Source organism: Dufourea novaeangliae, unplaced genomic scaffold (assembly GCF_001272555.1).
Source record: "Dufourea novaeangliae isolate 0120121106 unplaced genomic scaffold, ASM127255v1 scaffold8, whole genome shotgun sequence".
NCBI classification, from domain to species: domain Eukaryota; kingdom Metazoa; phylum Arthropoda; class Insecta; order Hymenoptera; family Halictidae; genus Dufourea; species Dufourea novaeangliae.
Genome location: NW_015373923.1, coordinates 2283461 through 2427639, shown reverse-complemented (window position 1 = coordinate 2427639; position 144179 = coordinate 2283461). Strand labels below are relative to the sequence as shown.

At 43.3% G+C, this 144179-nt stretch overlaps 5 protein-coding genes across 5 annotated transcripts in view; 1 reads left to right on the top strand and 4 right to left on the bottom strand.

The window, feature by feature from the left end:
- LOC107195029 (myosin-I heavy chain) overlaps nucleotides 1-33624 on the bottom strand; it is a 37724-nt gene extending 4100 nt beyond the window's left edge. The window contains exons 1-9 of the mRNA XM_015584785.1: nucleotides 33325-33624; nucleotides 26564-26670; nucleotides 15557-15619; nucleotides 5366-5618; nucleotides 3720-4054; nucleotides 2987-3469; nucleotides 1632-2532; nucleotides 1291-1543; nucleotides 1-746 (exon numbers count right to left, since the gene is read on the bottom strand). The exon at nucleotides 1-746 is cut by the window's left edge and continues 293 nt beyond it. Of these exons, the coding sequence (XP_015440271.1) occupies nucleotides 1-746; nucleotides 1291-1543; nucleotides 1632-2532; nucleotides 2987-3469; nucleotides 3720-4054; nucleotides 5366-5618; nucleotides 15557-15619; nucleotides 26564-26670; nucleotides 33325-33349 (3166 nt within the window). The 5' untranslated portion in view covers nucleotides 33350-33624. The remainder of the gene's footprint in view (nucleotides 747-1290; nucleotides 1544-1631; nucleotides 2533-2986; nucleotides 3470-3719; nucleotides 4055-5365; nucleotides 5619-15556; nucleotides 15620-26563; nucleotides 26671-33324) is intronic.
- Nucleotides 33625-36103: 2479 nt separating this feature from the next.
- Nucleotides 36104-49187, top strand: LOC107195011 (kinesin-like protein KIF16B). The gene is given in 15 exon segments (XM_015584759.1): nucleotides 36104-36239; nucleotides 36737-36806; nucleotides 38942-39052; nucleotides 40055-40171; nucleotides 41026-41462; nucleotides 41993-42398; nucleotides 42516-42800; nucleotides 43171-43584; nucleotides 44049-44246; nucleotides 46156-46278; nucleotides 46561-46662; nucleotides 46843-46980; nucleotides 47371-48429; nucleotides 48527-48796; nucleotides 48885-49187. Coding segments are annotated over 15 exon segments (4023 nt in total). The 5' UTR covers nucleotides 36104-36192; the 3' UTR covers nucleotides 49131-49187.
- Nucleotides 49188-50770: 1583 nt separating this feature from the next.
- LOC107194728 (presenilin-1) lies at nucleotides 50771-53812 on the bottom strand. The gene is made up of 8 exons (XM_015584400.1): nucleotides 53537-53812; nucleotides 52950-53200; nucleotides 52668-52877; nucleotides 52376-52596; nucleotides 51952-52299; nucleotides 51470-51714; nucleotides 51208-51365; nucleotides 50771-51079 (listed from the first exon to the last, which is right to left on the bottom strand). The coding sequence occupies exons 1-7, from the start codon at nucleotides 53669-53671 to the stop codon at nucleotides 51210-51212; spliced, it is 1566 nt and encodes a 521-aa protein (XP_015439886.1). The 5' UTR covers nucleotides 53672-53812; the 3' UTR covers nucleotides 50771-51079; nucleotides 51208-51209.
- Nucleotides 53813-57012: 3200 nt separating this feature from the next.
- Nucleotides 57013-69776, bottom strand: LOC107194693 (ral GTPase-activating protein subunit alpha-1). The gene is made up of 27 exons (XM_015584352.1): nucleotides 69575-69776; nucleotides 68101-68211; nucleotides 67445-67616; nucleotides 66976-67330; nucleotides 66616-66893; nucleotides 66239-66533; nucleotides 65781-66151; nucleotides 65476-65698; nucleotides 65185-65392; nucleotides 64916-65047; nucleotides 64294-64530; nucleotides 63652-63842; nucleotides 63471-63569; nucleotides 63103-63387; nucleotides 62896-63021; nucleotides 62657-62824; nucleotides 61519-61629; nucleotides 61291-61449; nucleotides 61034-61213; nucleotides 60593-60956; nucleotides 60355-60503; nucleotides 60090-60265; nucleotides 59560-60019; nucleotides 59207-59493; nucleotides 58988-59124; nucleotides 58536-58661; nucleotides 57013-57366 (listed from the first exon to the last, which is right to left on the bottom strand). Exons 1-27 carry the CDS (start codon nucleotides 69678-69680, stop codon nucleotides 57206-57208), a joined length of 5667 nt encoding a protein of 1888 aa, XP_015439838.1. The 5' UTR covers nucleotides 69681-69776; the 3' UTR covers nucleotides 57013-57205.
- A 31717-nt stretch (nucleotides 69777-101493) lies between these two features.
- On the bottom strand, nucleotides 101494-138762 carry LOC107194844 (homeobox protein SIX2-like). Its single transcript, XM_015584550.1, has 5 exons — nucleotides 138466-138762; nucleotides 132544-132805; nucleotides 130105-130339; nucleotides 102254-102734; nucleotides 101494-101853 (listed from the first exon to the last, which is right to left on the bottom strand). The coding sequence occupies exons 1-5, from the start codon at nucleotides 138760-138762 to the stop codon at nucleotides 101569-101571; spliced, it is 1560 nt and encodes a 519-aa protein (XP_015440036.1). The 3' UTR covers nucleotides 101494-101568.
- Between the last annotated feature and the right edge of the window lie 5417 nt (nucleotides 138763-144179).

Sequence of the window (144179 nt, the reverse complement as noted above, 5' to 3'; positions counted from 1 at the left end):
TCTGTTCCCGCTCGATGGGCGGCTGTTGAGACGGTTGCGTCTGCTGTGGCGGTTGATCGTGACCATTTTGTTGTTGCTGAGGCACTGGTTGATGATGGTTATGATGCAAGTGATGACTATTCGAGTTTCTGGATTCTGGTGTAGAGGGTGGACTGCCAGCGATTTGTTCCTTCATGACCTTGTTGTTTGGTACCGGCGGAGGTGATCCACAGGTGTCACCGTTCACCAATGGTCCAGAGTTTCCGTTCACAACAATGGGACTACTAGGACTGTTGTCATCGCGTGGCAGAACGGACTCATAAATTGGCTCCCCATTGTCAATGGTCGAATCTCCGTTCATGGCCAGAGGTGGAGCAGGGGGTGGTGGAGGCGGAGGAGGTTCAGTCGGTTCTGGAAGACTCGGCTGGCCAAGTTTGCTAGTGTTTCCGCAGGTTATCCTCTGCGACTGTTGTAGGAGAGGTGAAGGAGCATCCTGGCCATTCGGGCTACTCGCCAGGGACTCTGCTTTGGAGTTCATCTCTAATTCTAGCTGTATTACAGTTTCCAGTTCCACGTCGAGGTCTTCCACCAATTCGTCCATTTGTTCACCGATCTCCTCGATGATCTGATTACCTTTCGTTGACTGTACATCGGAGAGGAAGGAGAACAGATTGTCCAGATCCACCGACTGTAAGTCCGAGGCGGCCATCTTCGAGTTCATCTGCTCTGCCATCTGCGACAACGCGGCGATTTCTTCTTGCGCCTTTCTGTAAGATTGAACAACGTATGTTGTGACACGGAACTTAATCACCGTAGCAACTGTTTTAGTATTTCAAGCGCACAGATTAGTCAGGGAAATGCGTGACGCGTGCTAATGTGCATGTGTTGGATATTAAGCTCTGGTATGTATGTTAAGAGCAATCACTCATTGCAGAGCTCATCATGCGGCAGGGGAGGGGGGGCTTTTAAATTCGTCTTTTCGAACTATTGACGAACTTACCCAGGCTCCATCCCGACAATACCATTGTACTGTGCGCTACAAGGGACACAAATGGAATATTAACCCACAAAACTACCATTATCCCATGTGAACGTCACTGTACTTCGCACACTGAAATTGGTGTACAGAACTTACGGTGCTAGCAAAGTTTCGTCGTGTAATGTTTATTTATTACACATTACTAAAGTCCATCTTCTGTCAGTTCACAAACGTTCCATACACTATACTATATATTGTCCCGTTAATACCAGTACACGAGGAAACTTCCCTAGCACTCTGTGTACCATAAAACGCGGATTAACTCTCTGTACCTTTGGCTCTCCTCTAATGCCTTCTTGTCCTCCATTAGTCTTCTCTCCTCTTCCAATCTCTCCCTCTTCCTCATTTCCTCGTCCACTCGCCTCATTTCCCTCAGAGCTGTTGCCACTTCTCGAGCGAAAACACCGCGCAAATGACTCTGAATAACAATAGCCGCTCTCCGTTTCCGGATGAACATTATTCTCAGCTTCCAGCCTCGATAAGCGTGTTGCACCTTCAGCGCAGCGTCCCTGACACGCTTGTACTCTGTGCAAAAGACGAAATTGAGTCGAAAACTCTCGGGTACGGGACAAAGGTGAGGCAACAACAAGGTATACAACAGAATTACGTGTACCTTTCCGTACAACATAACCTCTCCAAATCTTCTGTATCATTATCGCGTTACTGGTGACCATCTGGTTCCTGGAGTCCTCCAAAGGCTCGTGCACGTAGCTTCTCAAGAACACCTTCGTCTTTCCGATTTGCCACTCTGTCTCCGGAATACCTTGGCTGCTGATCAACTGTCTAACAGCATCCTTCTCGTTGTCGGTCCGAGGCATGGATCCCCTGTCGAGACACCTGTATCTCGCGACAAAGTCGAGGAACGCCATATGTATAGGAAAACCCTCCTTCCTTATCCGAATGATGTCCAGCATGCCCAGATACTTCAGCTGATCGAGAACCAGCTTCTCGTCATAGTGATTCGCCACCTTTTGCATATTGGGCTTGATGCATCTCGCGTACCAAGGTGTGGTCGCTTGAAGAACATCGACCAGAGCTTGCAGTTGATGCCTGAACGAATCGCAAAGGGTAGGCTTGCCTTTGGACGTCCCACGAGACATGGTCGTCGCGTTTCCACTCGCTCTGGCCACCGTGCAACCCAACAAGTCTTGGTAGACGGTGATTTCTTGCACAAACTCGTTGGTGCTTCTCGACATCAGGTCGAAAAACACGTCCTGCTGCACGTCCCGGTTCTTGTCCACAAAACCCTCCACCGTGTACGTCACGCAACCCGCGTAATGCTTCACGCCAAACTCCTTCTCCCATTTACGACGATCGTCACCCTTCACGTAACACGGATGATTCTCGAATTCGGCGTGCAAATTCGTCAAGTAGGCTAGGTCCGAGCCTTTCGGCATATGGCACTGCTCGGTCAGTAACTTAAGAACGCATCGAGGAGGTTTCTCGATTAATTCCAGGCACATGGTGTTGTCCGTGAAGGTGATATGGGAGTATTGGATCTCCTCCTGCCGGTACTGAAATTCGAAACGGCACACGTTAGGGTAATTGCGGGCTTGGGGTATCGAGGGGTAAACACCGTTTTCTGGAATCTTTTGGTTTGCGGTTCAAGTACAGTGAATAATATTCCTTTATACAAAATTCTTATTCGATAAACAAATACATCTAAATAGATGTCAATTAACAGAGTAGGTTCAAGGAGACTATGTGTATTATTCCTCCAAGATACAGAATACGTTTATATTCCTCTAAAGGAATTGAAGTGATTATACAGAATAAGCTTTGCTTTAAGAATATACTTTTAATACTTTTAAGAAAATGTAAAGGTACACAATCGTTATACTCATCAGTTGCTATATTTTCATTAAGGTCAAACTGTCTTGTACTTTATTCACTCGTCAAACCACCCTCCACCAGTTGCACGTTTCAAGGAAATTAGCCAACAGGGAGCGTGCACGGGCAAGGACTTACCAGCTCCTGTTCCAACGCGAACACGTAGTGATTGAAAAACTTGTGAAGCTTCTCGTTCGTGTAATTGATGCACAGCTGCTCGAAGCTGTTCACGGCGAAATTCTCGAACCCGAATATATCGAGGACACCGAGAAACCGCGAGCTGTCCTGGCCGGGATTCGTGCAGTTGTTTATGTGGTTGATCAGCCAGGCGAACGTACGCGAGTACAATGCCTTCGCCATCGCGTGACGATTTTCACGGGCTTCCTGCACCTTCAACGGTATCTCGGTGATGTTGCCGCGCACGTTTATCTGTCTGATCAGCACCACTTTCGTCAGATCCTCGACCTGGAGGCCGAGCAGAGGCGCGACCGTCCCGACGATCTCGACGTCCTCGTTACTTAGCTCGCACCGTTCGCCGTCGACGTCCTCGAAACTAAGATTTCCCAACCACAAGATAGCCGACAGAACTCTGAAAATTCCCTCGCACATTTCCGGCGCGACCTGGAATTAAAAGCGAACGCGATCAGCCTGGAACACTCGGAATTTCATTTCCTATACAGGGTTTTCCAAAATATTCCATTTCCAGGAATCCGTTTTAAGCGGGATTATTTCTGTAAGTGGCAAAAATAGTGTGTGTGTGTGTGTATTATTCTCTCGGGTCGAGGGACGCGATCGACGATAGCCCGATGGTAATTAACGGGCAATTAACTTCGCACGGTATAGAGTATCGCTTCACGACGTGCTTAATTACCTGGAGCACGTTGAACGCTAGCCTGAGCGCGTCCAGCTTCTTCGAGTCCGAGATCCCATCGATCTTCACGCAACCAGACTGATTAAGATACTTGTAGTGGCCGGACGGCATCAGTTTGTATTGGTCCGCGAACTCCTTGTCCCTGGTCCCGGCCTCGACCAGCTGATAGAACACGTGGTAGTTTCTCTCGCCGGCGCTCTGGAATGTGATCCGACTTTGCTCGAGCAGGTAATCCTGGATGATGCAACCCTTGATCATCCACTTGCTGTCGAAGCACACTTGCATGAACTTCCCGAAACGGGAGCTGTTGTCGTTTCTCACCGTCTTCGCGTTACCTGGGGGAGCCCGAAAACGAGCGTCACGTGACATATAGGTATACGATCTATAGGGTGTACGAAAATGATGAGCAGCCGAGATTAAGTCGGAAGGATGAAATTATTGGAAAGAATGTTTGATACGAAAGTTTTAGGGTTTAAAAAGAGGCATCTGATGGTGATCTTGACCATGACATAGGAGGCAAATTTAGAGGTCATTTCGAGGTTAATTCGATTTTTTTTAATGGGAATCTCCATTTTTGGCGCTAGAAATGGAAAGATTTGACAATTAAAAATTTTAATGTTACTTTTATATGATCGCTAGTGTATGTAATATAGCCGTTAACCAACGATAAAATTTGCAATACTCCGTCGTAAGATTAACAATCTGGAGGGTGTCGTAAATTTTACAAACATTCATGATCAAAAGAATCTCGAATAACGTTAGTGTTTTAGGTTTAAAAAGGAACTTTCAGAGGTCACTCTTGCGTATCGAACGTGTGTGACATGCTTTTTAATTAATATAAATAGAGAAATATGTTTTTTTTCTCCTCTTGTGGTGCTGTGTGGAATCGTGCCGCGATGGAAACCGCGAGAACGGGTACAATTTTTCATTTCTTCCAGCCGCGTGACCCAGTTTTAACCCCTCGTTTCCTGCGTTTAACACCTGACTCGTTCGCGGCCTCTTGACTCCGCGTAATGAATCCCTACCCCCCCTTTTATTTTTAAATGCCGTTAAGAATAGCGTTCATCGATCCGTCTACCACGGAAAGTCTATATTTCTGAGGGTTGGACATACAAAACGGACCCCCTCCCTCCCGAATATACCTCGACAAAATACATATTTCCAAGTGGAAAATGGCCCCCGAAACTGTACCGAAAAACACACCGCGAAATGTTAATTAAAAGCAACGAAATCCAGCGACGCGTAATCCGAGGGCCACTTTAACCGATTAATAGGGGATTGAAACCGTGGCAAAGAGGCCTTAAATTCAGTGAATTGCAATTTCACGTAATGAAACAGTCGGCTCCGATTTGGGGGATGGTCATTTTTATAAAAGAACCATTAAGGATTATTCTTCTCTTTAGTACCAACCTTTTGAAATTGATTCGAATATTTTCAATCCATTTTCAAACAAGAAAGAAAAAACACCCCCTCCCTTCTCTGAGAGACAAAGATGGAAAGACGGAAAATTTACGTGAAACGTCGAGAACAGCAACACGCGTGCACACAAAGTGTATCGCTGTGGACGGTAAACTATGCCGAGAAAATAGAATTAACGGAAGGGGGTGGGGGTAACTTGCTTATTAACATCGTGGGGGTCCAATTACCGAATGCCTCGAGGATGGTGTTCGCCTCGAGGATCTGCTGCTCCACCCACGTGTCGACGTTGCTGGTCACCGAGCACAGGTATTGCAGGATGAATTTCGTGGTCTCGGTCTTGCCGGCGCCACTCTCGCCCGATATCACGCAGGACTGATTGCTCTCGGTGTCCTGCAGTGATCTGTACGCCGCCTCCGCCAGTGCGAACACGTGCGGCTCCAGGGAGCCCATCTTCTGTCCATGGTATCGATTTACGTACTCCTGGGAGAACAGACATGCAAAGTTTTTGGTCAGCGAGGACTACATGTGAAATCTTCGTGGTGTTCAGCAAAACGGACAACTCGGGACTTTCGACTATTGCACGAAAGTTCGGGATCGTTTGGATCGATGAGTGGTCGGGAGTTGTAGGTAGTTGGGTATCGAGGGCCGAATAGTCGGGGGTTTACTACTCGAGGGTCTGAGTAGTCTATGCATTCGGTAGTCCAGGCGTCGAGTAGTCGAAGCCTCGTGTAGTGGGAGGGTATGAGTAGTTAGGGGTTGAGTGAACCCAACGGTTAGACGATTCCTGGTCACAGAAATAACGCGTCCGCGATATGATCGTCGTTTTCACGACCGTCGTAAACGTAGGCCCGTTCGAAATTGAATTATAGGTGTACACAGGACGCCTTCTGCAAACCGCCTGATACACACGGTTCACCTCGCAATTAATCGGGTTACCAGGGTCGACGTTCCCGCCTCGCCCACCCCATTCCCCCTAATACAAACCTTCGATTGGATCATCGGAATCTGTTTGTCCCGACGGGCGGACGCTTGCGTTTGAAACGGTAATGAAAGCTAATGATAGCTCCGCGTACTAGGAGTCTTTTCGTCCTGACTCAAAAAGAAAAAAGTTCAAACCTCCATCTCACAATTTTTTCTTTGCCACTTAATTTACACCCTTTCGATGTTTACATCGGGTATACTCGTTACGAAAAGATGGCATATTCTTGTTTAATTACGAGTATACATTTGCATTTGGCTATTCAAAGTAAAAGACAGGTAAAACAAAAAAACATGTTCGTAATTTTAACCCATTTTAGAATATTTTAGGACAAATCAAAAGACAACATACATCCTTGCCCTGCCTTAACAATCTACTCGCAGAAGCAGTTGAAATGCTGCAACCGTAGTGTGTGTCGTTTCAATCAAAACGGTAGTTTACGCTGTTCCAGGAAGTTTCGTAACTTTTTTAACAGGCAAATCCGCCCGTTACCAGGCAGGTATGGTCTTGAGCGCGCGCGTCCATGCATTATGCACGGCTGCGTCAGCCCCAGAGTCCCCCAGTCGGTATGTCCTCGGTGCTGACGGAGCCTCAGCGAAGTAGTGCAACCCAGTTTCGTGTCAGACCTGCCCCCCACCCGTGCGCGCATCTTCTAGAGCGCAGAGAGGAGCGTTAATTCCGGTGAACCACCCCCCCCCACCCCCCTCGACAAAGGGTAGGATCGTGAAAATTCATCGGCGGGACGCTCGATCCGCGCATTCCATCGAGCCTGGGACGTGGAGGTGCGTAATCCTCGACGATAGGCGACGACGACATTCGCACCCCCCCCCCCTTGATTCCATTAGAAGTGGATTGCTGGTACAGTGGTTCAGATTGCTATTTCAGAAAAGTTGAAAAGCTTAATTTGAAGTATTCGAATTTCACTCTAAATGAATTCACAGTCTATATATCCAGCTAAATTTTCTCCCTTTTCTTGTTTTAAAATTTGAAGTAAGATCGATTCAGAATTTTACCATTTTCAACCTACTGCAAAACTTCCGCCTCGTGGAGTTCGAATAATGAAACATTGCCCAATGCATAGTTCATTGCCTAGCAAGATTAATTTGATGTCTTCTCCGAAATTCATACACACGCCGAACAACATGGCCTGCTGCGCGCTCTAGCGGGTACAAACCGAAGGGTCGAAACACACACAGACTGCCCAATGTTCGAAATGAGACAGCACTCACGGATCTTGGAGAAAACAAATGTGAATGAAGGCAGGATGAAATGTCTCCGAGGAGATCTTCTCCACCTTATGAAAAAAAACGAAAAAAAAACAAGCCTTCGTGGCGTTATGACCCCTTAAAGACGCGAGGTGGAGGGTCGAATAAGCTGCCGGAGCGCGGCGAAATGTGTTTTGATGCCGGTAAGGCACTAGGGAGATGAGTATGTTCATCCGCCATTTTGATGTCAGTGGATGGATATGTCCACAGAGGGTCCAGGCAGAGACGAGATATAAGAATAGACCTAACATGCAATGTAATTTTCTATCCCATGCTTCGGGGGCGTCAGAAGCCCCCGTACAATTTCTGTATTCCATTCCTTGCTAGCGAAACCGGGACAATAATATATGTATTTATCGTTATATTCGGAAGTTATAGTTTCTGAAATCGGAAACTTTTATATGGAGTGAGTCCTATAAGATGTTAGGTCTATTCTTATATCTCGTCTGTACTCCAGGTTGAGGCTTTCCATAGCGGTCTTTCTCCAGAGGACCCAAAATGGCGGATGAACATACCCACTTTTATAGTGCTTTAACCTGGACCGGCTGTAGACTTGTCCATCCATTGGCATAAAAATGGCGGATACGTATACCTTCCTTACTAGTGCTCTAATTCTGGTGGAACGAACTCGTGTCCCGGTTTTGTTCCCCCCGGAGCAGCTGCGACTGCGGAATCAGTGCACGGCTCGGCGACTAGAGGCCACGGGCCTCGTGTGTCAGGACTGCACACCAATGGCTCTGGGGTCGTGCTTGCGACCCTTCCCTCCCTGGTGTCGTTGGCCGACGCGACGTGCAAAAATGGAACAGAGAGAGCAAATAAAAAAAAAAACAGCGACGCGAAACGGGGTTGCGCAGGGATAATTAACCCTTAATGGGTTGTACGCGCTGCGTTGATTAAGGTCGCCGGTGAAGGTTCGATCGGAGGGAATCGATGATCGAAATACGTTTGTTCCCCTCTTGCAAATTCACTGCAGTGTACGGGAATTAAAACATAAAATTTGATAGCTCGGAATGAGGTACAGATATACGATTTGGATAACAAAACATTGCTTCTTTTCCATTTCTTGATTTAAAAGTGAAATTATTATTTTTGCACTTTTGTCAATAGGAATAGATTTACTCGAACAACAATTCTTTAGGGTTTGGTTAATTTTTGTACTTATATGTTTAAAAAAAAAACGGCGAAAGTTACTCTTAAGAGATCAGAAACTTGATTCGTAACGGTTCCAGATATTTTTTTTAATGAAACCACCCACAATATCCTTGTTAGTGCCGCCCCTCACAGCTTTCGTGTATTAGTTCCTTAATCTCGAAGAATACACTTTCTTTATCTATATTTAATGAACTTGTGGTAAATATATGTACAATAAGCGATCCAGTATTAAGTCTTCGAAAATATATCCGGCGTTAAATATGGTCGACAGCGGACTTATCGGTTACTTTTGAAGGGGATTATCTTCAGGACTGCTGGCCGTATGGCAGATAAACGCGTTCCCGTGGAATTCCTAAGAAAATAAATGGCTCGGTTAAAAATAGCGGAGTGCAACGAATTCCAGGTGGCCGTCGTACGGAAGTCCCTTTCGGCGGTGTAGTATCTTATCTGCTCTGTATCCGGTTCGGTCCGCCCGAGGAACCAGGACGGTTAACATAACCTCTTCTTCCGATAATTGTTTTGCTTTTTAGGGAGACTTCGGCTCTGAGCGCTACACGTTGTCCCTCGAAACGGTTTGTTTGAACAGCTCTCACCGTGCTATCTAACTTTTATTGCGAAAAACGCAGGGGGAGGGGGCGCAGCTGTCACGGAAAATGAAATCTCTGAAAATATATGAGCGTCACATATCCGTCACTCGACGCTTTCGAGGGCCATTCGAGTGTGTCTATGGAACAGAAATGAAATGTGTGCCCAGAAACGATAGAAATTGCTGCGTATCGAGCGCAACTTCAAAATTCCTGCGCTCCTCGGTGTTTACGAGTAGGGGGTAATTAAAAAAAATATACAGGGTGTACTATTTAAATCGACCCACTCGAATATCTTCGAAACCCATTCACGAGATTAAAAAATGTTCCAAGAAAATGGTACCAGTGAGCACACTTTATGATGTAACTTGTTTCTATGTGAACGCGTAGAGGTCATATGAAGGTCATCATTGTTTCTTTAAATGTTATCGTACATTTTTTAGTAATTTTAGTGCATTAAACAATATATGATTGTTGACACAGACACACACATATAAAATACACCAGTAAACTTAAAAACACAGTCGGTGAAAAGAAAATACAGGCCAGACTCGTGAGACAGGTCTTATCGATGTCGCAGGACTTGTTATATTCATTATTCCATTTTAGCCCCTCAAGTGGATAATACCTGCAACTAGTTGCAATTACTGTGCCAGTTGGAAAACTATACAAGATTTAATCGACATTCGCGAGACTGCAGTTTCTCTGTCTGCAATTAAATATCCGTCGACGTTGCATTGAAACAGTGGAAGCATCGAGTGGGGCTCGAGGACCACCGAACGGGGACCGACCCCAAGAGAGCGTCTCCATACCCCATATTCAAGTCAGTCGTTCAGTACGCCGGAAACATGAGTACATCAGCTCCCACGTCGATTCTGCAACTGCATCGTGTCTACTCCAGCAAGTATACACACGCATCCCCTCACCCCCACAGTGAAGTACCTTGTGAAGTGACTTTCGCTGCTTTGTGGAGGAACGACTGCACGCGATCCCCACGGAAATCGAATGTCAAGCCAAGGAAAAAGGGTTTTCAGGCCTCTGAATGGTAACCGGGAGCTGAAAGAACTAGTTCTCTACTGTCTATTCATGTCTTATTGGTCCCGTTGCCCGAGATCGTCTAACGAATCATCGCCAAACGCGTTTCGGTAGGAACGAGTAGGAATGTTCGATTCCGATTCAATTCAATATTTGAGAGATATTTGAGACGTATTTTGAGAGAAACAATTCTGACGATTCGATTTGAGAATCGATTCTTTGAAGTGAATCGAACATCCCTAGGAATGAGACTCCCAGAAGAAATGGGGAGAGGGAACGTCCGCTGGAACGAACAAAGGCGTTCGTAAAAGCATCCAACAGGGACACAACGGCGTTCACGTCCGCCGAACCGATCGTCGACGACGACAGACGGTTGGTTGGTCCAGTTGCCTGGATGATCGTCCGTAAAGAAGAGTCATCCCGCGCGGTTCGTTACTTCGAAACACTTCAGATCGATCGAGAAGAATACCAGGGAGTGGAACGAGCAACGGCGCGATAAAAATTGTTCCGATGGAATATCGGGGACGCTTCAGTTTCTTCTGCCGAGGGATAGGATATTAGGATACTAATATAACAAATTATCGTTTTTCAAAATTTGTCGAAATAAGCCCCATATACTTTTCACTGTTTAGTTAAAGCTAGGATCTAGGGATCTAGAGACAGCTTAATTTATTTGTCCTGACTGGTTCTAAGTGGTTTTAATTGAAATTTTATTCGTCAATTTTTTTTTTGTATGTATTGAATTAATGTAGTTACGCCAGTGGAGTGTGCAAAGGGTTATTATTGTTAAGAATTGATTCGATCGGTTAATGACGGGCACGCAATCTAAGAGATTACAAGGAAACAGGAGGCCCCAATAGGGGAGAAATGAAATTTCCATACAGGAAAGCAATTTTGCGATTAGACAGTTTTTACCATTTGGATGATTCGAAATATTTTTCTCTTTACTCGGAGTAGATTGCACTTGGCGTTGCTTCAGCGAACCACTTCGGGGGTGAACAGAATTTTTTAATACGCGAGATTGGAAGGTGCTCGTTTACTTTTCTTTTTCGTGTGCACTTTTTGAGAATAACGAAAATCTGGTCGAGGCTAGAAACACGCGTGCCAGAGGAAACAGATATGAGGTGATATTCAGATTATTTTTTTTTCTCAAAAATTCTAATTTTCCAATGTGAAAGATTTATCTAATAAAATACAACCCACTTGGACATTACTTGGCACTTTGTGTTACTATTCTAATGACTCCATGAGAGGTCCCCCTTTTTAACGAGGTTTAGCATATTGAAAGAGCTTAGAATTCTGAAGCCTCCGATATTTCTTTCATACGACCATTAGTTTACGAAATTTTCAGTGCTGAGGAGCCTTCGAACACTCATCCAACATTTACTGTATATCTCGTCCGAATATAATAAGCTCTGATAGCAATTCTGGTATTTTTTTCGCCTGGTAACTACTCTCCAACGGGACGATCGCCGTCGACAGGAAAGGACGAGGCTCCCGAAGGCTCCAGGGCAACCACCACGGACGAGTCTCCGAATCCGATGTGCGCTTCGGCCCGATCAATAACACGGGGGCGTGCACCGCAACCGGAGAGAGCCAACCTTTTCCTACTCGCGTGTCCAGGGGTCCTGTGGCTCTCATTTTTGGTACCCTCCTCCCCTGGCTGACCTTCGAATCCCCCTAATTCATGGTGTTGCTGCTCTCACACCGTGCCCGGTTTCGGGTCTCAAGGACACTTTATGCACCGTCTGGGAGCGTGCCCCCCCCCCCTTCCCCTCGTGGATGAGATTCGCGTCGATCTTTCTTGACGAATAAGGAGCGCGCCAACGCCCTTGTTGGGATTCCAGAAATACACCTGTGGCTGGACAATTTTGGATGTATACAGGATGTGCTTGACAGAAAAGTATACAGTCCGTTATTGCCTAAACTATTTGAAATACCAGAAAACTGTCTACGTAAAATTGAATGGCGCAAGGAGGCTAATCAACGGGCTATGGGCAATTTTTTATAACATTATTACTTTAAGAAATATGAAAATTGTTTCATTTTTGAAATGGAAATATGTATATCTTTTTTAGATCACTTGATAGTGCGTTTCAAGACGAATTCAGTAATTTTTAATTACAGATAGTTTCCATATACAGTGGACTCTAAGTATATTGCCATGGTCGGGGCTGTAGGGCAGTAAAATCGCAATGATACAGTCTCGGCCTCAGCGCCTCCGCAAAAACTGGATGTGCTTCGCGTGGCAATATGTTTAGTGGCAATATAGTTAGAGTCCACTGTATTGCGTTTACAAATTTGCTGATTTACGTGGAATTTGAAGCGCTAAGACTACCTCCTGTGCTTCCCATTCGAGCAGGTTTCCTTCCGTTGAAAATCAGTGAATTTGTAAGTAACTCGAAAAATATTTGAAAAAAGTTGTATACGTTCAAGGTTACCGAATTCGTCTTGAAACGCAGTATCGAGTTATCTAAAGTGTCGGATAGTTAGGGCCCTTCCTTTGTTAATGTCAAGGGGGCATTTGAACACTCATCGATGATTCACTGTACGTCGTTACGACAAATTCTGTCGTCTAAAAATCTGTCGTTCGTCTATGGGAGTCCCCATTGACGGATATCGAGGACCGTTTTACAAACGATGGCGGATGTCGGCGACCCGTATGTATGTATGTATTTACGTTTGAAGTGGCAGGGCACCACTCGATCCCGAAATAAGTCCCTCTCGCGTTGAGGTTTCGCCAGCCACCCCCTTCTCCTCCACTAATCCCAGCAACCCCTGATATGCCCGCGCGTTAAACCGTCGCCGAGTTTAAGTACCCGTGGATGACGACCGAAAATAGAGATTAAAAGCCACGAAAAGAGGGAGGGGGGAAGAAAAGAAAAAGAAAAGTGCATCGTACGATTATCGAGGAGAATGAACAGTCGAGGAGAGGCACTTGGGAACACGTGTCTATGGCGATAGGAGACCAATTTATACGAGGTCCATAATTAAAGACACTTGCCTTTCGAGGATCCAAGGTCGTTTAAAATGGCGGGGGGAGAAGGAGAATGTGGCGACGCTACTTTCGGATCTTCGTGTTTTATTGAAACTTATCCTGTTTCTTTTAGGAAAATCGATGAGTATCAAAGACTTCCTGTGATGGTCGGGTCACTGGCGGCCCGTTGGTGACGTGTGGAGTTCTTGGGAATTCTGTGGAGTTCTGGGTTAAGTCTGTGGAATTTTATGGACTTCTGGGGAATTCTGTGGAGGTCTGGGAAATTCTACGAAATTCTGTACAATTCTATGAAATGCTTTTACATGCTGTGTAAGTCTGTTATGGGTCACGATCGACCCAGTCGAAACTTCGACGATCCCTCAACCAATGGTACAAACAATTCATAAATTTTCTCGAATGTAGTCTGAGATGAATTTTTTGGAAGTGTTGTGTCACGAATTTTACGAAGCACCTATAGTAATTTCGGCTTTACAAGGTTGATGCTGATTCATTCTACGGTTGTAGAGGGAGCCTATATACGGTGAATTTTCGCGATTACAATGGGAACGTGTTTGTAATTACGGTGAATCGTATTTCGGAGATCGAATATACTTATGCAGATTAGGAGCCGTAATTCGTAAAGAAAATTAAAACGACCGGAGCCCCGTGTTGTGATGGGCTGCGTGAAACGCGCGCAACGGTTTACGCACATCCGGCGGCGAATGTGAGCCGGAAGTTACGGGGATGAATAGTAAATAATCAAGAAGCGTCGTCTCGGGCCGCCCGATGAAAAGAGAAGGCCGCCACGCGTCGATCCCCTCCTTGAGATAAATAATAATTGGCCTCTCCTTCTGAATACGATTAAGACACTTCGTATGTTACCGAACCGCCGCGTGCGCCGTTGAAACGGCCACCGGAGAAGTATATACAGGCTGTCCCCCACCTAATTGGAGCACCTATAGTATCTTACTTGCAGAAAATTAATTTTAATAAATGCTCAAAGTGATGTCCATCAACTTCCATACATTTTTGCACTGATCCCTTTATAGTAGGTATTTTATTATTTAAATCTACTCCCATATACTTCTTTTTTCTCATTCAAGGCCATACGAAGGTCAAACTATGGTAGGTGCATTGGATTGGTCTTGTTCTCAATCATAACGCCACGTTGATAACATATGTAGCCCCATTTAATAAAAAAAACATCGATGACTTTGTAATTTCGAAAAGTATGAGTGGGACACCCTGCACGTAACTTAATCATAATGACCCTTTTAATTCTACGTAACTCATTATACATGTCCTTCTACCTAACTCTAACTTTTATCACGCTGCAGAAATAACTAAAGAAATCTTAACTTGGGAGTGAACTTTAGCCCGGCCATTTATTTTCCATCAATCTAACGTCTGTATTAGACAGACTGCACAGCGTGGTCATATAATAGACTGTCACGCGTTGTAAGAAGTTTGTTATTCGGCTCGTTCAAGTCGACAAAGCTCGTGAATCGCACGTCGACAGGACGCCTTTATCGTATTGGAATTGCTAGGCCTCCGCCTGAAAACAGGAAACGGAAGCAGCGACGTGTGCTTTCGCAGAGATATCGCGAAACAACGATCGGTGGAGAGGGATCGCTCTTGACTGGTTTTCTGGGTCAGGGCGAGAGGATCGAAAGACGTGGTCGATTTATTTCTCCAACCCCGCGAAATGACATATCTGTCGTTCAAACGTTCGCCTGACACGTCATCGAAAAACTTCGAAAATCCAGCTACAGTAAATCCTCCACGAGAGCTTGAGAATTCTAAGCTCTGTCACTGTGCTAAACCTTTTAAAAAAAGTCAGCGTTACACCTGGGGACCTCACCTTATTGTATCGATTATTCATTGGATCATCCGTATTGATTATTCCATTCCTACGGTAGCTATTACGGTTACTATTGGGTCGAGTAATAAGAAAAAAAAAAAAGACACAATAATGCAAAAGACATTGTAGATCTAAAATGTAAAACAAATGCATTGACCTGGAAAAAAAATTATAAAAAAAATTAAATTGTATACATTCGATGTGTTCCTTAAAATGCTACAGAATCTATTAAAACATTTTCTGATACAATCAAATGGATGAGTTATTTTACAGCAAAAGGCATTTGTGACTCGATCTAATCCTTCAATCCAATGAAAAAAAAAGTGCAGACAGCAACTGTATAGAAAACGACATACCACCAGTTTCCAACCACCCTTCGTACATTCAAACCATTCTCAGTGCACTGAATACACGAAATTTCGCTCGAATCCCATACAAAACACACCGACAATGCCTCGATTACACCAGAATCGCAGAAACAAAAGAGAAAAAAAAAAAACAATCACCATATAAGCGCCGTGTTTGCACAGGCAAAATCCGGCTAATGAATCCATTTTGTACTTACGTTGGTGTAGAAGTCCACCTCCTTGTAGGGGTTCACAGCCACCAGTATGGATCCCGTGTACGTCTGCCCGATCGTGGAATTCTGAGTTAAGGAAATGTATTTACGTATACCGTGTACTCGTTAAAAATCCCTATTGGAACGCCCCGTCCCCCTCCAGTTCCCCTATTAATCGAAACGGAGGTGAGATGTAAACAGGAGTGAAAGGAAAAAAAGTGAGAAAGTAGAAGGGGTGTGGGGAGGGTGTTTACCCGTGGCTGAAAGGAACCGTGTCGACGGTGTATTACTTCTCATTCCACTGTCCATGTGAACCCGCCTTGAATGATAATACGACACACGTCGAACGTCCATAGACTTCACCCCCCTCCCCTCTTCCAAACTGGAGAAAATAAAAAGAGGGAGTGGAATCCCCATAAATATCGCTATCCACGAGCAAGATACGATCCCATTTAATTAAACTTGCGAACGTAATTCCCCCCCCCCCCCCCCACCCCATCATCCCCCTTTTTCCCATCGAGGATCGTCTATTGTCGACGGAGCACAAGGGACAGAGAGAAGAAGAGGGCCTCGAGGATCTCTGAACGACGCCGAGCAGAAAACGGAAGTCGAGCTCAGAAATGGTTTTTTAACGATCCCCGTTGTCGCGTCGCGATACACAAGGATCGCCCGGTCGAGTAGTTGTTCTCCAGACTCTTTATTTTTATTCCCTTTTTCGTTGTTCGCTCGGTCTTCCGTTATCGGTTCGGATAACGGCGTCCGAGTTCATCGAGAAGAGTTATCGATCCGGTCGACGAAATGGACGAAGAAAATCTGCGGGACATATCCACTCCCATTCTTGAACAATAACCGAACGACGACATGGTTTCGACTGGCGTTGGCACCGATACCGGACCGATACTATCGATACCTGGCCGTAAATTTTGATCTCGTATCGTACAATCATAAAAAAGAATCGATACCTGTTCGATACGTCACGAATGTATCGAAATTACTACTATTACAAATAAAACAGGAATTTCTGTATTCGTAAGGTAGTTGAAAATAGTAATTTCTGTTCTTTATGATATCGATATCTACTCGGTTGCTAGATAGAATTGATATCGATCGGTATCGGTCCAAGAGACATCGGTATAAAATGTTGATACACCCGAGTATATCACTGAAGCTGCGTCTACACTGTATAGCAGAACAGTGTTATATAACAAATCGTTGTATAACCTTGCTGTACATATTTTGATAACTTGTAACAAAATTATGCATTTTTGACAAGTCCATAACAAGTTTGTACAACATTTCGCATCTCATTATTAATAATGGTGGCACACATAATGAATAACATATAAATTGATATACGACACAATCACGTTATATAATATTTTTCTTCCTATTATTCTAACAAGTACTATAACTTTGCTATATAACGTGTTACGCTGCATAGTGTAGACGTGGTTTAAGAAATGAACCCAGTATGCAGATCGTCACAAGGCGAAGCGACATCGCTGAGGGTCCCCTCCCCCCCCCCGCCCCGTCGAAAAATGTAGCAGAAGGGTACAGGGTTTATAGGTGCGTATTATCCCCCTTTTTCGCTGCCGGCATTCAACCCCCATGAGTCATCCCTTCGGGGCTCTCTCACCCCCCGAGGTTGTGACGTCATTTCGACAGTCCGTTCCACCCCGTATCCACCATTGCCGAAACTAGTGATGGGACTGATACGATACATATCGATGATCCTCGAACAATTCGGTACCTAAATGCAAAGTCTAGAAGAAGTATCGAAAGACATCGAAATCTAGGATATTCGGTGTATCAATATCCGATAGCGATAAAGTGTGACCATCGTGTGACCTTGAGTACGAAAAATCGACAAATGTATGAGAGTAGATTTAAATAATAAAATAACTACGATGAAGGGATTCATGGAAAAATTTATCGAAGTTGATGGACATCACTTGGAGCATTTGTTAAAATAAATTTTCGGCAAATCCCAAAGCAAGTTAGATTATTATTAAGAACTCTTCAAAAAAATGCACACAAAAATATTTCCTTCTCGTAATTGTGAAATAATTTTAGAATGAAAAGATTAAAAATTCTGGTTATTTCGTGTAGTGGTATGTGTTTCCAGAATACTCGCAATTGTACCCGACTGTACAATACTAATCAGCTTACGACAGTGCTTTCGCAGTTTTGAATTAGCGTGCGCAACTAGTAAGAACGAAGAACAAGAAACGGCAAGAGTTCAAAGACCGAAGTAGTGAAAAGATGAATTGTAACGAATGCAAACAGGCCTGTTTCTCTGTCGCATTAAAACTTTTCTGATGGTGTGAAACTGTTCTGAATGCATTCGCAACCGTTACCCCTCGTGGAACGTTTCAGACGAGGGAGAGAGAGACCCGGGAACAACCCTTATGAGCGCAGCGTTCGGGGGTTGCGTATCGTTTCGCAACAATGTGCGTGCACAGGCGAGTCTTTTTTTTTCGTGGGTTTGAAAGCGAAAGCGAACGGAAGAAAGAGCAGAAAAGTTTGAAGGCGGAGGGAACGGAATGTGGCACGCGAGAAAGCCACTACATACATTTAAAAACAAAAAACAGTGACAGTATGAGCATTTAGGGTAACTAGTCCAGATATGCTTCAAATGTAAAGAAAATTTCTGAAGCACTTAAAGTAACATTTAACAAGAGATTTTTTTGAAAAGGTAATTCTAAGCAAATTAATTCTTAGCTAAGGGTAAGTTTGAAAGTAATATCTAACAAGCTAATTTTTCTAAAAATCTATTTCCTCAAATATCTAAATTTAAATCTTATAAAAAAATTAATTCAGTTTAAAATTTCGATACAAGTAGAATAATTGATTTCCTCACTCTACAACATCCACAGCCGCAAAGTCGGTTTAGGTACGCAAAGTAACCCCTGATAAAAGGCCAACAAAATTTCTCCCTCTGCGAATGAACGATCCGTGGAGGAACCTTTTCCATTCAACCTTTCGTTCGCGTTGTACACACGTCTATGTATTTCAGCCCCGCGACCTTTCCAACCACCGGCAAATATTTTTCCTCCGTTATCGCGTACACAGAGAGTAGCCTTCCACCTGTCATTAGCAGAGCTCGAGTTACGTCCTCCAACCCCTGGACGAAACAGGATCATTGATTGGGCTAGACGGATGAAGACCGACGGGACAAAGATATCTTCTGAAAAACGATACATCCAGATCGGTTCTTGTATTGTTAATCCCCGCACCACTCGTTGACAACACAATGATTCCCCTAATCTTCGTCGAGCATTATAATAGCAGAACAACCGATGGTCCTGACTGACAAGGACTACGAACAGGGGGACATGTGCGCCATAAAACGGTATTGGAAATAAAGCAATTCCATGAAAGACTTAATATAACAGTCAAAATAACAGTGCATGGTCCTCACATGTCTTCGCCTATATTAGAACATTTTTTGTCATCAAGAATAGATGAAAGGATATTATATCCTCGTCCATCATTTTATGTTCCAATTTACGTATTTCTGAACATCCCTAAATATTACCACAATTCGAATCTTGAAATTCGGTATACTTAAAATGTCTTTTTTACCGAGGGAAGGGGGGGGGGGCTTCGTTTTTCCCAAGAGGAAATAGGACGTCCGTCGCAGTCCACAGAGAAACTCCTTATGGGCAACCGCATTTCCTCCCATTGTTGCTCGCGATATTAATTTTTCCGCGTTGCCCCCCGCTCCTACCAGGGGATAGTATTCTCGAGTACCGCAGAAATTCTCGAGGGATTCAAAGGACCATCGGGTCTTCAATGTCTAGTAAAGGGCGACCTCTGCAATTTCTACAATGTTTTCGGATCACAGAGACGCGGAAAGACTCTGGGATCTCTCTTGGTCAGCGGTCGCCGCAGGGAAAATTTGAAGTAGAACAGAGGAATCTTCCGACAGTTTGGCGATTACAGTGGATGAAAGAGATTTGTCGGTCTCTAATTTGACTTTGAGAGTGTCACAGACTCCGAACGCCGGAGGAAGAGATGAAAGGTGATTTTCTATTAGAATCGTTTGATACAGACAAATCTGAATTATTTGGGATTAGTTTCGTCTTGGTTCTGAAATAATTTTTAAGTGACGATATAATCAACATTCAGGAATACATGATTAAGATCGAAACGGTTCTTGCATTACGTCCGACAAAATGCCCTAACCTTAAAACCTTTTCATCAAATAATCCTCCATTTTCCTGCACAACAATCCCCTAGAGGCTACAACGAAACAAGGAACAGATGGCTCGCGACCGACATAATCCAGCCTCGAATATCCCGACAAACAGCAGCCCAGTCACCGGATGATCGATCATACTACACTTCCGTAATATTCCACCGTTGTGTAAACTCGCCGCAGCGACGACTAATGACGGTCATGGAAACGGGAATCCCACAGGCCAGCCACACGTCGCAGAGAGGACGACGGTGGTTGACCCCAAAAAAGGAGAAAATTCCGTGTTATCATGAAGGGGGATGGGGACGCAAACAGAGCATAAAATTTTCAATAAAATTCAACGTGGTCACTGGCTGACCTAAAAGGGGATTGACCTCAAAAAAAAAAAAAGAAAAGAAAAAAGAACTGCAAGACAGGTCAGATGAATCGAGGGGAGTCATGCGTTGTAACAGCTGACGAAGAAGGTATCGAGGATCCGGTGAGTGTTTGATTCCCGTGGGCTAAATTCGTTAGCGACACAGGCATGGGCGTAGCCAGGAAAAAAGTGGCTTTTGCCCCACCCTACAAGAAAAAAATTGATTTCCCCCTCCCTTCCCAGAGTTACAAAATTCTTGCGTAATATTTAATATTGCAGTATAATTTGAAACACGACTAACAGCCTCTATTAACAATACGCATACATTATGAACGATTTATGACTTTAAAAATAAAATAAAGCGTGTCTGGCTACGTACAGACTTTTTCACTGTGCCAGTCGACCACACAAACAGAGTGACCAGATTGGGTGCTTTATCGCAAATTGGGCAATTTTTCGAATTAATTGGGGCTTGATTCTTTTGCAAAAACCGCGAACAGCAATTTACACGATTTCTAAAAAAATAAATTTTCCTTTCATTTTTTTCTTGTTTTTTTTTTTTTTTATTCTGCTGCCAATCTGCACGCAAATGGTTATCGTTTCGCGGCATAGGTTACTGAAATCTGGCTAGACTGCATACAAACACACACACACACACACACACAGGAACAGGGTTCTCGAGAACAAGCTAGCGAACTCGCGTATCCGGCCCCTCCGGCCCTCAATGTGTCCCTGGTCTGTCCCGCCGCTAAAAGGTGGCTGGGCTCGTCCTCGACGAAGGCAATTGAAACCGGCTAAGAGCGCTTCACCGAGAGCGAGAGGTTAACGGGAGATAGAGCGAGAGCCCACCACCCTAGCGCGCAAAAGTATCCGCTGCTGTACGCGGTGCACCGAATACCGGAAAAGAGGAGAAGCGTGGAGAGGTATGAACGGATAGAGAGGAGGTCGTGGAAGAGACGATGACGACTGTTGGCGATGTATATGTGTGTATTGAATAGGTATATGGTGTTTAGTTACGAGTTCCGTGTGTGAGATCAGGGAATGCGATTTACGGAAAGCTCGAGGGAAGAGGTTACTGGGTTTCTCGGATGGCAGGGCTGAATCTTGAGAGACAGATATAATTGAGGGGATAGTTTTAAGCTGCTAAGTCGACACTATAGCAAAACAGTGTTATACAACAAATTATTGGATAACCTTGCTATATAACACGAAAAATGTTATGTAACATCACGTTATATTATTCTGTTTTTTTTTAACAAGTTTTATAACATTGTTATATAACGTGTTATGTTATATAGTGTAGACGCAACTTAACCCCTTCAGACCTGATGGCCATATTTGTGTATATGATGTTTCTTATAATTTCACACAAAGCATTAGGTAGTGTGTTGGAGATCCATATTTTTCTTATAAATTGTTTCATGTTTTTAGTAGGTCTAGTGAATTCAGAATTGAATAATAACCCTAAATGAAAAAAAATTTGTTAAACCTGAAATATTATCCAGATAGTCTACTGAGTTGAAATGTGTTATCAAATTTTTTTTCTACTCTTAAAAGAAAAATCGGGTATAGAAGGGATAAGTAGGGGTTTGGTTTATGTTTCGATCGAGGCTATTTGGTTAGACCCATTTCTGATCGATGCAATCGGGTATATTTGCATGTGAATTAGTCGGTTCGGTGTTCGACCTGATTCGAGCGGGTTTAGACTAAGTTCTGGACTAGGTTGACACGTTCATTGCCACAGTGAAAAAGGCCGTACATGGCCAGACACGCGTTATTTCGTTTTTTCAAGTAATAACCAACCATGCTCCTTCAGGTTTAGCAACCTTACTTTAGTTTCCACCGAATTTATCTACATTACGCGAGATCTAATCAAGTATATGTCACATTCAACCACGAATCTTTCGCCAGCCGAGGTGCTACTACAACCCCAATAAAAACTTTCAAAAATCATAAAATTATATATCGGCAGAATTAAATCGTGTCGATCGAGGGCGTCGTTTAAAGGAGGGATAACGTGTCTGTATATGTGTGTGTAGAGTAGAAAACAAGAGATAGAAGGCTCGATAGATACTCGATTGGCTGCAACCACGAGGTTCCAACGAGAACGTAAGAGGGATGGATGAAGGGAGGTGAATCTTCAGCTTCCGGTTTCGACGATGTCGCCGGGAGAGGCCAGGGATAATCCGATATCCCGAAAGAGAACCGAGAACACCTTTACAAAAAGAGCGTTGAGTAGCTCGAGTATATACCAGGAGAGGATAATGGGTGGCCCCCGCGAAACGTACATACACAGCCTGAAAAGAGACCAGAGTTGCCTCTTGCACGGTTTTATGCGACCCCTCGCGACGGACAAACGAGATACCAGAGTAAACTCTTAATACCTTCTGGGTTGCAAAGCGGAGACGTCCATCATATTTCGTTTTAAAAAAGATCCCTGATATCGACAGCTAAAAATGATCGATTTCACGTGGAATGACAGAATAATGAGAACAAAGTTAAAGAAAAGCGAATTCTTGAATTAGAATGCAAGATCGAAGAGTTATTCGAGTTCCAATGTTTAATTCAGTGATAAAAAGAATTTTATTCTAGCAACAATTACGTAAAGATTCGGTTCTTCGAGCAATTATCCAGTCGCTTCAATTATTTCCCAATCGGACAATAATAAATTCCATTTAAACGGAGCACCCCGTTTTCATTATGGAAGCGTTTGTGTGTCGGGGGGCCCGATCGAATCTCGTTAAGAGCCGACCGGCGAGACTAATTACTGGAAACCAATGCAGTTTCGTCGGTCGACCACGGTTCTTCTTTCTCTCTGCCGCGGTTTAATATTCGGTTACGAAAATTGAATGTTTTCAAGGCGAGCAAGTGGACACGACGATACGCCGTTCGTCCATACCTAAGCTACGGTGGAAACACAGACAGCATATGGGAGACGGGGGCTGGTTGTCTGCAGTGGCGTTCACGCTATTACTCAGCGTTTTCTGGCAAGTAGTAAGTATTAGAAAAAAATAGAAGAGCAATAGGTTTCACCGCTTTCTATGACTAACATAACAGTCCATATAAATTTTGTATGTTTGCAATATTTTACGAGGAACAGAGGTGACCTTTAATTTTTTAAACGGAATGATATACATTTTTTTTTATGTTATATGAAAGCATTTGATAAGATGAATTCATTAATTTGTTACAAGATGATCTTCACGATCATGCAACGTCAGAAATGAAATAAACATTTTGAATATTTCGTACCAATGTGTTCACAGTTCATAAGTATTTTTTATTGCCGAGCAAATGTTCAATATGACTTCCTTGTGCATGAATGCATATTTCAAGAGACGATCGTCACGAAGAGAACAAAGACGTCCATTGGCGGGTCACGTTCGATCAGATTCAAGCGGCTCTCCGGAATAGTTTAAACGCCAAAGAATTTCGTTCCTCGATCCAGTCCATCCGAAAAACTCATTAAGATCCTCGGTAAGAGAGACGAAGAAACCGTCGACGACAGAAATTCGAGGGGGAGCAAGCACAGAGCGCTTTCTTGTGTAACACAGAGCGATGCCCACTGGATCACCGAGGCAAAAAAACCGTTTCCGCGGTGCGTTACGAGCGAGAGTAAAGCTGGATAACTTCCCATGTCCGACAGAACGGTTGACCGCTGCTGACCGGCCACTTGTCTGTTCTGATAATGTTTGACAATGCTTAACAAAGTTCTGGCAAGGTTTGACAAACGTCTGGCAATGTTTGACAAAGTTCTGCCAAGGTCTGACGAAGTTCTGAGCACTTAACAAGCAATCGAAAGATACAAATCAATCGAAATACCCAATCCCACTCATTAACAAACCCACTCTAATAACATTGACGGACCAGAACAAGGAGAACATCCTGCATTCGAATTCGGTTCCTATTTCACACGAAGTATTCTTTCGTAATAGCACGAGGACACAAAATCCAACGAACCTGAAATCAAATATGAATCACCCTCGTAACGAGAATCGAACGAAACCCACTGGACCAAAAATATCGAAAGGGACCCGTACGACACGACGACCGAGTCCCAGATCGCTTGCACGGTGTTCTTTGTGGGCGATTTTATGCGTCGTCCCACACACCGCGTCGGAGGTAGTGGGTACACGAGGAAGTGTCCACTAACGAGTGCACGTACGACGACGACCATGACGACCTAAATCGCGTCGGGCGCGCGCTTGAATTCCGGTGGTTTGATCGCGACCGAACCGAGCGCGCAAAGCAAAAACTCGACTCTCAATCATAGTGGCTCAACTCATTAGCGTACGGCGTCGTCATCCTCGTGAGAGGACGAAATGCGTGTGTGTGTGTGTTCAGCAGCCTCTGGGCATTGAACGCCTTTTACCCAGTTACACGGATACTCCATCGCGGTCCCTAGGCCACTAACTTCCGAATGAAATAATTCGCTGCAGATTTCTACCACTTAGGAGGAAACGCAATATGAAACTCTAAAAAAAAAAAAACGATTTTTTTAAAATGTTTTCTTAAAGTTTAACTCTTCAAAAGCACTATCCGAAACTGGTAAATTGATATTCGAAGAATTTACGAAGGTACAGTGCATTTCGAGTGCATAAATAATTTCAAGTCAAACTTCAAACGTAAAACGAAAGACCGAGGACAATAACCGTCAGCTAGAAAAATTCCTAAAGCTATTACTTCCAACCGAAGAAACCACCCCGAGAACGTCCAGATTCTATTTACTCCCCGATAATCCAATTAAGGAACCGAGATTCGATCCGGTTCACTCTCAGCGAAAGAAGTGCACCAATGTCCTCCCTTCCCCTCCAAATATTTCCGGTCCCGTAGCTGCCCGATACGTCCGGTTCGACTGTCAACTCATAAAGGAAAGAGAGTCCAACGAGATGATCATTTGGCCGTCTTGCCGCTCTCTTGTGGGGATCCCAGAGACGACTGTGGGAGGGAGGGGGATTAAAGAGCCCTCGCAAGTTGCGAGTCGCAACACAAGAAACGACAGTGGGTCGTCGTCTTCGTCCGTCGTCGGTGTCGGTCGTTGGGTCGGCAAACCCAGCGGATGAATGGACCTGGCCCTGGGGGTGGTTCACCAGCTGACTGAGGTTGTCGTCATGGCAACGGACCAACCCGGGAGCAACGCCCCACCCCTACAAAATTCATACCTACAGTTCCCTCTGTATACAGCTATATAGCCACCCCCTCCCCCAGCTTCCTCCACCCCCATCGAGGCGCTCTATTATACTTGGATTCCCTACTTTTAATTCTCTTTCGTACTCGCTCCCTGGAAACTCTCCCTGAGTCTTCTGCAGAGAAAGGGTTAAAACTTAACCCTTTTCTGGCTTCCACCAAGGAAGAATGAAACTTTTTATGACATTTTTTTACAAACTAATTTACAGATATTGGGGACAAACAGAAGTTTATTTACTGTATTCAGTATTCTACCGAGTTTCAAATAAAATGAAGACCTCTTTAAACGTTATCGAACTCGGAACTACAGTAAATCCTCGATGAGTGTTCGAAGGCTCATTGGCATTGACTAAGAGAGATCCCCAGATGTAACGCTGACTTTTTGATCCAATTTTATCAATAGTTTTAATGCCTGCCGCTTTACCATGCCACCAAAAGGCTGGGTCTCCAGTGACCCACGTTCGTTATTCGACGGTTTAATAATTCACGACAGCACAGGGTACGAGTTATCTGCAACTGGTATGCAGTATGGCGAAGCAAACAGAAATGTGTGCCTAGAATTCGTGTAGAAAAAACACGGAAATTGCGGTGAATCCTTGTCTTGATTGGATCGTTACGCGCTGCGGCAAAGAATGAACACTCGAGTGGCGGCTCGCTCAGGCAAGAGCATGGCAGAGGAATTCTAACTCTAGGACGTAATGACGAGAGGAATGACGAAATGAACGGACATCCGTTCGTCGGTTTTTGCGAAACACACTTTGTCTGCGCGGAGCGTGGCGGTTCACATATGCGATATCGACTGCGCGTGTTAGTTCCCGCGTGATTTCAACATGGACAATTATACATACTTTGAAATTCCATTTTAACGACCATATTATACAGAGTGGACCATGAAACGTGATCAGCTTAGATTATTCTATTGTCGTAAATAGAACTATTTTTGTAAGATAGCTATTTATAAGATTACTGTACGTCATAAATAGAATTAAATAGTCGTTTCTTAACCGTATACGCAAGTGTATTGCCAAAGTACCAAGGAATCGATATGTTGAATTAAATTTCAAAAGATTGTAAAGTTGAATAAAAATCGGAACAAACTATTAGTTGGAGCTCGACTTGAAAAATTCTATTCGGTGTTTCGATTCTCCCAGTGGCTATTTTGAACCATTCGGTCCAGTCACCTTAGGGGATCGATAGCAATCCGAGACTTTACCGGACCACGGATACAGGGTTTAATTCTGTCCAACGCTTGGATTCAATCAAAGGATACATATATCTGGTCCCTCCCGTATCGGACTTGGAGATTCCGATTGATTCCCGTCTCGTCGATGTCGCTGATCACCGTCATGTCCGGGACCCCGAACTCAGGGCTCGAGCCTAAAACAAAAGAACCATAAAGATGGGTTAGTGATACGTCGCCTAGTTAACAAGTCTGAGAAACTATATCTATTTATATGTTAACCCTAGGACGACGGTGTTGTGTGTGGGTCCATTTTGACCGGAATTTCAGAAACATCACGCACCATTCCAGTTTGCAAATACTATTTGAAGCGTACGGTTGTTTATACAGTGCACTCTTGATATATTACCGCGGCCGGGGCTGAAGGAAAGAAAAATTCTCGGAAGTGGCAATATATCGAGAGTTTACTGTACTATCACTTTATAAGACCGATATATTTTGAAGAAATTCGTTCCAAAACACATCTAAAAGTAGACTGTCTGATCATCAAAAACTTCCACCTTTCGAGGGTTAAAGCTCTCTATTAGAGCTCAGATGATCATTCGACATTAATCACACGTTTGGTGGACAGCAACGCGATATGGAAACCTGGTGAATTCCCCTGACCACCTGTTGTTCAAAGCAGACAATGCCCGCACGTGGTGATTCCTTGTCACCTCGAGTGGTCAATTTCGAGGACAATCGAACCTTTAATAGGAAATCGAGAACGCGACGGTGATATATAGTATTAGGGCGCCGAGGGCTCGAGAGATAAAGAGAATCGATCGAGAGGGGCTCTCTTAAACGATTACTAAAGTATTCATAAACATTCATATATGTAAAGAACAACAAATAAATTTCATAACAAATATTTTTAAACAGTGATTTAATTCTGCCAGTTGATAAGTGTTTAACTTAGAATTCAATAATTTTACAAAAGTTCATGAATTTTTGGGGAGAATTATTTTTCATCGAACCAAGCGATTTTCTTTAGGTTGCCTGACGATGGCAACCACTGTATTAAAGCCAATAATAAAATAAAATCACCGTATTTTAATGAACACCTGCTTGGCAAGTTTCTTCCCCCTTGAAAGAATTCTAAATTAGTCCCATGTTCTTCGAAAAATATTTTCAATTTACGCCCCACCTTGATGCGATCGGTAATTGCTCGCATCCCCTATGACGATAAAAAATATTGGCGCTGCACGTCGGCGGTTGGTAGTGTTAAAGCATCGAACAAAAAATCCAGACTTCACCCTGTCTCGACCGTGAGCCTCCTCCGATCATCAGGACGAACAACCACGTGCTCGCAGAAGGGCAGGTGCGACTACGTGCAATGCACCTGCGAGGAGCACCGTTGCCACCTGCACGTCAGCTGCCCTGGGTCCTACTTCCCCAAGGACGCGCGTGTCACGTGACTCTCCTTCTGGCCCGCCTTGCGAACTATCCGCGAAATTTAATATACATTTCAAGCCGGTTCGATGCTCGATCACCGAGGAAGATTTTTCCTGGAAGGACGCCGTATGTGCTTCACGCTACTAGCGCGGGAATCTTTGTCCCTCGACTAACCTATAAATCGATCTTCAATTGCGCAATCAACTGTGGATTATTCCCACTTTCAGACAATCACTCGAATTATCTCCTTCCTGGCATATTATAATAATTATGGTACAAATGTGTTCGAAAAACATGCAATAATGACCGAAGTAACGATCTCAAACTGCAGCTGCATTTAATTCTCTCTTTTTTTCACAGCCATTCCGGTTCCATGTTCCCGCGTGCAATCAGTTTCCGAGATTAAGCCGCGATTACAAGAAGCCGCCGCGCGACGAACCGCGTGCAAACTTCGGTGGGGTTCATTACGAGCAACTTGTATTCAATTTCCATGAACGGTGTTCCTACTAAGGCGATGTTTGTCTCTCTCGCCTGTTCTTCCATGAAACGGCCACCCTCCCCCCCCCCTTGCCGATCCTCCCCGAGCTTCCTATTTTCTCTGTCGTTCGTTGGAAACCGCGTGGCGCCCTAATTCACTGTTGTGTGTCACGTGACTTTTAGGGATTCCTGCGCAGCAGTAATCAGTTTTCAAAAACTTTCTAGGGACGTTTGTCTCGAATGTTACTGTTACGCAGATCCCCCCATTGATTGATACTTGTTTAATGCTAATGGAATACTTTATATATTTATTGATTTCCAGTGTGCAATAATTTTAATGGGAAAAGTAATTGTTCTTTTCTGTGAACAGTGTGTACTTGTATCTGAAAACGCTACAAGAATCCAAGATGGCGGCTTAACTTGCGGAACTGTGCATTTGAATTTTGTCTCTGTTCTTTGTTTTCGTGTTTTTCCCATTTATCGCGGGAAACACTTCAGCTTCGAGGTTATTGCGGTGACCGACGGGCAAGTGTACAATTTACGGCCGCGAGAGACCGGTGACACGCGGCTGGAATATTCTGAAGCACCGGGGAAGAAGACAGGGATGGCGGCATATTCATTAGCTTGGTATAATTATTCATCCTCGTCTCCTATCTGCCTCGAATAACGAATGAAACCTGGAAACTATGAATTTATCTGCCACTCTGTCTGTACCTTCGACCACGGGATACATTTTAACTTCGAATGTCTCGCCTAGGCATTATTAAAAGGGTTTTTATGGTAGCATTGACGAATCGCCAAACTTTACGTTCTTCACTAATTTCTGACGACAAAAAACTCCTACAAATGTACCTTATTAATACTTGACGAGCAATATCTCTTACGTTTATACAATTACATATATAATCAATTATACAATTATTTTGATAAATTGGTCTTATCGAATATCCTGCCTCGAAAAGTACTTCCCTTGTCCCATAGTCTTCTCTTAGGACGGGTAGCACAAGCTTCGTTTTCAAATTTATTCACCGCTGGCGAATAACGAACTTCTTGCTCGTATAATATCATGGGTTTATCGAAATAATGTTTCCTCGCGTAAAATCGTTATTCACGAATAAATTCCGTGGCTTCTGTACGTTGTCGGAAATAAAATTTGCCCAATAGGGTACGTGGGTATGTTTAACGAGCTCTCGTGAAAACGGGGTCTACCTTTCACATTCAATTAGTACACTGTCGAACCCGATCGGTAATTACAGCTTCCACGATCGTGTGTTTACGTTCGCTAGGCGCGGCTTGCTTAATTTTCTCCCCCTTTGTTCTCCCACCCCGTTCATCGTTCTTTTGCAGCTAGCCAACCTTCGAGAGAGAATTTATGACGTCGTCGATCGAGGCCGTGTGGCTTTCGTGCAACGATCCGGTAACCGACACGACAGTGCATAGTCCCCCGAAGTGTTCTCAGGGAGGTCGACGACACGTAACAACGGGAGGAAATAATTAACTCGAGGCACATTATCATACGGAGAACACCGACGGCGTTTAACCTGTCCGAAAAACGTTCTATCCTCGATTGAAACGATACGCACAAGCGAGCTGTGTTTCTCTCCTCGGGGCGCACGCAAGTGCCCCAACGAAATTCGATACCCTTTTGTTTTGGGTTGTGTCGAACGCCCTGATCCATCCTCGGTTCAAACGTAAACGTAAACAACTAGTTTTCCGTTGTGGATATTTACTGGAATTCTTTCCATTTCCACATTTTTAAAAGGATAATAATGATAACAAATTAACGTCCAATGACACATGAGTAGCTCAAATAGATTACTTCGCAAACGTGAAATTAAGGTTAAAACCTAGGTTCGATATTATAAACTACTACGAGCTTGTAAATTTTCTTTTTATGATTTTGGAATGTTTTAGCGAACTGTTCTTGATAATAAGGAAATGCGTCTTCAGAGAACTATAAAATTCATGCTCCAGCATTAGAAAGTGTTTTGACAGCCGGATCGTGTTTCACAATGCGCGTCGAGAGGGCAGCCGTGTCTCTCTCGAAACTGCTCTAGTGATCCTTCGAAACCGACCGTAGAGTTTCACATTCTCTGGTTAAATACGGTTTTTGACGACTATATCTGGTGAATCATTTGACGACCACGGCGGACGGGCACGAAATTCCGGGGAAACCTGCCCTACCATGATGCTGTGCGTTTCGTGACTCAGACAGGACTGTCCACGGTGTATTATACGCATACCTGCGGACCGTTGGAGAAGTTTCTGAAAGGGGATTCGATCTGGGTCAACGTAAATCAAATTTCGAAGAAGTTTTAGTCCGCGACGCCATTACTCGCCGATATGAGAAACGCTCGAGAAATTCGTTTAGAAATACTCCCGCATTTATCACGCGGACTGATAGGATTCTTGCGATCCGATCGATCGAGAATTACGGAATCGCTCGAGGCACGCGTCAGGTTGGTTTCCCGGAAACGTGTCTAGTATTACGATGACGCGTGGAATTAACGTTGTCGGATTTCAGCTTCAATTGCGGCGGTATTCTCATTGGTGACGTGGGGGAAAAAGCTATTTGTAGGAACTTTTTTGGTGATCAAAATGTAAGTGGAAAACTACGTCGAGTTATCGTTGCAAACTGAAAACTTTTGAATGCCATGGTTCTTCGTGGCTTTAGTTAAATTTCCAATTATGAAATTGAAAATTTCATGAAAATTTGTATTTTACTCGAAACATCCTTGTAAAATGGTAAATATAAAAAATTAATTGTTTAACAGTTTACTACAAATAAAGATGGAGTTATAGAAATTTTTGTGACATAACCTACCTTTCACATTATTTTAATAAGGTGGACGTGTGTCAATACTCCGTTTACTCGTTACTTATAGTATTACACATTACTTTTCCTCTGACTCGAGTTACTAAACGCATTGCACCCCCGGTCAGAAATATATGCACATGTACACCAAGCATGAATTCATACCGTAAGTGTAAGTGGTTTTATCGTACGCGACGTGATAACTTGACCGCGTTAATATACACGTATATACATCGTACACATCACCAGCTATGAATGCTGATTGTGTATATACCAGCAGCAGGATTGTGTCGGCTGGTCGACGCAGAACGTGGATTGCGTGGTAGAAAAAAGGGGTCTTTTTCTGTGGAACATTTAACGAGTCTTTCGCGTCACGACATTACTGTCGCAATCGTCGGAAGTGTTAACCAAAACAAATACCTACGCCTTCGAGATCGATAACTCCGAGTAAAAAAAGAAAAACATTACTGCTGACGCAAGACTGGTTTTAAAAATATAATTCGAAATTGGAAATTAATTTAAATCCTAGCTATAAATTTCAGAAATTAAGATTTAAATAAAAATTGTGTGGATATTTTGATATCGATCAAAGTGTGCGTGTGTATCTGCATTAAATAGATAAGAAGCTTTATTCGAAAGCGTGCACGTGAGCGTTCACCCTCTACCGACCGGCGCGATAAAGCAATTCGAAAGAAACGATGTGGAAGATGGAAATCTCTGGACGTATCACTACACTGCGGGTATATATATATAGAGAGAGAAAGGAAGGGTTGATGGATTCAGAGCGGAAGAATCATCGCATACCATCGGACGCCTGTCGTGTTAATCGCGTTTTCTTTGAAAAATTATTAATGACATTTACGCGTGTAACGCGCGTGCTGGTTTGGCATTAAGTGTCCCCCTTATGTATATACAACGAAGATAACGCGTGGCAAGTGACCACCAGATGTCGCAATGCAAATTAAACGGTTCAAGGAACAAATTGGTTGTCACACTTCGTTAATTGGATAAACGAAAATTACCTTGATTTCTCATATTTCCCTTTCAAAGTATTTTTTTTTAATGATAGTTTTCTTAGTCTAACTTTTTAAAGCGAGATGAGTTACTAGAAAATAGTTTAAAAACATTGCTCAAGAATTTAACCGTTTGTCCGGTTGACTTCGTGCAGAAAAATATGCGTGTTCCAAAAGGGCACGTGAGAGCAAGATTACACGGAGTGTCGATCGATGGGGGACATCGAACAACGAACGGTTTAAAAGCCACCACGAACTTGACATCGGCCTCACGCAAGCTCTGGCTTATCCTCTGGAACAATCGGTCAATGCTACTCCGCCCTGACTGACTAGCTTTCCTCAAAAACCTGATCACAATACGAAATGCCTTCGTCTGTTCGTTCATAGCGGTTGAACATTACCACTTATATACTTTCGAATTTTCAAACAGACAACTAATATTTACCAAAATAAATCCTTCGAACTGTATACAGCACTACATTTCTTAGAAAATGAAGTATTAATACGACGCTATTACGTACATGATTGTATAAATGTAGAGTTCAGAATATATACAGACGTTTTTTCCTATGATTGCGTTGTAAAGGGCGAGATTCAGAAATTACGATAGTGTACAGACTTACGCTTCTCATAAGAAGAAAATTTTATTAATAATATTAAAGTGTTAATATCAAAGGGCAGACAAAATAAAATTCAGTGCACATATATAATATAAAGTGATGTAATGGGCGAGATTCGGCAGATAGTGCGCTGCTGAACGATATAAGGTGGTTAAGAAAAATATCGCTATCATTATTTCGTACGAATCTCACCGAATGTACCGTAAACCAAGGATATAATACCAATAATCGAAAGGCAATGCACTCGCCCCTGTCGGTCCCACTATTATTCCCACTATTATATGTCCAGTTGCACCACCCAACGTACACCATAGGTACACACCGTGGTTATTACGCGCACGTACCCTTCCCGTGTTTTTTTCTCCACTCTGGTGTAAGGCAACAATAATTCTCTGCGCGTATTATCGTCTTTCATCAGGATAGGGAGAAATCGCGAAATACAGTGTACGCGAGCCCGAACATCGGGGGCCTCGAAAACGGTTAGAAACTTACCCTGCGTGAAGTGCTTAGCAACCATGATGTGCGTGGCTCGGGGCTCAGAACATTATTCTCCACCCCCTCGAACTCGAGGCTGCTGCTGCAGGGTAACGATATATCCGGGCAGGAGGAAAACCTTCACTGTTCACGCGCGTGATTACGAGCGTCAACAAACTGTATTCTCCGTTAAAATCACATGTTCGCGGACTGTCCACCGTTTCTACACGTACCGGGGTGTACATGCAATGAGTGTACTGTGTGCGATACGAGAGGACGCGGGCTAAACGACACAACGGACAACGCACATGCTCGACAGTTGCCACCCGACTGATGCCCCGCTCCGCTTCAGTCTCGCTTTTCAAACGAACTAACCCTGGACTCGCTGCGCCACCATGTTGCCTGGCTGCCTCCCACTCCCCGCCTTTGCGTTCTACTTTACCGACCGAACCGATGCCTCGGTCTACATTACCGACGCACCGTTCGCGAAAGTGTTACGCGGAGTAGCGGTGTGTCAGCACTCGCTAAATCTTTCAGATAACGGTCGTAATGTTTTCGACGAGAAACTAAAAATGGGAAACGCTGTGCAAAAATCAGGACATTACAGACTGGATTTTGTAACGTGATTGGGTTAGATGCATAAACGGATTAGATTTATTTGTGAAGATCTGAAAGTAGATTTGTGGTATCAGCCGTTGATTGGTGTAAATTCTAAAGAACGGAAAAGTATTTTCCAATAAAATTCACATACATATCTTTCATAAATCTCACATGTAATGGACGCAACGAACTCTTTTATTTCGGAATTGCATTATTACAGTATGTAGACGTACGTTTTTGGCGTAGTCGCAAGTACACGATGCCAGCATCGAAAAGGTTAGACGTACAAATACGAATGTGCGGATTCTGAATATGAACTTTGCCCTCCGACCGCGATAATTGTTTTTACGCACGTTCAATAGAGCGTATGGGGTAACAATGACGTTTTTATGTAGTGCCGTTATCGATTTATCCATGTGTTTTTCGTCTCTTGTCAACGGAATCGTGCGGATGAATAATAATGATACGAGAACGCGAGAACGGTAAGTGACGATCGGGCGACCGTATTTGGTCCTACGGGAAGTCACTCTACCTAAACAGAATGAAAAGTTCAATACGTTTTTCTGTAGCAGTGGTTTCGTGCTACCAGGCGCTAGGTTACGTCAGAGTCCAATCGACTATGAATCATTATGCATCCAGCATATCGTATAGCTTGACTTTTCAAGGCTCTCAGTTTTATGATTACCCGCGCTCCTCGATATCAAGTGCCGGTTTTATAATCATCGCCAGCAGAATTCGATTAATAGCTTGTTATCAGGTCAAACTAGATCATACAATAATCAGTAATCTATAATTAAATGTTCTAAAAATTAAAGTTGTTTTACGTAACACACTTTACGACTTGTTCTGGCTACAATTAGAATTTATTTTCAGAAACTCGCGGGATCTCTTTCATTAAAGTCCGTTGGGATGTATTTGTTTACGGCGCGTTTAGCGAAAAGCATCAATGGTCACACACGTAAATAAACATCAGGGGGAGCAACAGGCTACACACGTAGGCCCACGCCGAGAGAGTTGTCTGACCCGTTTCTGGCAGGTAGATAAATCGCGTCAGGTCGCGCTACAGACGAGACGAATATACGCGTGATAAAGACCACGCTTCGTCCTTTAACGAGATTGTGCCAAAAACTTTTGAAAGGTCCGTTGACCTGCGTGATGGTGTGGTGCGTCAGCGCTGGCGACGAGTTTAGCGCCGTCTATGACATTATTTTCTATTTACGAAGCACGGTGGCGCGGGCAGGTGGCCACGATCCTACCTCCCTTGTCCTGGATCCGTGCCCGCGGATAATGTGTAATCTCCAGGTGGATAACAAAACGACACGAATTCTTCGTACGACCGCCGTTACGCGCTAGAGAAACCGCAAAGCGTTTGATTTAGCTCTGTCGGTTTTGCTGCGTGGGTGGCTCTCGCCTTCTCCGTTCACTCTCCTCCACTGCTTTACCACCAACCGATCCTTGCGATGACGTCATATTCCCGTAGAAGGGGAATATAAAACCTGTTCGACCGTCCCTTTCTTTTTTCTCGCAGTTTCCACGCCCGATTCCCACTATCCGCCGCCGTCTATTCCGTCTCCCTTTCTCCCGCTGGCTTCTTTCTACTCGCTAGCTGCGTTTTTTCTTCTCCCGTTCGCGTGCGCATATCCTATTTATTTATTTACTTTTACTGGTTAGCTTTATACATTTAGACGAAGTCGACAAATTTTAATTGGTAACTCCATAAATGTATATAATTCTGCGTCGACATTGTAAAGCAAGTTGTATTTGTTATGTTAAATTGATTCATTGAAAAATTATGTACTTTACAATTTTGATTTGTATTTGTCATCTTCTAAAATTGTTCAATTTAATAACCACTAAAACTGTATTACGAAAGTTCATAAATACCCCGTTTACGATGTATTGTTAGTGTTTCTAATTTGTTAAAGGCGGTCGGCGTTCGCTGCGCCGTCACGAACAACGAGCAAATGTGCTGATCGCTTGAAATTAGGGATCCGCGCGCGTACGCGCATGCGCGGAACACGCAATTTTTTGTCTCGAACAGCGGCTTGCCAGCAGTCGTCCGTCTGTCGAGAACGTGTTAAGGACGATGTTTGCCGTCGTGCGTGAGTCACGACGACGTTTCGTAGCACGGCGTGGCCCGTCGACGATGTGTTGCTTGCGTAGCGTCGCGACGAACTTCGTTTTCGCGTAACGCGAACCGAAAAAAAAGAAGAACGGGACGAGAAATCAGTGAGAAGGATACACGGTGTACCGTGGCCCTGATCAGTCCATGCGCTACTCGTAGCCATGGCTTCAGTGAAGGTAGCCGTGAGGGTTCGTCCCTTTAACAAAAGGTGCGTGTGGTGGTGGTGGTAATGCGGCCAGTGATAACGATAAGTCGACGGGTTTCGCAATACGAATAGCTCGATCGAGTACGAAGTTCGTTCTCCCAGCCGTGTGAACGACTTTGTCGATTGGTCGAGCAATTTCGTCTAGGTCCGATACGAAAATTCCCCTATGACAATGTCCCCCGTGATGTTTTCATTTAAAATAGGTGAATACTTTCGGTCGCGATACCTGCACCCCGTTGAGCTAAACTAGAATTTGCTGGGACGATCAATCATATGCTCTCCATCGACCCCAGTGCGACTTGTGACGATATTCTGCCACCTGCTGTCGTCCCCGTATTACACATTAACCCTCCGTGTACACATATATGCCTTTTGTATCGAGCCTTCGATTATGTTGGTCTTTCACCTCATGCTTTTCGATGGCTACACCCATTGCTACAAAGAAAACCTTCGAAGTGCTTGAAGTTACGTGCGTGAACCTATTCCGATCTGTATTGCAGGGAACTGGCGATGAACGCGAAGATGATCGTGCAAATGGATGGCAAGAAAACACGTATTTTCAACACCAAGGTACCGTAGCATTCAAAAGCGATCGTTCTCGATGTTACACACAACCCTGGCTTATTAAGGTTAAACGCTTCATCTTTGTAACGTTGTATACATGGCGCACTGTCCGCGACGAAACGACTCCTGCCACAATCCCCCGAGCTTTGTCCTTAATGATCACGAATGGACGGACTTTCTAAAAAGATTTCTACCACGGTGGAACAAATTCTATTTTTCTTTTCTTCTGTTTCGAGAATGCCCCCCGAACTATATACCGTCGTTGACCGCCACGCTCTGCCTTTAACGCTTCTCTTTCTTTCTCTCTCTCTCGTGGCTCGAAACCGTGTCATAATTTCTGACCGAGCCGAACCCGGCTATTGACCCATTAACGTTATCCGTACCGTGACGTCGTTGGCCACGAACTGCCAGTGGATCTTCATTCCAGCTGAGATTATTTGTTGTTTCCCCGTTACGTCATTGATATCCACGCTTCTCAAGCGAAATCTCTGACCGAGATCTCACGGGTGAGATAGCGCGAACGGTACGTCATCTGATCGGAGAAAGTGCGAAAATCGTTGCTGGACCAATCCCGGACAAGTTGCTTTCCGTTGCGCCGCGTCGACCAATGGTACCTCCCGGCCCAGTGCAGTGCACATTTTATACAAAACGGAAATATGAAAATACCGTTACGGATCCCAAACATCACGATCCGTCGAATTCAAACGAAAAGTTTCATTTTTCGAATTTCTTCAATCGAATTCGAACCACCATAACTCTTGGATAGAAATTCTCGTCTATATGGTTTTCCGCGAATCTGACTCACCTTTCCCTTCTTCACGAATGACTCAGCGATATAAATAAGAAATCGTGTTTGTTTTATGCGATTTCTTATGATTTGTTTCGAAATCATACCACAGAAATTCGTGATTAACAGAATCGTTCGTGTTGCCGTTCCCTTATCAACGTCCACCGTGTATAATTACCATTACAGCTAATTTTCCGTTTTATCGGTAACGTGGTAAAACAGGTTTGTGGACGTTACAACGTAACTTCTCGAACTGTCCGATGGATCATTTGCATATGTTGTTGTGAACCATTCATGAAAATGTCTATACTTCTGCCGTGAACGTTTTCTTTCTCGTTTAACAAAGCAGTACGATAATTCTTTCCAGGTTGATATACATATAAAGAAAGCAAGCGAGATTGGTTGGGCAAAGAGTACAGTAACAGCGACGCAGCTAGCGATTTCGTGTAATTTATGTATCGTGACTCTCTGTCGACGCGTCCATAACCTTCCATTGAGAACCTCGAATTTTCTTATACTGCATCGAGCACGCTGAACGCTATTCTCGAACGATAATGATCCTCACCTTAGCTTCTCGTGCTTATTGCGGATTGCATGATCAGGGAACATAAGGAGTTTTACTTTTTAATTGCCTGCCTCTCGGTTTGTTGCGTAATACGCGGGACCGGCTTTCGATAGTGCGCCGATTAGTTATGTGGGATGCAGCCTAACGAATGCACGTGACATAAAGGCCTAACAGTTCGCCAGCCACTTGCGAGTGATGCGCTTCCTTCACCGTCAGTCATTTGTACCGGCTACTGACCTGTATCAATTCCATCAAGATCTAATATTCCAATTCCTAATATTAATACTATGCTACGTACACACAGGATGGGAACAAATTTATGGTGTTGCTGGGTCTGGGAAGAAATTTTCTAAATAAGGCTTCGTTTTCATGAAAAATTACTAGATATTTGTTAATTGTTTATGTCCTGTTAAACGGTCAGTTGTTTATCCAGCAGCTTTGATTTACTTTTCCACGAAGAATCACCCTCTGTTTGGTTATACCACGAATTTGTCCTCATCCTATACAATTGGGACATAGGGGAAAAGAATCTATCGATGGTGTGGATGGCTTAGTTGGTAGGACGGTGTGTGTATACATATTGTAACCTCGAATGACACACGAGTTCAATTTCCCGGTCAAACGATCCGCATACCATTGATGTAGAATGAGGATGAATCGATGAGATTTTTTTCCCTAGATTGGAACAGTTACTAAATAGTTATTTATATTATTGTTCGACATATAGAGTGTTGTTGAACTTCAAAATATGCGATGATTCCTATCAGGTTTGCCTTTGTTGTTTTACAGACACCGGGTAGCTGCAGAGAAATCGACAGAGAAAAATACAAAGATTTCACGTTCGATCATTCCTATTCGTCCTTCGACACGAATGACGAGAACTATGCGTCCCAGGAAGAGGTACGTGTGTGTGTGTCCATATACAATTCCTACTATTTTTTTTCTATAATAATGTTATTGAAAATATCGATACCTTTAAAATATGCAAGTATATTCTCGTGATCTATGAATCGATCGATATGTAAGATCGCATTCGGGGGTAACGGTTTTTGACGATGAGCCACAATCAGAATTAAAATAGAAGACCGGCATGCTCGCGCCGGTATAAAGTAACCATTGTCGTAAGAACAGATTTTAATCGAACGATTCTCCAGTATCTTCGAGATCGGTGTATCGTGAAGATAAGCGCCGGCTTTATCACGTGAATAAATATTTCAAGTATACATACTCGAAAAACAAACCGTACGACAAAACCACTTCAGGTTTATATCGCGTAATTAAAATGTGCGTAATTAAACTATCGCATCGATTAATACGCACAAACAGCGGTTTTATTTTTATCAACCGCGGCACTTCATTTTTACTGTCAACAGTGGGAACACAATCGCTTTTTAATTATCGAGGGGGTCTGATATGTTTGGCGACTCTCGTTGGAAGTTTTCCTGAACGTTCAACCATCGATTGAATAATTCTTGCCGTTCGGTCTGTAAGCTGGCCTAGCTGCGAGCGGCAAGAATCATCCAAGTATGGTGTAATCTCTATTAACAGTAGAACTACCAAGTAGTCACATAAATTAAAAAGTTACAATGTATTTTCTCAGATCTTTCGCAACTTTTATTGAAATATGAAAGTGAAGAAATTAGTTTATAAAGTTGAATATTTTCAAAAGTTTGTCATGTGTATCGATACGATGAAAATGGATATATACGTTTAACGTTGGTAGTTCTAGCGTTAGAACTGTTTCGTCCATTGGCTCATTAGTAGACTGCGGATTATATGCATTAAAGAATATCTTCACATCTGTATGTATTTGCAAATCACTTCGAAAAATGTTATTTTACATAAATAGGTACTGTAAAAAGCAAAATGGTTGATCATTATGTTTTTGTTGGTGTCTTTTAGGTATTCTACGATCTTGGTACGGACGTGATAGAAAGTGCCTTTGAGGGCTACAATGCCTGCGTCTTTGCATACGGCCAGACAGGGTCTGGGAAGACCTTCACGATGATGGGCACACCGGTAATAACCGATTTTACCGTCGACCATTTCCAAAAAGTGTGGTATGCGTTTACCGAGCTCGAAATAATTAGAAGGTCACCTGCTGAAATTAGTTCTCGGCGGTTCAATGCCTCGAGAGTGGTCCCGATCATTATGTCTCTTTAACACGGCGTGACAATTCTAATGTATGTACATATATACTATTAAGACTATCTATCGAATGGTCTGTACAAAGAAGAAAGAAAATATCTGAATACAAACATAGAAACACGATTATCTGATTATCTCGAGCATTTCACACCCCCTATTCATAGCCGTTGTCCATGTCACACAAATTACAACCTATAAAACCACCCTAAAATGTTGAGTTCTTGTATATTGCGGTTAAACTAAAAACGAACTAAGCATGCCATGTCTGAAGTCGCGTTAAGAAATAATGTTTCTCTAAGGAAAAGTGGTTCGTTTTTATTTTAACCGCAATATGTACAGATTGAAAATTTTAGGGTGGTTTGATACTTATGCCACGCAGTGTATACTCTTTTTTTTTATACATGTTTTCCGATCCGCTCGAAAATAGAACCGTGTTCAAGGTCCGTTAGCATTTGATTATCATATGTATCACGCTTGGACGCCCATCAAAATGATTGATCGCGTCTGCTTATTGCACGGCGAGCAAACGGGCCACGGCGATTTATTATAACAATTGTGAAACACAGACACACACACGGGGCCCAGGACTTTCACTCAAGACTGGGCGATTTCTACGAGTTTTCCACGTTGGGAAATGACTGCGCCGTTTTAAATTTCGTTCGAATCCGTTACATATATATATATATTATTTTCTTTCTTTTTTCTTGGATCGCATGTGTCCGTAGGAGGCTCAGGGATTGATACCGCGGATCTGCAAGACGTTGTTCGCCAGAATGGCCGCCGGTAAGGAGAGCGGTGCATCGTACAGAACGGAGGTGTCCTTCCTGGAGATACACAACGAGAGAGTGAAAGACTTGCTGAGGCTGGATCAGTCGCAGTCCCATTCTCTCAGGGTGCGGGAGCATCCTAAAAGGGGGCCTTACGTCCAAGACTTGTCGAACCACCTCGTGTACGATTATTCAGACATTCAGGTAAAACCGCCCACCCACGCATCTCCGTCGTGAGGTAACACGCACAGAACCACCGCCAGCACAAACATGAACGACGTGAGCAGCAGGAGTCACGCGATTTTTACGATAACATTCGTCCAAGCCGGACTGTCCGAGGGCAACATGCCGTCGGAGACCGTTTCGAAGGTGCATCTTGTCGACTTGGCCGGAAGGTAGCAGAGACGCACGCATATATATATGTATCAAGAGACAGTCCTTGTGGTTTAATTAGGATCATTTACTTTGGTTTAGAGCACTTTTGATAATACGTGTACAGTCGAGCAGCTGGATATCAGTTACAAAAACACGATATACAGTGGACTTTTGATATATTGCCGCTTGACATATTACCATGTGAGGTACTACCCCCTCCACACGTACTTTAACGCATATACGAATTCGCTTTCCCGCCACGTTTTGCACACCATCCCCACCAGCACGATCCAGCTTTTACGCAGACGTTGCAGTAGGGGCTACGACGGTAGAACTACAAAATTTCGTCAAGTTCATGGTTTAAAATAGCTACCCATGACAACACCCTCGGCAATACATCAAGAGTCTAGTTATAATGAAAATTCCGATTTGGGATTAAAGTTAGTTAGCGCGCTACGTTAGGGCTAATGTCTATTGAATATTCCTGTACTATTATGCATCGAATTACATTAAAAAATGTATGCATATCCTTTTTATATGTGGTTTGCAGCGAGCGTGCTAACGCAACGGGAGCGACCGGTCAACGACTGAAAGAAGGTGCCCATATTAATAAGTCATTGGTGACATTAGGTTCTGTGATATCGGCGCTCGCGGAGGTCAGCTCCACGAGCGACGTGTCCTCTTCGTCTAAGCGAAACGTCTTCATACCGTATCGGGACAGTGTGCTCACGTGGTTGCTAAAAGATTCCCTCGGTGGTAATTCCAAGACCATTATGATAGCAGCTATTAGTCCGGCTGATTGTAACTACGGTGAGACGCTGAGTACGCTGAGGTACGCGAATCGAGCGAAGAATATCATCAATAAGCCGACCATCAACGAGGATCCGAACGTGAAACTGATCAGGGAACTTAGGGAGGAAATACAGAAACTGAAGTCCCTTATTGGGAAGGATATGGCAAGTATTAGAAGGCAGATGCATAATATCCACCAGGAATTCTTACTATTGGAAGAGGGAATTTAGGATTTTATATGTATAAGAAGATATTTTTTTTATCATATTCAACTTTTGCAGAGCTTCGAAAGGCCGCCGCAAATGTTACTGGCACAAATCCACGAGAAACAAGAGCAGGAGAAAGTGTTGACAGAAGAGTGGACGGAAAAGTGGAGGGAAACGCAGCAGATACTCCAGGAACAGAAAGCGTTGGGTCTCCGGAAGAGTGGCGTCGGGGTTGTTTTGGATTCGGAAATGCCACACTTGGTAGGGATCGATGACGATCTTCTTAGCACCGGTGTCACGTTGTATCACCTGAAAGAGGGTAGAACGTTAGTTGGAACGGAGGAAGCATCTACCGCGCAGGTAATATCTGTTCTTAAGTCATCCCTTATACCTTACATGTACACTGACGTGCAAACTCGTCTTCCGCTAGGGAAAAATGTGGCGTAAGAAAAGGGCCTTTCAATTAACCATTTGATTTAACATTTATTTCACTACCTGAAATAAATTTTGCCAAGTGGTAGAAGGCCCTTTCCCCACGCCACGGGAAAGTCGAGTTTGCTTGTGGGTGTACAAGGGTGTTTCAGAACAGTCCAAGTATTCCGCGATGATCTTGTGACAAAAAAGTTCAATCGGTTACTTTTTTTTTTTTTTGGAACACCTTGTATATTCAGTTACCCAAGTATGTATACACATACATATTCGAACGTAACACACACGACTCGGTAAACAGGATATCGTATTGACCGGCGTGGACGTCGAGCCGGAACACTGTGTGGTGGAGTTAGATACCGGCGTAGCGACCCTTCATCCCCTTTCTCCCCACTGCTGGATCAACACCGCTCAAGTGGACAAACCGACGCGACTCTCGCAAGGTTGTATTATTCTTCTGGGCAGGAACAATATGTTCCGATATAACGATCCGGCGGAGGCGGCCAAGCTAAGAAAGGAAGGTGGAACGGGTAACGGTAACTTACAGTCGACGGTCGTCAATCTTTCAAGATTGTCCCTCTTGAGCTGGAGCGTCTCGGATTTGCATGCCTCCTCCTCTAGCGATAATCTGTTGAACTCGAGCGAGGATCTACGAGCGCTCGAGGAACTGGAACAGCAGAAGGCTGCCCTTATCAAGGAGAAGGAGGATTTCAAGGTTCGTGAATCGATGAACCAGCATTTGCTGTATCTTATTATTCGTATATACAGGGTGGGCCACGAAACCGTGATCAGATTACATTATTCGACTGCTATAGAAAAGAATGTTTACAAACATAATCAAATTTAGCACGTGGCACAAATTTTGTAATTTTTCTTTAAACTAGAAGATAAAAAATTGGTTATCATGAAAAAAAAAAAAACTGAAGATAACCTTGAAAACTCTGGAAAAAAGAGTGTTGACAAAAAATTGTGGTACAATCATCTTTAAGCTCTCTCTAAAGCTGATCCCGTTTCGTGGTCTACCCTGTATATTATGCACAGAGGGGGGGGGGTAGTTAAGAACTGGGGTACAGTTAGTGTCGTGAAAGGTCGTCGGTAGACATAAAGCTTCAGAAATGTCTCCTTTGATTTGTTTTGAGAATCACCAAAAAATGCGTATTCTTTCGTATCTGCACGCAGAGGGAACAGGAAGAACGAGAAGAGCGATGGACAGCGCGAAGAGAGGCCCTGGAAGGCGCCCAGCGTGAATTGGAACGCGAATGGGGCGCCCAATGGAAAGAGTGGGCGGACGCGATATCCGCCCTCGAGTCACGGCAACGGGAGTTACGGAGCCGACGTCACCATCTGGAGCAAGAACGACGTGACGAAATGACGCAAGTAAGTGACACGGACGCGCCGTCCCCGGACTTGAACGTAATCTCGATCAAGTATCAATTCTACCTCGTCCTTATTGCTCTCGGTGTCCTTATTTGCTTGTCTGGCAACATCATCATCTACTCGCACGTTTGCCCGTTGAACATGTGACCCTTGTACCATCAGGGATCCTCGTGTTCCTCGTGCTATCTAAACACGAATCATGTCGAGTGCTCGATGGACGATGGATGTACACCGAACGGAAACGTTCGTGTTCTATCGTCGACGCTTACGATAATAATAATGACGAATGTCGTTCTAACCTAAAAACACAGTAGAGAATTCATTCAAGACAAACGAAAAGAAAATGAAACAAAAAGACTATAAAAGGGTGCTTTGGAAAAACGGCGTCTATCAGGCTCTTCGCCGGAACTTGTAACATATGTAATGTGTATAACTGTTAAATAGGACAATATTTGTCCGGGAATTATATATATATATATATATGTTTCGTTTCTACACACGGATGATACATATTATATTAATACGGGAGAATTTTTCTTTCCCGTGAAAACGACGCGCCTATTTTACAGAGAGAGACAATATATTATATATATAGTCGCTTAGAGTTTAGTACGCCTGGTGCATGTAGCGGTTTTAGATAGAAAAGAAAAAAAAAGACTAATACCGCCCGCCATCCCAGAAATATGAACTGTGCCAGTGTTGACGAGATATTGCCGGACAAATGGCATTCTATGGAATGTTATTACCAACTAAGTACCTTAAGTAGATGTTAAGGTTATAATTAAAAAGATAAAAAAAAGAGAGAGAGAGCGAGAGAGATGAAAAGTTATTGTGCATATCTGGGCCTGTTTTTTTTTTTTTGTGTAGAAATTGTTCTATATGGGTTTGTTATGCGAGAAAAAGAACGAAAAGAAAACTGTTGTTATACCGATACCTTGTTGATTAATAAAATTTTCTTACGAAAATTGGCCTTCGATCTTCCACGAAACGTTTTTGCACGCACACTCTGTATACATATTTCTGTTTTTTCTCACGTAATATAATACTCGTTAAGTAACACAAACATACACACATAACCGTGATGGTCGGATTAACGGATCCCGATTAACAAACCCAATTGTATCTTTGTTAACAAAATACGATGGGGCACGTCCGCGCGTGCACTGTGTCTCGACCGCTAACGTGTGGGGGATTAGAGAAACTAACTAACCGATCTCTCAAGGTAACGTATCGCGATAACATCGATCTGTTTCATGTTTTTTTTTTCTTCTCTATATATATATATATATTTTCTTCCGTAATCCTCGTTTATATATTTTTATTAATCGATCGTTTCGTTGGGAATAAGTTGTGAATAATCCGATAAATCTTGGTTTATGTCGCATAGATTCTAGTACCGTTTGATATATAGCAAAAAAAAAGCATGCTTTATCATTTGTATCCCATGAGATTTGATTTTCGTATGGTAAAATTTACCTATGATTCATCATTTCTGCAGACCTGAGCAGATTGAAATTACTCCAAAGCAATTCATTCGGTTCCAAGAAATTTAGTACACATTTATACAATATTTTTTTCTTACTTAATTTTACAACAAATTATATTTAAATTATAACGATAAGAAACGGTCACGAAAAAAAAAGTAATCAGTTGTATCACGAAATAAATTGACTGTGTGGTTGTATTGCTTTTCTTTTTTTTTCATTTTGTACTTCCAACATAATTTTTTGCCCAGGTCGAATATTTTGTCAGCTATCTCATGCACAACACACCGTTAGCTAGTCCGCCGCGTCACGTGTTTTCCTCGGTTCGTTCGCTCGAATAGTTATGCGATCGCATCTTATACGATACTTTCTTTCAGTTTACCCTTTTTTTTGTTAATGCATCGATTATGTATGTGTGGTACCAGGTAGAAAGTTTATGTAGGGAAGTCGCCTCTCTGCGCACAGCGTTGCAGTCCAAGGATCGTCAGTTCCAAGAGTTCATGAGCAATCACGAACCCGCACAAAGATTCCAACAGTGGTGGGAGAAGGTAAGAGATTTAGAGAAAGGAATACAATTTCGAAATACATTTTTTCGCGGGCATGCCGTAGTCTCTAGGGGAGCACGAACCGTATATACATATATATATATATAATCGCACGCAGCAAACACCTGCATCGTGACCATTTTCTTTTTTTTTTACTTCTGTTTATTCGTTTAATTTTGTCCCTCCTCGTTTTTCGATTATGCTGGGGGGATGTGTGTTATATTGGTAATGGGCAATAGTCACACGGTCCCTGGGCTCAGAAAGAAAAAACTGGTTCCATTTCAGACGGACGACGGTGCTGGCAGTGACGGCAGCTTGCCAGAATCTTGGTCGAGTCTGAATGACGATAAATGCGTCGACGCGATGCGAGAGCTTGTTAATCATCATGTGAGTAAATTTACCATCACGCACAGTCGCTAATTATAATTCTCTGGCAAACTAGAAAGTGTTTGCGTTACCGGTCGCTCCGAAACAATTCGTTACAGAGCGCGCACAGTCGATGGGTTTAATAGGTTGGGACGATTCACAGATAACGAGGAATAAACTAGTACACGTTTGGAATTTCAGAAGAAAGAATTGGCCGCCTTGGAGACCGAGCTGCAGAACAAAGTCAGGTCGTTGAGCGAACATCAAAGCAAAGTGGATAAGATGGAGGAGGAGCTGATGGAGATAGCCAGGAAACAGAAACACATGTTCAACTTGGAAGTAAATGAGCCACTCACTTTCGATCACTGATATGATCACGTCGAATCGATGGTAGAAATACGGTGAATATTTTGTAACCCCTTAAAATATTCACGGTTATTGAGCACTCGGAATACCCCCATTGTGATGGATTAGATAAACATAGATAATTTTACCTTCATACTTTTCCAAAACTCTTAGTTTTCCCCTCCTATAATATACCAACTGCTGTTTTATACAAGACCATACAAAATTGTGAAAGGAAATTTAGAAGGTTAAATGCTTAGGAGGTTTTAGAGGGTTAAATGCGGGAGAGATTGAAACTGTACACATATATCCTTTCTACCATCGATTATACTCACTCGAGAATAGTATTGACATTTACTATTAAATAATGTGTATCCTTGCCAGTTGGAGGGCGAAGGAAACACCGAGAAGAAATTACTTCTCGCGAAACGGTCGCAGGAGCAGCTCCAGGAGATTCTGAAGCGCAAACAGAGCCTGTCGTTGAACCTGAAACGTGCGTTGCCCGCCTCCCCGGACGATCGTTCCTCGAGCGGCGACGAGACCCATGCGAACAGCTCGTTTCCGAATGTATCCAATAAAAAGCTTCAGATAGCGTCCGCTTTGAGTCTGGTGCCGCAGACCGTTCCAAGTTCCATCGAGACCGCGGACACGTTTCACACAGCCGCGGCCGATTCGCCGGAGCCTCGTATTCCCTTCGAAGATCTGGACGCCAAGGAGTCGCAGGCATTGCTGGACCACCAACAGAAGGAGTCAGACAGGAAGCAGGAAGCTGCTCCCGAGGGTGTTCGCGTGGAGAACGACAGAGGGACATTCTTTGCGTTAGATGGTAAAAGTTTGAACGTGAACAGGAAGTCTTCCGGCGGTGAAAGTATCACGGAACCGGAAAAATGCAACGGTAGTAATAACACGAACGGCGAGAAAGCGGACTCAAAGTCACCCACGAACTCGACGATGGACGACGAGATCCCCGAGGACTCGCTGGACTCGCCCGTGCACCAGAACCCGGCGATGAAACGACTGAACCAAAGAATCGCCCGTCAACGAATGATGGTGATGAGATGCCTGGAGGCGAACACACCCTCGAAGGACGATCTGAACCGGCAGATAGCTATCCTACAAGACCTTCAGAAGCAGCAGATCGAGCTAGAGGTGTCGCTTACTGAGGACGAACGGAAGGGGCATGCGCCGAGCAATTCGCAATACGACGGCGATGATAGACTAGCGAGCGGCGACGCGAATGATCGTGTGCAGACTACTATTGTGGAGACGAAAACTTGTCGCGAGTCGGAATCCACGAACAACTCGGCTACTTTGTTGACCGTGTCCACAACGCGATCACCTGTCCTTAGGAACAACAGGCCTAATAACGAGGAGCAGTACCTGTCCGAGTCGGTTGCACCTAGAATAGCATCCGGTAGAGGATACTCGACTGTTTACTTGACGGTAATTGCCAGTAACACGTCTTGAAATGTCCCCATGTAGACAAGCATTTCTGTTTCCTGATTATGGTTAACTTCTGTCATTTGTATTGTTCGTTTAGAGTCAGAACCGAGGCGATCGACTGAGTAGTCCGTACTCCCTGACGATCACGAGGTCTCTGCCGTCGTTGATAGCGAACGACGTTGACTGCGACAATGTGATCAACATGATCGTCAGTGTACCATCTTACGTGATACGCGGAGCCGGCACGTCCAGTCATTACGAGTACGAGGTACGCGTTGTCGCCCAAGACGACAGCTGGACACTTCTGCGTCGTTATAGAAGATTTCGTGAATTGTATACTTCAATGAGACAGAAGTATGGTAGCAAGGTAAATCGTGTTTTCACGTATTCATCGCCCTTGAAGCTGTGAAAAATAGATTTTGTAAGTGTTTGTTTTTTCGTCAACTGTCGTACAGGTAGCAGCAATACGCTTTCCACCCCGACAAGTTTTCCCAAGATACGAGGTCGTGGCGCGGCAACGTAGGAAACGATTAGAAGAGTATCTGCGACGATTGATACTGGTCTGCTCGGAATTGTCGCACTGTGAACCTCTCTACAAGTACAACGGCAACTTAAGCAACATAGATAAGCAATCATTGCTGGAATTCAGTTCGTTCTTCAGACGGGGGACATTCGAGAGCAGCAAGTATGGTACAAGCTAAAGAGACGCGATTTTTCCCCCTCGAGGTCCGACGAAACACGATCGGGACTCGAAGCCAGCGGGCATATTATACGTATATATAGGAGATGTTTAGAATTCGTTGTATTTTTTTATATAAAGACGAATTGAAGGGGGGGGGGGAGGATAACGCTAAAGTGGAAAAAATATTAGTGAAGTACAGTTACCACTTTGCGCGATGATTATCCATTGTATATGTACCAAAATATGTTTCCAAAAGTTTATTGTTTATAAGACTGATGATGTGTATCGCATATTTAAACTATTCGTTTGTTCTTAGCGTTAGCGAGGGGAAAAGAACAAAATTTATGTTTAAGGGGAACACACAAGATCTGGCTAGTCTCGAGAATATTTTTTTTTGTTCGATGTAATCTATTCCGTGGGCCGAAAGTGCATTCCAGATCTTCGATACCTCGACAAAATTTCGTGGATGTACGGCCAATTGTTAACAGGTTGCAGATATTTTCCTAATGTTTTTCTCCCTTGTTAGGACGAAACCAGTTACAAAGTGTATCTTTCCCGTTTCGGTGGTTTTCACGAACCGTTGGTTTCGATCTGTTTGAAACTCGCGCGCGCCTCTATCGCTGACGATAAGTAGCTAGCCCAGTATTGTTAATACAAAGTACACGCACGAGAGATAACGCATCATTTGTTGTACGCACGAGATAACGCATAATTTGTTGTGCGCACAAGCACGATGACCATACTATATTTCTATAATCGGGCGTGATATCAGTGCTCGTGATAATAATTAGATTTTTCAGAAATGATCGCGTTTATTTTTTCGTCGGACAGCGTCTATGTATACATTTGCGTGTTCGCGGCGAAGTTTGTAAAAAGGATGACAAAAAAAAATGGATCACATTGAACAGCGATGATAAAGTTGACATTATGCAATATGCTGGTACTGAAACGAATGAAGTCTTGTTAATCGATACTATATCGATCATTCTTGGCAAAATGTTTAACCGCCACATTGTAAAGGCTGCTTCGCGAAAAGAATAAGGCATATGATGTTAACCTTAAATAAAAAAAAAAAAAAAAAAAAAAAAAAAATGTAAAATCCTATACGCTTCTCAAACTCAAGATTTCTATACTCGATTTAAAGAATTGTGTTTCTCCATTTTGCCTTAAATTCTAAACGATCGAACGTATTATTGGAACTCGTGTATATCGGACTATTATTGCTTGCTGTTTAATATTACTATTGAAACGCGAACGAAATTTATAGCAATACGCATCGTGTCATTGAAGAGAGGAATTCCCAACGTGTGATTATGGGGTGAACGATATTTATTCTATGGCTGTGTATAAACGGACTTCGAACCCCCAAGGAATTATCCTAATGGATGGCTAGTGGTACTAGTAGCTCGTAGCCGCGAGGTCTGTACATTTTAGCGAATTGTTTAGGCGAACATTGTACCTCATGTTTCATACGGTTTCCGAAGGGATGATCATAAACTGCTTTTTTTTATACTTGATCTATGCGATCTATGTTCTCTAAATGTAACGAGAAAGTTCAATAAATTGTCATAGCTCGATTAACCTGATTATTTTCAGTGGGTACTACTTGGTAACCCTCTGTCGTAAAATAAATCGTGAAAGATAAGAGTTACTTGAAAAGAATAAAAAATACGATTCGGAGTAAAATGAACTTTTATGTGTGAAAAACTAAAAATTATCCAGGAGAGCCAAAGTTACTCTATCTATCAGATAAATACAATTCTCATTTATTATTTCTCTCATCCGTCGTACAAATGTAAACTTTTTTTAGTCTTGAGCATTTTTGTGACACTGGATTCCTATCCGACGCTATTATCCTTCAATAACTAACTCGGTCGTTAAAAATACTAGATCATCCAGCTTATACAACGCACGGAATATTCTGATTTGTACCATATCGCGGGATGAATACACATTCGGGATACATGTCTGAAAAGCATACGTGTGTACTAACGAAGAATTGAAACGGAATATAACAGCTAAAGATGATATGTGTACAGGCACTATACTTCCTAATAATTTATACTAAGTAGGATTTTTATAATTATCATACGTACAGTTAAATGAACACTTGTTTGCTTGCTAAGCTATCCGCAAACGGTGCGACGATTACCCTGGTGGCGAAGTAAAACGTTAAACCAAAAGTAATGGAAATCGGTAGCGCGGGCAGCGCCTTCTTGAATATAGCCAACAAAAGGAGCGTTAAACAGAGTCCCTGAAAGTGTGAAATGTTAATAATACAACAGGAATTTCTGTAATCCTTAACGTATCACTTGTCCCCATGTGACTGTAAAGGCACGTTGAACAATAAATACGTACGATAAGAATAGCTACGAAACAAGCCAAAGTAGTATTCCAATCGCCGTAACTGGATGCTTTCCCGACCAAAACGCTGTAGAATATAAAATCCCCTAGACCTAACTTGACACCCCGTTCTACCTCGGTAACTGGGATTTGCTGTCCTTGCGGTTCCTGTACAACCCGATTATCTGGTTGCCTTGAGCTTTCGGTTAGCGACGAAGGATTCTCACGCACTTCTTGTGCCCTTCGTGCACCTCTGTCGCCTATGAATAAAATTGTTTGTTAGTTATTTTAACCACTAATACAGTAGAGTTAGGCCCGGTTCAGACACAACGATTTTCACCGCACAGAACAGACAGCAGCTATTCGCACACTGAGATCTTTCGAAAAAACTGTGCGTGTAGCAATTCCACTACATTCTACAAAACTAGAGGGAGCACCGTCTCTCTCCGCGATCGAATCCGTTGTGTCTGCATAGAACCTTATTATTCATATCCAACCATGTGTTTCTATCCACTCAAGGGTAAACCCGTCTTCTTCTGCCTGTCTGGGCGCAGGATTTGTAGGATTTGTAGGATTTGTAGGATTTGTAGGATTTGTAGGATTTTCGGGATTTTCTGGATTTTGATTCTCCGATTGGCCATGCACCGGATGTGTCGTATTGTCACTGGCAACGGCATCGCTGCTGGTCATTGTTGCTGCTTGTACGTAGCCAATGTAAGTCATTGTAGATGTGTACATCACAGTCGAAGAATAAATCAAGGCAGGGAATATGGATTCATTGCGTTCTTGAGCAGTTTCTACTAATATCCTCAGAGGACCCTTCGGCGTCAGTACAGCTATCAAATCTATGAAGGTCAACGATGAACGACTGTAGTTTATTTATAAGAATGGTAGTAATGTTTTCTATCGCATTTACCTTACCCCAAATACTGATAGCACCTAGAACAACCCATGCTGTCCACTCTGGCAGATACTTGATGAAGACAAGAGCCATTAAGGCGGAGATGAAGATAAGATACGCTTGTTGCAGTTGCAAGGGGCCCTGCCAATGTATACAAATCATTCCAACAACTCCAAAATTCCACGCGAATATACCTAACGTGATCAGATCCATTGGAATGTTGTAAGCTTTTAATATTTGCCTGGAATAAATTTTGCTTTTAGACAATGTAGAAAATAAAAATATTGTCGGTATAAATCCGAGTATACTCACTCGCAGTACAGAATAGAAAACATAGATAACAATAATAAGGAACTTAGAATCAACCATCCATGGATTACCATATAACATTTGTATTTGTACAGGACTATAAGTACCATTGTCATAACAACAATGACACTTATTAATATCGAGGCATTGGCAACTGCTTGCCAGGCTTTGGTACTTATGTCTGCACTATCTTCATGGAATGGAGTATATACTCTGAAAGAAATGAAAAATATTCTGTATTGTTTTTATCCCTAGATAAAAGTTTTCTACATGATGGGGACTTACAAGTAAACTCCTTTGGTTGTGTAGAAATTTATAGAACTAATTGTAGCCACTACAACTAACATACAAAGAGATACAGGCACAAATAATTTAATAACATGTGCTGCCCCATATTTTAGTTCCTCCTCCTCTTCATCGGTATAACTTCTGGACCTGCTCTGACCACTGTTATCCGAAGAACCTCTTCTAGCCGAACCTGCATTGTCTGACATATCAGGTACTTGTACATGTACATCGCGGACACCATTTTCAACCTATGAATTGTGTATATTATTATTATCAACCTTAAAATTAAAGTATATCTTCTATAAATATAGGTAAATAGTCAAATGGAAATTATTCCTTATTCTCTTAAGATCACAGGTCACATATTGGTCCTTGAATTATTGTTAACAGTGAAACATAGTTACAGAAAAAGATACATACATCAAAGACAGTGTAAATAATGCGCTGCATAAACAAAGGAATACTTTCATCGGTTTCGCTTCAGTATTGTTTAATGTTTCACTTTACAGAGTACCATGTTTCATGTATATTTATAGAGCTTAGGAATGTTCACAAATTATTAAGCTTATACGGTATTGGTTTACCTCTTCGTTATTAATACGTGAACGCCTTTTCCGACCAGTGTCCAAGCCTAGGTCATCTGTCCGAGACTCCGCTACGTGAGCGTCCATCAGGCTCGTATATTCGTCCGCCGAATCGTAAATATCACTCTCAGACATTCGTCAACCTTTACATCAGTGTATCCGTCGATATGAAAATCTTTGGACAGTATTCTGGACGCTTTTTTTGTATTTCCGCGCTTCGGTTTGTGAAAGGATCACGACCAGCCGCGAAACCCTCGACAGCTATTGGCAGCCATTTTCACGATGACTCACTGCGCCGACATCTAAGGTCGAGTTAAACGAACTAAATAAAGCGCAATTTCAGAATTTGAAAAACCGCTGTTCCAACTGTCAGACTACCCGTGGATTAAATATTTTCCGGGGATTCATTCTTCTATATTATTTGGACGAGGATCAAACTGTCTCGCTATGTATTTACGATTGATTCATCACAATTTTATTGTGCAATAAAACGTACATTCCATCGCGGAAATGTATACAATACGTTATCAGAGAAATCTTTGGGCAACAAATTCCCGTTACAGAAGAACAACGTATCTTTTTCGATCAATTCCGATCACCAATCTACGAAGAAACTAACTAACGCGTCCGAATACGGAGTTACACGTTTTTCTAGCCGATCTCTATTCTGCCCTACAACGTTGTAAATTCTGTGAATGACCCTTTTTTTCAATGGTACAGATTTTACAGCCGAAATTTGCTTACGCATATCAGAAAGTCTACTGGTTAGTTCAAGAGCGACCTGTGATACTACGAAACTCTAATTCCACTGTTCTCATTGGGCTAAAGAGTTGAAACCATTACAACTTGTTAAGTATTTATGAACAGAAAATCAGATTTTTTTTTTAAAGAGTACGCATATCTTTCCTGTTGTTACATATAAAAACAATTAGTGTTGCATACATGCAGGGCACAAAGCTAAATGTGTTACAATTGCGTACCTACAAGATTTACAATTTACTTGAAAGCAATTAAACGACCAGCAGATCAAAAGAAATGTTGCTGTAGAATTTGATCACCTTTTCTTATTGGATGAAAGAATGACGTAATTATAATATTGTAATTACTCCTGCTAAAATAAGTAATGATAGCTGTAAAGTCACCAACCCTCCTCCTCTCCCTTCAAAAACCAAAACTTCGACCACACTAAATAATTTCGCAGTAACATATTTAACTTTACACTCTGTGTATTAATTCTAATTTACACCGACAGAGAGGAATCGCATACTCATAACTTCTTCGTATTACCTCGAACAGTTAATATTTACAAATATTAAAAATGAGAACGAAATTGGTAATGCAATTTCAAGCGATACTGTCAACAGAGGATTCATTCGTTTTTACGAGATCCGTTCCGTACAAGTGTTACGCCCAGTAAGAAAAATAGTCAAGGACTATACTTATTATATGATAACAGCAATTTGTATATTTATAACATAAATAATAGCAAGTAGTTATTATAATGGTACTAATGAAGATAGTTAATTAAGTACAGTTTAGATACGGTTCGTACAAGCATTCTTACATAAGACTGCAATAAGTTCTTTTTTTCCTTTCGTATATATAAATATATACTGAATATACGTATATGTATATATATATATGTATATACTGCATACGTATATGTATATATATATGTATATACCAATATCTTTTTTTTTTCACATTTCAGTAACGTTGCGACATAATATTTCGCGGGGTAATAATTTTCCATGAATGACCTCGATGTCATTCGCGTGCGTAACAATTTTATGTACAATACATATACACGGCTCTTCTCAATTCTACATCGTTATAAATTAGTGAAAAAATAATGCTGCTTTGGCCATGGTCTGCGCATCGGTAATTATTTACCTACATCTTCGTTGCTAACACCTACACTTTTGAATGCGGTCTCTTGATAATCCTCAAAATAGTAAAAAAAACTCGAATCCTGTTCATCCCCCTCCCTTTCCTTTATCTATTACAATCTCAACTCGATTACGAATATATTCGCCATAATATATCTATATATCATTTCTTCCTAAACTCTGTTTTCATATCGACAGCGATCAATGATATATTTAATACTTTGATTATTATCACTGTGTATATTAAGACAAATCTTTCTCTAAAGCAAAAAGTGTATACTCTTACGCGATACGCCTTCTTTCATCATTCGGTTTACTTTCAAAACACTTCACGATTTCGCTCTTCTTTCCTCTCAATATTTGTTTTTTTTTTCTATTTTTTGTTTTAGACATTTCGTCCTCTCAGAAGTAACACGTTTTGACACATTATTTAAAATACTTATATCTCGAGTATCGTAAAGCACCAAGTACCTGTAACTTTGGTATGACAACAGAACTGTTCCCTAATTTGACCTCTTCCACCTACAAATGTACACGGAACTAAGACACTGTATGTTTTGTTAACACTTTTCCACCTGGAGACTTGTTAATAGATTTTCTATTATTTTCCTTTAAATCAGAAGTAAGAAAGAACTTGTTATTACACTATGTACCTCGAGTCACATTATCGATTGACGACTGTATTCTGCTATTGGAACTGAAAAGTTTCTCAACTGTTAATCGTTGATTTTCAAATGACTATTAAATACCTCCCGGTAGGTGAAGTGTTAACATGTATATCCTAAAGAAGGGTTTCCAGTCGTCGAAATAAAATAGAAACCACAAATGGAATGCATCGACTTCTCTGAAGGTAGGTTAAAAGACTTTCGCGATGGATACAGAATGAATAAAGTGTAGAAAAGATAATCGAACATGGAATGTGGCTGTGTGAATGGATTCAAAGAAAGTCTGGCAGACGCGAGAACGCAAGTTGAAGTACAACTCATTACAGTACTAGGAGACACACGTGACACCGTTTGACATGTAAAACGTCGATGTTAAAAAATAACATTTGATTCTCATCAACACTCTCGTAGACGCATTCTGCGATTACACAATAATTATGTTTTCTCTTATCATCCATTACAATTACAAGGAAATTAAATGTTTATCCCTTACGAAGGCATGTGTGTAATATCGAGGAGCTCGTTATCGTTAATATAAATTAAGATAGAAGCTTTCTTTTTAGTTGATAGAATTATTTAAGCTTACCTAGCCTGAAGTACACGGGTAAACTGATCTTAAGAATGTACTGTACAATGAAAAATAGCTGTCACGATAACACTAATAAGTGTACATATAACAAATATAGTTCCACTATTGTATCACCAATGATCCGTTAAATCTTCTCGTATATATTTATGCTCCAATAAATTAATTATTCACGTTGCAACAAATAAACAACGATCTGTACATTTAATATAAAAATTAAACCTAAGGACGGAAAACAGAAAACGCTAAGAATAATCAGATATTACTTGATGATCCCACCATAATGAGAACTTCCAAAACGGTGGGTGACCTGAACCCGTCTATTTTCGACCCCAACCAAACTCTACTAACTTGAACGTAGAGACGAGCGGGTCATCCTCGTGTGTACTGTATTATCGTAACGCGTCCTGTTAATTAGCATTTTAAAGAATTCTCTTAAATTACAATTTCCCGGGTGTGTTGACTCCCAAAACAACCTGTTGTGCAAAAAGTGTTCCTTTTTTTTTTTACGGTACTGATATAAAATTCCTTATTTATATCTTGGACTGTCAGGTGGCGTGGGTTGAGTGTTTGCCCTCTGTTTCGGTCCGGTCTTAAACGACATCTTCTTTACGGGTCTAGGGGAAATCCCATGGAGCGCCGTACTATCTGGAGTGTCGTTACTGAACCACACTCTACTTCCATCGGATACTGAAAGCAGAATAAGTCAGATTATCACTTCAGTCGGCATTGCATTTATCAAACCTGAACCACCAAGGCACACTATATAAGTATATATAGCATATAGCCAAAAATGCAATTCAATTAACGTATGCAAACACACAGTGGTGAAAATAAACGTGCAAATGACTGAAAGAAAAAATATTTGCAAAAACAAAAATAATCTGTGCTACTTGTGCATACAGAAACAATTAAAAAAAATATTCAAATGATGAATGAGTTTCAAATAATAGTCGCAATTATTTTGTTCTTTTTTTTTTTCATACAACAAAAACAAGCAGACCAGAGACAAAAAAAAACTGCAAGAGTGAGTACATCATTTTTGTAAAAAAATTGAACTTGTAAATTGTGAACGAGGTAAACGAGTGTATTAAAAAAACAGACACATTCATTTATAGCTGCACAATTTGCAAAAAGCTACAGTGTCCAATGCTATACAAATATAGGGTCTTAAAGAGCACTGGTTCGTGAGAAAAGTATCAACACTTCTAATTCTAAGACACTATACACACACAGCACTGTACTCTCCATCTATGAAGCAACACGAACAAGAAGTGGCATATGTAATGTGACATGAATCAGAAAGGAAGTTTTATCAATCTATGTCTAATATGCACGTAGAAAGGGAATTTTACCTCTGAATAGATTGTGTAAGACTGTTAAACAAAAATATAATTAAGAAACATGTGGATATCAAAAAAGGAACGGTTGTAATATATTCGTCTCCGGTCTTGATTCTCGAGAAATATTATGTTTCAACATACGCTAATAATATTTCCAGATTATTATTAACGTATGGCTGAAAAAATTTTAACGTCGAATGTATGATGTTGGGTTAAAAAAAAAAAAATGATTGAGGTGTAACTTCATGTAATCGAACAGGTTGGAGTTTTTTCGTTTGGACAAAACTTAGAAGACAGTGTATAGAAGTCTGCGGTAAATACTAATGTATATTATAACATATATGTATAGAACCACTACCAGGTAGTCTATGGAAAAAAAGAGTACACGGTAAATAAACAAGGATACACTTTGTATAGACAGAACGTAAACAGCACAGAAAAAAAAAAATAAATTATAATACTACCTTGTTGGATGGTGTTACAAGGTGGGTGGGGGTTAGTGGACGAATTAGTCACCTCTATTCGCGCGGTTATCACTGCTCGCCGCCGATGAACTTCGTAGCCCGGATCGACCCTGATGTGAATCTATAAGCGCTGCTGCGAGGTTTGACGATGCTGTGGATTGCACGCTTGTTGTAGATCCTGACAGTATGATATTGATAGTAATAATAATAAACGATCGACGCTTCCATGCAGAAACTATTAAAAAAGGGGGTTCTCTGTTCAGCCCTAACTTCGAACCTCTGAACAGCTGATAAGCCGTTCAGGTTCTATTGGACGTTCTAGAGAGAACTCTATGTATCTCGGAAATGCTATTGCAATGGTTAACGAAAACTGTGCACTGAATTAAACTGCAAATAAACACGATTCCCACGTAGCTACGCCACTAGTTTAAATCAGAATTAAATTTCTATAGATGTTTAGAGAAATTTTACGATTCGTTTTCTTACTAACGTATACAGACTAACCAGATACGGATGAAGCCCCGCTGAATGGGCTTGGTGGTTGCACCGGAGAGTATACGTTCGCTGTGAACTCCTCGAAGGTGGTAGCTTCCTTATGATTCCTCATAACAGTATCAATGGACCTCGCTCTCTCCTCATAACTGTGATGTTACGTATATCAATAAAACATTAAATTACCTGTACACTATGTTCCACAATACACGCAAAAGATAATGTACTCACTAATGTTGATACAACGTAAGCGTAGAACGTTTCGCTCGACTCGCCGCCAGAGCTGTTGTTCTTACTAATCCAGGCAGAACTTTATCCTCCACGATACACTCGTCGAACAGCGGCCCGAAAAATGGAATTTCTGCCTTTCGTGATATCTGAATTCTGTACAAATTATTTTGCAACGGGTAGATCACTATTAAAACATCACAAAATTCCGTTGGTATGATGTCTCTGCGATAATCCCTCCAGTGTTCCGACCAAACTATGTGAATTTCATCGTTTCCAAGATGGCGAGTCTGAAACGAATTTCCTCGGGTAGATATTTTTTCTCGTGTCTTCGGATCGGATGTAACAACGTTTACCTTTTGCAACAAACTTTCTGGACAGTCCGAAGGCATCCTGGTCGCCACATGAAACAGAATTTCAGTGAAAGACGTCGCAAAGTACGGTGCTGTGACCCCCGAAGCTTTCCCAGGAACGAGGCCACCGAGGAAACCTGTGTGGGATTCAAGTTCGACCTCCCAAGCTAATCTCGCGACGAAGTCCTCGTATTCCTTGCTAGCTGTAACGTTGCTCAGTATAGAGTTCTTGTCTTCCTGCCCTTGACTGACATAGATCACCGCGATTTTATGCGTTTCTCTGGATCGTTGACTGTCGAGATTTCGTAGCTCCCGTAACAGCTTCTCGTTTTTGGACAGTAAATGCAGTTTTCGACGCTGTTCCCAACCAGACAGACCGAAATGCGAAAACAGAAGGCGGCAGTGATGAAACGGCGCTGGAGGTGGACGACAGGAAGGCGGACTTATTGCCGATGCGCACATGCTAAAATATCAAACGTACAAATAAAACTGAAAATAGCGACTGCGTAGCTCAGCCAGCGTACAGGATGTACCTAATATGTTGACTCCAATTGTTGATATGCTCCTGTTCTGCATTCCTCTGACTGAGAATGGTGGCAATAGTTTCGCTTTCGAGGTAGTGACCCTGCGGAGGGTTTGCTGGCGCATTGAGTGCTATTTCTGGATTGGTTAATACTTCGGGACTGGTATGTCCTATGTATTGTAAGAGCTAAAAATATAAATATGTCGTCAAGTACCACCAATTTTCATTCTAATACAAATACAGTCGATGAATTTATTTCAAATGTTAAATCTTACATCATCTAAGTTATCCATATCGCTCGCACCATTCGTAAACGTAGGTAAAACGTGAGGTTCACGGTGCCGTATAGTATGTCGAGGTGTACACGTCTGAGGCGTTATAACACTGCTTAAATCGTCACCGTGTGGTTTCGTTTTCCATTCGACTGAAATTATATGTGTGTGTACATATAAATATATATTAAACTGCAGGTAAATTATATCGATTTAAACACAAATAAATATTTTAAATTACCGTGCTTTGTAAATGCTACCGGAATATCGTCGTCAACAGACGGTTGACTATGTAAGATAGAGCTGTCCCACGAAGCTTTTCCCGCCAAATCTCTCAATAAAACTCTGACCAACGACGGAGCTGTTGTTAAACCAGCCGTGACACCGCCACCTGGTGCATCCAGTGCGGCTAGCTCAACGAGTGACATTATCACGGAGTTTGACAACATCAACAATTGTATATTCGGTGCATGAAAAATGGCGGACGATAGCTCATCTCCATCAATTCCTGGTACATCGTCCAATTCGACGACCAACGAGGACAAACGAGCGGCTCCAATGCCCATTGGAAAGTGTCCCAGGTGATTTATTAAATGCATCATTACCTGAGAACATTTTCAGTTTTTTATTTCGTTTTTATAAAACTAATATTCTTAGAAAATACGAGTTCAATGTGCGTTACCATTTTTGCTGCCAGTTGAACAGACTGAATATTGCCCCTGCGAGGTGACTTGACGCAAGTCTCATCAGCTAAATTGTCCAAAGTAATGTCCGGATCAAAGTCGTCGTCTTCATCCTCGTGGCTTCTGTTTGATTGTGACAAACCCTTGCTACTTTTGTCTTGTACTATATTATCCAAGACCTGCATACGTATATACGAAACTGTTAATAGTAAGACAATATAGAATTTCGATTCGTACACGTGTGAAGGGTACTAACGGTGAATAAAGTCATTAACAAAGGCTTTCCCTGAAACACCCGCAATAAGACATCCGGACCCAGATGCATTGCCCATTCGCCCAAGCAAAATAACATTGATATTGTCAATGGGCCGCGTCTTTCTCGAGCACTCATATATCCAAGCGTTTCTGACAAAATCTAAACAAAAAAAAAAAAACATAAATGTAAGAACAGTTATACTCTTGAAGATTCTTAGATAAAACTTACTTGAATTATTTTCGATGGCACATTTGGATACAACTCCAGGAGGGTATCCGCTTTATCACACAACAATTGGAGAGAGTCGCACGCCACTTGAGCAACAGTGGCATGACTGGCCTGGATAATAAAGAATACACTGTTACAAAGTCTTATATAATTAATATACCTTCGTTAGCTCTATTTCAATTAGTATTAAATAGGAAACATGTTAATCACTAATTTTACGAAAGGTATAATGAGATCGGACACTGAAGTATATATCGTTGGACATTTTACAGAGACACGACCGTGCAATAAGACCATGCAACGTTGACAACATCCTTAAAGAAGACACGTAGACATCAGTCTCGACAGGTAAATACTGTAACAACACATAATAAAGGAGGTCGATACATGTCGGTTAATCTATGAAAAAACTACCTGATCCATCAGAGGGAAATAGAAACCAGCTCTGCGACGTTCTGCCCCCTGCATCCGCTGTCGATCAGACTCAGTGGAAGATATACTGAATTTTTCACTACTACTACGACATATCTACTACACTTAGCTCAGACATTGTTAGATAAATTGACCTAAGAGATTGCAACTACTAATTCTATTAATACTCTACGCAGGTGCTTGCTGTTTCACTGAAAACTGTATCCCAGGTGCGAAATAATAAATCATTATGTAACTCAACATTACACTGCTGTTCATAAGTATCAGGACACCTGGTCCGTATGGAGAAAATGTGATATCAGACTTTCAATTTCGTGATATCTCATTAGCAGACTGAGGATTTTATGCATTTATAGTTTAAAGGGCTTTGTGAAATATGATAAAAGACAAAACTTTCATTCGATCCCCAACGAGATTCATTTATTTATTATTTATATTTCATTCTGAACCCAATAAGATACTTAGGAGGAAAAATAAATTTCTAAATTTGCTCCTGTCTTCATAAGTTACTTTAGAAAATATTATTTTGCATAAAAATCCGCAGTCTATTCATTACCGTTGTTCCATATTCGATAAGTGTTCTAATATTTATAGACGGGAGTGTACATAGTGTAACATGCAGATTTCATTTAAGTGAAAGAAACTGATCACACAAAACGTATTTTCTATCTGCAGTTTTCACCTGTAACAAATTCACGAGACTTACTCTCAGCGCTAAAAGAAGAACTGTGACCGACTCAGGGATTCTCGGGTGTTGATTTTTATAGCATAGTTCTCTATAAACGAACATAGCAATGCTTGAGAGCGCCACGCATCTTGCGATGCCAGTTGGTTCGCGTCTACAGCTTCTTAAGAGTATCGTGATTATATGCTCCTAAAATAAAACGATTCATATAATGTATACACATATATATAAGATACGCACAAATATGTGTATGTATTTACTTTTGCGTCTGGACATGTCATGGTTACAATATCGGTTGCAGTGGGTTGCAGTACAGGCAATTTAACCGCGGTGACAGGCAACGACAATAACGATCCAATTATTGAAACAGCTTCTGTCCTTGGCGCCTGTAACAAATTATTATTATATGCATATATTCTTATGATCTCGTATACTGTTGTAAAATCATTACACAAGTTTTACAATACCCCGATATCTTGACTGCTCAATATCACATTAGCAGCGTGAATGTAATCCAAGTTCAGTAGACTGGAGCCGGGAAGATTCAAACTGAACAACCTGGGTCCAGTATACTTCACAAGCACGTGAAGCACTTTACTGTCATTACTGACGATACCATTGTGAACTGCACGATAAAACAGAGTCAGGTGTTGTTTCGGTAGATTGATGTCCTGCGGTTGTATAGTCAACAGACAGATCAAACGGTATGCTGCTAGCTTGCCGACTTCATATTGATCGGGAAGTTGTATCGCCTAACGTACAATTTTATAAATTAAAAGTCACGTATTCTGGCCAGATTAAAAGTGGTAATTTATCACTGATAAATAATAATAACCTTGAAACACCAAGGAGCAATCACTGTTAATGGAGGAATGAGCTCCGGAGCTGGAGGCGTTACCTGATTGTCTCCAGACACGCCTTGATTTAAACGAATCTGTTTGGCACAGAGCAAGTAACATTGATTTGACTATATTTATTTCATACTGATTAATGACTTAAATACAACAGATTCTAACCTTTACGAGCGTTTGCGTAAGCTGCACAAGGTAATCCATTACTTGACCATGAAGAGTTGGATCTTGAATGTTATTTACATCCCCTAATGCTGACAACATACGTCTCCATAATACCACTGCCACATCAGGTAACCATCCACGAACACCACCACCAGCCATAACAGATCTCCTTTCTGATGCATCATTTGTATCTGTAGAGAGCAACGCTGCATTTACAAAATCGGTACAAACGTTAGTAATATCAAAAACTCTAGTGCCCAAATTGACACAAAAACGAAAAACACTTTTTATAATTGAGTACCTTCAAAACTCGAAGAAATGAGACATAAAAAAGAAAAGTAAAAAGCTATTAATAATTTCATACACATATTGAAAAACGTGAAAACCAAATAAATTGTATTAAACCGTATCAAAATCCTGTATAAAAGGGCTCGTTAATTTGCGGGAATATAAGCGAAGCGTATGATACAAATAAATTATTCTCAAACTAAACAAAATATATAACTGTTAGTTATCACATCAATGAACAATGATCGATACATAAATATATATTCTGGAAATCGTGAAATGCTCACAGACTGTTATGCGATTAAATATATTGGATTTTTATAGTTTTATGAAAATAGTAACAGGTCTACTTACCGATACTACTGCCGTCAATGTTTTCAATTTGTATGGGGCTGTCTTTGTTGCTGTCGACCCCGCTGCTGGGCGTCGGAGACGGACAACGCGGTGACGGTGGTTCGCTGTCAACTATGACAATGCTGTCCAGCGACTTAGCACGCCTGTTCGCGAACATTTTCCTGGTCCGTCCCGACGAAGACGCAGTACTGCTTGACAGTAACCGCGCCATATCTTGCTCTATCGATAGGGGGAGTACTGCGCGGGTGGAAATTGTTTACACTTAAAATACACAAATAAGCCACAAAACGGGAGGGAGAAATGTTTCTATCGAAATGGTGCTCCTCGTCGTTTCACGGTTTCGTCGAGTGAAATTAGGAGAGCAAGCACAAAGAGGAGGATGTTGCGAATGAAGGGGGATGAAGAGAAAAAAAACGAGAGAACGAGACAAGTGTCTGGCCTGACACAAGACTGGTTATTTTTAAACCGGTGTCAGCGTCCAAGCGAAAAAGTAAAAGACAAAGTTATAAATAAATTTGCACGCGCTGTCAGCAACACAGATGGCACTACCGAGAGAATTACCGAAGTCACCAGAATTTAACCGAGAGAGAGAGAGAAACTCGACGAGTAGTCAGATATTTACCGGGAATACCGCTGTGCACGGTATGAGTACGGTTCCTATGGAGCTTCGCACGAGCTTTTCCATTATATATCGTGTTATCGCTTGCACTGCGCGGCAGAGGTCGTACTTTTCTCAAATCTCGCATTGGATGATCTATTTGAGACAGACAAATATTTAGTCATTGGGAAATTAAAATTCTTAGTTGTACCAACAAATGATTTACTATTTATGAATAGAAGATTGATACGTCCAATGCAATTGAAGAAAAAAAGCTTAGCAGTGTTTCATACCAGTAACATTATCTTTAGAAGCTGTATGATTTTCTTGATCAACGCTTCCTTTCCGCGGCGGTTGGACACTTCCGGTAGAGGCGGCTCGACTTCCGACACCCCGACGTTTTTTAGTCTTTTGCTCACTCAGTCTATCTAACGGTAGATCATTGAGATCCAGGTTGTACACGTGCCTCGCGAGTACCCTCGTTAAAGTATCCAACGTTTTCTAGAAAAAAACATTCACATAAATATCATGCCTGTTTCGGAGGCTATTTAAAGCGAACTCGTTAACTATTATATCGAACTTACCGCCCACTCTCGAATTAATTCTTCCCATTGGGTCAAAGATGTCAACACCTCCAGAAACTGATCCCACAACTGAGTAGAAATAACAACGTTCAGATTGGCTTTAATCCACGTGACAATTAATGTTTGAAATATGGCGGGTGCGAGTTTACCGCCGATGCTGTCTTGAACTTTTCGTCGTGAGGTTTTTTCATTCAGAACGAGCGACGTTATTTGTAACAATACCCTTATTAAAAAAAAAAATGATAAAATTTGCACCATGTAATGTTAATATTGAAGACAACACAATTCGTGATACATATATGTACCTAAGCAACTGTTCCCAAGTACTAGGTTCTAATCTAGAATGCATAACGACGTAACGATATACGTTCAACACTCTTTTACAGCTATCCGTTTGCTCCTCCAGTAACGTCATGGACGCATTCAGTCCCGAATATTCTAAGAAAAAAACGTTCGAAGCCTGCGTAATGAATATTTGCAGAACATTTTGCAAGCCCGCTCTGATAAACAAATTCTCCCTGTGTATAGCACCGAGGTATGAATCATTCCTCAATCTTGTTTGACGATAACTTTCAGATGGACTTTTGTCCATATCGTTGCCATCCTTCTTCAGGGTATCTTCTAAATCTCTTTCTTTGTGACTATCCAATGGTTCTAACATGAACGGAGGAAGTTCCTAACGGCAAAATAATTCAGATACTTAGGAACAATGTTCCACTGGTCACCTCTGTTGTACTTCGGTAATAGTTATTTATTTACTCACATTCATCTGTATCCAATCTTTATAAACGGCTATAGCCTTTCTTATAGCACCGGCATGATTAAAGTCCAAAAGAAATGCTTGTCTATACAATTCATGTACAAAATTCACGTTGTCTCTGTTACCATAAAGAACTTCCCTGACAAGAGTGACAGCTGAGACGGTACTATCCTCCTGATTTTGATTCTCCTGCTGAGATACAGTTGATTCAGGCGACAGTAAACTAGAATCGGTGGAACTCTGTGTGACCGAAACACGACGAAGCTCCGACTCCGTGGTTTCTTCGTTTGGAGTTGTGCTGAAAGGGATGTTTATTATTTGATGATATACGAACTACAAAATTTGTATGGTATAATTTTACATTTTCTAATTTTAAGTACCTCTGCGAAAGATGTGCGAAGAGACCATCTTTTCTAGCGATATGCGTGAAACTAGCAATCCATTTGATTAACGCGACTTTACACAGTACATAATTATCCTGACTTTGATTCGTTGGTTTACGCATCATAGGCAATTCTAAATTAGGTTTGTACAAGGAAAAATTATCGTCGAACTCAGGGCATATATGACGAAGGTATGTAGCCTTAAAACGTTCTAATAAAAACTGGAAAGTCTTGTGCTGTCGTGAAGATTTATCTCGCCATTCTATTTTTACAACCTGCAACAAGAATTTGACAGAAAAGTTTTTATACTATTTCCAATATCGTACGCGTCAGTAAGTATTACGCATTCAAGTATACCTGAGTAACCATAAATTCAAGTAATGCTTCTAAAAATCGAACAGTCTCATTATCAAGAGGCTTTTCTCCACTTTGTGGAGGTAAAATCGGTCCACCATCAACTGGATTGACCGGACACTGACTCGAGCCATTGTCATGAAAAGTACTTTGTGATAATTGTGTATCGTAAAACTCCTTCTTGTCTTTATCATCACAACCAGCTACTTTTGCAGGTTTATTTTTACCATCCACCTTACGGTCCGACTTGTAGGGAGACGGTTGTTGGGGTGGAAAACCTGGTACCAGGCTGGCAAACATTTGATGTATGTGTTCAGGTGCATTTTCACCAAGTGCTTGGTACCACAGAACGAAATACCTAAAATGAATTTGAAAGTATCTTACATGAAAATATTTATAATCGAAATAAATACAAGCATTTTTATTTTTTGCCTGATTTAAAAAAAAAAAGCAATTAAAATCTTCTATGCACCTTATGGCTTGCCTACGAAGTTTCCAACTATTACCGGGGTGTAAAAGTTTCTGTAAAATCCTTGCCAGACTATGACACTGCCATCTTCTGTTAAGTAGCTCGGGGAGAAGTGTTAGAACTTTCTCTAAAAGCTGCAACACCTGCTCCAATTCCTCCCTATGTGCTTTGTGCACTATAAAAATATATTTTCTTTAAAAAATGTGTAACATATTTATCAACAGTACTTTCATTTGGTATTCCATTAACAAAAACTAAACAAGATAAAAAATAGCACTAGTCCATGTGTCTCCTAAGCGCATGCTGGTTATACTAAGGGGTATGCTTGTAAGATCAGATACACAGATCAGATTATTGGAACCAGGACTGCAACATGCCTGGGACAAACATATATATATTCATCCATCTTTTACTCACCAATGTGGAAGGAAAGTTCTGGCAGCAAAATAGAGAGAAAACAAGCAAATAGTAAAAGAATTATAATATCAGGATTACAAAAATTATATGTAATTTGAATACATTCAGTACTTCTATAAACATAAACTGCATTGGTTACACCAATGGAAATAGAGACTGCAGTCATGTCCACATTTATATGCGATGCAGTTGTAATTTACATTGTTTAGATATGAACTGTTCACATCTGGAAATAATCTTACCTCTTTGCCGCAGGTTTGCTTCAGCTGAGACAAAACAATCATAAAGAATAAAATAGACATGACTAAAGTTGCCTTCAAAAAACCCCTTTGCCTCATCAGTGTCCACATTTTCTGTAACAGAGTGCCATTAATTTTTCATTACTAATTCAGAAAAATCTACATTTTATTTTCTCAGTTTTAAATACATTTTCTACAATTACATTAATTAATAAAATGAAACTGCACAAAATGATATTTTTTATATACAGCAGTTCAATAGATCCAGAAGTCACAGCTGCTTTTTCTTTAGATGAGGTTTGATTTATTGATAGTGATGTGAAACCTCTGTTACATCATCACTAGTCTTGTTCACCTGTACTTATATAGTAGAACTTCTTTCTTATATTTATGTCCTTTTATCATCACCATAAATACTATTCTTACATGTAACTATATGTAATCAGAATTATATGGTCAATATAAGAGTAATGAAATAACAAGGATATTTATAATTCTGTAGATACCAACTAAGTATTTAGTACATTAAAAACATTAGCATAAAGCTGCAGGTAAGAAAAAGATTTTTTTTAATATTTTTACTTTTCCTTTCTAAATTGTTTATATAATACTTTAACTCACAAATAAGCTATAGAATGTTTTTCAATAATTATCAATGATTACACACTTAAACCTGCATCACTATCTATACATAATAATAATGTAACATTAGACAGAAATGGAGGCCATGGTAGGTTGGTCACTGTGGTCATGCGGTTTGGTGATTAGATACCAACTACCTATGCATACTATAACCATTGCATTAGAATTACAGAGACAAGTTCATCATTTTTCTTTCGACTAAACATTTAACAATGTTTTTATACAGTACAAACAATTTTCTACAGATACATTATAAATGTAGCATCAACAAACATTTATAACTGGACTATAGATTTTATATGTTTATGCTATTGATAATGTTTACAATACGATAAAATAAAAAACTTTAAAGAATATCAATCATATTTTTATTATATATTCAGTTTGATAAACTTAATTTATGATTCCTTGATTTCACATTTTTGTAAAACAAGCTACGAGAATCAGATTGTACATTCATTTCCGTTAAAAAATGTAATCGTACCATTTCATTTTTAATTTACGTATTACAACTTCGGAACGTGTTCCTAAAAAAAAAAATAATATTGCAACGCTACAACAGCTGACGACAGGAAATGACCGAGTGTCACGGTAAAAGATAGAATTGATCGGGTCGTATTTTCGTTGGATTCTTGTAGTTCCACGACAACGTTAATAACGTCTCGGCGCGTTCACGCGTAGGCGGCAAATGCTAACAAAATTGCCGCCCCTCTCAACGGTCGTCGTGTTCATTAGCTGGGAAACTGGTTGTTCCACGATTAATTACGACGAACGGGATTAACATTACGAATGTGTAATCGCAGGAGATGCCCCGAATAAGACGTGGCTGGCTCACCTAGTACGATCTTAAGGTGCTTGAACCGGGTCGCGCTATCCTTTTTAACATCCTGGATCTTCAATGTTGACTTTTTGACGTCTACATGAAGTTTTTTGCTGAACATGGTTCAATGCGAGCCGCCGCCGGCCGCGACGACAAGAACTATCATCGATGGTGTACAGGGTGGTCCTCATGGATACTGGCCGACTAACTACGCACTGTCACCATGTCAGGGACTCGAAATGCACAACCCGTTTTATCACGGTACGGCGTCAAATTTCGCGAGCGCACACACCTCCGATCAGATGTACGTGGCAGCCATCTTGACATCCTCGCCGCGCACTGCTCATAACCTGTCGGGGCAATGACATCATCGTTCGCGGGCTTGGCTGAAATTTATTTGAAATTAACAGTCGTACGAGTAGACTATACATATTTCTGCCAATTTCCAATTCCAGCCACCAATCGAGTATTTTGTTTTTATTGGCTCTATGGACGCTGTTCCAGAAAATGTGAAAAGAGAGAATTTGGACGGAATTTCATTTTTTGTGTTAAGGGTATCGTTAAGTGACTAGTAACATATAATAGTAGTGAACGTTATTAAAATTGTTATTTTATTGTTAAATAATTATTTGGAAATTTCGAGGCTGCTTTATGAGTGCCAAAACTGTATTGTTTTTAAAATTGCCGCACTTTATACTGTTTTACCGATTCATGGTAATCTCCCCCCAAAAATTAACTTTGAAACATATCAGTCTAAATAGAAGAGTTATTTCTTGAGGATTTGTTGTTATTTAATGGTTCGAATTTGAATTTTTTAAGATTATTTACAAAATTATTTGAATCATATGGTAATATTCTACATTATCCACTGAGTGGTACTGAAAGTCACTATACGACCGATTCACATTTGTTCACCTGTCTAGGAACATTTTAAGAGGATGTGACGTCTACGCGTTCAACAAACTTGGCGGTCATCATCATACTTGAACATCATGTCGCAGACCGACAAAATTTGTATGGAATTGGCTTTTAACCAACGAATCAGTCAAAGTCAACGAATTAAAGTGACAGAATTTTGGAAATTTCTTGATACTGCGACTCAATTGAAGCCTTATATCATATCTTCAGGTACGTATAGATACAGTTGCGTTAAATGTGTGTTTCTCTCAAGAATACTAATACCGGTGATTCACAAGAGAAGATACCGCTGGCGAATTATAATTTTGGAATCCTTCAGGTAAAGATTCTACGATAGAGAAAGACAAGGACGAAGGAGCATCGAAACTGACGAAAACAATGTGGCAGGACCAATTGAGAGTCCTTCGAGAACATGGATTGGATGAAGCAGCGCTCGCAGCAACCGAATTCTGCAAACTTTGCAACATCAAAACTACCGACAAGTAACCTCAAAGTAACTCAAACGAAATCGGAAGATCCTCATCTCGTCTGTCCTCAACAGGTGCTCAGAATTAGCTGACACTGTACCAGAACCCTACGAAGACATATTGAATGACATGGAAACCTTTGAAGAGAGATTAAACAACAAACCACAAAACGATACCAAAATGTAAGAAAAATAAATTTTCGCGTAATAAGCGATTTTGTAACGCTTCTTTATTAAACTTCTGCATATGGACACGGAGATATGATTATTCGTAATGTTACTACTGAATATTTCTGATTGTTCGAGAACTTCAATATTTTTGATTTTTATTCGAATCAAGTTCAATAAATTCCATCAGTACAATTTACAAAAACAAAAAGAAACCGGTACGAAAAACCGATTAAGAGCATACACAGGCAATAAGGTTCCAGATCATCCTTTCAAGTGCTCCAAATGCAAGCCTGAAGTCTTCTTGGTATCTACGGGAAACAACGTGGCGATCGTAACGAAAAGTGGTTCGAACGATATATTCGTATAATATATAACAGAATGATAGTAACGTGTGGTTAGTGCACGTCCCGTTTTGAAAGACGACTGATCACTCCCGACGCCAGCTAATTCTCCAATCATTTTTCACGATTCTGGACCGGCGCCAGGCAGGTTCGAGCGTTCTCAGTTTCTCTGGGAGATTTGTCAACCAATTTTCCCTCTCTCTGAACACGGGGAGACCAAAACTTTTCGGATGCGCGCTGGAGTGGCAGTAAGAGGGTAACGCGAGAGACTCGGTGGGCCAGATGTCGTGTACGGATCCTCAGGCGTCCTCCGGTCCCATTCATGGCTCCTGTGGCGGGGCACCTTGCTCGGACCGAACAACGTCGACCTCCTCCTCTGCACCACAGAAATTCGATACTGCCTCGGAACCACGGAACCGTAAGTTATATATCCCCTCCCTGCTTGCCCGTATTCTAACTTGTTTCCAATTCCCAATTCTACGGATCGGGAGCATTTGATATTAGGCTTGATGAAATATAAATGACCGTTCTCACCACATTCGGATTCTGTGACATTATCATCGTGTTATGGGTTTCGTCCTATCAACTATTAGAGCCTAATTTCGATCCTGTAAAGTCTTAATCCTCCTTCGTTGTGGTGGTAACAGAATTGGTCCTAGATATACAGATGTCACTTTTCTATCGAAATCGTTCTTCAATGAAAGAAAACTAAACGTACGTACACATACGTCCCACTATCTCTCAAGAGGTTAAATATAATATTTACAAACATTAACAGCAAGGTACCTTTCCACAGATGATTCCGGCTTGAACCCACCTTCCTCCAGATCGATCCTCGATACCACTTTAAAGAAAAGACAGTTCGGCCCCACACAAGAACTCAGAGCACGTACATACATTCATGGTGAGTCTTCACGCATAAAAACATATTACGGGACTATATTTACATATTTACGGGCGCGTCATTCTGACAAACTTCGAATGCCTCCTAACCTCGAAATTCTCTATGTGGTATACCTATCTCCACGGACAGGCGTCAATTCGCGGTCGTAAATTGAGTATTAAAAAAAGTAAGTGTCCGTGGAAATACGAATATAAAAAATGTTCGTAAATCTAGTGTTAAGGGGGTTAAAAATGGAGGAAGGGAAGACTCATGGAAGAGACAAAAGAACGTCGCAGCCCGGAATGGGGGGTCGCCGTTCGCCGAAGGTGGGGGCCCTTTTCCCGTTGACGGAGATTCGACGAAGCAGAGATGTTTAATCGGTGTTGGCCCGCATCAGGTTGATCGAGGACCCCCCAGCCGGGTGTGCTCGAAGACGACGACGACGACGAGGACGACGAAGCCGTGGACGCAGAGAGTTGCGGGCTCGCGATGACGGGAAGGGGGAGGGGAAGGGGGGACTAGAACGGAACCGGGGTGGGTACCAGGGGAGAGGCTGTGCGCCGTGCCGATGAAGCGAACAATGGAGGCGGGATGCTCATTTGTCTGCGGGCATTGTTGTTCACCCGGCCGGAAACACGAGCTCTCCGTGCTCTCCTTTCTCTCTCTCTCTCTTTCTCCCCCTCGACCAACGGCCCCTACTCTTTCTTTCTCCTTCAAGCTACCCCCCTTTCCGCTCGTTTCGACTGCTGGACCTATACGCGTACCCCCTCCCCCCTGCTCTGCCCTACCCTGGCGATTTTTGAGACGTGCCGCTACCAATCGTACCTGCGTGATTTTCGAGGATCGATCGACGATGGATTTCCTGCGACTGACAAGCCGTTGTTCGATCGAATTGTTAAATAAATGTGAAATTTTCGAGGATTTCATTCAACTCAGCCGGTTTCAGGCAACTATAATTTAAATCGATAGTTATTTGTATCAATTTAAACGCAAAAAACGGCTAATTCGCAGATGATAATACGATACATTTCTGTTCGAGAATGCAGTTTAGAAGGAATATACAAACGAATCATGACACAGTACTTCGTCGTTCCGTTACGTAACCACACACGGGCCAGAGAGCTATCGGAAGACCCGACGAAGAAATTCGCGGGCATTCGGAGGGGGATCCAGTATCCGGGGCACGTTCGGACACGTGTGCACAAAGAGACGTTCTACGGGGGACGCGTCGCGTACGGGCCCTACAGCCCCGTGTCCGGTCACCCGTTAAGAAGGAAGCTCCGGGGCCTGATGCCCAAGATAAGACCTCGAGAGGGGAGGGAGGGTGTCTCTCCCTCCTGGTCGCCGTCTCAGGGCCCACGTAGTGGTACCGAAATTTCGTGGGGAGAGGGGGCCAACGTTGCAGGGCCCTCTCACGTAATCCACGGATACGTCGTGACGAATTTGTACGGCTGGCCAATGAGCCAGAAGCCACCCTCAGTTGCCCCCTTCTCCCCCGTCCTCCTTCCGCGCGTCCAGCGACAACACAACCGATGAGGGGGGGGGGACCCACGAAACCGGGCCCCCCTCGTTCAAAATGGCTACCGTCCGCATCGTTGGGCACCCGATTATAAACTACACTACCGTCCATAAGTATCCGAACACTTTGCTGGGCCCTCGAGTGAGTACATAAATACACAGTGTGTCTGTCTGTGTGTGTGTGTGTGTGTGTGTGTGTGTGTGTGTGTGTGTGTGTGTGTGTGTGTGTGTGTGTGTGTGTGTGTGTGTGTATTCAAGTGTATCGTGATCTCTCGATGTCCTTCAATAAGACTAATTTCGAACAGATGATCCTAGGGCCCAATGAGAACTTGGGTGGTCGAGAGAGAGAGGTTTAACTTAACGAAAAATGTTTGAACACTGACTGTTATTATTAGAGTGGGGATGTTTATGCAAAACCGACATTTTCGGCATTAATTTTTTAACATAAAAATATGATGGAAATTTTTTATGTGTATAATTAAATTCGCGGCCTTGACAATTAATTATTGACTCAGAACCACCATCATTTTCTACCACCGTCAAATACCCCAGAAATGGCGCACGTAAATGTGTAGAAAGTGATGGGGAATAGTTTCGAGACTAGACTGTACTTTAGTATTTTGTAAGTAAATAACAAATCTGTGTAAAGAAGGCAACGATTTAATTCGTATACCTAATGTTTCCTGCACTAGATACCCAATTATGTTGATGATAATATATAAATATCTTTATTTTACTATATTTCGCATATGTCTAGTCTAGTCAGTATAGTTATTGCGTGGAGACTGATTCACTAACATGGATTGTGGTCGAAATTGCAATGTGTCACGGAATATTAGCGAAGTAATCCGGGTACTTATGAACGATAGTGTACATACTCCCTTTTCGATACTGCCCCCACCCCCACCTATTCTGTTCTCTTGAATGGCTTCTTTTCGATCGGCGGTTTTTCAGTAGTTTCGACGTGGACGCTCGTTTTCGAGAACGATCGGACCCGATTAGAAACGGTCTAGAAACTGTCTGATCGGGTCGAAGGGGATCGACGTGATCCGATCGATCGATGGAATAGGTCGATCGGTTGATCGAGGCCGAAAAAAATTTCATTCAATTATTTTGTGACATAAATAGAAGGTTCAGAACGGGGCCCGGGGCTGCAGTCGCCCAAACCCCTCCCCTTGATCCGTCGCTGATTTATACATGTTTTATTTCTAATAAATCATAAACACTAACGGTATTACTGTGTTACAATAAACATTTCTAACGGTGTGTCTGCGACTAACAAAAGGTTCCATTACTTCGTCCCGCCGTAATCTGCTCGATCGATAACGCCGCATCGAAATTCAATCAATCACCGTCGAAAAATCACCCCCCACCCCTTTGAACCGTAATATTTACCCCGTCCGTTCGGAAATACAGGGGAATGGAATGGATCTGTAGACTGGAGGAGGCCAGTGGATACGAGGGAATTAATTAAACGAACGCACGCACGCACGAACTGCAACGCCTGCAATTCGATGCTCGCCCCGCGTTCTACGTATAATATTGCAATACGCAGGCCAGCCGACCAATAGAAATGCCACATTGTGCCGGTCCACCGTTCAAGATTATAAAGTGTCTGTCCCCAGCCGGTTATCGTGTACAATCATATACGTCTATATGTCCCTGCAATGGACGATAAACAGTATCAGACGGCGGAGAAAATTTCGGGAAAACACCGTCCGTTCGATAATTCCGTTTTATATAACCTCAAAAAGCTGCCATTTTTATCGACCCAATAAAAACAAGACATTCCTCGATCTACGTACCTCCACCGTTCAATTCTATACCTCGATCTTTAATAATTTCCATTTCATTCGTCACTCGTCTAATTCTAATCATCATCCAGGTAAACATTAGCTGATACAATTTATAATTCTCACCGAAGCTTTCCATTCTCGTGCAATCCGTGCCTTGTAGGCCAACGTTCAAGAAGAAGGTACGAGACCGTAGCAAAAAGAGCCCGTAGAATAAACGGGGGCCATATATATGTACACGTAAGCGTGTGTGTGTGTGTGTGTGTGTGTGTGTGGATCAACCGGTGATCCAGGGTCGTCGGGAAGGGTCCCAGTTTTACGATCTTCTTTGAACCGACAGAAGCCACACGATCGGGAGTCTGCGAAGGGGCAGACCGCAACGAAGGAAAGAGTAAGGTAGGAACCTCGCTAGAACGAACGGCTCTCTGCCAAATTAACCATGATTTATGGGAACCGAACCGGGCCGGAATACACTCCATTCTATTAACATCGCATTATCCGTCCCGTAAAATTGCACGGCAACGACCCCGATCCTCGGGAGACTGATCAGTCCCGGGGCACAAAGTATTCTTTCCGTTCACGCGGTCCTCCTGATCGTCGTCTCGCGTTTCGAGGGCGTTTAATGCGTTCATTACCCGCCTCGGTCACCGGTGACCGTCACAGAAATTTCCCTTCACGTTGCATCAGTCACCGGTGACCGACACAGAATTGCCGATCACAATCGGAATTAGGCTTTGTTTCTTTTATATGCCGAATTTTCATTTCGTAACCGCAACGACGTTAATCTTCGTAAGTGTATAAAGAGGTAATTCAGATTCTCTCAGCATACGACCGTTTTCTAATTAAACGGCCAGACGTTACGTGCGCTCCTTTGTGAGGCTATTAGTTCCGCCGTTGGACACGACAGGTGGACATGCCTCGGCCCGATCGACCCATTGGCCAAGTGATGATCGAGCCTGTTAAAATGTAAATTTATCATTCGAACGAATCTTCATCGGTGCGCTGAACTGCTCCTCTTCCCATTAAGAAATTACGTTGTTAGGACGATTCAATTCATCGATCTTCGTTAAATCGTTATCGTACGTAATAGAGAATTAGATCTCGTTGTATATTTTAGACAACGGCGGCCATCTTGAAAGCAGTAGACGTTGCTCACTTCCGTTGTTTTATTCACAATATTTATTTCTTGAATCTGAGGGAAACAGAAAAATTCAAGAAAAAGGAATAAAAAAAAATTGCTCACAAACAAAAACGAATGTTTATTGAACAATTCCGAAATATTATCTTCGAGAATCTATTCATGTAACGGTAACAAATTATACAATACGATGTACCATATTAAATTCTTCACGCTCGTAATATGAGTTTATAAATGCTAGGCAATTTAATGATTCGAAATGGGATCCTACGGTGGCAAAGGGTTAAAGCACTCTAAACTAAATCGTGTCTAACAGTATATATGCCACTCTTCCAGCACGTTCATAATTAAATTTAAATATCGATAAGATAATCGAAGTGGAAATGGGTCAGCGACAATTGGAGTTCCAGGACGCGCGATCCCCGTTGGTTTCTTACAATCGTTATCACTCTAAAATTACCGTTCAGCTCGGTCGAGTACTGGTACTGCCGATCGTGTTTAATTCCATTTTCGTTTCCGTCGTAAACAATGATGTCACGCGGCAAGCCAGCCACCGGCTCGTAGCCGGATGTTGTTCTTCAATTAATGTGTGCCTTATCGACGCTCGTAAGATCCCTGCCTCCGTACGTCTCTCCCTGGAAGGAATCTTATTCAGCTGCCCCTACGAAACGCAACACTTCTCCCCTTCCACTCATCTTCGAGGATTGTATTCGTATCTGTTCGCCAAACGATGATCGAGGCTTGTCCGTTTTAAAACAGCACGCGTGGTCCTCGATTGATTAACACTTCCTAGACACACGATTGTTTCGTGGAATCGATTTGAAAGAAAAACTTCGATTTTTGTTTCTTTTTAAAAATAAGTAACATATAAAATCGTGATTTGAACTGTTGATAAAATTAAATGATTTTTTGTCAGGTGTCCACACTTACCCTCGCGAGCAATTGCGATAAGTACACGAATTCCTTTTGTTTCTGGGGAATTATTAATGATAAATTAATTCTGGAGACTGCAAACACCAAGAAAATCATAGGGCAAGGGGTTAAGGGAAGAAAGAAGTTCCTACCTTTGCGTTCGGCCCAAACGAAAAATCGCGCGTTTTGCCGGAGGCCAACAGGAAGGGCACGATTCGCGCAATTTCCCATGTAAATTCGTTCAGAACCATGATTACGCGGGCTTTCAGGGCTAAACCGTGGGTGAAGGGGTGGGGGCTGATCGTCGTCGGTGTCCAGCCAGCTTAGACATCGTTCCGCTGATCGATCTTAATCGATTATAATTCGATCGATACGTAGATACAGATCCTCCTTGAAGATCGTGCCAGATGGCCTATGGGGTAACCAGGGGCCCATTATCAGGGGGCGGCCGAGCTCGAGTAATGAAATTAGAAATTAAGAGGGCCTTTCGCTTTAAACACGGATCATCGAGGTCTTCGGGAATTGCCTGGCTTTTCCAAGAACGTTCGCTATACCCGATCCTCTTTTTTGTTTGTTTTTATTATTATTTCCATTGGTTTAGGTTCGTCGAAAGTTCATTTCACTCTGTGTAGGTTGCTTTCGTGGGTCTTCGGTTAGGCCAGGTTAGAGAAACTTTTTTCATAAAAACTCATGTCCTAGAAAAACGAAAACTCGTTAAGCCCAAAGTGTTTTTAGGTTATTAAATTGTTATTAATTTTTGTTATTAAACGCCGAAGAGTTTCAGACGATCGTGTGTATTCACTACGACAATATAAAATGCGATAAAATAAATATCGTAGGACCAAACACGTTCGACTGTTTACGCTCGTCGTTGTATTCGAATAAACTACTCCAAAAAAATAAAACAAAAACGCGGGAGAAATGTTCCGATACCGACAAATTTCCGACGAAACAAACGCATTTTTTCGTGTAAAATATTTACGTTCGCAAACTGGAAGGCGACCGAGATCGACACACAGGTTTTGTAACGAAAAACCCACGCCGGATAGAAATGAATACTTGCAAAAACACGAACGTTAATTGCGACACGCGAATATGGAACTGGCGTGTTCGAGCGTCGAGAATTAAAGTGGAACCACCGATTCTTGGCGATGGATGAACGACGTACACTACCGGTCAAAAGTATGAGTAAGAATAATAAAAACGGAAAAAAATAATATTCTACTAAAGGAAAATAGTACAAATATTCGATTATTGAATTAACATGTGAAGTGTAATTTAAAAAAAAGTGGAATTAATACATTCTGGGGTCCAGATATATGTATGTACATACTATATATGTATCGACAGCCTGACTGACGCGGTGACGCAGCCAGACGGAACGAATTATTCTAATTCGTTCTGTATTCGGGCTGGCGTGTCTCTAGGAAACGGCCATTAGGGCTTTTAGACGTGCCTAACCGGACCTAGACAATGGCTCAATTAGCGAAGGCGACCGACGACAAGCGCAATCGTTCGAACGCGTCGTCAGACGGACGTCTTGGACACTTCCAAAACTACCAATATCGAGGCTCACGTTCGATTAAATACAAAATTGTTACTGTTTGCTATTCATTTAACAGATATCACGTATAAATTTCTTTGACATAATACGGATAGTTACGGCTATTCCTATATTTCGTAGCTGTTTGTTCACTTTTTTCATTACTTATACATGTAGTTTTTGTAGGCTAAACAAGATGGCGGCTAAAAGCGATGCGTCGCCATTTTGCCAGTTTGTCTATAGGGAGAGTAGATCTACTACTGATGTGTCAATTCGAATCTTTGCAGAGTTATTTGTCCAGAACTGAATAGAAATTTATATTCTCTGTTAATGTGATTTCATTGGACTATTCTTCCATATGGTATATATGTATATACGTATTTGGAATCTTCCAGTTTCTGAATACTATAAAAATGAAAATCTACCGTTTGATAGTATTTTTTCTCTCGCGACGATTTGCCAATGATGAAACATAAAGAAAAAGAAAGCTTTACGTTAAATCATGGATGCATCAGTTGTTTTTTTTTTTCGAGAACAAGAAATTAGCGATCGAACCGCGAAATCTGGGCCAAATTACTTTATTCGAAACAATATTCTATATTTCTCCGTTACGTTATTTACCTTATCATTCTGTCCAGTATTTTCGTTTCACATTTTATATAACAGTAAGGAAAGCAACAGATCGTTCCAGAACCTCAGGACGATTTATACGTTCAGGTTAACGTTAGTAATTACTCGTATAATTACACTCCCGAGGTGTTCGTGGCAAATAGAAAATCACTGTTATTAATACAAAGAGCGTGACGAAAGTGGAAGCTCCGAAACCGCGTGAAACGACGATGGAAACGGGCGACTCACGCGGTCGTTTTCTAAATTAATCGCCTCCTCTTAATCGAGCCTCTCGGATACCTAATGTATCTGCCGTCAGCTATATCTTCTTTCGGTAACTAATATCAAATCGCATTAATTAAATCGGTAATTAACAACTAAGGTTTCCAGATCGTCTTACCACGATGGTTCCACAAAACGGCCATCTTCTATAGACTGTTCCATTGAAATGTAACTAATATCAAATCACATTAATTAAATCGGTAATTAATAACCAAGGTTTCTGGATCGTGTTACCGAGCACCGATGGTTCCACAAAACGGCTAACTTCCATAGAATGTTCCATTGAAATGTTCACACTCGCAATTGGCCACGTTCGATGTCAATTCTATAATGTTTAACAATTCGAATTAGACAATGATACCTATGAAATAGAACCTTTTTTTTCATCATCTGGCGAGTAGGTACGTACCCTAGAAGTTATCAACCTTTTGTTTTAACACTCTGCATAAGTGTTTTCCTCCCTATAGAAGAAATGTTTACCTCCTCGTTACTTTCGTATCACTAGTTGTTGCTTTAGCATCACCAGTTGTTAAAAAATATTTCTCTACGTAACTTTACGAAATTGCATTGATGTTCGATAATTGGGTAATAAGAAAACAGTGTCAATGGACCAAGGAAGAGAGACACGAGGATCCAAGAGGCGAGGGACGGGGTAGGCCGAGACGACACGCTCGATTCGCGGCCGTCGACGACGTCGGAGGAAGTGAACGCCGGGGCCGTAGGGTTGGGGACAAGTTAAAGTATTAAGTAGCCGTCGCTGCGTCCGCTGTCAGTCTCCGCTCTAATTAATCGTAATTGACGGCCGCGCGAAGCCTCGCACATTGCTCGCCGGCGTCCACTGCACTCCTCCTTCTCCTCGTTGCGCACCGTGTGTCGTGCTGCATAATCGTTCCGAACCTCTTTCCCGTTTCCTCGCCTTAAATCCGCCCGGTGAACCGTTCTCTCCCTCTCTCGGTGAAACGGAGGTTCAATTGCACCGAAAATCATTATGTTCGGTTTAGTTTCATTCCAAATTCCACGATCGTTCCTTTGGTTGATTATGGTACCCTTTGGATTGTTCTCTCGATACTTGAAATTCAACCCTTTTCCAATCGGTAAGATTGAATTTTCAGTTGAAAGATTTCCCTGGAATCTTCTAGATCTCCACCGATTCTTCTAATTCGTCTGATTTTCATTTTAATAGTATTGAAACTCGACCCTCCTCCGATCCCTTGGAATTGAATGTCAGTTTAAAGTTTAAAGAATATCGTTGAAACTTTCAGATGGTTTCGACTCAAACCCGTATGCTTGATAAGACGATAATTTTTTTATTTTTATTTTGAAATCAAATGCATTGGAACGCTATCTTTAATAATAATGGGTGGTTTTCATTTTACCTGAATATTCAACCATCTTCCAATCCATCGAATTCAATCTTTAGTTAAAGGAAAGCCTTGAAAGATTAATCGTTTCGGTCCTTCGATCTTTGGAACTCAATATTTAATAACAGGGACGATTGTCTATTTTTCATTCAGAAGACTTTAGTACTCTCCCAATATTCGATATCTCCGATAGCAGGATTTCATTCAATTTTCAAGCGTTCGGTTTCGGAACGCTTCGGAATCGAACCGTCTCGTGTCCACACCGGTTCGAATCCGACCGTTTCTGGGAACCGGACAGTCTCGGAAATAGGACAATGTTTCCGCGGCTCCGACGCGACAGGCTGCAACGTTAACGAACCAACACCGGTGGGATGGTTTAATATTTTGCCAAACGCGAGCCATCATCCTCGGGGCTGTCACGTTACGTACGCGTCGCCGTCCGCAGTCGTTCCGCGCTGAAGATAGCACCGGATTACGTAACACTCGTGCCCAATTTGCATGATTAGTTCACCCATTTTTCATCGCCATGCGAGAGAACGAGCGAGCGAGCGAGCGAACGGTTCACACAACACGGTCCACGCGCTAGATACTGGATTCTCACGGTACGTACGCCAATTGGAGTCAACTCATCTAAATACTCGAGAACCGCTGCCCACCATTTGCGACGGGAGCGTATGTCGCGAGAGAGAAGGGCTGCCCGTTATGTAACCAACAATTTTGCCCCGCATTCGACCAATTGTCCCGATCTCCATTCCGTTCCTTGCCTATCGGAACCGTCGCCTCCTTCGACGTCCAAGTGTGTCCCATTTCAAGAATCTACCCTCTTCGAATGATAGTTGAAGCAGAACAAGACTGATTGTCTCAGTTTATTTTTTGTTTACACCACCAACCCTGTCGGAAGGGGGGTAACCTGCAAACTGCATGCATGTTTGTTCCCAAAGATACCATAGGTCAATGTTTTCTAACCTAAATATTACCATAACGTCAGCGTACCCTAATTTCTCAGAAAATGCTACCATTCACCGTTCCTTCCAACCGGAGACGCCTCAAAGCGTATTATTACCTTCCATTCACAGAAATTAAACCGAGACACCCCGAGCAGCTTGTTGAAAACTCGCGACAGGGGGTAATCCACAATCGACGTCGCCGTCGCGTTGAGAACGGGCACGCGCCCGTCTTCGGTCCCTATCGCCAGTTAAAATAAACGCACCTGCGAAACAAAACGCCACAAGCACAGAACGAACGACGACAGAGAACTTTTGCGTTCTCTCTTTCTCTCTCTCTCTCTCTTGCTTGTGTGTTTCGTGAGCGACGAAACGGAGCTTCAACGTAATGATACGGTTTTCGGTTTCCGTATTGAAACACGATTCTCAGTGGGGTAGGTCGGCCGCGAGAGGCGCGCGGAGCGGCCCCGTACGCGTGCACACACACATACGCACGAGTGGCCGGTCTGCTGTTCTCGCGTCGAACCGGCGTGAAACACGCGCGTAATTTGTCCGTAGAGGAAAACACAACGTCCTTCAGCTGTCGCGACGGGGATTCTGAATGGACCGCCGTCTGGTCACTCCAGAGAGGTCCAGCTGTTCCACGATGATTCTTCCCGCGAACGGGTTAGATTCTCCTCAGAGGCTTACGACGTGAATGGAAAGAATCATTTGCTTGGTATTTACATGCAACGAGGTCGTCCAGAAATTCTTGCCCCTTAAGGCGAACTTCGACTGTTACCACTTTCGACACGTGCGACACAAATGATGCATCCACACTGGAAGGTCTAAAGGTAGATTGTTTTCATCTGCATTTCATCTAAAGTGAACAGATCGAAATTGACTAGTGGACGAAGATAAAGTCAGTCGCTACTTTTGACGTAAATCGAATAGATTACCGATGAATTTACCATGATGTACACCGACGAGTAAACGTTCCCTACGTCACTTTTTCCCCTAGCGGAAGACTAGGTTTGCACGTCAGTGTACACTCAATACCCCGAGATTTCCACGAGGATATTCAAGCGTATAAATTCACCTGGAAGTTTCTCGATTTCGATCACCGAGAGTCGAACCGGGCCCCGTCGTTATGTCACAAAGTTGTCCTTTCTACGACACCGCGTTACCAGTCGGTGAAGCTGCGGCTGACCGTTGCACCGCTTAATTCCTGTCTAGAATTACAAACAGCGAACGATCGACTCTCTGTAGTCGATCACCTGACACTTCGGCCTGCACGTTCCCTTTCTACGCGATTCGGTCTCGTTCTCCTATTCTTCGACGATCGAACGAACACATATTTGAACGAATCATAAATAGGGATAGCTTCAAAAATTCTCCGCTAGGTAGCGATAACGAAGTACAAAATTCAAATTCGTCTCACAGACGCACGATCCGTAAGTTAACGGTTAACAAAGAAGAAAAATATTGATCTACAATGATTCAACGAACCTCATGCTACTTATACTTATGAGCGGGACTGTATGTACCCGCGTGTTCCATGAAAGGTGGTAAAGTCGTTCCTCCTAATCCAATGTAATCGGTCGAGGGCAGGGAGTGGAGGGGGGCGAGTTATCATAACGACGTTACTATCCCGTTGTCGACTGGTAATCCCATAAATTCCAGCCCCGGCGTGGTCTTCTCAACCCCCTTCGCAACGTTTCTGGCAGCATCTCTGATTGGACAAACCAACCAGCCAATTGGTCCGCGCGAAAATTCCATGGTGTCACTGCCACAGCGCAGGGGGGGAGCCAGAGAATCACCGACATATGGTTTGGTGGGGTTCTATGGGGCGATATCCCGAGGGTCGAATTCGAATTAGGGGGAAGATACGGACACCATCACCACGTGCCTTGGGGACACCTCGTGTTTCGAAACGGTTTCGTAATTGTTTTGTTACGATTATCCTGGCGATGATGCGAATGTAATTGACATCTCATTCGGAGAATATACAGTGGCTGCCAAAAGTTTCCGACCGAACTGTCATTTCAACAATGGAACAGGATTATTTTTATGCAAGAAAGTTTGTGGTATTATTAAATCGGAAGAAGCAATGTACATTTCCTCAATCATGGGTATATCAAGATACATAAAAAGTACGCAAAATACGGGTCATTATCTATTCGAATATGTATATCTTTAAATTTCCCAAAAATTCTGTCCTTCAGACCGTCCACGGTGCCCCAGCGTTAATATGTAAAAATGTAAATCGTCAGGGATCACGGTCAGAACCTGGTCCACGATCCTCATCCTTCTCGAAAAAAAAGAAAAGAATTTAAAAAAAAAGAAAACCACTATTCTCGGAACAGGCGAACCCAATAACCATCGTCCTGGTTCACTGAAAGCAACCCTCGAAAAAAACAAAAAATCGTCGTATAATCGATCGCGGCGAAATTGCGCCATTAACGAATCACGAAATCACGGGAGGGCGGAACACGAGTGGGGCAAATTGAAATTGAATCGAATTGAAATCCATCGAGAAGGGGTACCGGAACTTTCGACGACCGAGGGAAGACGGGAGGGTGCAGATGGGGCCCGACAGCCTCTTTTCCGCAGGGGCCTGCGATAAATTTAACCGGGCAACGAGGGGGGGGGGCAGGGCCGGTTTGCAAGCGAGCCGATAACGATCGAACGAGCGTCAGAGAAGTGCTAAGTAACTACCGATCGTATCGCAGATAGAACGTTCGACTGCGAACTCCCTCCCTCTGCCATCCTTCACTCCGATCCTCTACTCTAGCGCACCAGAACTGATACGTCCGCGGTGCTGTTAACCCTTTCATTCTCAAATTATCGAAAAATTATCAAAGAAATTATTTGTTGGATGTTCGTATATAAATTACGTAACAATTATTATTTGTAACCTTGTCTTTAGAAGATTGGAATTTATAAGTATTTCTATGTCTATTTTCTCATAATAAATAAATATTATTTGAAAAGTGAATTATCTGTTTCCATTTCAATACTTTGAATCTTAATGCAAATAAAATAATTCTTTCATTTTAGAAAATTTCTTTTCGATCCAGAATTATATTCTCTTGAATATATGCAACTTATTCTTTAATTGGTGAATTAATAGGATTTTCGTGTCGGTATTACGGATATCGATAGTTTTTGAACAATATTGTCACGTGTCGATGCTTAACGAAAAAATATATATCGATAAGTATCATGGATATTGGTACCAATATCGCATATTTCTACTTCCAATGTCACTCGGGGATCTCTCAATATCTCTCGTCGACATCGTGAAACACTGGGAGCAGCGTGTATATTTGTACGTGTCTCTATGTATGGGTACGTCATTGAAGGTTCTTCACGCCGTGGTTCGAGAGCCGTCGCAGGCACGAGTGGCAAACAGGGGCGGAGGGGGCCACAATGGACCCCCGAAACGGGCTTAAACAGCCGGCTCGTGTTTGACGTTTATGAATCGAATTTTCGTCGGACCGATACGTGGGGCAGATAACGATTCAAGGTAACGCACCCCTTGCTACGGTGTGTGTATACAGGGCTTTCTCTGTCGATCCCACACGCGAGAGCCGATGACGCGCGATACGTCATCGGGGGCCCGTAAACTGTTTCACCAGTCCCTGAGTCGATCCGATGAAAGATGGATAGGAGCGTTGCTCGACTGGGCGTGGTTTTTTTATCGAGAAAGAGACCATTATATACAGTGTATATTATACACTGTGACTCTTCTAGACTAAATTAATTTTTTTTACGATTTTTCAATAAAAAACAGTCAAACCATACATATGCGTTAGTCATTAATCCCGCGCTATCTCCACTCCGATTCCTAATATCAATTAACTAAAAAAGTAATAAGAGATAATAAATAATAACAAAATAATTAATTCTAGAACTTTCAAGTTTCGGAAGAAGTTTTGGAATTAGTTCCAATTTTCGCCACCACTGTCATATGCCCGCATGCTGCACGTTGTTGCCCGCTAGTGAGTTTGGCATGAAAAGCACAGGAAATTTTCCGGAGAACTATATCCGAACGTTGACGTATATAAATTGCAAATTGAAAGCGAACATGAACACAAAAATAAAACTGGGTGTCGTAAGAGGGGGCGTGTATCGATCCTGAACCGTCTGCCCCGGGGGGCGATGGGTGGGGAGAAGGGCTGGTGGGTGGGGTGGTGTGGAAGAAGGTTCTTCCACTTTCTCGGGGTGTTAGGGCTCGCAGGAGAAGCGAGAAGCGTCGAGGTTCCAATTTATTCGCGAGATTCGGTTATGAGAAGCGACGTCACGCGCCGAGTCGTGACCAGAGGGGCGGGGGAAAGGGCGGGGGAGGAGGCGGCCTAGGAGCGTCGACACCACGTAGGAGGAGAGGGGTAGGGCGGTGGGGAGGGGTGGATGTAAGGTGACACCTCTGGGACAGGTCTGGCTTCCCGTCAAGAGGCCGTCCGAGATAATCATATTCATAATTCGCGAGTTCGCGGAACGTGCACCCGCGTCGTGCCTAGGCAGGGACATTGTGGGCAAAAGGTGACAAGGTTATTCTCTTATTTCCCCTCTCGCGAAACATGACAAAAAAGAAAAAAGAAGCATCGTCGTCGAGTCTCCTCGGGTACACGGAGAAACCTCGTAGGTATGCACACGATCATCCCAATAGAGAAAATCGCAAGGAATGCTGGGACAAGCTTTCACTTTTCGTTCGTGTGGATAGTTTTGCCCATCCATTAAGATAGATGGTCTGTGTGTCCGTATGAACCATGATTTCTTTGAACAAACGACCGATCTGGAATCGCGTGGAATGAACCCTTTTCGCGGGAGATTCTATCGTCTGGACTCGTTTCGTCCCTATAAAACCCTGGGGCACTCTGGGGTCAGCTGTTCCTCCAGGTTTGTACCTACTTTTGTCGACGTATCTCGTCCAGATAATTCTCCGTTGCAAAGAAAACTTTCATGGTACAGCGACGGAAGCTTTCCGAAATGCACACGCAGTCTGAACAGTCCTGATACCGGACACACACTAACCAAAGGGCAGAGAAATGCGGTCGAGACGCGGTTATAGGCAGAGCGAACACTCCCCGCCCCTGAACAATCTTTACAGTTTTCCACAATACAAGGATCTCAAAAGAATCACAGACCCACACACACACACACACACACCGTTTCGGGGCATCAAAGTTCCCCAAACTTCCCGGAACGGACACGTCAGCGAAAAGAAGTGAGCATCAAAGCGTATAACGAGGGACGCTGGGCGATAAAACAATGGTCCTCCTGGCGTACAATAAAACGAGCTGGTAGGTCTGGGGCGGGAGAGGAGGTAGGGAACACCAGGAAGGGAAGTGGCGCAACAGCGAAAAGGTACAGGGGAGGAGAGGGAGGGCCCAGGGAAGGGACGAAAGGGAGAGAAAGCACACTGGATCCAGAGCCATCGGGAGCAAGACGTCGACCGAGTGGCGGATTAGAGGCGGCTTCTCGCTGTATAGCGAGCGGGCCTATTGTCGGGCCGCATAATACGGTTATGATTTAGTTTTGGGTCGTGAGGATCCGAGAGAACGAATGAACAGACTGGGGGGACCGAGGGGTGGGGCAAGGGGGGGCCCTGACGGACCGAGGCTGAGACGAGGAGGGGAGAGAAGGAGGGTTGCCGGTGTCGGGTTACAACGGGGCCAGGGCCCCGCCTGGACATCCACACGTCCTCGTATCCCGTGGACCCACACGCAGTCGGGCCCTTTAAGCGTGCCCATAACTGCGTGCACGGAGGGCCCACGATCACGCGTGTCCCCTTTTTTGCTAACCCCCTCCCCATCCCTCGTTGCTCGTAGTTATCTTTCTACCTTCATTCCATTTTCTACCAAAGGGGTCCTTCATTGGCTACCTTTTGTAGTCCCGTTTTCACCTTTCCTTTCTTTCTCTCTCCCCCCGACGGCAGCCCCCCCTGCCTCTTGTTCGACACGCTCGTTTAACCCTGTTACGATCTTCGAACGTCGAGTACCATTGAAGGACCAAAGGAATAGATATAGTTGGTAACGAATTTATCACATTTTGTTCGAGATTGGTGGAAGTGTTGTTTTCTTTGGTTAGGTATACGGTTGCGAGACGGAAAGTATCTGGTAGACTGTAATAGAGCTTGTTGAGAATTATAATAACAATTTTTCTCAAGGTCATATTGCTCGAAATTTCAATGTAATCGATGTTTTTCTAAATAGGACCACATGTGGGCCCAACGGCGTTCTGGAAACGGCCCAGCGCGCACCACCACGACAGACACGGGGCACACCTTAATCCCCCATCTCGCGGACACTGGACCATCTACGATTTTCCAGAAAGATCCCGCCCGAGGCACACTCGCTGTCCCCTTCCAGATTCTATGGAAGTCCACGGGACGGTGGGTCGTCGTCGCGATTTATCTCGAGGCACCGGGGTCCACCTACCTACGGGGGCCCGACGATCCTCGCGGCGAAACGTCCGGGGACGGAATTTAAATTTCACAAATTAGTCCGTCCATTACACCCTCGGTGTAATCGGGTCGGCTGATCTCGAACGACGTTTCCCCCACCCCGGCCATTCTACCCCCTCCCCCTCTCCTCCTCCCCTCTTTTTCTTGGGCCCGACTTGCAACGACGCGGGGAAGGACCGTGCGGTTCCTGGAAAGCGTGGGTGCCTCGTCCGGGGCAGACAGGATCAGGATCTGGGCCCCCACAAATCATAACGCGGGTGCACCGGAGATCCTGGACAGAGATTCCCCTCCTCGTCTCTCTTCTTCTTCTCTCTCCCTTTTCTTCGGTCTCTCTGCTCGTGCCCCCGAAACTTTCGCAACTTTTTCTCTCTTGCTTTCTCCCCCCTCCTCGATCCTGGAGTCCTGGATTTGGTCTTCTCGATAGATAATTTGGGGGCACTGACGAGCCACATTTTCAATGTAAAAATTTTAATCTAAATAACAAATAGTAATTACTTTTCTCGCATAACGAGTTCATTCGTCGTTACATTAAAAATTGCCGTTTCTTCATGACGAGTACACTCGTCGTACACAGTTAGGAGGTTAAACGTCTGGGCGTTAAAGGTGTTAAACAGTGTAATTGGTCCGTGAATTGTTCACTCTCGGATCGACGACCGATTCTGGATCTCTGTTATACGCGCTCGCGCGTGTACACATACATGCGCAGGTACAGTGGAGTCAGTTATCGAAGTGGCTCGGTCGGGAATAGCGGCGAGAAAGAGGGATCGCCGCGCGTATACGGGTATATGTATAGACGGGAGGAACGGGCCTCCTCGTGGCCGTTTCTAATGGCCGAGGATTTCCTTACACACAAAAGCCCCGTGAGGAGAGTGACTGATCGTCGCGGGCACCGCGAATAAATTACGTGGCAGCCTATGCGGCTGCATAAATTAATTTCAGCCGGTCTGCCCATAAATATTCCCCCCTTCGAAATCATTTCTCCCACCCGTCCGAAGGGGGAGGGGGGCACTCCGAAGCGTCCCCGTAGAACCGACGGTCTGCCCCCGTCGTGTCGTAATTTACGTCGATATGCCCCGGTAAATACCCTTCCCCCCATCACCCCCTTGGTCCACAGATCGATCTCACCTAGCGATCGATGCGCACGCGTTCGATACATCTACCATACGCGGTTCGTGAACACATTTCGATACACACACACACACACACAACGTGATTTATCGCGGACGTATAATGTCACCGTTCGAATAGATCCTATGAGGTTTCTTCCATGGGAGCCCTGTGATACCAGAAATGTACATTTTCTTTCGAGAGGAGGATTTGGACCGATCCACGTTTGAATTCGATAAACATTGGAGTCGGTGTTTTTAAAAAACGAATTTACGAGGGTCTGAAGAATTTCTCCCCGTAAGATTATTGTCCAGGCGCGGACCCGAGTTCGGGACAATAATCGAGAGGAGGCTGTAGTTAACTGATATTAGCCATTTATGTTCGCTGAGGGCTCGGTTGAAAAACGAAATATAAAGAATATTTTTTCACACAGCTGATAATTTACGAATATGTAATTGAAATGATCACGTTAGGTGAATCAACGTCTGCAAACTTCTTTCGTTACCCACAGATAACTAACCTAACATAACCTAATACGCGAACACCCAGTAGAAACCAATCGAATTCCACCGCACGGCTCTTCCATACCCCTTTCGTGCACGTCAGAAATACACCTCGCAATGAAATATTCCTGTTCGATCCTCGTCGACTGTGTGATGTAACGTTAGTAAGAGTCACCGATCCGTTTCGTCTATTATCGGATCTATCGTTTTCCCTCGTATCGATCGTCGAACTTCTCCTCCTGGCACCGGTCTGCCTGGAATAATTGTAATTTCAACAGGGCTCGCACGGGCGAAACGGTCGCGTCGTTAATTTTCGCGTAACGATTCGCAGGGTGCCGGAACGCAAACGTTATTGTTGCGATGGGCAGATGCGCCACGGCTGGCCATAAGGGGGGGCTGTCGGTGGTGCGTTGCGATTCACCTTGGTCGTTCCTGCGCTTGAATGCGCCATCATTATCGGCCGCGTAATGACCGCATTGTAACGCACGTCAGACATATTATCCGGTTTATTCGGACACGCGTAGAAAGAGGCGTCGATCGACGAGGTGAGCCCGTCGAGCCTCTCGTTTCACAGTTTTACGGCAGAGTTCACGCGTGTGAAAATGTTCAATCTTCCAAGATGAAGGGGAAAGAGGATGGCGAAAGAAATGGGGTTCATAGATGTCGAGGGATAATTGTACCGGTGAGATGTGGTCCCACACAATTAACGTTCAACTGGTGATGTCACTTATTACTATCACCAATGGTGATAATTAAATTTAATATTGCAAAAGTTGATAATAGCATTGCAATACTATAAAAATTTTATAGTATAAAAATTTTTCATACAGTTCTATTATTAGACTTTCCTAAACCTGGTAGTAATGTTCACGTCGAAATCGGTGTGTAGGGAGGCTGGAGAAAGACCATCCCACTTGGGACAAGTGTATTTTGGAGGATGAAAAGCTAGAAATCAGTGGGGCTAGTCGGGGTGTCGTTTCCCTTTCTCTGTTGACGCAGCGGGGCTAACAAGTAGCCATTGTGCCGAGGCCCGTGTCAAGATGCTACTTGACGATCCGTTCCCTAACGGACCCCTCCTCTCAACGGGGCCGTTCTCGCTCTTTTATGCAGCCGTCGTTCAATGGCTATATGGGCCAGTGATACACATACTCGTTGCATCAAACACTTTTCACCCTCCTCGATCGGCCGCTACACTCGATTTTCTATGAAATTAACCACAATCGAACCACTTAACCGTCCCTCTTTTCCCAAACGAGTCTTCAATGGGACGTGATAAGTAAATCATGGATTCCAATGGAATCTTGTGGATCGCGAACGAATGAAAATTTACTTTTTATATTACTATTTTGTTAGAATGAAAACGAATCAATTACTAAAATAAAAGCTGTTTTTGAAAGTAATGTTTCAAAGGAGAAAAACTAAATGTATCGAGATTAGATGGATTCTGGAAACGAATCGTTCTTGGGTTAGGTAACACTGCGATATAGATCGTTGAAAATATAATAATCTCGACACTTACACACAGAGCCACCAGGCAGGATCGACGACGCGATGGTGCGTCTCTGTGGGGTCCAGGCTTAACTTTACGATCTCTTGAAAATCCCCTTCGGGGGCTTACGGGTCGGTCCCACTGCGGGGCTAATAGAACCGAAATTATAAGAGGCCGATGAGCATGCGTCGACTGCTCTTATTCCGCCCGGCTGACGGATCGGGGAAAAGACGAGTCGAGTGGAGGGGGAGGTGAAATCGGGAACGGCAGAGTCGACGGTCCGTGGAGCCGATTAAAGGATCTTTGGATACTTTTTAGGATCTGCGGGTGGATCAGAAGATCCTGGATCCTGAATGGCGCGCGCGCACGGTCTCGGAAGGGACTGTAACAAAACAAAAAATGTGCCTACATACTTAAAACTATTTTTCAGCTATTTCAAACTAATTTCTCTGAAGAAATGTGTCTTTCAAAAACATTTTGTTGCTTCTCACATTTGCCCCTTCCAACTAAATATTTTCCTCTCACATTTTCTATCTTAAAAAAAAAACAACTGAAATATTTAAGGTGCTCGCGTTAGATGAGACACCCTGTATAAAACTGAATCCAATAGTTCTTGTTTATAAACTATTACGTCGCCTATGTTTTCATGTATTCTACCTCGATTTTATTTCCAGGCCCGTACGACGTCCAGACAAACCAATTCCCATTTATCAAGACGATCCACCGTCTGATAATAATGAAATTTTCAACAACCTCTTCAAGCACTCGTCGAACAATAGAACTCTTCGAGTCACCCTTGAATCGGCAGAAGAAAAAAAAAGGAAAGAATAAAGGAAGAAACATTGTTTAGACCCCTTCTTTGTCATCCGTCCGGTATACGTGTAATTTCAAGAGATCCTATGAGCGTGATGATCGCCGATAGCGTGCCAGACAAGATGTTTAAAAACGGCACAAAGAAATCGGGGTCACGCGGAGCGGCCAGATGCTCTTTTTCAGGATCGATTCAACGGAGTGTGTATATTGGAGGAGGGACGGATCCTCGGACCCGGGGAATGTTACGCGGCCGGCGAATATCCGGCGCACAAAGACCCCGGGGGCCCCCTCGACGACCTTATCTGTCATCGGCGATCGCTGATAGAGGCTAATAGAACTGGACCGATGCTCGTTTTCAAATAATTACCACCGCGTATCGTTCGACGATCTTTCTAAGCTGTTGCAGGTAGTTCCCGTAAACAGGCCGCACTACGTTTTTTCCCGTAAAAACGGAGCCGACGCTCCCCTATCGGGAGGGGGGAGGGGGCATCCCCTCGGGTTCGATTAAGCAGAATCCTCTTAAAATGATCTTCGGTAGGATGACTCGACGATTTTTTGCGTTCACGGGGAACGTTATAGCATTTGTTTCCGTCGAGCTATGAATTTTCTTTAAGTATTTCAAATTAAAAACAATGACATTAACCCTGCGTAGGCAATATGGGTCGTTGATGATCCGAGCGAAATCTTATTTTCTTCGAATTTCCATCTGCATAAAAAAGAAATAAATGAATTAATTCATCAAATTCAGAAATTTTTAGTTTTACTGAAAAATATTTTAAACATTTAATTTTTCACATCTTTTCCAAGCTCAGAATGGTAAAAAAAATGGCTTGGATATAAACGGACCCGGTTTGTCTGCCGAGTGTGAAAATGTATGTTTGCCTAGGAAGGGTTATGATCGCGAAAAGACGAGAAAAGTGTAGGATAACGAGGTTATGTGAACAAGTATCGAATAAAAATTTACTTACACAAGATAGTCCATTGTGTACGTAGCGAAAGATGTTCGGTGATATTTAAGTTGCCCTAACATTATTAATGATTCATTAGTAATACTTTCTTATAGAATACAATTCCCTCGTATTACAGAAAGGTGTTTTCGAGTTATGTGCCGGTGATTATGAAATTGGCCTAAATCAGTGAAATATTCTTCATAAATGCTTTCATACTATTGCAACACAAATCCACGTAACATGAAATAATTCATACGTTTAATTTTTCTAGATTTTTTACTTACCCACTTTCATAATCACCAGGGCACGTATGCACGTATTCTGCGATTGACAAGCAACGACACATAACCTTATACCTGACTACTCCTGGTCAAATCATAATTTCTTTCCACCTCGAGATCCTAATAGGAAGTTTCATTTCCAAAACAGAAATTCCACTGAAAAGATTCCCCACTTGCCTTGGTTAGATTCTATAACGATGAACTGGACATTCACCAAAAACCACTAACATTTTGCGCGATCGGAAACTGCTTCTGATCCTCCGTTGAATTTCAATTCCTTCGGAGAGAAATGTACACAGAATAGTAATACGATGTTTGGGTAGTGATACACGGGAACGTATATAATAGCTTCCTTTTATTACTTTAAATAACATCAACTTTACTCGATTACAGTTCGATCGTACATCGGTGATCATTTTACTTCTCTACTTCGTGTCCTCAACCGCCTTCGTCACTATTTCTCACTTTCTCACTCTCACACGCTCGCGTAATCGTATTATCAGTCTCTCTTTCGCTCTTTCTCTCGCTCCATCGCGGTCTCGCCTCTCTACCCAGCGAATATTTGTCTTCTTAGTTAGTTGTGCAACGTTCAGGCTTGCCCGTTAAAATACATGAACGAGAAGAACTCGGGAAGAACCATCCGGTTTATTTATTAATCATCCTCGCGACCGCGAAGCATCCTTCGCGCACACACGGAATACACTGTATACCTGTTTCCTACGTGTGTCCTTTTATACTTCTCCGCGATCCATCGATCCCATCCCTACGGGTCCTTTTTGTCCTTCGTCGATCGACAACTTTGTGCAGCCGTTGCGTGTGATTGAAAAAAAAAAAACAAACAAACGAAGAAACGGAAATTCTGGTCGACTGACTCGGAACCTTGGAAGTCGTCCATTTTGGTTTTCTAGTGTATTCTTGATTCGAGACCGAACCGAGAGGGCGCTTGGTCGATACAAATCGATTCTCTCGGATCGACTTTCTGCGGATTCTCGGACGTGATTCCGGTTTCGACGAGTTCGTTGCTGATTTTCAATCCACGTGTGGTCCGATTGAAGCGGATAATTGTACACAGTGTTATCGTTTTGTTTGTTGTGTAACAAGTGACAAATGAACCGCGGATGTTTATGCAAAATACGGACGGTGGTGAACGAATCTGTGGAAACGGGACATTGAACAGATATGTTCGTTACTTTCTGGAAGATTTTATCGTGTTCGAAAAAAAATACAGTAACCTCGTTGAGCTTCGGACAATGCATAAAATCCGTGGTTCAATTATTGTATAGGATGATTTTGATAACCTCAAATATCGGAAGAATTCGACTTTCTTGTAAAACAGGTCACAATGACACGTGACATCGCAATAAAATTATAGTAAAATTTTTATATAAAATTGCACAGTCTACTGATTATATGAAATAGGTTAGAATTTTCTTTGTATACACTCGCATAATTCGAAACCGTCGTCGGTTTTGCTCGAGACCAGGATCTCGCGAATCGAAAAACGATCGATCGTTCGGAAGAAAAAAAAAGGTAAAAAATATAAAAGAGGCTTGATATCCCGTAGTAAAATACGATTCTATAAAATGCGTTGAAAAATGTCTTTTTCTTTCTGTGTATGTGTGTATGTGTGTGTGCACGGTTCAAGATAAAAAGTATCTTTCGTGAAAAGAATAATCGAGACAGGCTAGTATGAGTGTACAGATTTAAAAAAAACCGGAAATAGTCCAGGATCTAAAAAGTAAATAAGTTTTCTTCTAAAGAACACACCTTTTTTTTGCAATGGCTCCGTGTCGGAAGGAAATCGTGTGTCACGAGAAAAAACGGAAATTTTCATTCGATTCAGGATTCGTTTGGATGTTTCGGCGAAAGAAACGTTTCCGAAATACCATTGTTTGGCGTCTCGCTGACGAGTACGTGTGCATTATATACCTGTGTGGCGTACCGAAGCATAGATTGTGCGTAAATCGAAACGTTCCGGCTCGAGATCGTCGATAAAAATCTCGATGGGAGGCATGGCGATGCGATCGAGAGATCCTTCTTCTTGCGGACACACGACATGAAATTTCCGTAAAACGAGACGATTTTGATACCTGTTTCGACGATATATACGCCATTGGTCCACGAAATTGGTAACTAAATTCAGATCTATACTGTTTCAATCAGGTATTGCAATCACAAAAATAACTATAAAATTTAGAAAATTAATTTTCGATGCGACACTTTGTGTTGAAACGTAATTAATTTCAACGAATAAAAAATATATATTACAGCAGAACTTTTTTTCTTCCTCGTACGATTTGATTTAATGGAAGACCATTTCTGCTAAGCGATTAAAAGATACTGGTTCCAGAGGGTTGAAATTAAATGTATTAACCTCGAGGTATTTAAATATTCCAAATTGATTAAAAACACTATGAGAAAGTGATATTATCTCGTTACAAAGGGGGGTTTCGGAAATAAGAACCCACAATATAATGAATAAAAACAATCTGGAACATCTTACGTCCAAGATGGATTCTGTCGAACGCAAGTAAAATACAATTTATAGTACATTGTAATCATTTCAATATAAAAAAAAAAGATAGAAAGGAATTAGTCCTCTGTTAATACTATACTCTCTTAAAGATTCAAACCAGTAAAAAAGAATCTCCCATGATTAATAGAAAATAACCTCAAATTTCCGTTTCGATCATTGATCGCGTTAAAAACAAAAGAAAACAATTCTCCACCAACACATGATTCAACATGGATTCCAAATCATTTAAAAAAGAAAAAGAAAAATTCATTTACAGACATTGCATTTCGTTCATAGGAACTTTTAAGAAATAAAATGTTAAAATACTCGACGTCGATCATTAATCCTGGTTCTCGTGAGAGAGTAAAAATAGTAAAATTTAAAACGTCTTTGTTAATCAGTTTTTTAGAATGAAAACGTGCACGAGTTGAATGGAAATATTATATGTACATAGAATCGTCTCCAAGAAGCTAGATCTCCGACGATCGCGATTCCCTCGCATATACATACACAACCGGGTGGCGCGAAAGTTCGGCGCAGCCAGAATTAAAGGCGCGCGCGCGCGCGCGCGCGCGCGTGTGTGTGTGTGTGTGTGTGTGTGTGTGTCTAGTGATGGGCGATACAATATCAATATCTCGATATCGATGCTTTCCAATTCAAATATCGATATTTTGTATAAATATTTAGAGTGACAATATATTTCAGTATCGATACTCAACCCATAAATATCGAAATTTCCATACAATCGCTGCGTTTGCGATAACGTAACAGGTTGTAAAGAAAATGGACCAATCGCGAGCATCCCATAAAGTTCACGATTGGTCCATTTCTTTTTCCACACTATCATCCCAGAATCTGCCTTCAGTAAATATCTACTGTAAATAAACGATTTATTTTCATTTCTCGATTTTACTACTTCGAATTTAATTGCAAGTATCGATACCGACAATATCGATATTGTTATTCCCGATATATATATATGTGTATCAATACTCTGAGTATCAATACGTATCGATAGGAAATATCGATACAATTCAAATGCATCGCCATCACTAGTGTGTTCCCCTATGCATACACAATAAAGCGGCTGTATCTCTTTTCGCTCGCTAGGCATTTCTCTCTCTCTCTCTCTCTCTCTCTTTCTCTTCCCTTTACCCTGTTTCGTCCCGAGGACTGTCTCACCGAAGGGAAAAATCCTTTCCCTCCTCTCAGCATCCTAGATAAGAATCTTACAAGGCAATGTCGCAGCGAACGGGAATCCATTCCGGGGGACATCTGCGCGCGAGATGTCTGTTAAATAGAGAGCCGATAACTCTTCCGTTCTCTCCCCCAACAACGTTTGTCACCTCTTCCGCCTTTGCTCTACTCTCTCACTCTCTTGCCTCTACATATCCCTCTCTCCCTCAAGCGTTCTTCCCTCTTTCGCTCCTCCCCCCATTTGTCGCGCACTTTTCACCGGCATTCTCTATGTCTCCCTCCAATCCATCTCTTTAACTTTCTCGCTCGTTCTTTCTTTTTATGTACAGACTGCGAACTGCGATTAAATGATAACTTACCGGCTAACTTATGCTACGACGGTGTTTTATCTTCTACCGGGTGCCGCGGAGATACACTCGAATTACTGGGAATTTGGAAGTGGAATTTTCAGGTTTTCTTTTTGTCGTCTGGGTGTAACGGTTCGCTCGAGAATTCGAATTTGAGTGATAGATACGGAATCATTTTGTTGGGTGTACACGCTTTGTATGTAATAGATTGCTCCAGAATTAGTATTCGAGTCTAAGATAATTAGTGATTTTTTTTGTTAGTTCTATACTTTTGTGTTTTATCAATAGGATTCATTAATAAGTTGATTTGCTCTGCTCTGCGAATTGAATAGTAGAACAACGAAAGTTAATAAAGGCAGATATGTATATTCGTAGAATATTCACAGATTTCCATCTTCGTATTAAATGTCCTTATGAACGGTAGTGTATATTATAAATCTCCCTTGATCCGAAGAATGAAGATTTTCTTTTCGATTAGGAATTAAAATCGTTTCAAGTGGACAGACACGAAAATTCGTGGATGACATTCTCCTCCCGTTTTATTTTATCCTGATTGCAACCGATAAAGATCGTTGAACATCCTCGAGTAAGGTGAACCGGTGTTTCGCGAGAGCCAGGCCGAAACATATCGGAAAAGGTGTTGCTGATTCCGTCCGCGATGGGACGATTGGCACCAAGCAATTGGCCGGCAGGAAACAGCTGCTCCGCCTACTCTACGCGGCGGTGTCGCTCTTCTTTGCCCCAGCGGGTAATTTGCATACCCATTCGGAATCTACACGTTTCTGTCCACTTGCCCCGACTCACGATTAAAATCGTTTTTTTTTTTCTTTTTCACGGTGAAACGGTAATTAACCCCACGTGCCAAGCCCCGATTCGTTTCCCTTCCTGAAAACTCTTGATAGAAAGTGATGGAAAAGATGGAAAAACCGAGAAATTTCAGAACGCAATTAAAATACACGATAAAGAATTAAATCAGACGACAAATGCAAAAACACAAATTTTTACAAATAATTTGGGAAAGAAGGTTCTACACTTCTATTTTACCGAGTACGTTCCAAAACGCGACATTCATTTCAGAATTAAGAAAATGTTATAATAAGGAGTATACGTAAATAGAAATTGCAGAAAAGTTTTGACACCTAATATTTCGGAAGTTTGTCAACACAAATGTTTATGTCACTGTTATTAATTTCTGGTTCTCTGAATTTCCACACAACGTTAGAACCTTGCATATTTCTCGAAGATTTCTGTGAATTCTCGAGCAACCTGTATACAATAAAAACCGGTCAACAGGGTTTGAGCGTAAAAAAAATCTAGATCGAAATCAGTAGACTGCGGATTTTTATGGAAAATAAAAGTTTCCGAAGTAATTTGTAAGGACAGAAGCAATCGTAGAAATTTATTTTCCCTCTCAAGTATCTTATTAGGTACAGAAAACTCGTTGGATACGATGAAAGTTTTGTTTCTTTATTGTATTTCTCAGAGCCCTATAAGCATAAATTCATAAAATCCGCAGTTTACTAATTGGGAATAATTGGGTATCACCGGGATGGAAATTGAATCCGCGAGCACCCGGCAGTCACCTAATACAAACGAGATTAACTTAATCTTCTCTCGAATGCACGTGTATATATGTGTGTATGTATGTGTGTATGCGTATGTGTGCGTGTATTATCTACATATGTACACAGGACAAACACAGAAGCGTACGGTGTAAGAAGATTGTGTATAAAGAGCGTGTGTGGTTCGTTATAGCGACGTTAATTAATTAGCTGCTTGCCCGGGAGCCCGTACACGCCTCAGGGATCATTCGAAACATAGTCACGTCTCCTCGAGGAGCATGCATTTTGTGTCTGGAAAAGCTGTCCTCTCAGGGCAACGTCGTCGGCCACGTTACTTCTACCATAATCAATGGAAACACGCGGGCTGAACTTTTCTCGTGTCAATAATTTGGAGAATTATCGGTGAATCTAGGTGAAGAAAATTCTGCCACACGAACAATTCACTTGTATCATAACTTATATTAATTCGAAGGATTTTTCATAAAAAATTCATTAATTTTCTTCTCTGTTCATATTTCAATATCTGCTTGGAATCTTGGATTTGAATTCAAGCGAAATTATGTGCTCCGTTCGAAAAATTTCATTTACAATTCGAAATTCGATTCGAACGATCGAAAATCTTGATATGTATTCATGTGTGCCGTGAACATTTTAATTCGCCGAATTAAAATTCATATTGGAAGATTCCTTCGAGCCTATTAAAATTCGAATCTTGGCGATTCGGACCGTTAAATAAATATGATTTAAACTGTTCCCTACATTAAAATGGCCTACGATGAAAAACAAGGGTGGCCACAAGAAAACAATAAAACCTCATTTTCCTAGGATGTCTGAATATGTCAAGATAATTAAGCTAAGATAGTAGTTCTTACTGACTCACCCTGTATATAAATCCAGCAACATGGAGTTCAACGAGCCCGACGAATGTCCCGTACGATTTACAAACAGCTGAAGTGTGCACGGGGGTCCAAGGGCCCCGACTACTGGTAACCGTAAATAACGTGTATGCGTTGTCTCTTATTCCGAGGAGCTAGGTGGTACGGGCGTTGAGCGCCTACGAGAATTAGGGGATAGAATGATCGTGGGGGTGTTCTGTTCGGTTGGATCCGCGAAAAAGAAAAAAAAATATACACGGTCGAGATCCACCGCTGCGTATCTGGAAAAAGTGTACGAGCTCTGTCTTGTCTCGCATGCGCGCGCGCGCAACAACGATACGCGAAGGGAAGAAGGGAAAAAAAATGCTAACATGTCTTTTGCTATTTCACCACGGAAGCAGAAACGTCTCCGTGGTCTTCCTCCAGGTCAGCGTGGCCGCGACCGATAATCGAGTGATCGAAAAGACTCGAAAAATAGTAAATCGAGACGGCAGAGAAAATCGATCGTTTACGGTCCAAACAATTCTCGACTATTCCTAACGGTTCCGCGAAAAGGGTTTCCCTCCCCCGTGTTTGATCTTCCGAATGTGATGGAAAATCCGGGGAGAGCACTGAACTCGACGATCTATTCTTCGTAGTACACGTACTGGGGCTTGAGGGGAGATGACAACCGATGTATCCTTGATCCCTCGTAGTCCACCACTTTCTTATCGATCCTAGGATGAATCGTAGAGAACGGGTCTCGAAGGATTCGCGAGTGGGAAACACGGGGGATCCACGAGGACAGGTGAAACCGTTCCCGAAATTATCTAAGAGGACCACCCAGTAGTTAAACCTAGGTCCCAGGACCACCTTCGTGTGTCTTGGATGGTGGGACGGTTGATCGTTCCTTCGGTAGATCGCCCGTTTTACATTGGACATCGGTGGAACGAGTGTGTCCTTTCAATTGTTTAGTCAGTTTCGTTGGTGGACCCTTACGAGACGAGTTCACCGTTCAGCAGTTTCCTCTTGGTTCCTTTGCTCTGGCTGCCCGGGGCCCAGGGTCACAACGAATGGTAATCACCAAGCACGAGGCCGCTGTGATAACCGCCGTGTGACGTCGACATACCCATCGAGCCCATACCCTGGTACGCCCCCATTCCCATGCCGTTCATCGACATTGTGTTCATCGTGTTCACGCCCTGCATCGTGTTCGGTAGCATCGTCGACGGACCCATTGGGCTCAGCCCACCCATGGAAGGAGCTATAGCACCCATCTGCATCGACGTGGCCGTGTGAGGAAGGGACTTCTGGAGATCGGCCGAGGTCGGCGTGCCTATCAGGTAGTCCTGGAACATCAGCATCGTCGGTGACTTTGGATAATCAACGATTCACTTATTACGAGGGCCGTTAACAGGGAACTTTCTAGATCCCAGGATAAAATCCCTTTCGAGGGCCAAAGATTCGTAGGTGAGATGGATACTAGGAATTCACTTATTGGTAACTATCAGCGGGCTCTTTAAGCCCTACAATTAAAACCCGTTTGGAGGGCAAAGATTCCTAGGTGATCTGGATACTAGCAATTGACTTATACCTATTCCCAGGTAACTTGTACACAAATAAATTTCCTTATTCGGAGCTACTACTTAGGACTCTCCTTCAGCAGCTCCATTGCTACCCCCTAGCGTGATTCCTGCACCCAATTAGATCGGGATCGTTGAAAATTGCCGAAAAAAAAAACTGAATTACCTGGGGACTGTAGTACTGCATGTAGTCCAACTGGCTCTTCTGCTGGGCGCAGCTGGGCGGCGGCGGCGGCAAGGTCGCCGTCGGATGCACCAGACCGTGCGCACCGTGCGCGCCGACCTGTAGATGATGTTGCAGCTGATGATGGAGATTCCGTTTGTCGTCGCCGCTCTCGCTGCTGGTGTCGTGGTGTTGCATGTGGTGGGTCGGCGTGTGAGGATGGCTCAGGGTCGAGCCGTGACCCTGATGGTACGAGTGAGGACTGGAGACAGAGACTGGTGGCGGTAGCTGATACATGCTCGGCGTCTGCTGGTGCTCCACCATTTGTTGTTGCTGTTGCTGCTGCTGCTGTTGCTGCTGAACGGCACACGAGGACGGTTGCTGGGGTTGTTGCTGACCGACAGCCTGCCTCTTCGCCTCGTCTCCGCTCTCGCTGCTGGAATCACCGAGTCCGCCACCGTGGGTTTTGTCTTCCCTCTGCCCGCTGAAACAGAACGAACACGATCGTTGGGTTAAACCAGAGATTCGAATCCCGACGGAAATTGTGTTTGCCTGGACAATTTTCGGGGATTGTTAACGGGGTGACCATTAGTCATCGTTCCGCCTCGATGAGTATACATTGCAATGGGTGGTTGTAGTCACCTTTTGGTCTAAACGAGGATACTTGACAACGGGGTTGCTACAGCTCACCTTTAGGTTTTAAGGAGCGTCCGAACGACGGGTCGTGGCTCTATTCACCATTGGATTTTAAACATTCGAAAAGCCAGAATCGCGGAACCGATTAGACGCCCGCTGACGCACCATATATGCCCGTACAATCCCCCAAGACACGACCACACCGTCAACCGGTCTGGACCGGAATCAACGGCAACGATCTCTCCTCCTTCTCTGTACACACACGGGTTTTTACGTGTTCCTTATCGATCGAACGAAGGCATCTCGTTACCGCCAACAATACGTGTGGGCCCACACAGCCTGTATATATCCCCCAATTAATATTCCAGCCGGGGGAATCGGCTTCGCCACACGATTATATTCGCACTTTCGTAATGCCCTCTGTCGAACAAGCTGCCTCTGGGGGCGCAAGGCTTTTATCCCCTTCCCCGTACGCAATACGAAACGGGTCTAATATAATTATCCGAACGAGAAACAACGAACGGAAAGGGACTCTGCGAGATAGAAGGGAGAAATAGGGGGGGGGGGGAGAGAAGAAGGTGTTTCGTAGCCGGTGATCGGCAATGACTCGAAGCGGAAGAGGAGATGGGGGTCCACGGAATAATATCTCGGGTAAGATAATACCGTCGGCAATACGTAAACTACCGACAAGAGATAGAGAAAGAGAGAGGAGTACACACCAGTTGTGTGCGAATTAAGGGCGAAATGGGGAGAGAGAGGGAAGAAGGGGATACGCCGAGAGAACGATGGAAGAATAGGAATATATAAAGCGGGGAGAGATCCGGCGTGCGGACCAGGGAAGACGATCGCGGGCCGTGTCTCGTAAACTCAATTTAGCGGGCTGGACCTCCTCGGAGAGCCGAACCACGTGGGACACACAACGGTCTCTTTCTAATCGAGGGAGAGAGAGAGAGAGAGAGAGAGAGAGAGAGAGAGAGAGAGAGAGAAGAGGCCCCGGTTTCAGGCCCCGTAACCGCCTCTCCTTCGCGCCGCGCGCGTTCGCCTTTCTTCCACCGTTCCAAGTTCCGCCGCGCGTCTCCAGGTACGAGAGGCAATCGTTAACCGCTTGTTTTACAAGTCGTTTAGACGTGCCCGCCGCGATACGGCACACCGTCCGCTGCAAGTGCCGCGAGAGACACTTGTCTACGGGAGGGGGGGTTTCGAGAACCGGTGTCCTCCGTAGGGGGGAACGGTGGACCCCTCGATGCTGGTTGGCTACCGATGTGATAAGGGACCATACTAGGAAAGACTAGCCTCCGATTTTAGGATCCTCCGATTGTCGGATTCCCTGAGTATCGGATACTGCGAGTTTCGGATCTCCTAACTTCGGGATCCTGTGAGTTTCGGATTTTTTAACCTTGGGACCCTGTGATTTTCGGTGCCTATGATTTTTGAGTCCTTTGACTTTGGAATCGTATGATTTTGAGATCATCCCATTTTGGGATCCTATGAGTTTGGGATCTTCTGACTTTCAGATCCTCTGTGACACGGACAAATGGATTTTGGAATGAGTTCAGGAGTATTCGGTGCAGGTAGGTACAGATATACGATTTTAATCCTCTCATACAACACCACGACATTCCCATAACACGACAATCCATAAGGTGGCGCCATAAAACAAAAGAGGAACAAGAATAAAAACAAAAAAACCTTGCCACCACGGTGTGATACTCTACCAGGGACCGGCGATAAATCCGTTCGGCAGGTGAAAATCCTCGTTTCGAGTCCGACGCCGGGACAAGAATTATTTCCACGAGACGCGACGGATCCCACACGTGGAACGACGCAAGACAAGGACATAGAAGGAGGATGGAGAGGGGGGGGGGACTATGGGCCTGTACGTGTCCCCCCCCTCCTCTCCGAGAACGGTGGTTTCCGCGCCACCCGTTGCATGGCCCCCAGGGTCCATAACCCCCGACGAGGTGTCCCCCAGGTATGCCTTATCCGAGGCGAGATCGCGCAGTAAATTTATCCGCGTTCCCCGACCGAACGAAAGAACGGAATCCTTTCGGGGCCATTATTATTTTCATTAGGATTTGTGACTCATCCCGGGTTGGAGACATTTATTCGGCCGTACACCCGTTTTCTTCGTCGTCCGTGACACCTTTCTACCCACCATCGTTGTCGAGTCGTCGGTGATCGACGTGCAAGCTACGACGACAACCACTTTTCATATCTCCGCGCCGAGATTTGTCTCTGCTCTGACTCGCGATAACAAGTTCACGCGAGAGGAAGATTTTAATTTCGTGATTGGACGGTGTACGTTTGGGTCTGACAAGAAGGCTGGGCCTATGCGATGCAGAGACTCTTTAGGCCCTGCATGCTTGCAACCTATTTGCAGACCAAAGAGTTTTAGGTGAGATGGATACTGACTATTTTAATTATTTGGGGCTACCAGTAGAGTGTCCAGACTTTAATACTGCTTCTTTTAGGGGTCAAAGAGTCCTAGGAGCCTTGGACATTAACAATTCAGTTACTGAGAGTTACCAGTAGACTTCAAACCCTAGAATTAAAATCCCTTTGGGGGTTAAAAATTCTTAGGTGATGAGGACATTAGCAATTCACTTATTGGTAGCTATCAGTGAACCCTTCAAGCAAGAATGTTTGAATTTGTTTCACAAGGAAAGGCTTTTTCTGTTCACACCAGAAAATGAAAATTCATGCCTATGTTTTATAGTCCATCTAGCGCCTAGATATAAAGCCTAGATTCTAGCCTTTACTATAAGTAAAAACCGCAAGTTCCCCTGTATTTCAATCAGTCAAGATACAGAGCATCGAAATCCAGCCGGCAAGGTGATGCATATATCTTCCTTAATTTGATTTTAATAACAGGCCCGATTCAATTCAGGGAACAGCATGCGATAAATTATCGGAAAGGTGCCCACACGAGAATGTGCAAACACCGCCGTTACTAAAATTCAACGATAAATCACTCCGAATTAAACGATCAACCGATACCCTACTAACGACATTCGCAGTTCTTGGCAGCGCCGTCACCTAAATTTCGGAATTCAAAATGCCAACCACACCAGTCACCAAGGAAGATGCTTCTCGATTAATCACAAACAGCGAAGTCGATCAAAGATCCGACACAAATCACCGAACAAATCTCGAGATCCACAAGATAGGAGAACTTTTTGTCATTGCTGTCATAGACTGGCGTAGCCAGGTTATCAGTCAAGGGGAGGAAAAAATATTAACACATCGACTGCCACAGTGAAAAAGTCTGTACGTAGCCAGGCACAATGTATTTTGTTTTTAAAGTCATAAATCGTTGAAATTGTATGCGTTTTGTTAATTGAAGCTGTTGGTTGTGTTTTAAATTATACTGCAATAATAAATATTACGCATAAATTTCGTAACTCTGGGAAAGAAGGGGAGGGGTATCCAATTTTTTTTTGTCTTGTAGGGTGGAGAAAAAGCTACTTCGTTCCGTCCAAAAACTGGCTACTCCCATGATTGTTCGAGGAACAGGATCAATGATACACGTCGCAAGCAATGGCCCAATAACGGCCCGAAAAATCGTGTGGTGCATCACGATTTTACAGCCAGGCGTTACGGTTCGGCTCTAAACACCACCCGCGACGGGAGATAATGATCGAAGGCGCGCGCGGCTCTCGGTTTTATTAATCGGTCGGTTCGTAAATAAGCTTCCCTTCGAAATTCCATGCGGCACACGGCCATCGAGATCGATTCGTTCGTTCCTTCGAGAACACAGAGAGGGAAAGAAAGACAGACAGACGGTCAGAAACGATTTGAACGCGTGGGGACAGATTCTATCTCCTGGAAGAAGAACCGAAACCTGTACGTGAGGATTTTAAAAAATAAAATAAAAAAAAAAAAAAAAAAGAACTGCCTCCTCGCCGCAGAATGGTTGCCTTCCGTGACCCTCGAAACAGCGAATTATTAATATTAACCTGTTAAGTCTCAAGCAGTGGAATAAGGCGATTTTTATACATACGATTGTTTATTATGAAAGTGTATTAGAAGAAATATAAACGTTGGCTGATAATTGTTTCGATAGCAATTCTTTTGTGGAGATACTTGAATAAAATAACTTGTACAGTCTACATTTTTCTTCGAGCCACTCCCTTCCGAGTGACATACGTATGTATATTACAAAAGAATTATTAAAAGTTTAAAGAAAAAATGTTTTTATACTCTCAATAAGTGTAATAATGAATAGACAATACTACATTTATGTTGAACCTTTCTTTCACTGACAAAAAAATTCCGAAAAACGGCAATACTTCGCAGTGGCAAAATCCCTTAAACGAAAATTCGATTACTACCAACGTTGCGTTTACGAAGGGATCCCGAACTCTGACCCGTTGCTCGACCACAGGCGTGACTATCGCTGCTTGCTTGCAGTGGTGGTGGTGTTCCCAAATAAAGTTGCGCGGCGACAACGCAGGGGCGACAGGGCCGATATAATCCGATTTTACGAGGCGGCCGCCGAGAGAAAAGGATTCCAGGGGACACACGGGAGGACCAGAGAAACAGAGAGGGGGTGTCAGGAAGAATGGAGATCGTATCTCGACCCCGTGCTGCTCTCCCCCTGGACCGATATAAACTTAGACGCGAATTAGTGGAATCGCGCAAGCTGATACCATCTCATTTCAAAGACAGAGAAAGAGAGAGGGAAATCGTTACGGCCATGGGAAATTTATCGGGAAATTAAATTACGAATTATGCTAATCCTTGTGTGTCCATCCCCCCTGTATACTCTTTGTGGAACGGGACAGGCTAGTGCCAGGGATGGAAAATACGCGGGTCGACGTGTGGTACGAAATCGACCACCGGTGGAACGATCTCCGGTCTAGGGAATTACTATTGCACAGCGATATAAGTTCCGTGTCGCACAACATACCGGTAATCAGGGCCGTCCCTAGCGAGGGTGCAAAATGTGCCCCTGTATCTGGGCGGCCTAACTCAGGGGCGGCCGCAGATCGTTTATTATATGTAAAATTTTGGCTAGTAAGAATAATAATCAAAACTCTTTTTATGATCACGAAAATTTTCGACAAATCACTGTGTAACCTTTCAATACATGTTTTTATAACTTGTTACAAGACTATACCTTTCAAACAAGTCATTATTAATAATGGCGTCACACTAGATGGATAACATATAATTTGCTATATAACAAGAACAATGTTATGGAACATCACGTTATATAACATTCTTAATTCTGTATTTCTAACAAGTTTTATAACTTTGCTGTATAACATATAGTGTAGACGCAACTTTACGCCTGGACAATAATCGTGTAGAACCAGACAGACGATAATCGATAGGAGTCTGTACTCTGTTCTCCAATATGGCCGCCGCATCTTCGACGAGACAGAGATTCTCGTCTGTTTTCGGGGTTCACACCCCTTTGTTGATTTTTCTCAACCCTCCCCCTTTTCCAAGGCTCATTTGGCGCCGATTCACGGCGATGATCTGTCGCGATTCCACTCGATTACGAGCCAGCCAGAATGGAATCTCGAGGGCGGTGCGAGACGTCGTAACGCTGCGCGCGCGGCCGTCTTCGAACTTCGATCGTCTACGTGGCGTCTCCTCGGCCACGAACCGACACGCGTGCACACACGACAAGAGGCGAACACGCTCCCAGAGATCCCCCATCCGTTTCTTGTGGAACAGAGACGGAGGATCGAGAATGACGGGGAGAAAGAGAGAAACACAGAGAGAGAGAGAGAGAGAGAGAGAGAGAGAGAGAGGCCGGAAAGCCGGCTAAAAGCCGAGCCAAGAAGATCTGAGGATTTCGGGCTTCTATTCTGGTCGGTAGACGCGATCCGATTGCGCGCTTCGGTCGTCGCGTTAGAAACGCGAGACAATATTATTAGACTCGTTAGAAAAACGAGGAACAGGAGAAACCAAGAGACGCGTCGTTAGTGAGATCTTAATTGACTGGAGGAGAGAACTCCGTCGATATTTATACGCGTTCTCGAGGAGGGATGATTTTGGAAGTGTGTTCCGGGTGAAGCCTCCAGAATTTCAGGCTTGCGCTTAGCCAAGGGTGGTCAGGGGGGGGGGCACTTGTCCATATTTATTTTTAAAGAGGAACATGCGAAGAATCAGTTTCGCATATTATCTCTTAATATTGTTGCAAAATGAAGATTATTTTTAAGTGCCTGGAAAAATGAACCTACGAAGGTTATCTCCTGTACCTTCACCCGAGTAATTCCAGAACCGGTAAACTTGACTTTCCCCGGGCCGGTTCACTAGAGAGAGATTACCTGCGAATTAAAGCCGCACGGTATTATCCGTGGCGGCACGGATCGCCACCGGATTACCCAACCGCCCCCCGCTCGGCCAAGAAGCCAGGAAGACAAACTTCGCTTCTTGTTGTGTACAGACGAAGTAGTCCCTCCTGGGCCAGCAAATTGAACAACCATTCGGTTGTGGAGTTTGCTGGGAAGCTGTCTGTTCGGCGGAGGATTTTCCCAAGTAGGCCAAACGAGGAGCCCAAGCAACTAAGGGAGAGCGAAGGGAGAGCCAGGGAGAGCCAGGGAGAGCCAAGGGAGAGCCAACCAGCCTCCCCTTCGATATCCAGCCCAGCCGGCAGGTGAGCACGTCGAGTGAGGCCATGGGGCAGCTGATTCCATAAGCAGATAGGAAAGAATTTCTCTCCGGCCTAAAATAATGGGGGGATGCAGCCTACCGTGTACACACCGCCTCTGTTTACAAACTTCGACTCACCTCCGTCTGTTTCGCCCCCCCCCCCCCACCCCTCCCTGTTCCTGGTCAAGCCAAATGGGTAAGGATCTCTGGTTCACTGTTTTTACCTGCCCCACAGACCCTCGGACAACAAGCCACCGTGACTGCTAAATCCTGGCCCCGTCGCGCAATTATTTGGGGAAAATATCATCCCTGGGTGTTTAGAATAGGGGACACGGTTACGTTTTGCAGCCAGTTGAATCCGTGGATAATTAGGATTCTGATTCTAGGTACTGCCGCGATTCTGAATATGTGGGATCGTCTTTGTGTAGACTTCCGAAATGCACCCACACTTATGAAACAATTATTTTTTTTCAAAAAAAAAAAAAAAAAAAAAAAAAAAAAGAGATATTCAATAATATTATGTTACAAACTGAGATGATATTTAGGTTATAACTTTTATAGTAATTAACTAAATGCTTTTTTGAAAAATGTAATCAGAACAGTTAAGAACTCAGGCGACGGCGTGTTATTCTACGATCGAGAAGTATAAATATAAACTTGCTTCGGCTACAGTTGCTAGTGGTACCACCAGAGAGAAATGTGTCGATCGCAAAGGGTTAAACGTGTTCGATCGATCGATCGATCGATCGAATCGGCTCTCGCCGCTATTAGCTGCGTGACAGACCGATAAAATCACGGCAGGTAAACTCGGGAGTCCAAGCTTCGGAATAACAGTGCCCCGGCGAGCGTTAAAACGCTTTCGGTGTTCCGGAATTTCTTTAATCCGGATTACGCTGAACCTGCCACTCGGCTCAGTAGTAGTCTTCTTCCTCGTCCCCTGGCCACGGGGGCCCGCGTGTTACACAAGACGAGCGTAGAATCCCCCATCTTCTTCTGTCGTCCTATTCGTCAAGAGGAAAGGCCCCCGCAGCGACGTGCCCCACACGGGAGGAACGTTATTCGTTGATAATCATGTCAACGAACGGTCGATCGACTCCTTCGCGCGAAACAGATTCGAACACGAGTTGCGGGACCCCGTTTTCTGGTGGGCCCAGAGGAACACCCAGAGAGCGGACGTTCCTTGATTTCGGTTCGAACCGCCGCACAGTGTTCCGATCAGTTGCTAATCAGCTGAACAAAACTCATAATTTTGTTTTATAAAAAAGAAGCATTGAATATATTTTATATTCTATAATATTTGGATCATAAGGGACGACTGAATTTTACTGTCGGTACACAGGACCTTAAGTTCTGTTTTATCGACAGGAATCGATCGGTACTTTGAACAATATTTTGTAGTAGATTACGCGAGCACAACTTAAATAGTTCGTATTTAAAATTACTAGTGATACGTACTATTGATTAAACTTTTGAATTTGTTACATTGACATTGACGGAGATGTTTATTTCCGTTGTCGTTTCTAATCTAAACGCGCAATCGGGCCTCTTTGTCTCTTTGCCTCACACCTCGAATTGTCTCTCGGTCACGGTCTCCGGATGCGAAGAAAATTCACGGCGGAACGCGTATCTTTGTACGACGAGTGAAACCCAAGCCCGAATAACACGGTTCCGGAACACAGAGACAGAAACAGTGTGAGAAAGAGAGAAAGAAAAACAGGGAAGAAGGGCGGAGGTTGCGCGCAGGCACCGCGAGAGGATCGAAGCTTCTTGGCGTATACATACTTACATAAGCTTTGTGCCCCCTCCCCCCTCCTGTGCTGCTGACGAGGTAACTCGACACCGTTTAAGGGGGGAAGAGGAATGGTGTGCTTGTACCGTTCGTTGCATACATCTGGACCCCCGAGCCAGAGTGTATTAAGTCACACTTTTCAAACTTTAGAGCAGAGCAAATCAAAGATGCGGAAACGTAACTTTGGAACCGTTGGATAAGTCTCTATATGTAGAAATGGCGAACTTTGCATTAATTCCTCTATCTGATGGACTTCGCAATGTTTTAAAAATATGAACTTAATATCATTTTTAGACTGTTTTGTACCTATATTAAAAACTAGACTATTTAGAACGAAATAATCATTTTTACCATCGGGAAGAGGGAAATATTTGGTATAGAAAACATGCAAAATGTAATTTTTTTTATATAATTTCTTTACACTTATTGGTACCGCAGACGTTTCCGGGGATGTTATCCGCGTAAAGGAGGCAGCGTGGAGAGGAAAAGGAGAGAGAAAACGTGAGCCTTGCGTCGTGTCTGATATAGACACACGTCGAACGCATTCAGCCGAGTCTCTCGTCCGACCTTCAGGCTCGTCAGACGAGTGACAGTCGAAGGACAACGCTACCAATATGGCGGCCGCGACGGAGTTGTTCTTAACCTCTTAAAGGATAGTGGCACGTATGAGTACGTTTAATTTGCACTTCTTTCAAACATTACTCCAAAATGATAAATGAATATTCCCTAAGGAATGTCCATATGAAAAAGTATATTGTAGTATTGATGATATTACGGCCAAACTCGATAATTTTAATAATCGATCTCGAGGATCAACGCAACAAAAATACAGAGAAGTGACAGAGATTGGTATCGAAACAAGATCGTATATCAAGATCGTTTGGATGTTTAACCGTTTTGGAATCGCCATGGTCAATTGCAATCAGTCGTCGGTAGAAATCACTCGAGCCTCGAGATATTTTTGGTCGATGGAAAAAGAAGAGAGCACGGCTTGTGCCGGGCCGGTGTGTCCACGTTGAGTCGGGACCAAGTGTCGTAACGAACAATGAAAACCAAATGTTCCGTGGACACATGCGCCGGGTATAATAAAAGTGGCTAATAAACGCCGCCTGCCAGTTTCCTTCGTCGCGTCTCGTCCCGCGGTTTAACGTTCCGCATCGTTTCCGTTTCACTCTCGCTGACATGCGGCCAGGGGACACGTATGCACGATGTCTGTTCCGTGATCTATTTGGGCGTGCACGAAAGTGATGGTTGATTTTCGATCAAAACCGAAGAATATAGGTCGTCTTCCTGGCGACAAAACTTGAAATTAAAAGGACCAATCAACCCTCTGGAAACTGGACATTTTCAATGATTCGATGAACTAGACTATCTGGATCTGTATAGACCCCTAATCCTAGCTTGTTCTACACGATTATTGTCCAGGCATTATCCCCACCACTGGAGACCATGGAACCTCTCGAGCGCATACTTTGTTGCAGAGGTTCGGGCTTCGGGCAAGAAACGAATTTCCGAGGATCTGAAGCATTTCTCCCTATTCGATTATTGTCCCGGCGCGGCCCCGAGTTCGGGACAATAATCGAGAGGGGTCTGTATATTTAAATCGTAGCCATTTTGTCCTGTAGATTGATATATAGCTCCATTGTTCAGAAATTACTAAGAAGATAACATATAATAAGATGGATATTCGAATGAATTTTTAATAAACAATAATTCTGCATGCACCAAGAAATTTGTTTAATTCTCCCTCTTATTTAACATCCTGGGCAACACATATCGTCGATTTATTCGGGCCCAATATGGATGCACACACCGAACGCCAGCCGTAGACTTTATTTTCGCTTATTTTTCCCGGTTCTCTGTGTAACTTATTTTTCTTACCCGTCGAACACGCTTCCCCGCGATACCACGCGGTGGTTCACGCATGATCGGTCGCGTCGAGGCTTCTTTTCTTTTGTTTCACGTCGACGGGGCACACAGCATCCTCCCCCTTGTGCCTGCACGTTACCTCTCGTCGTCGACACACGTCGACCATTCCCCCCACCCTTATCCGAGGGAACAATGCCTGTCCACGGTTGTGCGTATTCACCCGAAAGAATTCGTTTTCTGACCAAAACGCATTGAACGGGACCGTACCCCCTCGAGACTCCTTCGGTCTTTCCGTTCGTGTGATCCAAATTGATGAGACGAAGTCGACAGAGGATCGTTAAAAATTTCGTTCGATTTCCATCGACTCGTTATTGCTTCGCCAAGGGAACTTTATTAATCCGAAAATTTCGATTTTCTTTTTCGTCGAAACTTCGCAAGTTTGTACGGGGGGACCTCGACAGAATTATCGGACAATCTTCTGTTCGTTTTTCACGGTGAAAACACCCCTTAAAGTTTAACCTGTGTGTTTTCAATTTTCCTATACATCTTGTTAACCACAAAAAATACAACAAAAATGTTAAGTTTCCACGAAATCTTAAATGTTACTCCAAAAAGGTGGACCCTATACAGAAATTCTGAACTGTTTAAAAAAAAAAAATAAAAACAAAGCAAAATGTGTATTTCAATTTTACCCTCTCTAGTAATGGCGGACGCAATCGTTAGAGGCGGATCAAAACGGAATGCTCACGGACGGCGCAACCGATTCTGAACGAGGCATTCCTTGACCGTCCGAGAGAATGAAAATTTACGATCGTTTGCCCGTTTCCTTCCTACGACGTCTGCTCCTTCTCCGTTGCTCTAGCGAATTGGCATGAAAATCCGCATTTTCTGGCAACTGTCGCGCGAAGCATTATTCCCGATTATTCCCGTCGAAAGCACGTCGATCTCCCACGAAGAGTCTCGGGAAAGAGAGATCGAGATCGGCCCCCATCAATTTTCCTACCTCCGTCGAGGATCGTTTCGATAACTCTTCCCATTGGATCGCCGAACAGTCTCCGTGTGGGGCCATTCGTCTTTCGTTTCGTTTGTCCTCTGTGTTACTCTCGTAATTATCGCGGACGTTAATCTTATCCGCAGATGGGGGGGAGGGGTGTTTAAACGCTTGATTTCGCACTACCAAACCCCATCACAGTGACGGATTTCGGGATTTCAGCAATTAGAGAGAATCACGAACGGTGTTTGTTCCGTCGAAATTTCCGTTAATCTCTCGAATTATTCAAGATTTTTCCTGTTCATTTTTTTCTTTCATTCGTATCGTTTTTTTTTTTTTTTTTTTGTATTCTTCTTCTCGAATATTTTGGCTGCCCGTTCATCCCAAAAATCTTAAGAAAATCATATAAAACTGTATCACTGATCACTGCCACGATCTTACAATAATAGGATGCTACAGAAATATTACACGAACCTCACCCTTGTAAAGTGTATACTTAGTTTTGACTCTCACTGTACATCCATACGCGCTCGGTCCTCTCGGAGGGCCACCGTTGCATTCTGGGAATGCGTGCATGAATGAATGGCCCCTCTGTCGTGTCCTCGGTGGTTAACAGAACGAGGAGCGCACACCACCGAGGGTAGAGACGAAATAAGGACGTCGAGGAAGAGCCGAGAAGAGGGAGGAGAAGGAGGATTGTTCTTTTTGAAACGGCCAGAGCAGCGAGCGGACGAAGGATCGAGGGGACGCACAAACGAGGCGGGCCCTTTTTTCGGCCCCCTTGCGTGCCCATACGTGGCCCCCGTGTGGCTCCCTCCTGAACCCTCCGCTGGCTGTCAGATTTGACGTGGTCCTTCTTTAAAAAGCGGGTTTTCACCGAAGGGCCCGTAGCGTACCCGCCTTTTTTTTTTTTTTGTCCGTGCGCGCGTGTTCGCTCCCGAAAATGGCCGAGGGCAACATGGCCGACATCTTTCTCTCTGTCCTTCGGCGAAAAAAAAGAATGGGGAGAGACACATTTCACGTCACCGAGCCTGAAAACTCAACCGTTTATCTCAAACAACCCCGGTATCAACGCGTCCCTTTTATCTTCTGTTCTTGCTGTTCTTTCTTCACCCTGTTTCATGAAACATGTGCAATCTTTTGTGACGGAGCGTTACGCACGGAAGAAGTTCGGTTTTCGATCAGTCTCTTGGACGCAGGATGTGACGAATTTAAAAGCATCGTTATTTAAGAGGGTGCATACCTCTAAGCTGTTACATAAGAGAGAAAATTAAAATTTTTGTGTATGCAGAATTATTGTTTACTAAAAATTCAATATATAGATCATATTATATGTTATTCCTTAGCGATTGACAGCAGAAGATATACCTGGTACCGCAGATGGTGTTTTGATGAAACGAATTAAAATTAAATGGCAGTCATTGTTTTCTGTTGATAGATATATATATATATAGTAACTATTTCAATATTAACACTTCTGCGACACTAACGGGAACTTATCCCCGTTTATGCTTATCATCTGTCTTAATCGTTATTATTACATCTTTAAAAGAAAATAAAAAAAATTACAAAATATCGTCAACGATATGTCCCTCGATCCTCGATTTGTGAAAGTGTTCACTACCGTCCAGATTTCGTGTTTCTGTGATTTGTTTTTTCTCTCCAAACCGAATCAGTCCACCGACGTTACAAAACCGACCGAGAACAGGGTGCCTTGGTGAATTATCGCGCGGTTTGAATCGTTTCGAGGGCGACAATATTGCAGCGTGACTCGTGAAACGCAACTTTATCGTGTCCAGACACAGTCCTGCCACACAGAGGTTCAAGCAGCACAAAGCAGCTTATTATTCGCCTACGACCAATAAATTCACGGATATGAGCTGGAAACTGTGCGCGTTTTCACCCTCCGGTGAACGTAAGTACCGCCAAACAGTGCGCTCGTATTTCCCCGTACGAATGTCCCTCTGGGCACGTCGGTATAAATAATTTAAGTGGATGGAACAGCGATTCCCGGCCGCACTAATGCAACAATTTGTCGCGATGCCGTTCCCTAGTCGTTCGATAACGTGTTTCGCGAAACAACAGGGACTTGCGCACCGAAGGAAGGCACTATAGAACCGTCAACGAACGTTCAATTTAAATCTCGTAACGAATGTAATATTTTGCGCGTTGCTCGTCTCTACAATGTTCTCGAAATTCAACGGTCTATCTCGCGATCCTGTCAACGTTCTTGTACCAATAATTTGTTGGTTCGGTGAACGGATCATTTGCAACTGACAAACGGTGGCACGCGTTGAATTGAAACGAATACGAAGTGTCACGTTCGATGAGACATTACGGAATTATTCGAACACTCGAGTAAATACGGTGGAGCCTCTCGTATCCGAACGTCCAATTTGTTCGAATATTCCGATACGCGAGAATTACCACCAATCGAGAGTGCTATCAAGACGTAACTTTGGAACCGTTGGATAAGTCTCTATATGTAGAAATGGCGAACTTTTCATTAATTCCTCTATCTGATGGACTTCGCAATGTTTTAAAAATATGAACTTAATATCATTTTTAGACTGTTTTGTACCTATATTAAAAACTAGACTATTTAGAACGAAATCATTTTTACCATCGGGAAGAGGGAAATATTTGGTATAGAAAACATGCAAAATGTAATTTTTTTTATATAATTTCTTTACACTTATTACAATGTTCTCGAAATTCAACGGTCTATCTCGCGATCCTGTCAACGTTCTTGTACCAATAATTTGTTGGTTCGGTGAACGGATCATTTGCAACTGACAAACGGTGGCACGCGTTGAATTGAAACGAATACGAAGTGTCACGTTCGATGAGACATTACGGAATTATTCGAACACTCGAGTAAATACGGTGGAGCCTCTCGTATCCGAACGTCCAATTTGTTCGAATATTCCGATACGCGAGAATTACCACCAATCGAGAGTGCTACCAATCGAGAGTGCTATCAAACGAGAGTTCCACTATCCGAACGTTCTGTTACACGAACAAATTGCCTTCCAGTAACAGATGCCATCTGTTACAGATACGAAGATCGTCCATGTTTATTAAGTCGGGTTGTATGGAAACCGTGTTATAGGCTGTCGCGATTTTTCCACCGTGTGATAAGAGGGTTCATTGTAATTACCAAATACCCAGTAACAGACGCAACCGTTGCGTCGCAAAGCAATATCGGGCCAGTAAACAGAATACACACAGCAAACACGTACATTAGCCCGGATCGAAGGCGCTCTATTTCTACTCAATGATCCCGCATCAACGGAATAAATGGACGATGCTCACGGATCCCGGCCATAACGCGCGTCGAAACGCAGAAATAAGACGGAGATTCTCTGATTGACACATGAGGTCGTATCCTTCGGTTTTTTACGATCGATCGCGAGACAGCAGACCAACGTGGAAAGAGCCGAAAAACGAGCCAGACGAACGAATGGTAGAACGACGGCCCGTTCTGTCCTGATCGTTACGAAAGCGGGGACGCTCGCCAGATCCCTAAATCTGAATGAGAAATATCGTCGTCGTGGCTACCACCTACAGCCGCCGATCCGTCTCAATCGCAGGGGTGGGGCTATTTATATTTCGTGCATTCGTATCGTGGAATTCACGGAAATCGTCGGATGAATGGGAGGAGACCCAGGTACACACAGAGAATCGTTGGAATTCGGTTTAACTCGGATTTGGCGCATCTGGGTACGTTCGAAGAATTGACAATCTCTCCAGAATTACACACTCTGATCCCCTATTTTATGATGTTCTATCAACATTCAGAAGATTTCTACTACTTCCTGTTTTATTTATCTACCAAAGACACTGGCTGTCACACGGAAAGTTGTTCGAAAGTAGCTCGAGACACGGCGAGGGGATTACAATGTGCGTAACCAAGGAGGGGGGCACTTGCTCCCTCCCCCCTCGTATGGAAAAAAACTGGCTTTTGCCCCACCCTACAAGAAAAAAAAAATTGGACATTGCCCCTCCTCCCTTCCCAGAGTTACAAAACTTTTGCGTAGTATTTAAATAATTTTGACACACGACCAACAGTACTCTATTAACAAAACGCATACATTTTCAACGATTTATGACTTTAAAAACAAAATAAAGCGTGTCTGGCTACGTACAGCCTTTTTCACTGTGGCAGTCGATGCGTTAATATTTTTTCCACCCAGCCCCCTCCCAGGACTGATAACCTGGCTACGCCCATGGGGACCACGGAAGCCAAGACAGGAGGAGACAGACAGAAAGTAGTCGCCTTTTTCGTGCAACGGTTCCACGGATGTGTCCGCGTAGAGACTGTGCGAAGAGCGGGCGGGTGCGGTGCGCCGCTGCCACCGCACCACGGTGACGAGGGAGGAGATGAGGTTCTCTGGTTTCAGTATACGCAGAGAGACCGCGTTGCCCAGACACCGTGCACACGTTGCTGTAACCGTAAACCAGGCAATGGTACGCGGGCAGTATTCGTAGCTATTTTCGGGGAGGAGGAGACGTCGGGCATCCGCGGAGAGAACGTTTTCCAACGAGTCGGTCGCCTCTCTGTGTGTCGTCCTCTCTACCCGCTTGACCCGAACGCATCTTTATTTGCGCAGCCGAACGGCTTCTCTCGCCCCTGGTCGTCAGCTTCCGGTCACCGAATCTCTATCTCTTTCTCCTGCTTTTTTTTTCCTCCCATACGGGGTAGGGGGGCTTCGTCTGGCTCTCTCGGGCAATGAACGACGACGCCTCGCGCCATTCACCGGTAGAATGTCGCGTGGAAGAATCATTATGTAACCGTGTATGTATGCAAACTTCTGTTGACGATAGAATGTAGACCAAAAATGGTGTAAAAATGCACAGAGAATCCTCGTTGGAGGGGGAGGGCAATATAGGATGCGCTTGAATTGTTCTACGGCCCACTCCGGAGGTAGGAACGTTCGGATAATGGAATGTTCGGATAATGGAACGTTCGGATAATGGAATGTTCGGATAATGGGACGTTCAGATAGTGAAACGTTCGTATAATGGAGCATTTGGATAGCAGAAGGTTCGGACAGCAGAACATTCGAATATTACAGTACTCATATACAATAAATCACCGATGAGTGCTCCAAAACTCCTCAGCACTGAGAGTTGGGTGTGAGGTCACGTGGAACCAGTCAAACGCCCAGTGGTGGGGATGACGTCTGACCACTCAGTGCCGAGGAGCCTTCGAACACTCAACGAAAATTCTCTGTACTTTATTATGTTTCTCCTCCAGAGGGAGGGGGGGAAGTAAAATCCAATTTTTTCCCCTCTAAGCTGGCGGCAAAGGCCACTTTTTCTCTCTCGGGGGGGGGGGGTCACCTGGATACGCCAATGAACAATTCCCGTACCTTTCACGAAATTATATTCTCGGCCATTGCGCGTCAACGGGTTCGTACCAGCGTCTTCGCGAGCATCAACACAGTTCTCGTCCCCTCCTGGTCTTTTACGAGCCTCGAAGAGATCCCGCCGGTCGAATGACAAACGCGGGCGCGCTTTACGAGGCACATCGTGATTCATCCTTGCGCAGCGGGAAATTCTGAGCGCACGAACGGAGAACCTGGGCGAGGTCTTCGACTTTGATGGAAGTCGATCGCGGTGGTGTATCGTTGGCCCCGCGTTCTCGGCATCGACTTTGATGGAAATCGATCGCTGGATCGCGTCGACGACGTGTCGAAGGAGAGCTCGCGGTGACGCGACCCACGCTACCGGCGTTGTGACCGTAATTACGACCAGAGAGGCGAGACCCCGATTCATCATTGTTGTGTCTTCGGGTTCCTAGAACTTTTTGCAACCTTGACACTTTCGAACGACAATTCCTTTTCACCCGTTAAGGCATCTTGCCACAGTGAAGCTCCGGAAACTTGTCATTTTTTGGGAACTGTTTTTTTCAGTCGACGAACTGTCGAACATAAATGAAGGTGTTGTCTATTTATTCATACGCTTTCTGAGAGTATAGAAAAATTTCTTTGGGAACTTGTAATAGTTTTCTTTACATATCATTTTTTTATATATTATAGACATCTTGTCAGTGCCGAGGAGCCTTCAAACACTCATCGAAGATATACTGTATATCGAAACCGTGTCATATGAGGGTCGAGAGTGTATATGAAAAAAATATAAAAACACAATGGAAGCTAAAAAATGCAGGGAAACCTAACCCCACCCTCCGAAAAAGAAGAAGGAACTAACCGAGGGTATTAAATGTCCATTTATTCGGCCTTAATTAAATCGTTCCCATTGAGTGTCGCCGCGCACAAGTGGAACGGATGGAGGCACGTCATCGGATTGAAGTGGACGGGACTCGAGGGAGGTTACACACACCCCCTCTGGTTCGTAGGGGGTCTCTAGAACGGATGCCATTTCCCGCGATACGGGGGAGGACAGAAATGATTGGGGGGTGGTGTGGAAAGGAACTGGAAGTCAGCGTTTATACGTGAGGGCGTTACGGATGGGGACAGCCGACGGTTGCGAGGTGTTTCGGTATAAGGGTTGGACTGATACACGGGGGTGGCTGCGCCAATATTGACTCTTCTCTGAAAACCGAGGGGGGGGGCCCCCAGTCACAGTGACAAAGAAAGGTGGCGCTACCTAGCCACAGCTTTTCCACCCCCACCCCTCCTATCTGCCCCATGGCGCCTCCACCATCGAACATTTCGTCTTGTTATTCGCGTTATTACTAGTCAGCGATTATTCTCGCAAATAGTAAATATTAGGAAAAAAGAATAAAAAAGAAAAAGTAGTACCGTTTTTTGCATTATTCGTTTAGAAATGAAGGTGACCTTCAATCTTTTAAACAGAATGCTGTATATTTTTTTTTATATCATATAGGAGCCTGTGTCAAGGTAAATATATTCAAGGTCGCACAAGGTCAGAAATGGAGGAAACATTTTGAATATTTCATTACATTAATTTTCGATTTTCTTCGAGGCAACGTGTAAGATTCTATAATTTATCAAACGATCCTTGCTGTTTAATCACGAACATGCAACCGGAGTAGAAACATTAGATGAGTAATAAACTAGGCGATCTGTCAGAGCCGTAATTATTATGTTACCAAAGTGTCTCTTTGTTTGAGCATCGGTATGACAAGAGAGGTCTTACTTATCCATTGTGCCAGAACAATGGTCCAAGTTGTCAAACTGAAGAAACTTTAATGGATCGTAACAATGGGGTTGGGCCTTTCCGAAAAGAGAGGGGTGATGGACGTCCATTCTTGTCAGGGCGAATTCATCTCTGAAAATACAATTCTCCCTGTCGTCGTTGCTCTTTTTCTTTCTTTCTTTCTTTTCTTTTTTTTTTATACGACATTACGCTGTCGGAGGCTGAAAAATCGTTTTGTCGTTCTGGTAGCTGTATCGGTGTCCGGTAACCGAACGTGCGCACGCCATAGCTCTCCGATGATAACAGAGAGAAAAAAGATGCTGATCAAGAGATTTCTGGCCGGCGCCGTCTGCGTTCACCGTTATCTCGCACGCCCCTTTTTGTTCGACGCAACTTTCGTCCCCGTCCTGGAATGTCATTCGCAACCGTTTCTCTGTTCGGTGATACGATAACGTAGTTCGCGATTGGAATCCAATATTCCTAACTATGAATTGAAATTTAAAATTTAAAGATGTATTAAACATTGAAATATTGGGAAAAGAATGTATATTATTTCTTTGTGTCCAGAGTTTCAAGAGTTCGACAGCTTATCGTTAACTAATTCGATTCCGATTAAACCGACAAGTGTTTCTTAAACGGAAGAATGCATTTTAAAAGAATGATGAGTTAGAGTCCAATGATTTTCATTAACGACGTGTTGTCTCCCTAAAATGTTTAACTGAAATTCATCGAAAATTGACTTACACACCATGAATATCAAGGACATAAAATATAGGTACTTCTATTACCTTCATTAAGTGCCTACGGAACGTAAGTATATTGCCCATTTCGATGCACCGGTGGCATCCTCGTTCCTAGACGAAAATAAACCACCCTGCGCGCACGTGCCGTCGCGACAATATCTCTGTTTTCTCCTCCTTCCGCTGTTGTAAACGTCGTTTTGAAGCGTCTTTATTACGACCGATATTGTCTACGTCGAGCCAAAAACGACGTAGGGCGCGCGCCCGAAGGGTTAAAGAGCAACGCCGCGCCAAAAATAAAGCCGGAAGAGGCCGTTGAGTGGTTTAGTAGTCGAGTGTTCGAGTGTTCGGATTGTCGAGTAGCCCGGTAGACAAGTAGCCGAATAGTCGAGTAGCCGAGTAGTCGAACAATTGAATAGTCGAGTGGTCAAATAATTGAATAGTTGAGTGGTCCAACATTTGAACAGTCGAATGGTTGAGTTGTCGAGTAGTTGAGTGATCGAATAATTGAATAGTCGAGTGGTCGAGTGATCGAATAATTAAATAGTCGAATGGTTGAATGATCGAGTCGTGGAGTGTTCAAGTATTCGAATACATAATTGAATGGTCGAACATGCGTTCCTTGAAACGAAATGACGGGATGGTAAAATCTTCTTACGTCGAATACAAAGCCACACGTAAGTATACGATCGATTTCCTGCGGCGAACAGATCCGTACTTCCCATTAAATTTTTATTATTACAGAATGTTAGGACAGAAAACGCTATACAATATAAGTGCATAAAACCCACAGCGTCCGCAATAATGACACAGAACATTAGAGAAACGGGAAATAGAAGCTCCCCCTCCCAGGGTTGGCCAATCCACTCGGCCAACCCCGTGCCAGGGTGGTTCCTCGGTTCGATGGATCGAAGCTGTCATAGTATATGTATGTGTGTCTCGTGGGGGCTCGGAGTGCCCCTCAGTAATGGCTCTGTCGTTGTTCGCCAGTGTCAACAAAACATTGCTAATGTACCCACTACGACGCGCGAGCCCACCCCGTCAATCTCACCCTCGTCGCCGCTATTACTGTTGCACCCACTCACCCCCGCGTCTCCTCGTACGGAGGGATAAATCGAGGGCTGGGCCGGAGCCAAGGAAAATGGAGGACAGCTTCTCGATGGCTAGACTTTTAATAATAATAATATATTTATTTATAAACAAAGTCTGAACCCTTTGGTAAAGCATACTGTTATATGCAAGTCTAGAGGGCAAACGAAAAGTTTAGATGGACAATGATGCGTATTGTATGTACTACATAATGTAGTAACTGTAGAGAAAGTTTAACAAAATTTAAGAAAAATTCTATGGAACTGTATGAAGAATCATAAAATTGGATAAAAAAAAAAAAAAAAAGAAGAAATTTACAGAATTTAATCTCTCGTCGATTGTATATCGTACTGAAATCGTTAACCTCACGGTCGAGTTCAACCCCCGAGATGGCCTCGACTCTTGGAAATCGCACGATAATCGATGGGTCACTAGGGAATTTCGTCTGCAAGACGCGTCGCGATATCCCCCCTCCCTCTTATTCGGTCGATTAATATTCATTGCTCGGATCAATGTTACTTACGGTTTCATTATTAACCCTTTATTAGATAATCGACATTCTCGGTCTACGGTTCAACGGAAACGTAATGGCTTCTTGGAGATTGAATTTTCCTTGAACGTTATGCTAGAACCGCACAACCAATCGCAGTATAATTATTAATCTTCGATCATCCAGTGACTCAAAACAAACTGAGTTTAATTACGAACAATTCTAAATAAAAATTCTGACATCACCCATTAATCTGGGGGAGAGGGTGATAGAGAATCGGTTGTTAATCACGATCTCGGGATTGTATTTAGGTTTAAGATCCCCGGAAAATCAGGCGGTCGGTTGCCAAAGGTGACGGCGGTTAAACGGTAAACATACATCAAGGGGATATGGGGCAGAGGCATCGGAACGTAGCCTGTGGAATGTCTTCTCAAAGGGTGTTCCTCGTTCGAGACGTATCCGGGATTGTATCCCCACTCTGGGGGCATATCTCTTCGGGTCTGGGCGACGGTGCCAGCACGATAAACATCGTTCTCGCTTTTATTTCATTGCTATCCGTCAGATTATCTATTCGGTGAATTAGATTGGACGGGGCCACCGTTAAGCTGCGTCTACACTACGTAGCATAACTCGTTATATAGCAAGGTTATAAAACTTGGAAAAACACAGTTCCACCGTGGACACTCTTTATCGTGAACAAAAGGTGTCAAAAAACGTTGGAGTAGACTGTTTTTATAAGACGCACGCGTGGCTTTCGAGTAAATCGAGTGTGATGACGTGTGGTGGGGGGGGGGGGGGGGGGGGGGAGTCAGGCAAGGCAGTCAACTTCTTTTATCTGACAAAGACTAGGAGGCACCGCGAAACATAAACAATCAGACGGGAATCGCTTGGTCGCAAAAGACACCGACGGTAAGCAATTCTTATCGCCACGCACCGTTGCTGCTCCGTTTCAGATTCGTTTTTTTTCTTCTCCTTTCCTCTCTCTTCTCTCTCTCTCTCTCTCTCTCTCTCTCTCTCTCTCTCTCTCTCTCTCTCTCTCGCTTCGTAGTTTCAGTGCCGCGCGCACGTGTGACTCATTAATTCCTCGAAATGTCTACGCGCACGGTATTCTCGTTCCAGTGAATTTATCGTCGAGGCTCCATCAAGGTTGCATTCCACAATTACTCGTGATAACGAAAGGATCGCCGTACCACCGATGATGTACATTCTTCTCGATCGGTTTCGTTATCGTCGAGTGCTTATTCGGAGGGAACAGGGTGCACACGGTCACGGAATCATAGTTACTAAATTCTAAGGACATTTATGGCTAGGCACTGGATGCTTACGGAAATTTTCGTTTGTTCGGACTATTGTGGAACTCAGACGAAAGAGGGAGCTTTTTAAAAATGTGTGTCTAAATTATCATGCTGGTACGACGCGATGACGAGTATACTCGTCGGCACACAGAGTATATGCGGCTGCTGCAAACTTTAATTACATTACATATAAGAAAATAACACTTGGATCTTCTTTGCAAAATTAATAATTCACTGTTTAAATTTATCTTTATTATTCAGAAAACTTAAACATTCACAACTTTCTTATTAAAAGAACAAATGATTTAGAAAAATAATACAAAACAGAACTAGTCTACTCAAGTAGTCTGAAAATATTCAAAAATATCTAAAATTTCCAACAAATGGTAATTACTTTTTTACCACGACGAGTATACTCGTCATAACCTAAAAATTTGCTGTTTCTTCACACAGCTAAGAGGTTCGTTCCAAAAACATCCCCGGAAACCGTACGAAACATAGCTTCGGGACCGAATACAGTCAACGGGGGTTGAATTGTACAAGGTTATTGCCTCCCGTAGCAGTAAAGTCTCGGATCACGCGATGCCTTTGAATAAATCGTCTGTTCCACGTTGGCGCGCGTGTTACAACCCACCACCGCCCCGTGCATCACAGGCCTAAACGACGGGGCCCCGGTATAATCGGTCGATAAGAGCTCCCGAGGGAGCCTACGCCGTCGCATGTCCCTTTGGTTTTTTGCCCGACCACGAGACGCCCACGAGACGCCCCAGTCCCGTAGAGGGGCCCCCCTTCCCCACTCAGATACCACAACCCGTGTCGGTAACCGCCCCCTGCACGCGTGATCCAGCTCTAATTTGCGTCAGCTTGCTGGGCCGTGTTGAATGGACACGTCTGTTCGACCCACCATTGGAATTTTTAGATCGCTCCTCTCCAGACACGTATAAAAGGGCTACAGTCGCGATGAACGATTCTGCGAGGGGGGGGCGGGGCGGGAGGGGGGTGGAAATCCGTTAACCCTTTTAGGTACCCAAAAGGTCGCTTTTTACAAACTTTTGACCTTAGACATATAAAAATTGTAAAAATATCTAAAATATAGAAATGACTTTCTATTTTCAACAGAATTTCATAGAATCTCTAGACTAGATACACGATCAAAAAACGGTAACAGAGCCGATGAAGATTTCACTCGAATAGGGAAGTGACCTAAAAAGTTTCTTGGGATCGATCGATCGAACGATGCTTCTGCTCGATATTCCCCACGTGGGGTGTTTGTGCGCCCAGCAAATTATACCCACGGGGGAGGAACGCACACCGTAGAGGGTGGGTATGAATGCTTTGTGGGATTTCCTGTAATTAATATGCCGCGAATGATACCATGCGTATCCACGACGATACCCCCAAAGCCATCGGATAGGACTATATATATATACGTACACGAAAGCTACCACCACGTCGGTGATGGTTCCATCCCTTTCCTCTCTCTCTCTCTCGAACGCGTCTGTTTTCTCTCTGACCTTCCCTGTCTCCGTTCATGGGAATACACAGAAGCCATAAGAAATTCGATACGTTCCCCGTGGCGTGACACGGCTGTGTGTACCGGACAGGGGCCTCCTCCGCCGCCACGGTGGTGCTTCCCACTTCCTCCCTCGCGAAAAACTCGCTTGGCGAAAAAAAAAAAAAAATACGAAACGACCCCGTCCGTCCAGTGACCGTCGTCGACTCGCATCGATGGACTTGCGCCGAAATATCGAGGGACCGACCCGGTTCTACTCGTTCCCTTCTTTCTCTCGGTACATCTAGTTCTCTGGATATTTATGATGTCCATAGAAAGTCTGTGGACACCATAAATATTTAGAGGGCCAGATCAGTCTCGGACAGTCGTTATAGATTCGGACGATCTCGAGCAGTACTGCCAAACTAGGCGATTTATCGCAATTGTTGGGCGACCTTTGCGCTAGAATTGGCGAAAAATATTGTTCGAAGAAGTCCTGACTTGGGCGATTTCCCATTTATATAGTTTATACAGGGTGAGCGCGACAGTCAATTAACAGTTGAGAAGATTTTGTAACTGCTAAAGTCAAATTTGAAACAATAATATTAATGTTTGCCACGGGAAAATTAGATTTTTTTTAATAGCTACATATACTTTCTTTTAGGATGTATAGATTTCGATTTGAAACATTGGAAAATATGATTAATTAAATTATAAAGGAAAGGTACAGATTTTATCGGTGAATGAACAGTATTAAGGAAATGAATATTTCTAATTGATGGCGTCGTTTGACTGATCGTGGTAGGTTTAGAATTAAATCCTATCTCAAGGTACCTACCGATGTAGGGTGAAAAGTGGCCTGAAATATATCATTTCTATTGAAATATGTATCACATTATGACATGAGATTCATACGGACAGAGTTTGGGACAATAATCAAGAGCTCCCTGTACTTTGGTATATAAACGGTAGTGATTACATACCAGAATGTCTTGTTAATGTAAAACCGTTCAATCTAGTCTGCATCTGATTTCTGTCATGAGCACTTTAATCTACAATAGTTTTTTATCCGATTGGTATAAAACGGAACACGCAAGATGGCCGTCGCGATCGAATGGTTGTAATTTCGAGCGACGAAGAGGAACGTGTAGCATTTAAGATCAACGATGTCGTGATGTAAAACATTTTTTCAAAAGGGGGGGGGGGGGTTACATTATAACAGGACGTAAATCGTCCCGGGGCCAGTCGAGAATTCAAACGCGTAATAAAGCTTCGATTAAGCGAGCCTCGACGGCTCGTGTTACCGTGCCCTCGACCGGGTCTCGTTTCGGAACGAAAAATTGCAGGCTCGCGGAATAGAGTGAAAATTAATATCCGATTAACGTTCCGATCGTCCACAACCAAGCACATAATATGCTTTCTATACCCTGAACAATTTTTTTGAAACATCGAACACATCATTTGCGACGAATTTTTTTGCATCTTAAGGGTGTATTCCACTGCGACGTGCGATTTTGTTAAATTTTTTCGAGACTTAATGAGAGATTTTCATGCTGAACATTTCTCTGGTATATTCATTATATCTTAAAAACGTTAAAAAGTTACTGCGATTTGAAAATTTTCTATTGATTTTTGTGGTTTTCGTTCGTCTTTTTGACCGGCTGCAGAGTAGAATATCCCCTTAAAATAAGTTGGAATATCCACAAAAATATGTCTCCTTGATTCAAGCCCAATTTAATTCAAGGAATGCGGTATTGTTTATTGAACATTGCAAGAGGAGTTAAATGACGAATGGGTGTATGTTTGACGGTTCGAGATCTCGAGGAGGACGATCACGCGACGCACGGCTGCTGCTGCCTTGCGTTTACGCAGTTACGAGGCCGTCTCTGCGAGTTTGCTCGGTCGTTTCTAAAATCGGATATAGAGCAACGACCTTCCAAACAACACGAAAACCTCCTACACACACGCCTGCGCCCTCCACGAATTCCACGGATATATCAAAACTCGCCGGAGGCCGCAGCGTGTCGATTAACTCCCAACAAGGCCACACAGCCTCGAAGAAAAAAAAATACATATTATTATTATTATTATTATTATTATGTGTTACAAGGATACAACTCAAACTTTTCTGTCTCTGATCTCATTTATCGCACTTGTGAAAAAGCGAATTCTTTCTGTAAAAATCTTGATTTTTTTATTGGCTCTATTCGGACCTTCAAGAACAAAAGTTTATAGTGCCTTGTAATTTCCATTTTGTTTTTCTCTTGTATTCTAATGGGAATTATACCATGTATCAAATAAATAAATTAAAGAAAAAATAAATAGTTTTATTTTTGTATACGTTTAATAAATAAATATAAATAATTAAAAGTATACAAAATAATTAAGAAATAAATATAAAAATAATATATTTTTAATAAATAAATCATTTTGGGCTGTTAACAATTTCCGAATGTCTTGTGACATTTTTTGTGTAGATCTTAAAAATCAAATTCTTTCAATGTGAATACGACAATTTTCTACATTTACGAGCGTTCGATGTGAATGAGTCACCTCGCGACATACTGAATGGAACCAGAAGAATTGGTTTAGAAGTATATGTACGTACAATTGGTTCAAGGTTGTATGACTAACGGACAATACGATGTATAGAGGGATCATATCTGAAAATATACATCGATCTATAGATCTATAAATGTTTTGTATCGAAATGGAAGAAAGATTATTGTCCGGGCGCGGACCCGACTTCGGGACAATAATCGAGAGGAGCCTGTATTTCAGTTGGCTCGGTGAGTATTACAAGCATGTCGAGGTCATAGATCTGTTTTTTTGTTCATCGAACACCCTGTATACGTATAAATAAATTGAAGACTCTCGAGAGGAAAAAGAGAGAGAGAGAGAGCCACCAGGATATTATTGTAACGACGCTTATATCACCATCGGCGTTCTTCGAGCCACGGCCGTTTCAAAACAACCAGAGACCAACCCCGTCTGGCGCGTCGTCGTTTTCGGTTTTTGCTAAACGTTATATAATAACATGCTTGTCTAACTCCTTTCGCGAGCAGACAGCTGATTTAGTTTGATCGTTGATTCCCAAACTTGAATTCCCGACGTCACCGCCATTTTGGCTCACGGAATTGGCGACGCAGAGAGCAATTCCACTTAAATACTTTTTTCATTATCCGAACCGAAGTATGTTAAAAATCGACGTGAACAATTTCAGTGAATTTAACATTTACAATCATACGTTCTGTCCCTTTGTTTCTCATCTGTCGAACTTAACTGATTTATCTTTCAGACAGAATTCATAGGCAGAATAAAAATGGCGGACACCATCGGGTCCCCTAACCTTTCTTTTCGCCGAGATACGTAATACGGGGTATATATTTCGTTATATGAAACTTCCGATTTTCGTGAGATATATCCCTAAATTACGTGAAAATTCACGTTCCTGCGCTCTGCATAAGAAGAAAGCCACGTAACCAAAAAAGAGAAATACAGTAACGGCCAAAAGTATGGGATCAGAGCTCACAACTGACGGAACGGTAACTCATTATTCTGTTATGATATAATAAAAGTTACAGAATCAGTTATATCAGAAAAATTATTCCCAATCAGTTTTAGGAGATTAGGTTTATCAAATATTTTTATATTTCTGCAATTTAGAGACCTGGTGCCATACTTTTGGCTGGTAGTGTATGTATGTATGTATGTACGCATATTAAATACCTGTGCTCGGCTGCACGATCCCTTTGTCGCCTGTTCTTGAACCAGTTACTGACTTGCGTGGTGGTCAGTCCCGTGGTTTCCGCGAGTTCCCGTTTCTCACGGGGCGACGGATACGGATTGCTCGCGTACCAATCCCTCAGCACGCTCCTGGACTTCTCCTTGAAGCAATAAGACGTCTCCTCGCCGTCCCAGATCGTTCTGGGCAGGGGAAACTTGCGTCGAACACGGTACTTCCCTGGAAATTCCAACACACCTTTTTTGGTCATTCGACGAAATGGTTAATTGGTCCGTATGTTACCATCGATATCTAACCCGGAACTCAAAAGGAAAAAAAGGCGATCGAAAGTTTCTTGTTGAGAAAATACAAATGAACGATTTTTTTTCTGTATATGAACATTTCAAGGTCAATGATACAGCTGAGGGTAAAATAGTACTACTGGAGTCAGAAAAGGACATTCACAGTGTGTTTCCGCAGTCTAGTCACGACACAACTTAACCCATTAAAGCCTCAATTACGTTATACTTAATTTTTTATCACAATTTGTATTCAAGATACATACTTGAAAACTATTTAAATACAGTTTTTCTAAATTTGTTTGTTCGAATACTGCCATTAGTTTATGAAATATTTAATGTTCAGTGCCGAGGAGTCTTCCGATACTCAACGACTCTCGATTATCGGTCGGCTTGTTCTACACGATTATTGTCCAGACGTTATCCCCACCTCTTTGTTGCCCTCTGCTTTTATCCCCCAGAGCTCGATTCCGCGGGGACAATAATCTTATAAGGAGAAATGCTTCAGAACCTTGTAAAATCGTTTTTTGCCCAAAGACCGAGCCCCGATAACAAAAGTGGAGTTAAGTACTCCCTCCAGTAGTGGGGATAACAAATAGACAATAATCGAGAGGAGTCTGTATTTAGTACTTCTTCCCTCGCGAGAAGAAACGGGGCCACAGTTAAATAACAAGGGGGAACCCGCGTCAACGATGGATTACGTGTGATATACGGTAAAGGCGTGCGCACAACACATCGTACCGTCTAAATCACATCCCGCGCGCGGTATTTTCGAAACGGCGGCACGATGCACGGCAATAACAACACAGAAACTCGATTTTATTTCTGTCGTCGCGATCCCCAACGGGCAAATATATACCGTGCATTGTTTCACGGTTCCACGGGAAGGAGAGATACACGGAGAACCGAACCGATTTTTATTGGGAATCGTATAAATAAAGATTACGAGTGAATTGGACCATCCTCGAAAATATAGCTTGACTAAATATATAGTTTCTAATTATATATACAAAAAGTAACTTTTTTAAAACTATGCTTGCCACGAGTGCATAAACATTTATATAATAAAATGAAAAACACTCTTTTGACCGTTTTCCTAAATTTTAGCTGGCACTTAAGGGGTTACCCGAACATAACCTCACTTTCTGTACCGATGTGGAGCGATTCTACGGTATCGGGATTCGCAGGTACAGACCAGGAAACCCATTGTGGCCCATCAATTTTCGGTCCAGATGGACAAGATCGTCGAAACAGATTCCCGGAAGCGTAAAGGCTCGTTTTTAAGCCGGAAGTCCCGCGGATGCTCGCGTCGTGTCGGTTCCGACTGGTCGTTTCAGACCGGTCGCGAGGGATCTAAGGGGTGACGATGGCGAATCTGCTCGCGAACGTGAATGGAACGATCTTAATCGGAACGTCGGCTCGTCAAAACGCATTCTGCTCTGTTTACAACGCGCGACAGAAATAAGACCATCCCCCTCTCCCGCGCGAAATCGCTTGTTCCTTTCGCGATCACACACGTTCCCTTGACGATCGTCCGGTGAATTAGATCGTTGTTACAACCTTCGGGCGTATTTTTAAACCTCTGCGTCAGTGGCGTGTCAATCGAAATCGTGGAAAGCCGGTGAGCCGAAAAATCAGGGAACAGAAACTCTGATGTCGACCGTTACTGAGAACGATTCTTCTAGTCAAATCAATGGAAAGATGGCGCTATGTTCTTTGAATACTTGTTATGTACGTGCTTAGTAGGGTTACGTTTGACTGAAAATTTATATTCGAGCCATCGATCTCGATTTTCGATTTTCGACTAATTGGTTGTTTCCACTTGCAATTTGCTAATCCATGGAAAGATGGGGCTGCGCACTGAACTCTATACCATCCCTGGAACGATAACTATGAGTATTGGGAATCGAGCTGGCCTGTTAGACAGAGAACAAAGTGTGTGAGGTATCCTTATTTCACTCTTACACAGATCTCTTACGGACGTACAGTTGCGTATTACTACAGGACAGTATAATGAAAGATAGAGACACCACAACTGTCTTCCTTCTCCCAGCTCATCTAGGATTTTCCGTAATCTGTTATCGTTCCAAGTATGGTATAGAATTCAATGCGAAACACACATTGACTGGTCCTTTTGATACTAACCGACTGCACCGAGAGGCCTTCCCCTCAGTCTCTCGGCCTCGATATAATGGGCCTTCAACCAGAGCGCCTGCAGTTTCGTATGATTGTGCGGGCTGAACGTGTGGCTCTCGAGGATCCTGTACAGCTCCTTGAAATGTCCCCGATGAAACGCAACGATCGCCTTCGCCTTCAGTACGCTCTCGTGCCGGTGCAGCCTGGTGCAGGCCGGCAAAGACCATAGAAACCTGCCTAGCCTCTCCACGGATCCTGCCTGCTGGAGAACCTGGACAGACGACACCATCGCCTTGAAGACGATAGACAGGGGGGGCACACTGTTAGTCGGCAGAACTCATCCCGGTCTCCTCTTATTCTAGTGTATCTTGTATTGTGTTGCTGTTTATTTTTTTGTTTTTTTTTTTTTTTTTTGGCTCGCGATTGACTAGATCTCGTTCTTGGTGGTTTCCCTAGATCGCGCGCGAAAACGAAAGGCTATGTACATCCACGAGCAAGCTCGGCTTCCACTAGAGGAAAAAGTGGCGTAGAAGAAAAGTCTCCTACCACTTACTAAATTTATGACAAGTTCGGAAATAAATGTTAAACCGAATGTTAATTTGGCATAAATTTCAGTAATTCCCAATACCAAGTGGTAGCAGCATGGTAGGAGGCCCTTACCCTACGCCACTTTTTCCCCTAGTGGAAACCGAGTCTGCACGTGTCGGTGTACATACATAGATCGAGAGAGGCCAGATCCACTTCGTTTTGTTAGACAGCGAGGACTGGGGTGACAACCGGACGAAGGATGATTTTTCGTGGACCAAAAAAAAAGAAAAGAGGTCGACCGTTTGGAATACGATTTTTGGAAAACTGTCCGGGTAAGAACCGACCATGGTGTACGAAGCGACGATTTTTTTTAATTTGGGTGTAATCGAGACACGGATAGAGTGGCAATTATTAGTATAAATACATTAACCCTTTGGTACCTTAGAGCCTATCGGCTTTGTGGACTTTCCGAAAAATATGGTTTCCCATTTTATAATATAGTTTGAACAGATGTAATGACACTTTATTTTGATAAAATAAGATTCTATAGGAGAACATACTAGACAGGAATAATACAATTAGAAAAAGCGTGAAAATATATTCATTTTTACGAGAAATACAAAAATCGCGTATTTTTGCACGGTACCCAGTAGACTTATAAGGTACTATAAGGGTTCAACAACCATCAACTTGACATCTACCATGTTTCAAGACATTTATGATTAATGCTTGCTACTTCTTTGTCAGAGAAGATCAAAGTAATCATCGCAAAGTACGTCTCCCTACCATGCCTGGTAATTTTGATCTCCGTAAAGAATAACGTTGAGTTGTCAAAAACTAGGCCAATCACTTATAGTATAAGTCATACAAATGCAAATAATCATCCTGTCTCTCTCACGGCCAGACAGTCTATCGTTAAGACTGTCAGATGTCTACACACGGTGTTCGCGGTTAACCTTTTCACTGTCTACTACAGAAAAGAAACCCCGTCAAGCTACAGAGTCCTAATCCATGTAATCCGATAAAAACTTCGACAAATCATCATCGATAGTTCAGTTAGCATAGCAAAAAGGAAAAGATTCAATCATGGCCTTACTTCGAATCTTCGACAGAATAAATGATTCCATGTCTCGATCACACTTTGCCTAAAAAGTCTCGTCTTAAGGGGTAGAAGAAGAAAAAAATTACCGGAAAACCACGAACACCACCCCGGCTATTCAGAGTGAAGTCAGCTACGAGTAGGAATATTCGACTCCGATTCGATTGTTCAGAAGGTCGATTCTCTTGAGTAACACTTCATTGTCTATCTATAACATGTACACTAACGGCCAAAAGTCTGGACCAGAGTTCACGATTGATGGAACAGTAACTCATTATTCCGTTACAATAAATTATGGTATATATATATATATCAAATCGCTTCACATCAATTTAAACACCTTACCTTCATTAACTCTTTGTAGAATAATACTTTTCTTTTTCTTTAATTATATCAGACCTGGTCCCATGCTGTTGGCCGTAGCGTATGCGTTATACACGACCAGTGACGTGTGCTCAAGAGAATCGACCTTCTGAATCGAATCGAATCGGAATCGCACATACCCCAGCTACGAGACTCGCGCACGCGCGCGCCACCTGCCACGGTTGTTATTTCTTCATCGCCGCGTCGGGTGCCCCGTCTAGTTTTCGCGCGTAGCGACCGTCCCCTGACGACCGATTAATCACGGACGAGGTGCGAGAAATCGCTGGGTTATAATGAGAAACGAGCCGCGTATAAAGTCCCCCCACCCTTCGAGAGAAATGGACGGGAGGTTGGATCTATGTTGCGATATCAGGCCTTAACCTTTAGGCTGCCATGAGTATCCCTTTTAGGACACTGACAAAACTCGAGATTCAGTGCAGCGCACATGTTATATACATACACCAATTTTTACCCAACAAAGATCACCTTTTTTATGGAAAAAATACCGGCAGTCTAAAGGTTAATGAGCAACGCGATCCCGAGAAGAATCACTAGATTATCCGACGACAAATCAACCGTGGACTATGCTTATGTGTCGGCCAAAACCGCCGTTCCGTTCGACGACCTTTCTCCCCCCTCCCCAGTTTCGTTATTACATCGTCGTGTGACCAGGAGGAAACACACTCGAGGGGATCGATTTGTCTTCGACCTCTCGAAACAGGTAGCGGCGGCGGTGGCGGCACCCGGCGGCGAACGGAAGGAAGAAGAAAAAAAGGAAACGGAGATAACACACGTTCTTTGCCGAGAGAACGTGTGTGTGAAGTCGACGGTTTTGTGTTCCGGATGATACAAGACAACTAGCGCCCACGTCTCACGGTGTAATCGCGAATTAAGGAGGCGCTGTGTGTCACATGTCACGGGGGACCGTGGGTGTCCCGCCGCAAATCGTTTGGACATTTTTTTCAGGTTTCGCTGGATCGTGATTCGGTCGAATGTATGTAACACAGACGGGTCACAAGTGACCCGTCATCGACCGTTCGGTGGTTTTAATAACTGTAAACGTCAAACGGGGCCGGGTGTAAGTATGCATTTAAATGATCGTTTGAATTATTGAGAGGCGCGCGATCGTAAACGCGCTCCTTAGAACCGTTCTCGAAGGGTCTCCTCCTCCTTTCTTATTACGAGGCCCGGGCGTAATTACCCGTTAAACGATTCCATTCCGAGCCGACGGCGGGGCAACCGCCACGCCACCGTCGTCGGTAGTTCATCGAAAACGCGAAACGTTGCCCGTAAATTAAGCGCAGGACATCCATGTGACGTGGGCAAGGAGTTAAAACGTCTACACTGAGGTGTGCATGTAATCCGCTTTCGGGAAATTGCGTGCCTGACGACGAACGTTCCTTCGCGATTTTCCCTCACGATTTACTCACTGCCGGATCCAGGAACCTTTTTTTTTGGGGGGGGGAGGAGTAAGTCAATTTTTGAATCTTTTTTTACAAGTATAAGTAACATAATGTCTTTATATTTTATTACTTTTTGGGGGAGGGGGTGATCGCCCCTATTGCTACCCTCTGGATCCGCCACTGGATTTACCAAACGTGATAAATACAGTAGAATTGCGATAGATCCGAGCAGGATCATCGGAATTCCACTGTATTTCCTTCGCTGAGAATTATTCTTCCACTATTCAGAATCGTCAATGAAGCTTTTTCAACGGTTTTAATTTAACCCTTTCACTGTTGGAGAATCACTACCATATGCCCACCAAAGCAAAGGATACGACGAACATAACCTACATACACTACTGGGATAAATGAATTCGGACACAGACGTTTTTGTTTCTGCTTTTTGTTATGGTGATGTTATAAAACTTTTAGGTTTACTATCAAAATGGAGCGTCAATGCCCATTGTTTCTCCACATGTCAGTATCTAGATGTAGGCGATATATTCAATAGAAAAAACAATTTGTTTAACGAGGTTAGTTGGACAATATATCATATGGTCACAAATGTTGATCACTCAATGTAACATCAATGGAATCCCTAATTCAAATACCACAAAAACAGGTGTTTGTCCGAAAACATTTGTCCGGTATTGTAGATCAGAGTTAAAAACGTTATATTACAGTAAATCTGCGATGAGTGTTCGGAGACACAGACAAATAGCTTCAGAATTCCAAGATCTACCACTACGCTAAACCTCGTGAAAAAAACCAGCGTTACATCTGAGGAGCATTCCTTGTCAGCGCCGCGAAGCCTTCGAACACTCATCGAGGATTTACTCTATACCGAAGGGGCCCCGGTTTTCGATCGAAAATCAGACGCAGCGACAACAATGTACACCATCCGTAGACAATTCAGTGTTCAGACTGTTTGTATTAGTGGAAAGGGTTAAATCCACCGCAGCTAGAGTGTTCCACGGTTGGACGATTCCGACGCGAGGAGAGCATAAACGTCGCACGCAAAACAATTTACGGTCGCAGTAAAAACGCAAATCAACTCCATTAGCCGGGGGGAGGGGGGGTGTGACACAACACGCTTAAGTCGAATATCTTGGCGCGACGGCACTGTACAATGTTGTGCACGATACATACACACTACGTATGGACGGATCCCAGGGCAAGTGTTTCGTCATACCGTCGCGAGGTGCATAAATTAGGGTTAAGGGTGTCCCGTTAAGTGTCCCGACGCCTCAAGCAGTCGTTCGTCGCGGCCAAACGGGTTTAAAGACGGTTTTGGTTCATGTGTGTAATTTTATCGCATCGCTACCGAAACAGTACGCGGTTATAAACTATGAAGAGACCACGGGGTTGCAAAATTGTCTAGGCGGCCCTCCCGGACCAGTCTCGCCGGGGAGAACCGGCGGCGTTGCGCCCTTCCGTCGGATCGTGCCAACCAACGCCGCGCGCAAGATTCTTGGTTAACCAATCAGCAGGCCTCGGGGTGTGTGCGTAGGTAGTCGCAAATTTTTGGCCGAATAGCACCACAATTATTATCGTAATTTCACTCGTATCGTATCGGAGTTCTATTGGTTACTTTGGTGTTGATGAGACACAGTTGTTTTGGGTACACATGAGGATTCACATGAGCATTTTAATGTTTTGAAACTGTTTAAGACCGTGTTTTATTCGTTGCAATTTTTGTACTTTTGTCACAGTTATACATAATAATTCCCATCATAATGTTATTATATATAATGACACTTTATTTTTCTGACCTTTGATCAAGAATCCCCTTGAAATATTCGAAAGAAATTCGAGTTTTTATCGGATTTGTAACAATGCTGAACATCTTGAATTCCATCAGATGGAAGAGACAGAAAACGAATAATGATATATTTTACTAATAAACTTTTAAATCCATATTGAAATCTGTGATATACCATCAATACAAGTGCATGATACTGAGATTTTATTTCATAATTTAAAATACTTAACCCTTGAAGTACGGACGTTATTAATGTTCTTAGAGACAGTGGTGCCTGGGTCTGTTTGAAATCCTCTGCTTCCTTCTTTCTCAAACATACTTTCGACCGCGATCATAAAAAAAACCTGCATTTTTTATACGACTCAGTATGAACAACACCCAGCTTATATTATATTCCAAAATCGATGAGTTAAATACGGTTTTTAACACTCTGATAAAAAACCGTACTGCAAGGGTTAAACTCTTCTACAAATGCATAAACATCCCCAGTCTAGTGATAACCTCCTCGGCTCATCCCCTACGATCCATCGGTACCCGGCAAGCAATCTTTCCGGTAAGGACCGTTTTACTAATTATTTCCGACTAAATTCCTCGATTCTGAATAACATACTTAAATTTCATACGTATCTGAAAAATGTTCGACTACCTTCGCACTCTTACCCGCGACAGAAACACAAGCTCAATCTCCAAGCAAAACACCAAAAACGTCACACAGACAAAAAGGGCCGGCTTACCTCGCAAACACAGGCGACCTGTTCCTGGGTGAATCCGAAGCTGGGCAGTTGCCCGTTGGTCCCGGTTCCGCCGCCGCCGCCGGCGGAGCTCGCTGGACTATCCTGGGGGCTGTAACTGGCGGGCCCGGTCCCGGGACCGTACGCGCTCGCCGCCTCGACGGGCCCCGTTGCGTGCCCGGTGAGGGGCGTCGGTGTCCCCTGCGGGCTATAATCGCCGGCCGATCCCAAAACGTCCGTGCCACCCGAGGTGGGGCCCATCGCGCCTCCGTTCCCGGTGGTTGCCCCGTAGGCCATCATCGCGTCATCTCCGGGGCCCACGGCTGTGACCCCTTGCACACCGTTCCCTCCTCCACCCTCCACTGTGAACCACTTCTCCTCTTTGCACTTCGTCGTCCCTCGCGCACTGTGTGTGTCCCTCCACGCACACAATAATAACACGGTCCCCTAACACGGGACTATCGAATCCTCCTCCAACCGTAATCACTGCTGCTACTCGCGTGGAATCCTCGCCCGATGCCGCACGTTCCACCACGGCCGACGGACGGGATGAGCTGGTCGAATCGAGAATCGTTCCGACGGCGGGTGTCTAGATGCTGCTGCTCGCGGGCCACTTCGAGACTCCCGAATGGCGATGATGATCCTCATACCTCTCTTTGGTCATCCACGATACCCTATCGTAGGCCACGATATCACGCGAGGCATCCCTCTCTTACGGTCGTACGCGTAACTGCTCCCTATTTGCCGATACGAGTCGTTCGACGCGATGTCCAATGTTTTTGAGGTTATATCCGCGCTGGATTTCGGTGAACCGTATTATCACTCGTGATCAGACACGCACGATGGATTTGGTTAGATTCAGAACTGCAGGGGAACGACGACGACGATGATGATGAGAAACGAAACAGTCTCTCTCTCTCTCTCTCTCTCTGTGTATATAACGTGCACGTCAGACGGCGGGAACAACGAGAGGCGAGGAGATTTTCACGACCAGCGTAGGTAAACCCGCGGCCGGAATATGCAGGAAGGAGAGATATTTTTAGGCGGCCAGAGCGCGAGAGAGAGACAGAGAGCGCGCGCGCCTTGGCTGCAAGCTCTCTCGTACTGTCGACCGACACGACTACGCGGCGCGCTGGGATGAAATGTTTCTCGTGTTACGGGATGGAAAAGAAAGGGTATACCCGTGAAATAATAAAATCTCACTACGGGTGCGGTTATTCTCTCTAATCTGCTTTCAGACTGGTACCACCAGCGGCGGCGGTCGGTGGACCGATTGCTACACACGCACCACACATATATATATACACACACACACGCGCACACACGTTTCCCGTCTCTGTTCTTTCGTTATTCTTTCACATACGCTGTATCTCTCTCTCTCTCTCTCTCTCTATCCGTTCCACCGTGGCCGGCCGATTATCTTGCGTTACTGCCTCCTAAGACTAGATCCGATTATGGCAAGTTTCTCTCAGAGCGCCAGGTGCGCCCTCCTTCAACAAGATTATTCTCCCTCTTTTCCCTTCGCGGCACACCACCCACCGTTCGCGGGTCGCGTCTCTCTTTTCTATCTCTCCTCGTGGCAGGTTGCAACGCGCGTGAAATCTACGGGCTCGTGTTTCCGCGGCCCCGTGGTACGTGTGTATTTATAGGCGCTTAGTATACTCGCGTACGAACGCGCGCCGTCTATTATTAGGAGCCGTGTTAAATAGTCCGTTTTCTCTGTCCTTCTATCTCTCACTCTCTCTCGCTTCTTGTGCCGCGACGATCCTTCACCCTCGGTTTTCCTTGTCGCTGTTAGTGGCCCTATTCAGTACAGGCCTTTTATCGACTGTCGTTCTGCATTCTCTCGGTAGAGAAAACAACACCACGAAGAGCATTTTCAACGGACGAAAAAGAGCTAAGCGTAGTACACGCACTTGATTGGTCGACGGCGATTCCTCGCACTTGTATGAAAATCACTCGCAGGATTCAAGAAACGGCGTCCCGGCCGACAACGACACGACACACACGCGGATTGTCGGTTTTTAACGTACCACACCGAAGCGTCTTACTGGCCGTCGCGAAAGAACCAGTTCGAAAATGCGTGGTGGAACGTCAGATAGATACAACGACAACGGAAACGTCAGATAACGAAACGCTCCCTCTCGCTTTGCGACCGGGCGAAAGAGAGACGTTCTCCTACGCACGCACCAGAAGGGACTGCCGCTCCGGCGTGCACCGTGACCGAGCCACTCTGTCATGCGCAGCTGATCGCCGATTGGCCGGGGCGTGGCACGGCTGACAGCTACGAGACCGACCGTCCCATTGGACGCTGGGCACGGCCACGACCACCATCCCGGCTTCCCATTGGCCCGTCGCCGTGCGCGTCGACGATGCTTCTTTCTCTTCTATCTACTGTGCACCAGGGGAGAACGTGTGGCCGCGCGCGCGCGCGCGCGGGGATGCGCAACCGAATCCGACAAATCCATCCCGAGACGGACGTTAAATTCATCCCGTTGCTCGTTAAATTCTAGGATTGGCGGCTATTTAATTGTTCCTCTATGAATATTTCGTTTTACCGTGACCGCACGCGCAGCTGGCTGGAATTTCGTCGACGTATGTACGCACGTATGTATCGCGACGGGGCGTACCGTGCCGCCCGTGTGTGTCGATACGTTGTTGCCCGCGATTTGGAGAATCGATCGGCCCCAGAGCTGTCTCTGAATCTCGTTTTCAAAAAACTCACGTCGAGAGACTCGGTTCGGATATTTTTCAAATACACTCGAAAATATTAGGTTGGTGCAAAAATAATCGCGGATTTTGTTATTTTCAAATTCACCGCTCAGTTTAGAAGAAAGTTATGTATCATTTTGATGCGCTAAGTTCACTCTATTCGCCTATGGTAATGCTTTTGCTTTCACTGCTTAGTTTTCGTGACTCTGGACAGTCAAAATAAAGATGGACAAGAAACAAATTCGAACGGTTTTATTGTAGGAATTTAAAATAGGTCGTAAAGTAGCGGAACCGGCTCGCAATATTAATAAAGTATTCAGCTTAACGACTGTTAATGAACGTACGGCAAAATATTGTGCGAAAAATTCGTACCCGATTGAATCTCCACTTCTCTCGCTTTTATCTTGTCGATCTCGAATAAAGGTAGAAATCCTTCATTCCTGACCCGTTCCCGTACATGTATAGGATTCACGTGTGGCGATGGTATATACATCGTCGTGAAACTTTATCCAACTTCTGTTGTTAAGTACCCTCTCTCCTATCATTCTTCGTACGGCGGAGGCGTTCATAAACATGCGAGAGCCATAAATCGATTTTTCCGACGGGCGTCTAAACGCCGAACTCGTTCGAACACGAGCGTTAATAAGGTTTTCCATTCACGCGAGGCCCAAGCAATCGAAACGCTATGTTGTTATTATGCAGGTACAAGTAGCTCCGCGGGTAATAAATGAGTCCCGGAAATGACTGTCGATTCATTTAATGCTGTTTTAGATGCAGCCGAGGTTTATGTCAATCACACGATCGGTAGACGAGAGCTTTTTTTTTTTTTTACGTACATATGCGAAAAACGATATACTACGATTGTCCATAAATTTCTCGATTTTCGTACTGTTCACGCGTTCACTTTGTATTTTCTACATGTTTTAATACTAACCAATGAATCGAATCTCGTTCTTCACGCGTTCAAGAAGTTCAGAAAATTAGAAACGTATTTCCTGTATTAAGAATAGGAGAACTCCTGCGCAATGGACAAAATTTCAGGTTATACATAATCTACAAAAAAGAAAGGAAGGGGCGGAGGCATTAGTCTATAGACTGCGGATGTTTATGGAAATATCGAGTTTCGTGGTTGAATTTACAAAGACAACACTCAAACAGAAATCTGTTTGCCCAATTAAGGCATCTACAAGATTCAACGGAAAATGAAACAAACCTCGGCCCACTTGGTTAAAATTTCATGGAAAATTACACGCACTAAATCCACCGTTTATTTAGACATCGCTAAAATGTATACCTGTTGTTGTTCACTCTGTCTTTAATAACGCATCAACAAAACCATACAGCTTATTAACAATAATAATTTCACTGCCAACAATATACTATTTCACTCCCAGATATGTAGCACATGACGCCTTAAAGACGCCTATTTTAGGTCTAAGACGCCTTTAAGCCACCTTCAAGGCGTCAGATGCTATTTGGGACTGTATAAAGATTTGTTTTGCTCACTGTGATTTTATTTGTCTTTTCGAACCTACCGATACATATTAGAAAAATCTATGAATATATTACAATCGTGACGAGATAAAAATAAAAAGTGGACCAATAACCGACGAAAATAGGTATATGACTCGATAGTTTTTTCTACTCTCGGGCTCAAGGATGCATATTTCTTGTGGTACACTATTTTTTCAGGATTTCCCGAGCCGCGGAGAGGACCCGATCGTATGGCGAAGTGGACAAAGAACAGCTTGTTTTCTCAGACAGCCAAGGACTTTTGGGAAAACAAGACCTTGCCTCCCTAAAATAATGAGTGTCCGCCAGATTTCTCGGCGCATCCCTTTGCCTCGTTGAAATCCGTCTGGGGTCTCGGACGGGAGAACGTGGACCTCGTTTCCTTTGTAGAAACCGTCCTCTGTCTTTGATTGACGTGGGACGATCCTTGCCGTACAGCGCCGCCATCACCACCCATGTGCGATCGTGGAAAACCCTTCTGTTCCTGTGTTCCTTGTCACTTCCGCGGGCCAGGGGACACTTGGCGACGGTTAAAAACAGTAACAACAACTGGTAAGAGTCGACGTGCGGGAACCGTCGAAGAAGCTTCCTGGAAAGGAACGTTTCACGGACGTGTGAGTGACTTTGACGTTTATTGACGACCGCCATATTGGATGCTTTGTTAGAGGGGTCTAGTTCTTAAGGTCTTAAACGGTGTTGACGAATTTTCCATTGGACTGCAAATGTTACAATAAAATATATTTACCTACATTTGTTTCGTTTTATTAAGACAATATCTAGCTTTTCGAATGAACTAATTTTTTTGACATGATGGACATGTACCTTTCAATCGAATGGACAAATACTTTTACAGAATCTTTTAACCTGCAAATCTTAATAAAAAAAAGAATTCAAATTTCCTTCGAAAAATTCGATATATTTATTCAAGCAACCTCGAACCATTTCGACGAAATTGACACGTTTCCGGCGGTTGTACGCGCGGTTCCATCCGACGGGGTGCCCACCCGTGGCGTCCCCATTCATCCTGGACAAACAGCGGTTTGTGGTTCAGAAAGAAGTCGTTGACACCGTAATGTGGCGTCTAGATCTCTCTCGGGACCGTTTTCGTCACCCTACCACCCTCCCTCCCTCCTCGAGCAACCGTGAAATCAACCGTTCGATCTTTCTCGATGATGCAACTTGTTGAAAAATATCCGACAGTGTGTACATAAATCATCGTCAGGTTTAAGAATGATTATCTGTGCCACACACTCCGACGATATCGTTTCACCCTAAACAACAGATGGACGGATCAACACGTTCCGATTACAGTCACTTGATTTAGGAAACGACGTCAAAGTACTTATTGTGGATGTTCAACGTACATTAAAGAACGTTAATCTCGACGTTTCGTCCGTGTCGTCGTTGACATCGATTCCCTTTGTCAGTGAAAACAGACTGAATGGAAAAAAAAAGAAGAAGAAGACAGGAAAGAGAAGAACACAAGAAGGAAC

What these genes read in the sequence shown, in the direction of transcription:
- LOC107194728 (XM_015584400.1), bottom strand. Translation starts at nt 53,671, where the DNA reads ATGTCTGAGAGTGATATTTACGATTCGGCGGACGAATATACGAGCCTG. An exon ending in CACGTATTAATAACGAAGAG is followed by an intron (nt 53,201 to 53,536) that starts GTAAACCAATAC and finishes CACAATTCATAG; the next exon opens with GTTGAAAATGGTGTCCGCGA. An exon ending in TGAGTGGATAGAAACACATG is followed by an intron (nt 51,715 to 51,951) that starts GTTGGATATGAA and finishes TTTTATTCATAG; the next exon opens with GCGACAGAGGTGCACGAAGG.
- LOC107194693 (XM_015584352.1), bottom strand. Translation starts at nt 69,680, where the DNA reads ATGTTCAGCAAAAAACTTCATGTAGACGTCAAAAAGTCAACATTGAAG. An exon ending in CTTACGTTGTATCAACATTA is followed by an intron (nt 59,125 to 59,206) that starts GTGAGTACATTA and finishes GTAACATCACAG; the next exon opens with TTATGAGGAGAGAGCGAGGT. An exon ending in CGGGGCTTCATCCGTATCTG is followed by an intron (nt 58,662 to 58,987) that starts GTTAGTCTGTAT and finishes TCATACTGTCAG; the next exon opens with GATCTACAACAAGCGTGCAA.
- LOC107194844 (XM_015584550.1), bottom strand. Translation starts at nt 138,762, where the DNA reads ATGATGGCCTACGGGGCAACCACCGGGAACGGAGGCGCGATGGGCCCC. An exon ending in AGGTCGCCTGTGTTTGCGAG is followed by an intron (nt 132,806 to 138,465) that starts GTAAGCCGGCCC and finishes TCGTCTGTCCAG; the next exon opens with GTTCTCCAGCAGGCAGGATC. An exon ending in TGCAGTACTACAGTCCCCAG is followed by an intron (nt 101,854 to 102,253) that starts GTAATTCAGTTT and finishes CTGATGTTCCAG; the next exon opens with GACTACCTGATAGGCACGCC.